Source organism: Cervus canadensis, chromosome 30 (assembly GCF_019320065.1).
Source record: "Cervus canadensis isolate Bull #8, Minnesota chromosome 30, ASM1932006v1, whole genome shotgun sequence".
In the NCBI taxonomy this organism is placed as follows: domain Eukaryota; kingdom Metazoa; phylum Chordata; class Mammalia; order Artiodactyla; family Cervidae; genus Cervus; species Cervus canadensis.
In genome coordinates, this window is record NC_057415.1 from 30,828,874 (window position 1) to 30,950,769 (window position 121,896).

Below are 121,896 nucleotides of genomic sequence, written 5' to 3' on the forward strand. Positions count from 1 at the left end.
TGTCGAAATAACCATACAGAATAGGAAGAGCATCACAGTCAGTCACACTGGCTCAGCTCATCAGTGACAGCTAACTCAGAGTTGGACTCCTTTGCAAGAAGAGCTATATTTATGAGCTTCATAACAGTCGGGGGGGAGGTGGGGGAAAGGCAATGCAAGAAATTAAGCAACTCTGACTCAATTCACCCCATATAAGTAAGGATGCCTCTGAACAGCAAGATACTACCAGTTAAAGAATGAGTGTCCCATTGATCAAAGGCAGCGGTTCCATACCTAAAGAGGAATTTCTGTTCAGTACTTAGGAAGTTAAGAAAATCCTGATCTGGGGGGACAGGTTACCCAAACCTTAAGAAAGACTGGGAATCTTCTCTTCATTTTTTACACAAGTCTTATGGTTAAATGATCATTTTCTTTAAATATGGATCTATTATAATCAATTTACCTTTTAGTATACAAAACTCGCCTCACCATAAAGACCCATTCAGCTACAAGTACTTTATCAAAGCATCAAAATAATGTGCCATTCAGACTAGCTATCAATTTTTAAATGCAGAAGTGTGGTAAGCATTTATTACATTTTACAAATCACATTATATCTACAAGTCTACTATTCTCTGACTTTTAAATAAATCAATAATTATCCTAAAAATATATGTTTAGATGTTCATATTCAGTAAAAATAAATATGTAATTTGATGTTATTTTGACTTTAAATGACATTTTAAACAAGCATGCTGACACTAACAGAAGCCATTAAAAAGGGAAAAAAAAAAAAAAGGAAAAAAAAACATAAAAACACATAAACAACTGGACACACAGTACAATGGGAAATAAAAATCCAAGTTGATATTAAAATAAAGAGTAAAAATGATGCCTCTGTACATTGTATGGTGCTATTCTACACGTTGTAGAAATACCAGTGAACTTACCCATCAAATGAAATATTCCAAGATTATGTAGTCATCAAGGAAAGAGATTCCATCCAAGTGGAAGGAAAGCAATTTGAAAATCAAATAACTACATTCATTTCATTATGAAGTTAGTAGAATTATATCAGAGAATTACTGTACTACAGAAGAGCTTTTGCACTAAAACTAAAAAACAATTTATAAGAAATATAAAAATGACTTAATATCAGTAAGAAAGCTAGAATGTTAATATTAATTCAAAAGAATCCCCTATACTGTTGTACAACAAATTTTACTGCTTTGATACTACACTGAAGGGCAAGTAATATTTTTACTATTTTTTGTGTAATACTTTATTATAAAAATAATCCAGTTGGGTTATAAAAGTTATTCTTTTGGCATCTGATGTTTTTGACATTAAAAAATTAACAGTCACATTAAAATATGAATATATTTCAATATATGGACAGTTTCTCACCTCGTCTTCCTTCAAACACATCATTGATTTCTCTCAGCAGTATTGACATATCACTAATTTGGCATTCCCAGGCTTCACAGAATACATCTAGATTTTCTTTAGCAATTTTACTAGATGGATGCAATGTCAAAGTTTCAGCAGCAGAAATTATCTGAAGAAAGAATACACAGGTTTAAACTTCAAAATCTTACCTCTCAGAATCATGCTGGAAAACAAACTTAAAATCAACTCAGTGACACAACTATTAATACAAAGCAACTTCCACATATAAGTCAATACGTTCCACACATTGGGCAATATAGACATACATAGCAGAATAAAACTGTTTCTTACAATCTTATCTACAGATAAATAGTAGGCATTATTGTATACAAGCCTTTATTCTGTGAGCAATTATCTTTATTCAAGGAAATAAATATTCCTTGAAATAAATATTCAAGGAAATAAAGTTATTTCCACAGCATAATTCAGAGTTAGACTACAAAGCATACTGTACACTGCAGAAGGGATGGTGTAGTCGAGAGATGGTAGCAGTAGCGATGATGGCAGTGATGACACCAGCAATGTTGGTGTCAGTCTGGTGCTGGTCGCAGTGAAGTAGCAGTAATGGTAACAGAACTGGTGTTAGCACTGGCAGTGATGATGATGGTAATGGTAGTAGTAGTAATATATGCATATACCTACGAGTACATGGTAGATACACCCTTAAGGTACTGTGCTTGATATACCTTAGTATTAATCCTCCAACACAGAAACAAAATATTATCCTTTTCAGGTAAGCATTATTCTGATTTTACAGCTGGAGAAAGTGAGACTCAAAGATATCAAGTAACTTATACATGGCTCTTCATGGGCACTGTACCCATGTTCCAGGTGTTGCGAAAACAGTTGTGAATGAAACAGATCAATGTTCCTCTCTCATGGGGCTCATATTATAATATGGGGAGACAGATGATTAAAAAGTTGTAAGGAAATCATGAAATACCTTCAAAGATGATAAATAAGTATAAAAACAAAGGGCAAGGAGGATGGAAGGTATTAGGTAGTACCAGTATTTTAAGCTAGGTGGTCACTGGCAAAGGTGGCATGTACATGAAGAAGTGAAAAAGGTGAGGGAATCACAAGGAAGCCTGGGCAAGGCATCTGAGGTGACACATTTCTATACATTCTAACAACAGCCAAGCAGGCCAGCGTGCCTGGACTAACATGGGGAAAAGGAAGGTTGCCAATGATTTTGTGATGCAGAAATGCACACAGTAGGATAGGCTTTACTCTGAGGGAGCCAGGGAGTCCCTGAAGAGCTTTCAGAAACTGATATATAATGGAAAAGAATAGGAAAAAGACAAAGACATAAAACTGGACCACTTTGCCGTACACTAATAACCAACACAACATAGTAAATCAACTATACTCCAGTTAAAAAAAGGAAACCGATATGGTCAGGGCTGCCTGCGAGAGAATTAGACCTAGGTGCTCCTCCTGGGTGGGCACAGTCCCACAGGCACAGGCTTGACAAGCAGGTGGCAGCTTTATGAGGAGAACAAGGTCCCCATCTTCAGGGAAGGTGGGTACATGGCCGCCAGCGGACAAGAAGCTAGACACAGCGGTGAGGGCTTCTCAACGGGACCACTGTACAGTACGCCGACTGTCCAGCTGTGCCTTGGGTGTGACGGGACACTGTAGAAGAAATATAAAACTGACACTGCCAAAGCAGAGATGGCCAGAAATTATATAAATTATCCTAGAGGTGTGCTCTATTTTCTTAAATTACCCCTTTGAGAGATAGATAAGACCAGGAATCAAAGCTGGGGCTAAGGGAATAGAAAAAGCCTTTCAAGTTGTAGAAATTGGCAACAGCCTCTATCTATCACCTTCCTGGGAAAGAAGATAAGCTTTTCCTAATATCCCTGCTGCCACGGAAACAGTAAGCAGAGAATTACAACCATGGAGCTGGTAGAGACTGAGGACTACAAGTGCTGGCTGTACATCACAGGAGATCCGAACTGCAGCTCTACTGAAATACATTTACAGCCAAAGCAAGCAGTGTGACTCCCAAATGGACAAGTAAATCTGACATCTTGGTCTCCCCCAACAAAGAGAGATTCTCTGGTTTTAACAAAATGCTCAGCAGGTGGTCACTGTGGATGGTCACTCATATCGTTTCTGCTTCCAAGCCTTTGACACTGTCCTCTACAGGGGAGCACAAACATCCATCCAGCATGGCTCTGAGAGACAGCACATACTAAGATGCTTTTTCCGTTCTCAACTATCAATCCAGGGGCTCAACATCTGTCACCCAATAATGCAAAAAAAGGAGCAAGTCCTTTTGACGGTCATGATAAATGAAATAAGAACACTTGGTAAATTGTATGTTAGAGCTTAGACCTAAAAAAGGAGGTCTGTCCCTCAGATTTTCCCTTGACAGAGACATTTTAAAATGGGATATCCATCTTTAAAATGCTTTAAAAAATTATGAAAACACAGTACCATTACAGAGAATTCAGAAAAAAATAACTCACAATTCTCCCTAACAAGTAGAATATTCATTTCTGCACAATCCTATGGTCATTTTCATATATATGTACATTTTATATGTAGCAATTATAGCATATAAACAAATTTGTATCCTGCTTTTGTCACCAAACATTTTAATAAAACACCTTTTGATGCTGCTAATTCTAGTTATAATTATTATTCTAATGTCATAATATACTATACTATTTGCCTAATTTAAGATTGTTATTTGAATCTTATTATAAGCAATGTAACAAATGTTTTTACTTTTCTTTAATCTCCTTATGTCTTTAGGAATAGTTGGGTCGAAACGTGAGTATTTTTATGGCTTGTTACATAATGATAACTTAAGTTTGCAAACATGTCATAACAACCTACACTGTAAACAGCTTTTCATTTAAATAGGTACAATCTACAGCATCAGTTAAATGAGCCAATCTCTAGTTTGGCAGATGACCAGATAATCCAGTGGAATGTTCTGACACATTATCAACACAAATTCCATTACCTTCATTTCTCTCAGTAGATTTGGCCTGTAGCTGTACAGAACTGTGTGTGTCTTCCTTGTGCACAATTTGCTATGACACTCAGATAAAACATAATATAGAAGGAACGATCTGCTGTTCATCATACCTGCTGGCCAGTCACCTGAAATGTCTCCTCTGCATGTAGACAGGTTATTTCAAGAGGTTCTGTCCCAGATACATGTCTCAACAATCGACAGGTCTACAAGAAAACATTTTTATAGTTCAGCTTTCTCCTTCTTCACAATACATAGCATCATTTTATAGTTAATAAAGAAAATTAATTTTCCCTGGTGGCTCAGTGGTAACAAATCCATCTGCCAATGCAGGAGACACGGGTTTGATCCCTGATCCGGGAAGATCCTGCATGCTGCGGAGCAACTAAGCCTGTGCACCAGAAACATTGGGCCTGTGCTCTAGAACCCGGGAGCCACAACTACTGAGCCCACGTACTGTAATTACCGAAGTCCATGCGCCCTAGAGCCTGGCTCTGCAGTAAGAGAAGCCACGGAAATGAAAAGCTTGCACACCACAACTAGAGAAAAGCTCACGTGCAGCAATGAAAACCCAGAACAGCCAAAATACATAAATACAAATAAAATTATAAGAAAATAAAACATTAAAACCTAAAAAATAAATTTGTACATTAATGAGAAGATTATTAGACTATACTGGTTCCAAACAGACTCTCTAGGAGCAAAACTGGAACAAATAAAGGTTGAACATATAAACTATTGTTTCTACTTCCCACCTGAACACTGCAAGGTGGTCACAAAATATAAGAGCCAGGAGAAATCCTGAGACTTCCCTGGTGGCCCAGTGGTTAACACTCCATGCCACCAATGCAGAGGGCACAGGTTCAATCTCTGGTGAGGACACTAACATACCACATGCCACACGGCACGGCCAAGAAAAAAAGAACCAGGAGGAACCCTGAAAGATTTTGTCGTGCCCACATACTTTATGTGTGAAGAAATGTGGTTCAGAGAAGGACTAACCCAAGATCTCTCAGCTAAACTATGTCAGTTACAAGATACACATTCTTTCTGATAACAAACAAAACTTCTGTCAATTAGCGCACCTTTTACGGGAAAGAACTCTGGATTAGGCAGACTGATATAATGAATAAAGAGTCTGTATCAGCAAAAATTATTGAAAATCTTGAGGCTTAACAGTCTGAACTGACCTGATCCAGTCTATTTCTGTCTGAACTGGTGTATTCCAGTTTAGACCAGTCTATGCTGGTCTAGACCAATCTGATCCAGTCTGAATCAGTGTATTCTGGTCTAAACCAGTCTGGACTGGTCTACCCCAGTCTTCATTTAAAATCTGCAGTATTCTGATCTGACCAAAATAAAATCTCAGAAAAGACCACTTTTAATAATTAAATTAAAATTTCAATCATCCTAAAATTAGTTCCTCATGCATTTAAAATGCCTTCACTAACAAAAAGAAGACTGAATTTGTAAATTACAAGCTTCCCTGATTTAATCTCAATTATTGTAGAAAGAAATAGCACAACCAATATGACTCATTAATATATTAAGCAATGCAAAAACTAGTTACGGTAGTTGCACAATTTTGTAATTTTTAAAAACACCCTTGGTGTTATTCAGTTTTTCTTAGTGAAATCCATTTGTATTATTTATTCTTTAATTTGCTCTTCATTGCCTGCCTTGCAATAGAACATGTGTTTGCAATTGTACTTAGCAAAATTCATGATCTTAACATTGTACACTAAAGTCAAAGTGCCTTCCTGGCACAAAATAGCCAGTATGCAGTTTTCTAATGTTTGGGGTTTCTGTCTCAATTGACAATATTGAAAAACATGTATTAGCTAAGCAAAACCACTATCTCAAAACCATGTTGAAAATTACTTCAACCTGTCAAAGCCAAATGAAATTCTCTTCCCAGTCCAATTACCAGGATCATTTTGTATGTGAAATAGGCAAAGTGGAATTTGATTACAACCATATGCAGAAGGAATCAAGAAATCATATATTTGTTGTTGTTGTTCAGTCGCTCAGTTGTATCTGACTCCTTGTGGCCCCATGGACTGCAGCATGCCAGGCTTCTCTGTCCTTCACCGTCTCCCAGAGTCCGCTCAAACTCATGTCCATTGAGTCAGTGATGCTATCCAAAACAGATCTCATCCTCTGTCGTCCCCTTCTCCTCCTGCCTTCAACCTTTCCCAGCATCAGGGTCTTTTCCAATAAGTTGGCTCTTCGCATCAGGTGGCCAAAGGATTGGAGCTTCAGCTTTAGCATCAGTCCTTCCAGTGAATATTCAAGGTTGATTTCCTTTAGGATTGACTGGTTTGAGCTCCTTGCTGTCTAAGGGACTCTCAAGAGTATAGTCAATACTATAGATGATTTTCCTTTCAAAGAATGTCTTTCTTTTTCCATCATTTATCCCACCTCACCTGTTCTGAATAAGTCACTCATTAATACATGAGCAGTTTAATTAGAGTTATACAACACATTTTAAAAATCCTTCTCATTCTCACCATATCATTCTCACCTTGGAGACAGAGCAACACTAATGGAAGAAATCTAATTCTGTCCCTCGTGCAGATCCAGCAACTTGGCATTTTGCTCAATTTCAGTCTATTTTCTATGATTTACTAAGTTTATGTGTGAACTACAGCAGTCTTCTAACTGTGGTGCCCAGTGGTTGTTAATCCAATTCTAATAAAAGGGCATGATTCCATCCTTGAAGTTCACTATAGAAGTAAATTCCCTTCTTTAAGAAAAAAGTCAATTTTATTCCACACCAGAATTCAGAAGGACTATAACAAGGTTATACACAAGATGAGAAACATGACTATACATTACCCCGACCCACTACTGATGTCAAGCACTACAAACTGCTTCAAAGTTAGAGCCATAAAATTCCTGGCAAAACTTAAGAGAACAACAAAAACAAAGGAATGGCACAGGGGGAAATAAAGGCAGGTTGTTTGGAATAAACAATATGATTTCCACCCATAAAATCACCCCAGAGTCCAGTGCATTTAACGCTTATGAGCTTTATCTAAAAGAGACAGAGAATGAGATGGCTGGATGACGTCACCAACTCAATGGACACGAGTTTGAGCAAACTCCAGGAGGTAGTGGAGGACAGGAAAGCCTGGTGTGCTGCAGTCCATGAGGTTGCAAAGAGCTGGACACAACTTGGCAAGCTTTACAGCATGTTCCAGTTCTTCCAGAAGAAAGATGGGGCTGCCCTATAAAAGCCTATTTGTGAGGTTTGAGGAGCCTCTTTGGAAAACATTCTACCTAAGTGAAAAAGCATGAAAAGTTTAACTAGTAGTAGTAACCAACATTGAGAGACTGCATCAGTGTTTCTGGCTACTATGTGAAGACCTAGGACTTTGCAATAAAGCAATTTAGAACTTTTTTCTATCTGAACCCCTTACTGATAGTAGTAGCCTGTGTTTCTAGTTCTTAGAATATTTGTGTCAGTATCCAAAAATTTTAAAATCTACTTTTTTGTGATATAATTCATAGAAAACAAAATGCATCCATTTTGAACTCTGGAAAAAAATAATCTTGAGGCTTAAAACAGAAAATTAGGAAAAAAATTTTTTTTCACGTTTTAAAAAGACTTGCTGCAGGATTCCTACAATTAGCAAATTTGCCTATGGTCATAATACTTGGTTTATAAACAAAACAGCATCAAATCTATTTTTAAAAGGAGATGTATTTACAGTGATTTTAAGAATGCTCTCTAGTAACTCAAACTGGTACTCTGTGGCAACTTAGAGGGGTAGGATGGAATGGGAGGTGGGACGGAGGTTCAGAAGGAAGGGGAATACCTATGGCTGACTCATGTTGATGTACACCAGAAACCAACACATTATAATAAAGCAATTATCCTTCAATAAAAAATAAATAAATAAAAAGAATGCTCCCTAGTTGTCTTCAGATGTTAACAAATAAAGGAGAAGAAGCTAGTTTAATTCATCTGAAAGTTCCTTTTAATCATTAGTATGTGAGATTCAGTGAGCAGGGTAATATTAACAGATAACGTGAAGACAGCTAGGTGGTTCATATCTGTGCACTAATGTACACGTTGGCTAGCACATACTTCATACATATATGTATGTGTGTGTGTGTTTGTATATGTTCTTCACATGTACATGGGCTAATATACATTTTCTTTACTAGCAGATATCTGACATTCTCAGTAGGAGAAGTCTTACAGTATCAATCAATAATTGGAATTATAACAAAAGGGGCAAGTAAAGCACCAATAACACATAACAAAGATTTGGGCAGGAGAGATTCAGAGAACAAATACTGTATCGAATGTTTTCTTTGTCCTTCCATGTCCATTCTTCTTCCTTCCTTGGAGACTGACCTGTGGGGTCCACAGCTGTGTTTGGCTGTGGAAGCTCCAGCAACAGAACAGCAGGAATGAGGAGGGTAAGGGTCTTTATTCTCACGCTCTTTCCCTGGAGGTTGCCTGGAGCTGTCTCTGTGTTTAGTCCTAAAACCACAACTTCTCCAGGTTCTTGAAGGACTCCATGTCCTTCCAATTTCCAAAACCACTCACTCCCCGTGTTAGTTTGGTCCTAAGAGCAGAATCAGCTCTGCTAGCACTAACCCCAGTTCCTGTACTCTCAGGGTTCCCCCACACCCCACCCATGCAACTGTAAACAGCTCCTTTATTAAACCCTCTTAAAATTAACCTAATTTGAATGTGTCTTTTTTCTCTTGAGACTCAAAAAGATTCAAATACAAACAAGGTCATATAATATATCTCCACTGCTCTACTCCAAGATTTAACCTCTCTGATGGAATAAGGAAGAAGATTAAGTGCATTTGTGCAATACTATAAAGCAATTATCTTCCAATAAAATTTTTTTTAAAAAAGAAGTGCCCTTGTGGGTTCTAGCACTTTTTATTGTTTTTACAGGCCAAACTTGTAAGAGCAAAACAGAAAAATACGATATTTTTAAAATTCCAAAGGCAAGAGAGAAAATGCTCTTATGTGTAAGCCAAAAACTGTGTTTGTGTTAATATTCCCTGACGACAGCACAACTTTCATTAAACTAACGTTTCTTTAACAAGCAACCTATTACTCACCTCAACAAGCCGCTCTTTCTGTTCAGAGAGTTTGCAGGCATATTCAGCCAAACCTTCTAAATTTCCTTCTACTCCAGTAAGTTTTAATGCTTTTAGAACCACATGATCAGCATGGTATTTTAACAGATCTGCTGCCAGCTGAGCTGCTGTACTATGAAGCTGCAGATGTGGGGGGTGAAACAAAGACAACAAACAACAAGGTTTTGTGATGAAAAACCTCAGGAGTACTTTAAAAACTAAAGAGCAGCAACCTCAGATCACTCCCACCTGATCTGCTGAGGGGAAAAGTATAACGTTTCCTGTGGGAACAGTAGAACTGCAAAGCCCTGGGAGCTTGCAACTTCTCCCAAGGGCAGGAAGGAGACCGACTCTTTGAGTCCCCTGGTGCTGGCAGTAATCCTGTCTGCAGAAGATGAACTGGTCCCCCCAGCAGAGTAGCCTGGACCTCTTTTCATCCTATTATCAACCAGCTCTTTCCCACATGGCTTCTCTCTTACCTCAACCATGCTTCTGCTACTTTTAAAGTTAGTGAAAACAGAATACTATGAACAGAATGGTATTCTGTACATTAAGAGGAAAATCAAATGGCAGTTCATGATCATTAATGTGTTTTTAAACAGATATTTGGGAAAGTAATATTGTGAGATACAGTCAAATATGTATTCAACCAATTTTATTAAACACCTACGTCAGGACAGGCACTAGCCTAAAGGCCGGACGTACGTGACAAGTAAGACGCAACATCTTCCCTCAGGGAGCTCACAGTTTATCTATATTGCCATCCAGAACTTTATGCTCTAACTCTTGGGTCATAGGAGAAATGAGGGATAAAATAATAATGAAAACCTCAAGGCTTTATTTAACTTTAGGTGGAATGGATTTTAAACATGGTTCACTCTCACTGAATATTTCTGTGTACAATCAACTCCAAAATCTTTTCTTCTCATTTTGTCTTAAAAAAAAAAAAGTTATGACAGGTTATTTTGGGCTCACTAGAAACAGATCATTTTTAATCTGATTTTTAATTAAGCCTATTTGTACAAAGTGATTCTTTTTTTCCTGGAAGTAATCCAATGTCAATTCAGATTACAGGGCTCTGTACAAAATTAACAATAGGGTAGTCCGCACTCATGAACTCAAGTGAGAATAATTACAGTCAGAAACAAAGACATTAAAATGCATTTTCCTTTGGAAATTAAACACACGTAAGAATTCAAAAGATTTTGTTTAACCATCAGGGCCCTAGAAAATAGCTACTGCCAACCCTTTATCTTACAGACTATGAAACACGTCCCTAAAGACTGAGTGACTTGTTCAAGGTCACGCAAACCTTATAAATGATTCTAGAGACAACTTACAAACCCCAAGGGAAGAAAGGTGAATAAACATGAAGTTCCTGCTCTGTGCAAGCTCTGTACTGAAAGCAGATATTATACACATTTATAGACATTATTTCCCTAATCCTTATACCCATTTTGGAAGTAAGGAAAATGAAGTTTATAGAACGCCACTTGGTCTATCACCAAAAAGTTTTACACTCTACTGATAGTCACAGTCTTAACAACAGTTTAGTTGAATAGGCTGGAAAAAAATGAGTAGGCTTGTTTTAAACCACAGAAGACCATATCCTTCTATGTTTAACAGGATGTTAAAATGAATGCTTCAACAGAAGTCAATGAAACATCACCATATAATTTATATATGAAACTCCGCCAAACCAACTCCCTTCTTTTGAGCCCTTGACTCTCTTAAAAACTATCAAATTAGAGGTAACTGAGAAGGAACATTTTTGCAAGGAATATCTGTTTGGAGCACTGGCTCCCTCACAGCGAGTTTCCCTCCAGGCACACACACAGCAGGGGAACAAGGGGGCAGGGGGGTTACAAAGTCAGGGGCTGGTCGGGGGAGGCAGCAGCAGGGCCTCTCAAGAGCACACTCGGGGATTCATGACAGAGAAAGTCAGCTTTAAACACCTTCTGAGCCCAGGGCAGCTCACAAGGGCACTGGTCACTGAGAACTTTCTGCCTCTCTACATCCTCCCTTCTCTCCCAGTGCCAGCGCCTGGCAAAGATCTGGAACAGAAGCTAGATAATAGGGGATGAAGGGCCTGAAAGAGACAAGAGATCACACCTCCCCCAGAAGCCCTGGGGGTGCGGGACAGAGGAGTGGGGAACAGAAGGGAAGTCATACAACTGAATGAATCAAAATACTGATGAATATATTGGAATGAAGATTCTCATTTTTAACTGAGATTGTGTCTTATGACCTAAAGCAGGGATTGGTGAACATTTTCTGTAGAGGGCCAGAGAGTAAATAATTAGACTTTAGAGGCCACCCAGTCACAACTACCCAACTCAAATGGGCAGAACTATGTCCCTCAAAACTTCATTTATAAAAACAGCCTGGCTGTAGCTCACAAATTCCTGACTTAAGGTGACTTTCAGTTACCTAAAAGTAACCATTAAACGATTAAGTTTTCATTCAGGGAACAGGGATATCTTCTTAATCAAAACAATATTTTTAAAAATCAACTTTATTAAGGTACAATTTACATATAACAAAATGTACCAAGGGTACAGTTTGATGAGTTTTGATATTTACACCCAAGTAACTACCACCATAATCAATATTTATGACATTTCCATTACCCCCAAAAATTCTCCCAAGCCCCTCTGTAGTAAATATTCCCTCTACATATGACCCCAGGCAGTCACTGATCTGGTTTCTGTCACTGTAAATGGATCTGGCCTTTTAAAAAATTTTTTTCTAAATAGAATCTCACACACACACACACACACACACACACACACACACACACACACACACACACACACACACACACACACTTTGTGTCTGACTTCTTTCACTCAGCGTTACATTTAAGCAATTCATCCATATTATTACTCATATCAATAGTGTTCCTTCACTGCTGAATAGTATTTGGCATAGCTACATAGTTACACCAAAATTCATTTATAAATTTCCTTGTTGATGGGAATTTAGATGGTTTCCAGTTTGGGGTTGTTATAAACATTTGTGTACAATTTTTGAGGATGATGGCACCAATAAAACAATCGCTTCAAAATAACTAGAGCAAAGAAAAACTTTTAAATAACATTCTCTGGGCACAGGAACATACTAATTCTAAGGCATTTTGTATATACCGTACAACATGATAACTTGCAAAGAACTAAAAGAGGCTAGAGCTCCAACTATACTCACCTCTTTCTTAAGTTCATTGAGACTGTGACTGATTTTCAATATAGTGAGTTCCAGTTCTTCAGTGATGCTTTTTGTTTTCCTGCTTTGCTAAAAAAATTTAAGAGTACATGTGAAGAGTTATCTTTTTCATCTAGCAATTCCAATTGTACTCTAACTACAAATAACAATAAAATTTTAATATCATTCTGTGAACTATATGAAAAGTATATTTTAAAAATTCACCTGTTTATGTTAAAGTGGCAAAGAGAATATTTAGTTACATTTTTCAACTCTAACTTTTAAATAGGGGAATTTTTAAAATCTATTTTTCTTTAATAAATTTATCATGAATAAAACTAATCTGTTTTATCTTCTGCATTGAATGCTCATCTCTTCATTCTTAACCTCATCAAAAATTAAAACCCTATTCAATCTTCAAATCCTTACAGAAATTTCTATTTCTCAGAAAGGCCTTTGATAACACAATCTAGAATAGACCCTCTTCTTACCCTCTCTAACCTTTTCTCAAAGTAATCATCTTAATTTGCAACTACATATATAGCTTTTATTTTATTTTTTTGTTTAAAGTTTATTTTGCTCACTAGGCTTTGATAAGCTCTGTGAAGGCTGGGATTACACATATTTTGTTCACCGATAGTGCATTATACCTGGCATAGCAAATGCAAGGTAGCAGGTATTCAATTCTTTACATGAATAAACCCCAGCTAAATGTCAATCTCTTCATGAAGCTTCTAGATTCCTCTTGCTAAATGTAAACTCACCCTTCTCCAAACACTCTCAACATATGATCTGTCCCTTCTCTTGGGACAAAGTTTTTTGGACTTGTCTCGTACCTCACATTTTCAGCATTTCCTCACATACTCACATTTTTCTACATTGCAAAATTCTTGCAGTCAAAGATTTTATTTAATTCATCTTTAGATTTCTGATGCCTGGAATATAAAAGGCACTGAGCAATAACTGCTGAAAAGGGTAAATGAATGAACAATACATCTGATATGCAGAATCAGAGATCCAAGTGCTGTGAAGCATGTGAAAGGTGATACCTGCAAATTTCAGTACTGATAGAACTGGACTCCCACTGCAAAGAGTGTTTCCTCACAGAAACTCTCTATGTTGCATGTTGGGCTTAAAATTTAACTCTGAAGCAATCTCCACTTCAGATTAGATACCACATAGATAATTCAAGTCAAGCTGAACACAAAATACTGCTTTTATCCCTGACATCATTCTACCTGAGTTAAGTTTCCTTGTTAATGTGAGCATTTGCAATGTTGTGATGCCAAGAAATCCTGAGGGAAATCACTGATTTATCCTACTCTTCATTCATAAACCCATTTCTTCACAAGGAAGCAGACTGCTGGGTCCTCAGGCACCTTCTCTCTTCATCTTTACTGCCTAAGCTTATGTCCATGATTTCCAGATTTGTATGCTGTAAATCATGTTAAATGCATTCTTGACATAGCCTAGGTTTAGGCAATAAATAAATGGTGCCAGAGACATGTGTCAGGGCGCTATCTTTCACATCTGTAACCCACCCTCTGTAAGAGGCTGGATGCATACTTCCTTGTATTACACCACTCTGTCGGCCTTTGCCACTGTTGCCCACATAACTTCCATGTTTAAAGCACATCAGCAACCTATTACAGCTTTTTAAGTGGCTGCCCACCAATCTGAGACCAGGAATCTGTGCGAGGGTGAAAAATCTTTCGCCTGCCAGCTGGATCTACCCTTGTCTTCACTGCATCTGAACCTCAATGAGTTTTCCAAATCCTTGTGTCTGTTAATCAGGTGTCCTCAGAATTAAGAACTGTGCACATCTGAAAGGATCCGGCAGTAAGACTCAGGTCCCTAGAACCTCTAGGTAGGGGCCAACTACTCTGATCTTTACTCTGAAGAAGCACTTTGGGAGGGATTTTCCAGAGGTGATTTTGGTGGACAAGAGGGGACAACAGGGTGAACTAGTGATGGTGACTCAGAATCCAGACTGGTGAGGGTGAGAAACACAGGCTGAGAGATGTCAAGGATACTCTGGTCAAGCAGGAGGCAGAAAAGGGTTGAGGTACCCTTGTCCCTTTCTGGATCACATTCACACCCCTGATGATTACGGTAACCTGCATAACTCTCAGACCTCTCGGGCAAAGCGGTCACAGAGGCTTTACTTTGATGAAACAAAGTGCTTACAGCTTGAATCCACACAGAAATTAACTGCTGCAATTCCGTCCTCGCCTGAGCTGACAGTTCCAGGATGCGTTCCCTGTGCTCGTGGCTGGTGTAGGCACAATCAGTGAAGTCCTCCGTGCGCTCCAAGAGGGCTTCCAGCATCACTGAGAGAGTCTCTTTGGACTGAAAATAAAGGTTCTCCCGAAGAGTTTCAATATTCGCCTGAGAACACAAAGGATATACACCCACAGGAGTCAACATCTCACCTAACCAGATGTGCTGCGCTCTCTCCCAGGGCCCGAGAAGCAGCTAGCAATTTCTTTCCCTGTCTGAAAGCTCCGGAGAAATACAACCTCCAAGGAGGACTTGATTCTCCACAAACCCAGGGGGCCCATGCTGCTCAAGAGCCAACAGTGGCTGTGCAGAGCTTCATTCCGACAGCTGTCAGCAAAGCATTTCTCCACGATCAGTGAAAGAGCATGATCATGTAGCAGCCGGTAGGGAAAACGAACCAACCTCCAGATAAAGGATTTTTCATCTGAGAAAATGCCAAGGCAAAGTCCTGGAGGATGTGACAGCCAAAAACGAGTATGCGTTGAGCCCAGGGGGAAGGGTGTGGAGGGTGTGGGGTACAGAAAGGGCGGGGAAAGGCATCAATTTTTCCTTCATTAATTCAGTGAAACTGGTCTCCCTACATTTTGTTTCATGTCCCCATCAGACCTGCCTGACCAAAACAGCCTCTACCAGAGGGCCTGGATAATCTTCCTAAAATGTGTACCTTCAGATATTGCCACCTCCCTCTAATTGGTTCCTCACCACCTATAAAACCAAGCCCAAACTTGTACTGCCTAGCACAAACCCTTCCAGGGTCTTATCTTTATGTCTTTCCAACAGTCGCTCTCACCTTTCTGAGTTTCTAAACCTCCTTTCACTTCAGCCATCCTGTGCTTGGAGTTCCCTGAATGTGTGATGAACACAGGCCCACAAGGGCAACCTTCTCTCTCTCAGCTGTCGGAGATGTGCTATGCCACTTCAACCTTAGCCCTTCAACCTCTAGCCCTTGAAACATCCCATAGAAACAACCTGGGCTAAGAGGCACTGAGTGGCGATGATCAGGATCATGGGCAAAATTCTTGTGCAGATAAAGATAACTTACACTTGCTTCACACTTCAAGGTCTTCTCACAACTATTATTTCAAATTGATCCTTATTATAAGGCCCATTTTAACAGGACCCATGCAAATACCAAGATTTGGGAAGGTCGAGAGGCTACAGGGAAGTAATAGCTTCCTCTTCTCTCGGCCCAAGTTATCTCCAGTAATCACTCTGTCCTATGGAGACAGGATTGGTTTTTTTAAGCCAGGAAAGAATACAGATAAAAGTGAAGTACAGAACTGACAAGGAAAGCCTGAGAATTTGAGGATTTAAAGATAATTGCAACATAAAAATCAGCCCACAAACCATTTAATTTAAGGCTTTTTATTTTCCCTTTAAAGAGAATTTATACATGGCTTTTTAAATAGCAACTTAGTAGCATTTTTATGAAAGCTATTCATTTGCAAGTTTTCATAAGATCTGTCCATATATTCAAAGTATCTACAGATGCAAAGTATCTACAGATGCAAAGAAGATCACCACCAACAGTGAGACTGAGTGTATTCAAAACAGCTCTCTGAGCAGAATGCCTGCTGGCGAAAGGTCGAGAGCAGCCACAGGGACCGCACTGGTCTAGTTAAACCCGGAACCAGAAATGCAGTGCCAGGCGGCCAGAGACCTGGCTTTACACAGACTGGTTTCCCTAATGGTCCTTTGACCTCTCTCCTTTCAGCCTGAACAAAAACAGGGGATTAGAAAAATAATCCCTAAGATTCCTTTCAGTAATAAAGACTCTGGAAGAATGGCTGGTCCCTGTAGCTTCCTTCCTCTCAGGAAGAGATATGGGGTAAGATGGACAGCATGTAAACAAAGCCTTAGGTGTAAAGCCAAAGGTCATGGACTCTGGGATCAGAGCCCTGGTTCTAAACAAGGGTTCTATCACATATTAGCTTTACTCCTCAAAAACATGGGTACGATAATATTCACCTAAAAGGGAAGTTTAGAGAACAAGTGACAAAATATTGAGAACAAGTGTTCCATTTTTCTCTTTCACCCCACATTCCTATGTAGACCGTTACACAATTAAAAGTCAAAGTGCAAGATTTCCCTGGTGGTCCAGCGGTTAAAACTCTGCTTCCAGTGGGATACAGTTTTGATCCCTGGTCAGGGAACTAGAGAAGGAAATGGCAACCCACTCCAGTACACTTGCCTGGAAAATCCCATGGACGGAGAAGCCTGGTAGGCAACAGTCCATGGGGTTGCAAAGAGTTGGACACGACTGAGCAACTTTACTTTCAGGGAACTAATATCCCACACATTGTGTGGCTCAGCCAAAAAAAAAAAAAAAGTCCAAGTGCCAGTAAGATGGAAAGAATACCATTCCTGCGTAGTGCTGGCTGCCGGAGACGCAGGTAACCCTTAGCATATTAGACAGCTTCTCAGGGTCCAAGTTTTCCCATCCATTAAATAACACGAGCCTGTTAGATGACTTCCGAGGGTTTTCCTGACTAGGCGCTGGTCCTACCAAAAAGTGCTTGTCACCAACTCTCTGACCTAAATGAGTTCTGCCCTAAAGCGGTGGGGATTCTGGGGTCAGGCTGCCGACTTTCAAATCCTAACTCTGGCACTTTCTCGTTGGCAAGTTACTTAATTTCTGTTTCTCGGTCTCCTCAACATTATAATGCCATAATAATAACATTCTTGTGTGATGTACACACACACATATTTAAGGCATTTAGGATGGGCACAGAGTAAGTGCTTGATAAATGTTAGTATGTATTATTGTTCATTTAAAATTTTTAATTATACTATTATATTTAATATACACTATTATACTATTTTATATTATGTATTATACATATTATATATACATATATATATATTATATACATATATATATATTATATTATGTATTATGTATTATATACATTATGTATTATAAATATATAAATATTATAAATAAAAATAAATATATTTATATATTGTATAATATAATTTATACTATTATAGTTAATACTACTGCTATCACTACAGTCTCAAAGTATCAATTCCGTAGCACAGGGAAGAGCAGGAATTCCAGCAGAAATGATTTCCTGTCTGTCATCAGATGTGGATGGCACGGTACTGCTATACAGTACTGCTCTACAGACTGCGAAGGGAAAGCGTTTCTGAACAGAGGACAGGAGGCCACAGCTAAACCATATAGCCAAACACGGCCAGAGTAACTACCATAACCCTACACTGGTATTCTCTGTACAAATGCACTAAGCCTTATGTTACTGAATATTAAGTTTATGTCCTGTAAGTGTGTTAGTAACTCAAGTCGTGTCTGACTCTTTGTGACCCCATGGACTGTAGCTCGCCAGGCTCCTCTATCCATGGAATTCTCCAGGCAAGAATACTGGAGTGGGTGGCCATTCCCTTCTCCAGGTAATCTTCCCAACCAAGGGATCAAACCTGGGTCTCTTGTATTGCAGGCAGATTCTTTACCATCTGAGCCAACAAGGAACTTCCTTATATACTATAGCATTGTTTTAAAGACAAATATCTGGCTTTGTGAAGCATCTATATTCTAAAATATCATACAAAACTATGAGTATTATTTACAATGATATTTCTTTGAAATGGCAAGAAAAAACCAAAATATACTCTGTATTCTTACCTTGAATTCCTTAATCCCAGTAAAAATACTGATAGATGAAATGTCATTCTCTCCATTTGGTTTGCATTCGGTCACAATTTCAATGACCTTATCCAATGCCACTTTCATCCGGTCAAATACTCCTTCTTTGTTTTTATGGGCTGACTCACAGTTGGGATGCCTGAGACAAGTCTTTGAAACAATTAAAAAATTTTATGTTAAGATTTGACCCATATCATAACACACAAAATATTACAGAGAACATGCCATGCTAATAAAAATGGTTCTTTACCAAAATCTCCTGTGTCCCTGGCTCACCCAGCACTTCTCCTCACTAAAGGCGGAAGCAGGATGAGTAAAGAGTAATAGCAAGTTTAAGTGAAAAAGGCAGGGTACAAAACCACATCTTTAGACTTTAACATACTTACTTAAAATTTTTGGGAAAAAAAAAAACACCTATATCTTCATCATGATTAAAACTTAAAATGTTGCCTAATATGTGCAAGAGCTAAAAAAAGAATGAGGAAAAATGGCCAGATGTTTTATGACTATGGAGGCATCTTTGACTTTCAAGAAACGATATAAAGGAGGAACTATTCCAGGGTCTAGCTGTGAACAGAACCTTCCAAGCAGACTCTAGGGAATCCTGTTTCTGCGCCTTCACTGATCCTAGCACGGAAGCAATGTTCTGAGCAGAAAAGACAATTCCCAACAAACTGCTAATGAGATGTTGAGCAGTTCATTCTTGAATTGTACCAATTTGCTGGCCAACTGCCATTTGGAATTATAAGCTCTTGATTGACAATTTTGTGAAAAGTAGAATAAGGACTGAGAGGTATGAAATCACAGAATAAACAAGCTAAGGGCTGACTTACTACTCCACTGTTACTTAACAGATTCCAGCTCACCTAGTTTTTCCTAGAGTGAGTGTGCAGGCTCCCCAGGGAGAGAGTGTAGGCCGTGCAGGCACTGACCCTGTGTGACCGGCCTCCATTCACAGCACCTAATAAGCCAGCTTCTGCTTAGCTGCTCAATCAAAGCTGACGCACAGATTACCCGATGTTTGGACTGGGGATGGAAATTAACTTTCTTGTTAAAGAATAACTGAAATTTGACTACTATATAGCCTATATTCCAATTGATCACTTTCATCTTTTTAAAATGTGAAATATATATAAATTATGTGCATTTAGGGTTTCTAATTAGCTTACAACATAGTAAAACAAAAATTCTCTTACCTTTGAAGCTGTGAGCAGCATCATTGTACACTTTTCAAGAACTGACCTAGCTGCTGCCATTTTTGCCTTCTTCTTTTCATCCTTCAAATCCTAAAAACGGTATAAAACCACTGAGCTGCCTAGGATCATGTAAAAAACTCAATTTCTTGAGAAGCCATTTATTCAACAAAAACAATAGTCAACAATTTATCTAACACTGCTTTTTAAAAAAGTGACAAATTGAAAAACAAGAACAGAATAAAGTTTAATAAAATATCACCACTTCAGTGTAAATACATTAACACGACGGAGTAGAAACAGCTGCCCTTAATAAGGGCGGCAGAGCCAGGAAGTGAGACGGATAGAAGCTGTCATGCGGCTCCTATTCTGGTGGCCTGCACACTTGACATTCTCGTCCCCAGGTGAATACACCTCACTCCCAACCAGAAACAGCCATCCCTGCTTTACTCAATTAAAAGTGACTTATTTATTCAGCATTTGTGGACCATTATTTCCTTCCAATTAGACACTCAGAAGTCAACTCTTTCAGGGACCATGTCTGATTAATCCCATCTAAATGCTTATTCATCTCAATGTGAATTTTTTTTTTAATCCTAAAATTAGCCTATATGCTGCTCTAAAATGTTCTTAAGATATTCCTTGGGTATATAATTTTCCCCAACTAGAATATAAACTCTGAAGTAGACACTGTATTTTGTTTTTTTCATTTGGTTTCTCTTCATAGAGCCCTCAATATGAAGGTATACTATCACAGAAGGTCCTCAAATCTTGCTGATTAAATCTACAATCAAATACTCTCATAATAGCTTGATTATAACCATCTAAATCAGAGGTCAACAAAGATTTTCAATAGAAGGCCAGATAATACATTTTTGAGACTTTCTGGTTCATTTGGTCTCTGAAATAACTACTTAATTCTGCCAGTGTAGTATGCAGAGTAGTTTAGATAATACATAAACAAATTAATATAGCTCTGTTATAATAACTTTACTTATGGACACTGAAATTTGGATTACATAAAATTTTCATAGTAGATTTTTTCTCATTTGTGAATTGGATGAAAAGTCTTTTCTTACAAATAACAAAGAGCTAAAGTTTGAAAATGATTTGCCTTTTATTTAATAAATTAGAGTGGATGTAAAGTTATCTCTACAATAATATCAGTCTCATTCATTGCATCCCAATACAGCTTTCTTTAATAGGAAACAAAGTTATATCTAGTAAATGAAAAACTGCACAAAACCCCGAAGCTAATTCAGATCACAAGGTAACATTCCAAAGGTCTGTGTCCTGCATGTGATAATCACCCATCAGGAGTAGCAATCAAAAATAAAAGTTGAGGTCACTGCTAAAATTTCCACCTATTCCTTCCTTGTCTTTAACATACTGAACAGGACTTTTGGCAAAAAAAACCCTGTGGGTCTAGATGACAAGGCATCAAATGTATATGCGTAACACTTGCAAACCATACATTACATCACATACTGTAGGTGATAGCAAGGGATCAAAAAAGATGGCATCTCAATCTGTTAGAGGGCTGGTCCAAAGGACAAAAGAGAGGTCTCATTAACCCCGGATGTCCAAGAAGCACTAAGTGAAGCATATAATCCAGTCCGCCACTTTTCACAGCAATAACCATCTTTCAATTCCAGCTACAACCAGCAAAGTTCACATCCAAAACCAATCTACGGGACTCTACCAGAGCATCTCAAGAAGAGGTCAATTATATATTTAACTTGACATGATAAAATCATGCACAAGTACCCCAACAAGAAAAGGCAATCCTGGATACGATGTGGTCTTCTATCTCCCGTAAACTTCAGAACTTACAGTCTGAATTGGGGAACTAACATCATGGTGCAGCTTGAAAACGACAGGCTTTAGAATAAGACATAACTGAGTTCAATCTGCTAGAAGAGTAACCTTAGGAAAGTTTATTATCCTCTCAAGTTCAGCCTCATGTGTGAAACAGTAACAATACCTACTTACACAGCTGTTTTGAGAATTAAACAAGATCAGCTAACGTAAAGCCAATGCAATAACCCAGTGCTTGGGTTACTATTATTAAACTAATGTAGAACAATTATAGAAAGATGTAACAATAGAATAATATATAACAAGTTACACAAAGAACAATAACAGAGATATATAATAAAATATTATCAGGATATGTCTGATGACTCATTTATTTGCCTGAGCCCTTGTAGAAGAGTCAAATGGAAAATTCTGTGAAAGAGGAAGTACTTGAATTAGGCCTTGAAGGCAAGTATGACCTTTCCCAGTGTGTGAGGTGGGAAAATATTTAACTATTATCTGTGAGCAACAAAAGACACACAGATCTATTTACTTTATCCTGGCTTCTTTAGGAAAGACTTCTAAGAGCAAGGTTATAGATTTAATAAGACAACCAATCCAAATGATCACAAAGATCACATCTCTAACAAAATTGAAAAGTATGCATGTATCTCAAGACTTTTAAATAGGGTAAATACATACATTTTGTCTATCTCCAGTTAGATGTGCAAACTCCACCATTTCATTTCCAAATTGACTGAATATTTGGACAAACTCTTGAAAGCTATTCACTTTCTCCAGTCTTTCCATAGTTGCAAGAACCTGCAAAACAGATTATTTTATTTCAGGTTTAGATGTGAAAGAGACTAAGACTTCAAGCCTGAGGCAACAGAGGAACAAAAGAGAAATTCTAAATTCTAGAGGAAAGTTGGGAAAAGAGTCCCAGGAGAAGACAGGGAAGTAGGAGGGACTCAGAGAAGTAGATTCAAAAATTAGAGTCATCTAGGGAATGGTTTCTTTTTAGGATAGGAAGACTTGGGCTTCCTTGAAAATTAAAGGAAAAAATAAATGACTAAATATGCAAGAGCTCCCATTTATGTAACAAATTCTGCAGAAGGTGGCAACTGGGCAGGGCTAAGGTAATCGAATGTTCAGAGAACGAGGATGGGGATGAGGATAAGAGATGATACAAGAAGCTTTAAGGTTCAAAGAACCAGAGCTGGGGAAACTTCATCCTTCTCAGAAAGGAGGAAGGAAGATTGAGGAGTAGGAAGGGAGATGGGGGACTTCAAGAGCAGGAAAAGTTTGAATCAGTCAGAAACTGCTTGTGGTGAATAATTGTCAAGAAGTTTTGGGCAGCCAGGGGTGGATAGATGGCATGTCTGTAACACAGCCGACAGACAGTGTTATGTATTTTCTTGATATCAGAAATAAATAGATGTGAAACATATTTTCAAATTCTTTTCTCTAAAGTAACAGTACTGGATTGGTTTTAGTCAGACCAAGATAGGTAAAGAAAACACAGATATCCTGTGTTTACTTATTTTTAATGAGGCTGTGATAGATGTTTGGCATGTTAATGTACCCTGGCAGCGCAGGAAGTCCAGGCGACTAAGGCAGATAAGGCAGATCCCACCACTGAGCAAAACCTCTGTCTTTCAGAGGAAGGTTTTTCTTCTTCCTCTAGCACTGCCCGATCCACCTCTCTAAATTCTTTTTCTCTTTAATTTTACACTTTTCCAGGTAGTCTTGTCTTCAAACCAGTGGGAGGGTCCCTTCCCTGGCTGACTGCTCTCCCTGCCTCAGGGATTATCCAGGGAAAGAAGTGATTGTTATCAATACACACCCTGATGGAGAACAGAAGGGCCATTATCTGAGAGACAAGAAGAGGTCTAGGCTGGGAGAGTTAAAATCTGTTCTTTAAATTTTGTGATGATTCAGTAAAATTCAGAAACTCTGCATACAGAAATTTTACAGATGTACAGAACAGACTTTTGGACTCTGTGGGAGAAGGCGAGGGTGGGATGTTTCAAGAGAACAGCATCAAAACATGTATATTATCTAGGGTGAAACAGATCACCAGCCCAGGTTGGATGCAAGAGACAAATGCTCGGGCCTGGTGCACTGGGAAGACCCAGAGGGATTGGGTAGAGAGGGAGGTGGGAGGGGGGATCAGGATGGGGAATACATGTAAATCTATGGCTGATTCATGTCAATGTATGGCAAAAACCACTACAGTATTGTAAAGTAATTAGCTTCCAACTAATAAAAATAAATGAAAAAAAAAAAAAGAAATTTTATAATGTGCATAACTGTGGTTTCAGGTGATTGAGCTTTTTTTTTTTCTTTTTTAATTGGAGGATAATTGCTTTACAAAGTTGTGCTAGTTTCTGCTATACAACAACATGAATCAGCTGTAAGTATATACATAACCCCTCCCTCTTAAGCCTTCCTCCCACCCAAGCATTTTCTTAAGCATAAAAATTGTTACTATTATTTCTGACGTGGTGGGAGAGGTACTGAGGAATTCAGTCTTTTCATCAGGCAGGTTTCCACTACATACATTGTCATGGTACTTGACTTTTTATCCCAAATTTGTACACATCAAAACTTTTCACCAATAAACCTCAACAAGCAGATAATGGCTTTCTGAGAAGAAATGTTATTTGTATTCAAAAGTTTAGGTCCACATGTGTTGAGCATAAAAGTTCTTTTGAAAAGAAAAAAAAAAAAAGTTTAGGTCCAGTATACACAACATTTAGGAATTATAGGTATAGATGAAACACCACTTTTAAACTATAGACAATTAGAATAATAAACAGTTAAAATAGACAAACATTGTCAAATTACTTGCAATTAACTTAAAAAAACAACTTTTTGTACAACCCTGAAAGATACAAGTAGAAACATCAGAAAGGTAAGTACCTTATTTCTCGATCTTATTATTTGCTTAATGACTACTCGATCTGCCAGTAGCAACACTCTCGTCACTGAAGAAAGAAGTAATCTTGCAGCCTTTATGACTCCTGTTTTATCTGTAAAAATTGTGATCTGGCCATCTGATTCTGGATGATTCAGGCTGCTCACATCTGTAAGTGCTGCAATTGTTTCTCCTAAGAAGAAAGGTGGTGGTGGGGTAGGGGAGGGGGGGAATTAAACTGGGAATAAGATACACAAATTAAAATCCAGACTTTAATCTTTAAGGTAATGTGCTCAGCGGGTAGAAACTCGACTTCAGGAATAAGAAATAGCTCCTTGATGAGCCCAAAGATTATCATACAAGGTTCCCTAAAGGCATAATAATGGCACATTCCTAAGAACTGTGGAAAATTGTTGTCTTCAGTGAGTTTGAAAAATATTACAACTTTTGTTTCCAGTGGTATGCAAACTGCTGCTGCTGCTAAGTCACTTAGTCGTGTCCAACTCTGTGCGACCCCATAGATGGCAGCCCACCAGGCTCCCCTGTCCCTGGGATTCTCCAGGCAAGAACACTGGAGTGGGTTGCCATTCCTTCTCCAGTGCATGAAAGTGAAAAGTGAAAGTGAAATCGCTCAGTCGTGTCCAACTGTTAGCGACCCCATGGACTGCAGCCTACCAGGCTCCTCTGTCCATGGGATTTTCCAGGCAAGAGTACTGGAGTGGGGTGCCATTGCCTTCTCTGGGTATGCAAACTACATGATCCCAAAAGCCTGTTCTATAAGACTAAGTAAGAGCGACCCCCAGAGCCAATAATCAAAGAACCTAAAAGCAGAGCTGTAAACAGCTGCCCAGGGTTTGCCCAGGGGTGAGGAGATAGAGATTGGGGGATGGGGGGGGCAGGGGGATTATTTGGTGGTTACAGGGGAGAAGGCGTCACTGCCCGTCTTCACAATCTGAAGGGGCGTGGGTTCTTCCAGAAAACCAGGGAGGGAAGACAAAGTTTTGGGCACCAACGGGAGGCATCCTCAGTGACAAGGGGAACTAGAAAAATCAGCCCTCAGTAGGCAGAGGGAAACAATAAGCAAGTTCATCTGCTGGTCAGCCTGGGCTCTGGTGGCAAAGCAAAACTGTTCCTCCTAAGAACTCAAGTCCCAGGCTTGCTGTCTGAATATACACTATTCATGATGCCCAGCATAAGCCATTCCATCAAACCAACTCCTCACCTCTAGAAAAAGTCTCTTCTTCACTGTTACTATGAAAATATTTTAATTTCTGTAGTAGCAATTATCCATCAGTAAAACAATTCAAATATTTCTTATTCCCCCAAATGAAACTGGACTGAAGTTTCTCAAACCTTACGTTTTAATTAAGTAGATTAAAAAAAAAAACTTTTCATCATCTTGTAATATTCAAGATCATTTTTCAAGTCCTAAATAAATCTGAGTCCATAATGGATTGATTTTTCTCACAAAAGCCCTCCTGTCAATACTATTACATACACCCAAGAGGTTAAGGATCTCGAGAAAAATTATCTGAATTTTAACGGACATATCACAAGGTATGATGTAATGAAGTCACGATTCACGAAGATTAGTCTGATGGAAGCATATAAAATGGACTGGAAAGGAAAGATTCAGAGCCAGGCTACTAATCACACAGCTATTTTAACTGTGGATGTGAAGTGGTAAGGATCTTACCAGGATGACAGCCATAGGAATATTAAAAAAAGATGATTTGAGAGACACTAAGGAATTGAAAATACAAAATCAGGACCTTAACACTGATAAGAAGGAAAGGAAAAGTGAAAAAAAAATGGCCTCAAGGTTGTAAACCCAAGTCACTTAAAAAAGTCAGTAGGGCATGGGAAGGGAGATGATAAATTTAGTTTCAGACAATAGGAACTTGATACGACACAGGAAAACCCAAAAGATAAGCCACTGCATATGGAATGGTTACATATCATGACCACAGCTAGAATTCCACTAACAGATGGAATCTGTGGTAGCCAGTCTCCGAGGTGGCTCCCACCCGTCCCCACTCCTGGTATTTTCATCCTTGTGTTCCCTCCTCCTACGTGGTACCAGGGTTGGCATGGCAGAAGTGATAGTTTGTTACCCCCAAAGTCATGTTGTTAAAGACGATGAGGATGATATCTTGGTTTCTCTCCCCTCTGAGGAAAGCCGTTACTGTGCTGCATGTAGCCACGACCACAGACAGGTACACTTGGGGAGAAGCTGGGCCCTCCGGTCAACAGTCGGCAAAAATGTGAAGCCTGCCAATCACCAAGAGGCGGAGCTTGAAAGCAGATCCAGGTAAATGCTCAGACAACTACAGGCCCAGCCAACACCCTGAGTGCAATCTCATGAGACACACAGACCCAGAACCAGCAGGTTAAGCTACTCCTTGATTTCTGACCCTCAGGAACTACCTGAGGGAAGAGACGTTTGTAGTTTTAAGTTGCTAAGTTTGGGTTAATATGTTACATAGCAATAGGGAACCAATACAAAGATTATACAGCAAAATATAGAGAAAAGAGAGGTTAGAATTAAACTTGAATGTACAGAGAAAGGAGTTGGAGGGGAAGTATCACTTTGCAACAGCACGTAGTATAAAAATGTTTCCTCTGCACCCCTGGAAAATGTTCCTTTCTCCAGTAGTTCTCAACCGTCAAATACAATAATATGAGCTTGCGCATGTAGCATTTTTTAACCTTTCCTTTTTCTGATTAAACCTCAGGCATTCAGCTTTAAGTTTGCAAGATGGTAACATTTGGTTCGCTGTACCAACAAAGTTAAATGCTTCCTTAGTATTAGAAAGTTGTTCCAAATATAGACTACTCCAAAATTAGTTTCCTGGAAAAGTCACAAAGTTGCCTTAGAGATTCTTGGTTGTCATTTTTTTAACTTGGTATATGTGTTAGTGTTTTGTCTTAAAGCAAAAACTCGGAAATCAGTCAAATACAAGTATTTATTGAGCACCCATAGAAAATGTAAAGCTTGATTAGAAGCCAAGCAAAAAGTAAAAACATTGGGTGTGAGGGTGGATGAAATGGGTGGAGTCAAAAGGTATAAAATTCTAGTTATAAAATAAATAAGTCACAGGGATATATATGTACAGCCTAGCACCCATAGTTAATAATACTGTATTGCATATTTGAAAGGTGCTACAAAGTAAATCTTAAGGTCTCGTTGCAAGAAGAAAAAATCATTACACTGAATACCTGACACTAGTATAATGCTGTATGTCAATTATACCTCAAATTAGAAAAAAGCAAAACTATAATGCAAAAGCTCAACACAAGAAAAGTTACAACTAATAATTATAATGACAACTAACATTTACTGAGCACTTTCTATGTGTCAAATGCACACGTGCATTATATCAAAACACTTCTATAAACACTAACCATATCCCCATTTTATAGATGAGAAAACTAAGATTATGTTTCTCAAATGACCATTCTCATCCTCTTATCTGAGTGACTTTAAGAGGCAGTTCTCAAAAAGGAAAAGGACAGTGCACATAAGAGAGAACATGTGGAGACCATGACACCAGACAGCTTCCAAAATATGCCTGCATGGAGCTCTGCGGCTTAGAGGACTTTCAGGGCTGCACAGTCTACTGGAGCTGCGGTGGGTATACACGTCCTCGTTCCTCCAATTCTTAGAGCACACTGACATGCTAGGAAGCCAATAAGGTGAGGACTCAGACTTCCCTTTCATTTAAAAGTCCTCCCTCTTGCTTTAATTAAGGGTTTGCTTAAGAAACAATAATGTGAAGAACGTCTCTACATTTTCTGTTGAATTGTCCATTGCATTATGTAATAGTGTCTGTTGTGTAAATGCCCACACAATTTAGTTCCTGGAAAAAAGCCTCTCTCCTCTTGACGAGCTGGTTTGTTTCCTTCCAACAAACAATGAGAATTAAATAACCATTTCTTTCCCACATTTTTTGTCTAGCTTTACAGGAAGTACAAAGATAAATTCCATGTTTAATTAGAGTAACAATGTTGGCCAATTCATTTCTAGTATATTTATTTTCATCACCTATTTTAGTGGGTTTGTTAATCATATATTTAATTGTAACTCTTTTATCTCTCTCTCTCTTTTTTTTTTTGGCCAAACCACACAGCTTTCAGGATCTTAGTTCCCCAATTAGGGAGTGAACCTGGGCCATGGTGGTGAAACCTTGAGTCCTACCCACTGGACCACAAGGAAATTTCCTTAAATCTCTTTTAATATGAGGCAAAACATAAATTATGAATAGACTAAAGCCATCTCATTCATATTCTATTGATATATCTATTGAGTGACTAGAAACTCAAACTCAGAATCCTCCCTTTGGTTTAATCAATAACCAAATTCTATCATTTAATCACCTAGTAAATATTTAGTACACTTTTTCTGCTTTTTATACCCCTAAGACACTGTCTTGATTTAGCCCGGTACAACAGAAAAGCATATTAACTCCATATTAATCTCTCTGCCTTTAGTCTCAACCCTCTCTCATCCATCCCTCATTTGTTCACTTCCTCCATGCAACCAGAAAGATTTCTAACATAAAACTACTGTCTTTCATCTGGCCCCAGACCCCTCAATCTATCAAGTACAGAACAGTACCTGAAGCCATTCACATACCATTAGGGCATGTATCGCCTGGCTGACCCCTTCACATTACTTGGCCCTATCTCACCCACTCCCTTCCCCCCACAATGACACTCCAAACACACCTGCTCCTGCCTCAGGGTTGCCCACCTCAATTAATAGTGCCATCATCTACCAGGCAAACATTGGAGTTGTGACCCCTCTTCTCATCACATCCCACATCCAAACTATCAGCAAAACCTACCAGCTCCACCTTTTCAATATAACCAAATGCACCTGCTTTGCACCACCTCAAAGGCTATCGCTGGGCCTAAGTCACCATCATCTATCACAGCCTCCTAACTGGTCTCTGACTTCACTCTCATAACTCCTAAAATCTATTCTCTATACAGAAGCCACCAGGAATCCTTTTAAACTATAAATGAACTTGTATCACTACCCTGCCCCAAACCTTCCACTAGCCCCAAGACACCGAGAAAGCAGTCCAAAGTGCCTATCTTTGCCCAGAAAGCCATACCTGTTCTCACTCTACTCCTGGCTAGGAAAGGCCTTCCCCCAGATACTAACACAGCTGGGGTCCTCATTTCAGCACTGTCTCTGCTCCAAAGTTACTTGCTTAGAGAGATTTCCTCTCCCCCTGTTTCAGGAGTTCTCATTTCAGAAGTTCTCAACTCAGGGCCATTTTGATCCCTCAAAGGACATTCGGGAATGTCGAGACATCTTTGGTTGTCTCAATGGTGGAAGAAGGGATTTTCTGACATCCAATAGATGGCAGTTGGGGGTTCTACAATGCACAGGGCAGCCCCCAACCCCAACAAAGAACCACCAACAAATAATTATCCAGCCTAAAACGCCAACAGCATCACAGTTGAGAAACCCTGCTGGCCTTCCTAAAAGAAACCTCCTTTGGTCTCCTAACCCTTATGCTGCCTTGTAATCTTTTCCATAACCACCTCTACCTGCCATTAGGCACTTATCTACTTGTTCATTTGTTTGTATCTCCCTCTCTAGAATACAAGTTCCACAAGGGCAGGCTTTTTATTGACTTCTACGTAGCTATATCCCTTTGGTCTAGAAGAATGCCTGGCATATGGCCAGCACTCAGTAAATATTTATTTAAAGAATAAGTGGATAAATGATACTCAACAAAATTATTTGTATCCAGCAAAACTCCCCAGTTCTCTCAGGCTTCTATGCCACCAGTTACAGAGCCTTCTGAGATATCAGGAAATCTGAAGTCAGATTTGTCTCTGGTAGACAGAGGAACGTGCTTATTTTCACTTCCATTTTCCATATGGTGGCAAACAGGTTACTATGCTCCTTGACAGCACAGTCCATGCCTCACATTCTCTACACTTCTCACGCTCAATGGCTGATGGCAAGGGTGGTAAAGAATCCACTTGCCAATGCAGGAGATGCAAGGGATGTGGGTTTGATCCCTGGATCAGGAAGATCCCCAGGAGTAGGAAATGGCAACCCGTTCCAGTATTCTTGCCTGGAAAATTCCACAGACAGAGGAACTGGTGGGCTACAGCCCATGGGTTTGCAAAGAGTCGGACATGACTGAGTGCACACATACACAAGGATGGTGGGCTTCTACCCTGCCCAGTGAAAAAATGTAACGATGCAGACTTAAGACTTGATCCAAGAGACATTCAATATTCCTGGAAGCTAATCCAGGGCTTTAATGACCTAGGCATCTGTACTAACAGGATTAAAACACAGTACACATCTTTACTCAACATAAGACAATCATTTGTCATGAGATCCAAAGCAATAAAATTGGTATAAACGCTTCAACATACCTGCTTGTTTAGCTTCAATACAGGCAATATTTATTTCTTCTTTCAAGTCCCAGTTTTCATTGGCTATAGCTTCCCCCACTTTAACAAATCTTCCAACTGCCAAGTTGACGGCTTGTCCTACACGCTGAATTGCTTGCAGAGTTTTATCAGACTTTTTGGTATTATCTTTATGATTAATAAGTGTGGTGATCTAAAAATAAAAGATAAAAAGCAAACTGCTTAAAGTTTATCCCAGTCCTTTTTTTTAAAGCGATATCACAAAGGCCAAGAAAATTAAGCCCAGCATACCACACTAGCCTGATAAACTCAATTAATTGAGAGCTTTAATGCTTCAACCCAGAGACAACCAGCAAACACCTTGCATCTCTCCTGAGGTCAATGTTTCTTTCAATAACAGTTCCAAATTTACCTGAGGGGGGTTATCAAGGGCACACATTTCTGTAAACCCTCCAGATAGATCAACACATCAGAAAGAAAGGAGAAAACCAGAAGAGGGTGGATTCTTACATTCAAAGAATCCACAGAAAACCAAGGCACTTCAGGTCTAGATGCTTCGACAGTGACTTGGGCTACGTAGAAGTCAATAAAAAGTCAATAAAAAGAGAGTAGTGACAGCATTTTGCTCACCCCGCACTTCACTCTGCTGCCTAGCACAGCGTGTCGATTGTACAAAATGCTATGTGAACCCCTGATGCTTACTGAAATAACCAGACACTTGAGAAGGACCGATGCAATCTGTGTTTTATGTTTCGCCAAGGTCTGTTGTAGACTCAAAGTAAATAAAATACCAAGAGCTTTAACACTTGACTCCAGACCTTGAAATAAAATATAAAAGGTGAAAAGTTAAGCTGTTTGAAACAAATATAAATCTTCAAAATGTCCTAGAAAATTAGTACATGAACTATACTGACACATAAAAATATTGAAAGAATGTTACATGAAAAATGTAAATCCCAAATGGTACATGTCCACTGCGTATAACTTTGAAATGATTTCTATAAGTAAATTAACAAAGACCAGAATAGAGAATTAAGAGAAGAGGAAGAGGCTTGCTCTTTGATCAACTGCGATGTGGCAAGCACTTTATGTGTTACGGTATTAACAGTTTTGAGTCAGAAAGGCCTGTGGATGCATCTTGGCTCTGCCATCACTAACTAAATGACCTAGGGAAATTTACTTAAAAATCTCTCTAAATTTCCTCATCTCTCATACTCTTTTTCAAATTTTGAAAATGTTCTAGAATCCAGGTTCTAAGGATACATCACTGAATAAGATGAACACAATCCTTCCCTCATTCTGTTTACAGTCTAACCAGGTAACAATAATTCAACTGTACAAAATACATTTGCTGAACACCTATCATATGCCAAATAAAATTCTAGGCAGTGATGAAACAGCAATGAACAAGAAAGAAAAGGCCCACAATCTAACGGAGCTTACATCCTAGTGGAGTGAGGGGAGACACAATAATCACACAAACAGGTTAAAGAAATCAACATAAATGCTATGGAAAAGGTTAAAATAAGACAATGTGACAAAAAGTATCTGTGTAGCTACCTGAGATTAGTTGACCTTCCTTCTATGAAGAAGTGATATTTAAACTGTGATCTAAATGATATCAAGTAAAGAGGCTGGTAAACATCAGGGGATAAAGTATTGCAGGGAGAAGAAATAACTGTTTAAGAAAAAGAAGGGAAGAAAAGAAAAAGGAGAGGCATCCTTCAGGATGAGACTGTTCTTTTTTTTTTTTTTTTTCAAAGAATAAAGTAAGGCCAGAAGTGGTTAAAGAATAGTGGGCAAGAGGACAGGTGTAAAACCAATATCCAACAGCTAGGCAGGGACCAACCATCTAAGGCTGTGAATTGGAATAGAGAGTTTGTATTTGACTCTGCGTGACAGAAAGTCACTGAACAATTTTTGAGGACAGTGGTATAATCTCAGTAGTGGTTTTAAAATGTGTGCTCCAGTTCTTCAATATTTCTCTCCTTTCAAGCTTCGTTTCTTTCCCCTTAAGTGAGATGAAATTAGTGACCCACTTCTAACGAACAGAATAAAGCAGAAGCAAGGATGTACCTCTGAGAGTAGGTATTAAAACACATCATGACTTCCATTTCTCTCTCTCTCTCTCTCTGGGATCAATCACTGTGGAAGAAAACCAGCTACCAAATCATGGAGGACAACCCATGCTATGGAGACACCCATGTGGTAAATAAGTGGGTAAATAAATTAGAAGAGTGTCCGGTATTTAGTAAACATGACATAATGACTGCATGCTAAGTCACTTCAGTCTGTCTGACACTTTTCGACCCCATGAACTGTAGCCCATCAAGCTCCTCTGTCCATGGGATACTCCAGGCAAGAATGCTGGAGTGGGTTGCCATGCCCTCCTCCAGGGGATCTTCCCAACTCAGGAATCCAACCCGGGTCTCCTGCATTGCAGGCAGATTCTTTACCATCTGAACCACCAGGGAACTGCCTACAATGCAGGAGACCTGGGTTGGATCCCAGGGTCAGGAAGATCTCCTGGAGAAGGAAATGGCTACCCATTCTAGTATTCTTGCCTGGTGAATTCCGTGGACAGAGGAGCCTGGTGGGCTACAGTCCATGGGGGTCACAGAGCCAGACATAACTGAGTCACTAACACTTTCACATAATGATTAGATGTTTCCCAATTTACATTTCTAGAATCTCTGTTCTTTCCTCATGTTTGTGATGCTATCTTATTTTCGAGAATAACTGGCAGTAATCTCTTGATTGAAATGGATTATCTTAGTTTATTTTGTGGGAAGATAAGAAAAGAGGTGAAGATCCAGGAAGGGGGAAAAAAAAAAACATGGCAGTAGGCCAGAAAACGGAACAAAGTCTTAATTCCCTGAGATCTGAAAAACAAGGGAGTCAGCCCAGGACAGAGAAGTTCATCTCTGGGCTTAACTCACTAGTAAACTCTCAAAATTACTACATAGAAAAATCAACTAATATGCTCTAGAAACCAATATAGAAGAAAGCATACTGAATCATGTTGAGGTCTTTAAAAGCAGGAAAAGGGGCTCTTTCACTCACTTTATACACCATTTCTGTGTTTTATCTTTGCATTAAAAACACCTATACTCACATACACAAATCAGCAGAGCGCCCCATATGGACTCAACTCATCTCCAACTTGGTGAGACCAACGATCCTGAAAGCTTCCAGGACAGTGCAGTGAGAAGCCAGGGGAGCTACCCCAGAGATTTCAAGCCTCTGTGTAGTGGTGAGTGGAGTAAATCTATCACAGACAGGAAAAGACTGGTGGGTGGTAGAATAACATTCCAGGCTGGGGTGGGGCTGTGTGGCAGATTTCCCTCTTCCCTTCCTTGGATAAAAGCATTGTAAGACCGGGAGTGGGAGTTTTGACAGGAAGAATAAAGTGATTATTAAAGAAGGTGGGTGCTGCTCTGCAGGAATTGTGCTTGGGACTTAGCCCAGGGCATGTAAAAAAAAAAAAACTGTCTGAATTACAAAACATACAACAAATGAGTGTATATAACCAATATTTGTATAATTTAAAGAAATGACAGGAAGACAAAACATACCTACCACCAACCTTCAGAAAACACTACCAGCACCTCTGAAAATCCAGGTGCCCTATGGGTCCCTCACTTTCCATATCACCCCCTCACCAGCCAAAAGAACCCACTATCCTAATTTTGTGCTCATCATTCCCTTATTATAACTATTGCACCTGTGTTATATCCTTAAATGATACTGGTTTTGTTTTGCCTGCTTTGAACCTTTTAATTTTTTTTCCTTAACATTTGAGATTCATCCACACTGATAATTATAGCCATGGTTCGTTCATTTCACTGCTGCAGCAGTATCTCATTTTATGAACTTAGCACTCTCTATTTAAACATCTTTACTGCTAAAAGACGTTTGGGTACTTTTCAGTTTGAAGCCATTAGAAGCAAACTGACTATCAACATTCCAAACTATGTCTCTAACACACGTGCAAGATTTTCTCTAGGGGTGTGGATTTAAGAGTGAAATTACTGGGCGTAGGTAATACCCACTGTCAACATTAATATATTACATCAAATTGTTTTCCAAAATGGTTGTACCACTGACGTTTCCATTAGCTCCGCATTCCAACAGTTGTGCTCACTGTGGTTTTAACTTGTACTTCACTGATTTCTAATAAAGTTGAGCATCTTTTCACATATGTGTTAGACATCTGTTTCCTCTTCTACAAGATGACTATTTTACCAATTTTTAATGGGTAATCTTAGTTTTGATTCATTGGGGTCTTTTATTTATTCTGGGTGTTACAATCATTTGTTGGTTATTTCTGTTGCAATCATACTCTCTTGCTTTATGGCTTATCCTTTCAATTCTGATGAATAAAGATTCTTCATTTTAATGGAGCAAATATATTAATCTTCACTTTCAGTCTATTAAGAATTCCTTTCCCCCCATAAGGTGGGGAAAATATGGCCCAATTTTTTTTTTTGCCTAAAAGTACTGTAAGCTTTTACTTCCATTTTGATATTTTTAATCCATTTGGAACTGTTTCTGTATATACTGTGAGATGCAATGTCATGTGTTTCTATTTAGATAACCAATTGTCCTCATTTTTTAGAAAGTTCTTCCTTTCCCTACTAACAAGTGCCCATTCTGTGAATTATCAAGTTTCCAAATATGTGTGACTGTTCCCAAGTTCTCTATTCTGTTTCTCTAGTCTCTTTGTCTATCTGTTAAACCCACATTGTCTTAATTACTCTAGCTTTATGATAAGACTTGAAATCTGGTAGGGCAACTCCACCCACCTTGTTTCTCTTCTGATATTCTTGGCTTTCTGCTCTTTCATATAAATTGTAGAATTACTTTTATCAAATTCTACTCAAAAAATCCTGTTGAAATTTTCACTGGAATCGCATTAAATTTACATATCAATACAGAAAATTGGGAGCTTCCCTAGTGGCTCAGATAGTAAAGAATCTGCCTGCAACGCGGGAGACTCAGGTTAGATCCCTAGGTCAGGAAGATCCCCTGGAGGCGGAAATGGCAACCCACTCCAATATTCTTACCTGGGAAATCCTATGGACAGAGGAGCCAGATGGGCGACAGTCCATGAGTGTGCAAAGAGTCGGACATGATTGAAGCGACTTGGCACAGGGAAAATTGATATGCCCGTGACATCAAGTCAATCTAGCCAAGAAGATGGTACTCCTTTCCCATTTATTTATCTCTACTTTGGCCTTCTCATAAAAATCCCCACAAAGCTTAGCAACTCTTTTACTAGACACATATATACACATATTTTGCTCTCATTTTTTTTCTAATTGGTATTTAAAAACTTAAACTTTTAATGGAGTATAAGTTGATTTATAACTGGTATCATTTTTTAGGACTACTTTTCTGTTATTAATGCAGAGCAAAGTGCAGCTGACTTAAGAACCTTACATTGAGTGAACTTACTAAACCTCTAAAATTTTTAAAATTTATTTGTAGACTCCATTTCTCTATGTAGATAATTATACTTTGCTTTTTCCTTTCTTATCTTTACATCTTTCACTTCGTGTCTTTTTGCATTGGTTATGATTTCGAGTACCACTGAATAGAAGCTACGCTAGCAAGTAACCCTCCTCTTGTTTCTAGTTTTAAGGAAATGTTTCTTTTAAATTTGACTTGTTGCTATGATGTTAAATAGATGGGGAAACAATGGAAATAGTGACAGACTTTATTTTCTTGGGCTCCAAAATCGCTACAGATGGTGACTGCAGCCATGAAATTAAAAGACGCCTGCTCCTTGGAAGAAAAGCTATGACAAACCTAGACAGCGTATTAAAAAGCAGAGACATTACTTTGCCAACAAAGGTTCATCTAGTCAAAGCTATGGTTTTTCCAGTAGTCATATACAGACATGAGAGCTGGACCATAAGGAAGGCTGAGTGCCGAAGAATCGATGCTTTTGAGCTGTGATGTTGGAGAAAACTCTACAGAGTCCCTTGGACTACAAGGAGATCAAACCAGTCAATCCTAAAGGAAATCAGTCCTGAATATTCATTGGAAGGACTGATGCTGAAGCTACAATACTTTGGCCAACTCATTAGAAAAGACCCTGATGCTGGGAAAGATTAAAGGCAGGAGAAGGGGACAACAGAGAATGACATGGTTGGATGGCATCACTGACTCAATGGACATGAGTTTGAGCAAGCTCCAGGAAACAGTGAAGGACAGGGAAGCCTGGCGTGCTGCAGTTCATGGGGTCACAACAAGTTGGACACGACTGAGTGACTGAACAACTTCTATTACTAGTTTGTTACGTGCTCTTTATCACGATGAGGAGTTGAATTTAACCAAATGCTTCCCTGGTGGCTCAAAAGGTAAAGAGTCTGCCTGCAATGCAGGAGACCCAGGTTCGATCCCTGGGTTGGGAAGATCCCCTGGAGAAGGAAATTGCAACCCACTCCAGTATTCTTGCCTGGAGAATTCGATGCACAGAGGAGCCTGGCAGGCTACAGTTCACAGGGTCCTGAAGAGTTGGACATGACTGAGTGACTTCATGTTCACTTTTCCTACATCCACTGAAAAGAACATGTATCTTTTCTAATATGTAAATGCAAAAAATTGTATAGGTACATTTGTCTAATATTGATGTAACTTTGTATTCCTAGAACAAGGCCAGTAGTGCAGAACTTTTTACTTAGAGTCAGAAGAGTTAAATGATCTGAGTAGAAACTGCTTAAAACTGACTAAACTGTACAAGAATAGCCCTACTTGCTCACCTCAGACCCTATCTCCTCTAGGGCATCGTTGCTGACTCATCCACAGCTGCTCTGAGCTCTTAGAACATTTACTATTGATGATGTTCATCTGACACTTGCCTCGTGTTATTCTGTACCTGTCCTATCTCCCAACTAGAATACAAGTCCCTCAAAGAGTAGTAACTACAAAGCTTACAACAAATGCTTGCCTAAAAAGCTTAAACTAGTCTAACGGATATGGTGGTAAAACATGAGTCGAATAACAATGCAGCATCCTTAGAAAGATGAGACTCCTGGACGTGAGTTTTCTAGAGAGCTTCACTCAAATCCACTTATACTCACTAAAACATAAAAATCATTCTAAATCATATTCCACACTTCTGCTTTGTGAGTGTTCTGCCCATGCTACAGATATTTCTTGATTTTAAGCATGATTTAACTTTTTTTGTTGCTGAGTACCGCCTGCAATGCAGGAGACCCCGGTTCAATTCCTGGGTCGGGAAGAAACCCTGGAGAAGGGATAGGCTACCCACTCCGGTATTCTTGGGCTTCCCTTGTGGCTCAGCTGGTAAAGAATCCACCTGCAATGCAGGAGACCTGGATTTGATCCCTGGGTTGGGAAGATCCCCTGGAGAAGGGAAAGGCTACCCACCCCAGTATTACAGCCTGGAGAATTCCATGGACTGTATAGTCCATGGGGTAGCAAAGAGTCAGACACAACTGAGTAACTTTCACTTTCATAGTTAATCATTAGGAATATCAGTTATAATAATGCTAAAGATATAGCTGTGGACACATAATGTGTGGGATGCAGAACCTCAGCTATGGCCCTGAATTAGCCTTTAACAGGGAAGGAAAAACAAAAAAAAAGCCCAGATTATCGCCCATTAGCGTCGACCTTTAGTTAACTCTCAGCAGCCAACATCTCCTCCTCCACTCTCCTACTCTCTCCACCCTCTCTTACCCCTGAATTACACAATGCAGAACTTGCAGGATTTTTTTTAGCAGTGATACTGTGAAAAGTTACCACTTCTCCAGATTACAACAACCTTGTTTTTCCATTGTGACTCTTTTCTGGACCTACTACTAGCTGACCTCATCACGTCTTCTAATCTCTAGAGACAACAAATACGGTGTAGCTAAGACTCTGGGACCAGGCTGTCAGGGTGCAAACCCCAGTTGGACATTTACAGGTGAAAGTCCCACAACAAGTCCCTTATCCTCAGTTTCCTGGTTCATACAATGAAAATAAACATATCTCCACCCCTATAAGATTTATGAGAATTAAATAGGCTAATATGTGTAAAGTGCACAGAACACGGTCTCGCCCATAGTAAGCCTTCTATCTGGATTTTTCCCTTTTTTTAATGGATAAAATACCACTCTCTTAACTCTCTCTTAAAACTACTCCAGTATTTCTCACTTTCTGTTGTGCTTGTGCTGGTGGCGGTAATGGTATTCTTCTGTGGGAGGGGGCAATGCAGACATCACTAACTGATCCTCAATCCATCCCACAGTCAGTGCTTCTTCCTGACAATGAAGGGAAGGCCCATACAGAGCATCAAGGTTATTCACTGTTCTGTTAGCCAGGTTAAAATAAGCACAGGTGAAGAAAATGGGGCTGTTTATTTAATAGGCATAACAGGAATGCAGGGACATGTGTGGCTACTGTTATCAAGTATTTGCAGGCTGGGGTGGATTAGAGATATTAAAAATATTGAAAATTCTATGGACCAGCTACAGGCCCACACCACTGAGCATGTTTAAGCAGCGCACTTGGTGACAAGATGTCAAGGTTGCTGTAAGAGAGGATTTTTTAAAATTCAGAGTCAGATAACTTTTAAGATTCCTTCTACCTTGAAAATCTTGGCAATACGAATGTGAATCATCAAGACGTTACAAAGGAGTTGTGAGTCACACATCCAAGAGCTCCTTAAGGCACAGAATTCTTCACTGCCCACAGTGCTTGGCACAGAACAGCCCTAGCTGAGGAATTCTAGCCCCGAGGGTTCGTATAAGTCGGCTCTCGGTAACAAAAACTTCTCTAAAGCTAAGCGAGTCAATTAGCTGATTTCAGACGTCTGTTGCGACCGGTACATTCAATAAACCATACATCCCAAATGGGATTTGGCAAAAAGATGTGTACCCGGATTAACTATCAGGCGGTCCTCCACTTCACCCTTCCGAGGCCGGACAAAAGCCAATTAAAGTGAGCAGGCAGGTTAAGGGGAAGGGTGGCCCGGGGTAAATGGGAGACTGGGGAGCAGACTTACACACGATCCGGGGAAGAGACAAAGGCCTAGGGGAGAGAGCACGCTGGACTCGGAGGCTCGCGCCAGCCAGACTGGCCACAGTCCGGGTTCGGACTGGAGATGCAAAGGTGTGACGGTAGCGAGAAGGGCCCCTGAGCGCCAGCGGAGCCCCCGCGGGGGTCCCCTCCGCTCCCCGGGAGCAGGGCCGGGGGCCGCCGGAGTCGCAGTCCCGAGGCGGTTCGGGTGGGTAAGCCTGGCGGCGCACCTGCGGCCGGACTCCGGTCCGCACAGGTCTGCCCGCCCCGCAGCCGGATTTCGGATGGTCCAGACTCCCTCCGCATCAACGAAGGCCAGTCCTCAAGCCCCAGAAAGGCGATCAGACGCCGACGCCGCAGTCCCGGCGCGGACTGTGGGGCAGCGGCTGCCTCCCGCCCGGCCCGGGCCCCGCCGGGAGCGACCGCCGCCATCGCGGGCCGCGGCCGGCGTGGGGGAGACCAGGGGCCGCGCGCGCCGCTTTACCTGAGAAACCAGCGGCAGCAGCGTCTGCTCCACCGAGCGAGTTTTGATCTCGAGTCCGGAGTCGAAGGCGAAGCCCGACGGGCCGGAGCCGTGCGCTGCCCCGGCGCCGCCACCGCCTGCGGGGCCCGGAGAGGCGGCCATGGCCTTTACTCAGCCCGTCGCGCAGCCGGGACGCTGCGCCGCTGCGGGGCCGCCGCCTCCCGCCAGCCAGCGAGCCAGCCAGCCAGCCTGCCCGCCCGCCGCGGCGGCAAGGCACCCGCGCCGCCCGCGACCCCGCCCCCGGAAGACCCCGCCTACCCCGCCTCCACGCGCTCCGGCCGGGGGTCCGCCTTGCAGCCCCGCCCCCCAGCCCGGGCCCCGCCCCTTCTGTCCCCGTTCCCACCCTGTTTCTCTCCTCCTTCTTCAGTGGGTTCCACACAAGTCTCGCTCCTGCTAAGAGCAGAGACACAGGATACCCGAGGGCTTCCCACGAACATGTGGTCTCTTACCAGAGCAAGGACATCCATGCTCAGCGAAGCTACCTGTCCTCCGGAGAAGTGACTCTTCCTAAATCCGAATTCCCCAGGATTCCTGGAAACTGCGCTGGGATTTAAACTATTAATAAGTGGTAGACCAGGACAGGAGTCCAGGCTGTAGGGAGGGGCTTCTACCCTAAGATGGGACTTCTACAGGTTAGAGTCTTTCTGGCGCCTTCACAAACACATCTCCCCTTATGTAAATTGTCCATGTCCCATAAAAATTCATTGTATGCACTGGTGCCAAAGGAAAGGCAAGATATAAGACATAAGAGATGGACATATGTATTCATTCAAGTTTGACTTCACTGAAGATCAAATTTCTCAACAGAGACTAAGTTTACCACTTGATTCATTCAACACTAGTAATTTTATTTCAAAATATAAATATTTTTACATTTACAAAGATGTTACATCAGTAGGTTGTCAAAGCAAGTTAAAGCTAAGAAACAGCATTTGTGAGAATAAAGACACATGGTTATATTTGAATAATCTTTTTTACTTTCAAACCATCTCTACTTTGCCTGAGAATGCAGAGATGATACATTTTCCAAAAGTTACATGAGCAATAACAACTATACATCCAATCTTGGCTTCAAAATCAAATGGTATTTGAAATACACTCCAATCACCTAGACAAGTGGCACTGCAAAGCACAAAAGAAGGGTTTCCTTTGGAATAATTACAATCGGAGTTATGTTTTCTGGGTCACTGCCATTAAAAATAGTATTTGATAATAAGCCAAAACAATGTTTTAAAATTTGCTACCACAGCTTTCAGAGTAAAATATAAAGCTAGAATAAAAAGTGAGAAACCAAGTGTGGCGTAAAGAACTCTGGACTTGGAGTCAGAATTTCTGCAACTGAATTCTGGCTCCATCATTTCGTGGTATAAACTTAAGGGGAAAATCACAAAAAAACTTTCTGAGCTTTGATCTGATAATACTTGATGCCTGCCTATCTCACAGGGTTGCTATGAAAGCAGTCTGAAACCTATAAAGTGCAATACAAAAGTATTATTAAAATGTCATATCAATATATCACCACTGCATTTGCACTCTAACTGATCTTTGAAAAACTTTCAAAAGTTAAACACAAATACTGACTTTACACACCATAGGTGGAAAAGAATCTCTATACTTGATGTATAGCTCTGAATGGCAACACGGTTTTTTTCTGGTATTTCACTAAACTTTGAGATATATTACAGTTTACATGGTAGATGTGCCTGCCATTCAGAATTCTATTATGGATGTCTTCTAAAAGAGCTGTAAACTTTTATTGAGAGCCATGTTTCCCAAAGGACCCCAAGTTCTTTGAGATGCTCTGAGAAAAAGAGGATGAAGGTGTAGTTTAAGGTCAAATAAGTCTCGTAAACAGAGTCTTTGTCCCCTCTTATAAATTCACAATATATAATAGCATGTTAAAAACTCTTCAAAGTCCTACTTCAGAAAGGAAACCAATTCAGCATTCCTCAATTTTAACTGACCATGGAGTCCCTTCCCCCAACTCCTATACTCTTTCATTCACTCAGAACATCTAACAACATTCCTTGGAACTACTGCTATAAGGAACACATTTTTTCCAAAACTGGCAAGCTGCATGGGGTCGCAAAGGGTTGGACAGGACTTAGCGACAGAACAACAACAACTCAACTAGGAGGGAAAGGAAGAGAAATAGAACAATGGACTGAGAGAAAAAAGAACTGACTCGACTCTGAGTTGTCACTGACGGGCGCCATGTTAGAAAAGACACTTCGACCTGTGGACTTGTTTCCTTCTCTGTTAAATGACAGGATCACCTAATTATATAAAGCCTATTCTAGCACAGAATTTGTATGACTCCAGGAGGCAGACAGAACATGTTGGTTTATAATTCTCTGATTTTTAAACTACCAAAAAAATTAACTGTTTAGTGGTTTCATATAGCATGAGTAGTTTTTTCGCAGATCTTAAGTTAATGTAAGCTAAATTTGTCAACAAGGAAAGTAACTTGAGTGAAGAAACTTTTTTTTGAAGAAACTTTAAAAAAGAAAACTATAAATGAGACAAGAGCTTTGGACAAACTCTATTAAGAATAATTATTAAAAAAAAAGATTAATTATACTTTAGGAAAGTCTATATAAAATAGTCTCTCCAGATTGGAGTAGCTAAACTAAGTGATGAAAGTTTATTGAATAGCTAGATCATTTCCAAATAAAATGAGATTTTGAAACATAATTACTGAACACTAACTTCCTCTTGGGGCTTCCCAGGTGGCGCTAGCGGTAAAGAATCTGCCTGACAATCCAGGAGATGCAGGATACTCAGGTTCGATCCCTGGGTCAGGAAGATCCCCTGGAAGAGGAAATGGCAACTCACTCCAGTATTCTTGCCTGGAGAATTCCATGGACAGAGGAGGTTGGCAGGCTATAGTCCATGGGGTCGCAAAGAATCAGACACAACTGAAGTGACTTAGCATGCATGTGTGCCTAAGTTAATGAAAAGAATATATTTTGATAGAAAAATGTGCAAAGACAAGAAATACATAAAAACAAAAAAATACTTGTCCTTGGCTGGAACTAACATTTGGAACTATGTTGCCAGGGGCTATTTCTACTGCAAAATGCCTACTCTAATACTTTTATAAGGGTCTTGAAGACCCTTAGTGGAGACTGCAGTCTTCCTATAAGCTTTGAGGTTGAAACCTCTGGTGAGCTCACCTGACATTACTTTGCTCTAGGCTAACCCCTCACGGCCTGAACTTCTGAGTAAATCTGGCTCGGCAGTGACACATCCCGAAACGCTGAATACAACCAAAGTGGAACCAGGGGTACTAGAAAGTCCAGGTGGGTCACAGCGGGTTCTTATTAAGACCAAGGTTAGCCAGAGGACCTCACCTAAGCCCTCCAACTGGAATAAACTGCTATTTCCAGAGCTACTCAGTTTGTTTAAATAACGCTTCTTGGGTATCAAGAGTCAATCTGCACCAGTCTCCAAAGTCAAGGGAAAACTCTGCCAGCTAACCACCTTTAATGGAAATGGGTGTTAAGAATTCCTGCAAACTTAAAAATAAATAAAACTGGTATCTAAGGCAGTCTGGCAGAGATCACTTCCAGAAACAGAGAATGTGATAGAAATTTTGCAACTGACGCTGGACTTACATGGCATGGGTTTATGCTGAAAATTCTATGCCCCATTCTCTCTCGGAAAAGAGAGGAGCATACTGTGTGGGGAGCTTTTTTCCCCTCCATTCAGCTTACAGCTGAGTAGTGAATGTGACCTTCAAACTTCTCTTTAATAAAGTGATAAAATGTGTTCTATCACAGTGATAGAACACTGTGATAGGATTTCGGTACTTAGCTTTTACTGAAGCTACTTCTACTTCATCAATTGTCTGTTTTTAGGGAAACTAAAAACTCTTTCTCTTTCTGGGTCAAATCCTGAGATCGTCTTGCTGGAGCACTGGGGCAGCTCAAGTTTCCTGATGTGACTGGGTAGTAGTCTGGGGCACCTCTGCTCTTGATATTTCAGGGTGATACTACATCAGAACCAATTTTGACAGCTCTAAACCGTTCTCTTAGGGCTCAGGGTCCCCCTCTAAAGACCTAGTATTCATACTAATAATTATGACCAGGAAGAACCATATATTACCTCAAGTTTATATGTTCACCATTTCACTTTATACAGCTAAAAACACTTTGGAGGAACATAATCTGTATATGCACACTAACTCATTATGCATAATATTTGCCTCTTATAAATATGTGCTAATCACAGCTATAAACTTATCATTTTATCATTAGCAAAAACAAACCTGACTTCTTTCTTAAAACTTTTAATGCAACATTTTTAATTTTAGCAATACACATAATCTGGCTAAGATTCAAGGCCTTCTTATGAGTTAAAGAGAAGGCCTTCTTATGAGTTAGCCCCTACAACACTCTGTACAGTGCCCAGTATGGAACCCAGAGTTTGGGAAACTCTCAACCAATGCTTTAAAGAATGAATGACTGAACAAGTGATTAAAGAAAAGAATGAGTTAATTAATGCCAAATGTAGCACTTGGTGGAATATCTGACTGTAACTGTTGAAGGATTCATAGGAAATATAAGATATCTGCATATAGTTTATTGTATAAACAAAGACCTCGCAGTAGCCTCTTTTCTAGAGCAAGTTTTTCTTAATATCAGAATAAATTTAATGTAATTATCATTAATTATGCTTCTTAATGAGAAAATAAAGTTTTAGAAAAAAGGATTTCTACTTTTAAATGTTTTTCCAAAAAGGAAATCTTTGTTACTTAAGAATCCTCTCCATACTGAATACTCCCTTGGGGACAGAGAAAGAGGCTGAAGGTTGTTTTACAAAGGAGAAAGGGCGCAAAGGGAAAGCTGGGTTCTGACGTCCTGGCCCTGCCTGTCATTAACTGTAGCCTATGCAATAGAACAGGACATGATTCTACCTCAAAGCACTGGAAAAACTGTGCTAAGATACTAAGAGAGTCACTGGAGTATAGCAAGGTTGGCAGACTGTTGAGTCAGGAAGATCTGAGGTCAAATTTTACTAAACCTCATGACTTGGAGACTTGGTCACTTTTCTGAACTTTAGCTTCCCCATCTGTGTGAAACGTAAAATAATGTGAAGCTGAATGAATGCTGATGTGAAGTGATTGTGAAATAATACGTGCGAAAAGATTTTGTAAAATGTAGAGCAGTATGCTGGTTATTGTGATATCTGAGATATTTTAAAAGTCACAATTTAATTCAACAAGCATTCATCTAGAGTCTGTGTGCAAGGCACTGTGCTAAATGATGGGAAAATACTGCACAGATACAAAATTTTACGCTAGTAAGTAACTAATTGGCCAAAATCTAAATAGTAAAACAGAGACATTTAACAAATCAGAACACTGCTGCCCCTGAGATTTTTTTTACTTAAAACATTTGGAAAGAAAAAAAAAAAATCACAACATGAATTCTATCATATTGTTACCATTAATAGCAGCTTAATACTTAATTAATGTCAGTGTGGTCAGCCAAGTTTTAGAAATTTGGCAATAGAGTGATAAGGGGTGGAGGGAGAAGGGGAGGGAGGGCTTCAGTCTTTCTTCTTCTATGGCTGCAACATACAACTAACTGAACTTCAAATAAGCTACCCACCCTTACACTGAAGACTTGATCTTTCTTATGAGAGGACCATACATTGTGGAAGAAGGGAGAAGACTCATTTTTTTCCTGCTCAAGCAACTACCTTCTCCAAAGTGAAAGCCCTCTTCATTGAAAAGTGACTGTCGTAGAAAAGTTTAAGGACAGATTTCTTAAAAGAGGAGAAAATCACACTATATACAGCAGGTAGTTTACGGCTCTTAAAAAAAAAAAAAGTTATAAATATGTATTATAATATAGATAACCAAAGTGGGAAAATTTCAAGCCACAATACCAGTGTATAAACGGAAACTTTTCAAGCCATCTTAGCAACACTTAAGTGAGTAAACCACATTTCAGAGCTCTAAAGCTGTGCTTCCAAATGCAAGGCGCCCACAGCCAGGCCTCTGCTGTCCAGGCATCCGGTACCGAAGGCCCGGAGGCTCCTGCGTCTCGTCCTGGGGTCTGTCTGCCAGGCACCGCTGAAAAGACAGGAGGCCACAGCTGAGCTGAACTCACAGTCAAGGCTGAATTTCCTTAGAGAAATCACTGGGGTTGGAAACCAAGTCAGTCTACCGAAGGTTTCAGGTCTTCAGAAATGTCACGGAAAGTCCTTTAAGAAAAAAAGACAGAATGATTAGCTTTGCTTTTAGGAAAAGTTGGGGGGCGGGGTGGGGAATAAAACCACAGAGATACTTAGAAAAGAAAAATAGCATCTAACCAGTAATTCACTGTCATATAATATTCCTCTAAGTTGAGAGCCTTGGTGCCATTATGTAGTCACTGGTTTTTTTCTTAGGATTTTCACTGATTATTGTTTCAAAGTCTGATAGTTGTTTCTCAACCTGCAGCAACAAGAACTCTAGTTTTTTTTTGGAGGGTCTATCCAAAAGACTGTTTCCCTAAACTGTCTTGAAATTAATGACCATGTAACTAACATCTGGCCAACGAGATGTAAGTAGAAGTGTTGAGTGATTTCTGGGCAATGTCCTTAAAAGAGAAAGGTGATCTTTTCTGCTGACTGGAAAGTAGACACAATGATGTTAAAGAGAAAAACAATACGAGACTAAAGATTAAATGCTAACTGGATAACTTTTATTGCAAAATAGGAAAACTGATCCAGCAAAGTGCCAGCTCTGAGTGTTGTGGTTCAGAGCAGGAGAAATGGGATAGGACTTTTCATCAAATGACTGTGTACTTACACTGCTTCTGACCTACATCAAACAAGCCAAGTGAATGTGGCTTAACTGGCAGGTAATAACTGGGTTGCATGGAGGGGGTCTGCTGTATTGGGGCCTAACTTAGGACTATAGTAGCTAGTTGGCCTTTGCTACATAATTTATCCAGCCAGGTCTGCATCTGTGTTGGCAGCCGAATGGCCAGGTCAGAGTTCATCAATGAACAAGCACTCATCTTAGATGAAAAGACCTCACAACCAAGGCTGACAGAACATCAAGGTGGGAGGTCAGGCTTGGCATGGATGTTTGTGGAACAGACACACTTAGCCCTGGTCTGCCTACCTTTGTACTTCTTACAGCCAAGAGAGAAATAAACTTCTAGCTGTTAAAGGTCTACTAATGTTTTGAGTTTGTTTTTTGTTGTTGTTGTTATTATAATACAGGCAAATCTATCTTAAATGATACAGATATGAAACACAAGTTTATTACCATCCTTTTAGAGAGGGATTGCTTTACTTCTTTACAACCATATCACCGATTAGGAGGGTTAGACAGGCAGGCAGAGGTAAAATGAAGGTTAACCCTTTAGCATCACGTAGGAAGTACTTAAAGGTCAAGTGGGGCACAGGTCAAATGATACAGAACAAAAAAGATTACTTCTGCTCAGTTATCTGAAGGCTCTTTCACTGGATGGAAACCTCATATCTCAAGCACATCTCTAACTAGCACAACTCTACATCCAAAGGAACAGCTTTGAGGAAGGGGTAAGCTTCCTGGCTATGGTTCCTGTGTCTCTGAAAGGGATTATATATGACATGACTGAACTCACCATGTTGAATATATGCCAATGGGTCAAAGAACTGGAATGAATTTATCTCCTTAAATACTTTTATACTGGGAAAAATTCCCCCAAACTAAGATTTACACACACACGTTTTATGTATCGCTGTTGTCTTTTAGTCGCTAGGTCATTTGTGACTGTTTTGCGACCCCATGAACTATAACTCGCCAGGCTCCTCTGTCCGTGGGATTTCCCAGGCAAGAACACTGGAGTGGGTTGCCATTTCCTTCTCCAGCGGATCTTCCCAACCCACGGATCGAACCTGCGTCTCCTGCATTGGCAGGCAGGTTCTTTACCCGCTGAGTCACCAGGGAAGCCCTTTTATATGTATTATTATCCATCTATCTCTGTATCTATCTAATCAAGGTTTCTCAATAGCTGCACTGCTGACCACTCTGTGCACGGTGAGAGGTTTAGCAGCATCCCCACTACAGCTGTGATGATGAACATGTCTCTATACATTGCCAAATGTCCCCTGAGAGGAGCAAAGTCTCACCCTCCTCCCCCACAACCATTGTTCTAGATAGCTACCTACCCGTTTATTTATATATCTCTTTTTCACAGCCTCACCTGCATTTGTGTACAGGTAAAGCTGGTTACAAGTTGCCCCAGAGTACATGAAATTCAGGTAGCACTCAATTCTGGGAAGCCCTGGAATATCTTTAAAACCAATATTGGTTTACCTGTACACAGTAAAGCCAGTTTTACCTGTACACAAATGCAGGTGAGGCTGTGAAAACATATACACCATGGAATATTACTCGGCCATTAAAAAGAATTCATTTGAATCAGTTCTAATGAGATGGATGAAACTGGAGCCCATTATACAGAGTGAAGTAAGCCAGAAAGATAAAGACCAATACAGTATACTAACGCATATATATGGAATTTAGAAAGATGGTAACGATAACCCTATATGCAAAACAGAAAGAGACACAGATGTACAGAACAGACTTTTGGACTCTGTGGGAGAAGGCGAGGGTGGGATGTTTAGAGAGAACAGCATCGAAACGTGTATATTATCAAGGGTGAAACAGATCACCAGCCCAGGGTGGATGCATGAGACAAGTGCTCGGGGCTGGTGCACTGGGAAGACCCAGAGGGATCGGGTGGAGAGGGAGGTGGGAGGGGGGATCAGGATGGGGAACACATGTAAATCCATGGCTGATTCATGTCAATGTATGGCAAAAACCACTACAATATTGTAAAGTAATTAGCCTCCAACTAATAAAAATAAGTGGAAAAATAAATAAATAAAACCAATAACCAAAAACTGATCAGTATTACAAAGCATTTTCCAACACCAAAAAGTCTTAAAATTCATTCTTTCATATCTTTTCAAATTTCTAAGATACCTGCAAGCTTCAATCTCTAACTCTTCAATTCCCCTAAATTATGAATGAAAACGGCTGCCTCAGGGCAAAGATGCATGAAATAAGATTAAAACTGTGGTTGGCCTGGTCACTGCTTTCTGTTGACAAGTAAGCTTAGCTGTAACCCTGAAATTCATACCTGCTGCTCAGTTCTGCCTCAAGGCCAAGAAAGCCTCCAGAAGGACTCAGAAGAAAGAAAACACAATGAAGCAAGCTAAGAAAACAGCTGCTAAGTGTTTTCCATCCCAACAGTATGTTTTCTCTAGATGTTTTGGGTGGTGATGGGGTGTGTGTGTGTGTGTGTGTGTGTGTGTGTGTGTGTGTGTGTGTGTGTGTGTGTGTGTGTGTGTGTGTGTGTGTGTGTGTGTGTGTGTGTGTGTGTGTAAAACCCTATAGAAGTAACACTGATCTGAACTGAACCTCAATTACCTCGTGGGTGGTGATGGGGTGTGTGTGTGTGTGTGTGTGTGTGTGTGTGTGTGTGTGTTGTGTGTGTGTGTGTGTTGTGTGTGTGTGTGTGTGTGTGTGTGTGTAAAACCCTATAGAAGTAACACTGATCTGAACTGAACCTCAGTTACCTCGTGTGGGGGGGGGGGGGCGGTGTAAAACCCTACACAAGTAACACTAATCTGAACTGAACCTCAATTACCTCCTGGAAAACGAACTCCATAACCCAGAGATGGAGATATTTCTTCCTGGTCTCATCAAAAAGCACAGCAGGAACTAATCCACAGGGCCCCTAAAACCGCAACCCTCTAGATCAGGAAGAAACAAAGGAATGAAAATTGCACTGACTGTTTTTCTCCAGCTGCGCTGCACGGCTTGGGGGATCTTAGTTCCCCAACTAGGGAGTGAACTTGGGCCCTCAGCAGTCAAAGCACAGAGTCCTAATGCCAGGGTATTTCTTTGACAGTATTATTTCTAAAAACAGTAAATGTCCTACCTAAACCATCCAAGTATAGTATTCTTTCCCAAACCATAAGGATTGTTACGTTCCTTTGAACCACAGTGGTAGAATTTACAGAATAAAAAAGGTAGAACGGGGCCTCATGTGACTAGGGGGAGAGAAGACTGCTGTGAACATTTTACAGTTCCTTTCATTGCAATGGGGATTGTGTGGTGTGATTTCTCACTTGCAATCTTCTTGGTTCCTTGAAAATATTTTGGGATCTGCTTCCCAGGAAGTTTTCAAGGAAATTTTTTTAAAAACCCATTTACGTGAATGCTTAAGTCTTTTCTGATTTAACAACTCTAGCTGTTAAATTGTTGACTCCCAGCTTCCCAGAGTAAATTGTGGATGTTTACACATGAAAAGCTTGCACTGACTAAGGTAACTTACTTTACTGGGCACAGGATAGCCGAGTATGTATTTCCTAAACCCCCACCAGCACACTTTGTGACAGAGACATGTCATCACTTTTGTACATTCTGCCTCTTCCAAAAATGTGGAATAGAGTTCTAAGGCTGGAGGTTACTATGGCCCATCTTCTTTTATCAGCCTTATAGTGAAAAGATCTTTTAATCTGATCTGCTCCTGGTTTCACTAATCTATTAACTCAACAAATTTTCATTGAGCATTTATCCTAAACTGGAATGATAGGGAGCATACTCCAAATGAAGTCCTCAAGGTTTAGGTAAAGGTCTGAAGGAGTCATGGTTTTTTATGAGACCATATTCACATATTATTTTACAAAGACAAAAATAACTTCTTGCTCTATTAAAAAGTAGGAGGTGTTAAACTTTAGCTTAATTGCCAAATACTGATCTTCCTTGTCTTAGGATGGCATTATACCTGGCTTCATACTTAATAATAGCCTTAAGACAGCTTCCCTTGTGGTTCAGATAGTAAAGAATCTGCCTGCAGTGCAGAAGACCTGGGTTTGATCCCTGGGTCAGGAAGATCCCCCAGAGAAAATAATGGCAACCCAATCCAGTATTCTTACCTGGAGAATTCCATGGACAGAGGAGCCTGGCAGGTTGCAGTCCATGGGGTTGCAAAGAGTCAGACATGACCGAGCAACTCATACACATACACATGTCCCAAGAAACCCACTGTACGCTGAAATATTTTAAGTCAAAAAACTATTTCATACACTTAACCTACAAAACATCACAGCTTAGCCTGCTGCTGCTGCTGCTGCTAAGTCACTTCAGTCGTGTCCGACTCTTGTGTGACCCCATAGACGGCAGCCCACCAGGCTCCCCTGTCCCTGGGATTCTCCAGGCAAGAACACTGGAGTGGGTTGCCATTTCCTTCTCCAGTGTGTGAAAGTGAAAAGTGAAAGTGAAGTCGATCAGTCATGTCCGACTCTTAGCGACCCCATGGACCGCAGCTTACCAGGCTCCTCCACTCATGGGATTTTCCAGGCAAGAGTACTGGAGTGGGGCGCCATTGCCTTCTCCGATAGCTTAGCCTAACCTTAAATATGCTTATAACATTAAATATGCTTATAACCTTAAATATGCTTATAACACTTACATTGGCCTGTTGTTGCTCAGTCACTAAGTCATGTTTGACTCTTTTGCAACTCCATGAACTGTAGCCCACCAGGCTCCTCTGTCAATGGGATTAACCAGGCAAGAATACTGGAAAGGGTTGCCATTTCCTCCTCCAGGGAATCTTCCCCACCCAGGGATCGAACCCACATCTCCTGCATTGGCAGGTGGATTCTTCACCACTGAACCACCAGGGAAACCCTACAGTTGGGCAAAATCATCTAACACAGAGCCTGTTTTATAATAAGAGTGTTGACTATCTCATGTCATTTACCGAACACTGTACTAAAAGTGAAAAACAGAACAGCTGTCTGGGTGCTGCGTGGCTGTAGGCGCATCAGTCGTATCCCCTTGTGATCATGCGGCTGATGAGAGCTGCGACCACCGCTGCCCAGCATCATGAGAGAGAGTTGTACTGCATGTCGCTAGCCCCGGAAAAGATCAGCATTAAAAATCTGAGTACAGTTTCCACTGAGTGTGTATTGCTTTCACACCACCACCAAGTTGAAAAATCATAAGTTAAACCTTCTTAATTTGGGAATCATTTGTAATTTCTTTCATAAAAAGATAATGACCTCTGATTGAATTTTTGGTATTAAATTATGGAAGATAATCACAGTCAGGTTGAGATAATGCTTCCAAAAACAGTAATGACTTGACTAATAACTCTCTCCCCAAAAAGGTAAAGCTGAGTTCCTTAAAGCACCACCTTCCAGCTGTCACCTCTGGTCACGTCGAGCTGTGGCAGAGCGTAAAGGAAAACTTAAATACAGCGAACAGCATCCCCAGAGGAGTTCCTGGGATATGCCCTGACTTCCTTCCTACAGGTTTTTCTGAGCTTTAGTGTTCAAAGATTGCTACTCAGGTTTTCGTAGGAATGAAATAAGTATATCAAATCGAGTCTGATTATTCTATCCAAAAATCAAAAAAGTATTGAGACTTGAAAAATTGTGATTGCAGGGGTACTATGTCTTTCCACACACTTCCCAGACAGTCCCAGTGTTAATAGACAACAGGGGAAGCCATAGGTTCTGATTATTGAACTGAGGCCAAAACAGCTGGGAGCCCAAAGCTGTGCTGTGTCGACAACATTTACTGCCACGAAATAGTGTATTCCCCACTGTCAACAGTGAGAAGCACTACATGGGACCTAGAAACAATATACAGAAATAGTTATGCAGATGGATCTTCTCAGCCACCAGTGCCTGCATCTACAATTAGAAGGTCTAATGGAATGAGGACATTCTCATGTTACAACATGAGCGTTCTAAGACAAGCTGAACCCTTCCAAAGCTCATGACCCCACAGACACTATTCCCTCACAGCCCAATCATTCCTTGAACTAGGAAGAGGGCACTGTCGAAGGTTGACGGGTATGGTGAATACCTCAGTAACTAAAATGGTGTAACCCCAGTAACTAAAACGGGCACGGCCTGGCAGTAGCAGCAACCACAGTAAAAAGCGAAAAGACAAATAATCAAGTGTATAAATGAAAGCTGTAAAAAAAAGGAATGGTAGGAGGTGCTATCCTTAAGAGCATTAAACGCAGGACATAACCTAATCTTGAGAGGAGGGAAAGCTCTGATGAACTGCCATTTGAGTTGCAATCTGAAGAATGATTGGGAGTTAATTAGGCAAGGAAAGCTAGGGGAGGGGGAGAGTCTGTCCAGATACAGAAAGCAGAGTGTCTGAAGGCCTACGGTTTGAATGGAGCTGCTGTATCTGAGGCCCCAGCAGAAAGCCAGCGTGGCTGCAGCGCTGACAAGGGGAAGATGTCACAGATGCATGAGGCAGGCACAGGCAGACCACGCAGGGCCTTGGAAGGATTTTGGTCTTCCTGGTAAGAACAGTGGGAGGCCAGTTCTGGTAGAAGAGCATCACGACCAGATATGCCTCCCCTTTAAAAAGCACACGTCTGCTCAGTGTCAAGAGACTGGAAGACAGCAAGAGTGGATGCTGAGGGGCTGGCCGGGAGACTGAGATGCCACGAGAGTCCAGGTGAGAAACCCTGTAGCTGGGCCCAGGGTGGGTGGCACTGGAGAAAAAGAGGAAAGGGTGGATTTGAGATGAAACAGGTAAGACTGGGTGAAGATGGTGACTTGAGAAGATAGGAGGCTGTGAGGACACCTCACACAGGCGCATGTAAGTGAGGGGTACCATCTACTGAGGAAGGAAACAGAGGAGAATGTCTTTTCCTGAGCAGGGGTCGGGGGATGGTTAAGGAAAAGAAAGATCTCTAGTTGAAAACACACTACCTCACCTGCTTATTTCTATGTGACTACAGGCAGGATAACCTCTCTACGCCTTGACTTCATCTATAAGACATGGAAAACAACTGTTCCTAACCTCACATGGAAACACTGGACAGATTAAGTAAAGTAAGATGATGCAGGTAAAGTTTTATCACAGAACTTGGCACACCGAGTCCCAATAAACGTCAGTGGCGGCTGGTTGTTACTATTCAAGAGGTCATTTAGACTTTCCACCAGGAAGTGCTATGTTGGACACACGATTCCTTCAGGCCTTTTCAAAATCCCGTTAGAGGGAGTTCCCTGGTGGTCCTGTGGTCAAGAATCCATCATCCACCCTGCAATACAGAGGGACAGGGGTTTGATCCCTGGTCGGGAACTAAGACCCCACATGCTTTGGGGCAACTTAGCCCGTGTGTCTAAGTCCCCCTGCCACAACTAGAGAGCTCCTATGCCACAACTAAGACCTGATGCAAGCCAAATAAATAAATCAATATATATATACATATTAAAAAAAAAAAAAACATTAGAAGGCATAAACCTACCTTAAAAAAGAGAACATAAGAGGTTAAAAGAAACAAACTTTCAGAAAGTGGAAAGCAAATGAAGAACTGCTATGACCAGCATGACCTAAAAACTGAATCCTAAGCCAGGAGTTATTCAATAAGGCTCAGGAATTGGTGATATCAAGTAATTTTGGAAATGGGGTCGAAGGTGGGATAAACACAGAAGGGCTGCTCTAAAGTGTGCCTAAAACGCAGAAAAACCTCATGGGTCCAACACTGTCACCCACGCCTCCACCCAGCCAGGCAAATGCTCCCTGTTACTGGCAGAAACTCGTCCTTTCCTCCCTTAGAGAAGGTAAAACAAAAAGTTCTGGACTGGGGGACAACAGGCAGGGATAAGGGTAGGGGACATACTGACAGTGGGAGACTGAGTGAGGATCTACATCTCAAATGCTGTCCGCTCCCTTTCCCTGTCCTGGCGCCCAGAATGCTGGCAGCCAAGCCATCAACCTCTGAGCAGGAGATTAAAAGAACTTTCACTGAGGAATTTAGCAGCCCCACAGGGAAACCAAAAAGCACTGACATCAACGGCTGCACAAGACCAATGGTCCTGGCAGATTATATTATGGTGATACACATAATAACCAACCTGCAAATCCTGAGTGGCTCACTCTTCACATAAGCCAATAGTCAGAAGAATAGGATGCCTGACATGTGAAGATTGTTGCTGCTGTTTAAGTCGCTAGGTCACGTCCACCTCTTCTGTGGCCCCATGAACTGCAGCCTGCCAGGCTCCTTCTGTCCATGCGATTTCCCAGGGGAAGAATATTGGAGTGGGTTGTCATTTCCTTCTCCAGGGGATCTTCCTGACCCAGGGATGAAAACTGTGTACCCTGCATTGGTGGGCAGGTTCTTTTTCACTGAACCACCAGGGAAGCCCCTAATATTATGATTATATTGTGTTAATATGGTGAAGGTTAGGGGATATTACAGATGTAATTAAGGTCCCTAAGCAACTGACTTTAATCAAAATGACAATATGTTCTGTGGGCCAGGTCTAATCAGGTGAGCCCTTTGCAAAGGAGTCTTAGCCATCAGTGACAGAAGTCAGAAAAACACTCCTGAAGGCCTGGAGAAAGCAAGCACTGTGTTATAAAAATGCCTATGGAAAGAGGCAGCCTCTAGGAGCCTCAACTTGTGGCTACAACTGCAAACAAAGGAATTTTGTCAACAACAGGCAAGCCTGGAAGAGGATCCCAGTCTGCAGATGAAACCCCTGCCTGAGCTCAGGCCCTGACTGTAGCCTTGGAAGATCCTAAGCAGAAGACCTAGCTGAATTGTACCTGTACTCTGACTCATGACTTTCATATAAATGTGTTGCTTTATGCCACTAAGTTAGTGAAAATTTGCCATATATGATAGAAAACTAACACAGACCTATATGCTAAAAAAGGCAACTTTTATTTACACACATAATATCTCAATAAACCAGACTGCCCAAAAATGATAGCTCAAATGGAAACCTATAAAGATGACAGAAGATAAAATTGGAGAAATCATCCAGAAAACAGAAGCCAAAAAGACAGAACCAAAAGAATATCAGAGAAAAGATTTAAAAATGACAAGACCAGTGTAGGAGGGTCAACATCAAAATAAAAATAAGTTTCTGAAAGGGAGAGAAGGAAATCATTAATAAAATAATTGAAGAAAAATTTCAGAATGGCAGAACATAAATTTCCAGTTTTAAAGGTCACAGAGGCACTTGATAAAAGTGCCAATTCAAACACAACAACAAAAATAGATTAAAAAATAAATAAAAGAAAGAAGACCCTATAGGTTTTCAAACATTTGAATTACAAAGAATCAGGAATCAGAGTGGCCTCAGAATTTCAACAACCATGAAAGTTAGAAAACAATGAAGAAATAAAGTTACACAGGGAAAAATTCTCTACGCAGACAAGCTACTGAGTAAGAATGACTTTAGAAGAAGCCTTTAAAGACATGTATTATCCCCTAAATTTACTTCCCATGCATTCCTTCCCAAAAATCTACAGGAGGATGTGCTCCAACAAAAAGCAAGAAGAATCAAGACAGAAAACAATACTGGGAAATACGATTCCAACACAGGGGAGAGCTAAGGGAATCCGCAGGTGACAGCTCTATAGCAGGCAAAAGGATATTCTGTATCTTAACAGACCACACGCAGGTGAAAACAAGAGACTGGTGAGCTCAATTTCATACACAGTTTATGATCACTGAGCTGGAACTCACCGCTGAGTCTGAGCAGGCCACGGGGCCTGGTTGGGTGTGGGCACAGAGTTCGTGGGACTCACTAGCATGGCACTGTAGATATTGGAAGCAACCACGAGTATGCAGAGAAGTATGGGCCCAATGATCGCTCCTTCCAGGCCCAGGTAGTACGCTCCACCAGCCACTGCCAGGCCCGTCAAGTAAGGATGGCCACCTCTGGAATGAAGGGCACACAGATTATACACAACTTTTAACAAAACGTAAACCCTGGAGTAAGTTGGAAATACATTCTCTGACACACTGTTCATTCCCTAATACTCCTGACTTCTGAATTGCTGATCAGCTTTCTTTAGATCACTTCCATGTGGATATCTGAATATTAATTGTAAAAGTATCAAGATGCAAAACTTTTCCTGCCTACATGTGTGACATTTGCCTTTTCGTAGGTCCAGCGACTTAGGAATAAAGTCAGCAGTGTTAACAGGTACCACTGCGTGGCTGTCTGAAGTGGGTTAATGTTAGCTTAGGACTGGCTTATACAAGCTACCTATTAGGTTTACCTTTGTCTAGAGTAATTAAGTGGGCAAAATTAAGCATGTAATTCAACTAATTATGCTTTTTTTTTAAAGATGGTAACAATACAATGGCATTCCTATTTTTCCTAAGTTAGGCTTCTAGCAACCTCCTAAAATACAGATTTTAACACAGGGAGTGATAAAAGGCCTCATGAGAAAAACATCTGTTAGAAAGCCCAAGATTTTTATTTCATAGGAGCGTCATAACTGTCCTCCAGCTTATCACAGGTATCATTTACATAACTGGAATGAAATAACACACAGGCAGACCTCAGAGATATTGCAGGTTTGGCTTCCAGACCACCACAATAAAAACAAATATGGCAATAAAGTGAGTCACAAGAAATTTCTACTTCCCCAGGGTATATAAAAATTATGTTGACACTGAACTGTAGTCTTTTTAAGTGTGCAATAGCACTATGTCTAAAAAAAATGCAAGGCAGCTTAATTTAAAAATATTTGATTGGTAAAAATGCTAAATATCATGTGAGCCTTCAGCAAACTGTAATCTTTCTGCTAGTGGAGCATCTTGTCTCGATGGTGATGGCTGCTGACTGATCAGCGTGACTGGCCGCTGGAAGACTGTAGAGAGTCTTTGACAATTTTTCTTAAAACAAGACAAAAAGTTTTGCTGCACTGACTGACTCTTCTTTTCACTGGTGATTTCTCTGTTGAATGCAATGTTGTCTGAGAGCACTTTAGTCATCACAGAACTTTTTTCAACACAGGAGTTAATCCTCTCAAACCCTGCCTCTGCTTTATCAACCAAGTTGATGTACTATTCTAAATCTTTTGTTGTCATTTCAACAATCTTCACAGCATCTTTACCAGAAGTAGGTTCCAAGTGGCAAGAAACCACCTTCTCTGCTTATCCATAAGCAACTCCTCATTCATTAAAGTCTTATCATGAGATTGCAGTAAATCAGTTACATCTTCAGACTCCACTTCTAGTTCTTGTGCTATGTGCACCACATCTGCAGTTACTTTTCCCACTGAAGTCTTGACCCTCTTAAAGTTATCTATGAGGGTTGGAATCAACTTTTTCCAAACTTCTGTTAATGTTGATATTTTGATCTCTTCCCAACACAATATAAGCGTTCTTAATGGCATCTGGAATGGTGAATCCTTTCTAGGTTTTCAACTGACTTTACCCAGATCCATCATAGGATCAGTATCTACATTAGGTATAGCCTTATGAAATGCATTTCTTACATAATAAGGCTTGAAAGTTGAAATTACTCCTTGAACCACAGGTTGCAAGAATACATGTTGTGTTACAGGCATGAAAACAACATTAATCTCATTGAATGTCTCCATCAGAGCTTGCGGGTGACTGGGTCAGATGACCCATAGTACTTATTCCTTTGGCTGTGCTGGACCTTAGTTGCAGCAGGCAGGAGCTTCAGTTGGTGCATGCAAACTCTTAGTTGTGGCATGTGGGATCTAGTTCCCTGATCAGGGATTGAACCTGGGCCCCCTGCGCTGGGAGCACAAAGTTTTAGCAACTGGACCACCAGGGAAGTCCCAAAGTATTTTAAAAGGAACTCATTTTTTCTGAACAGTAGGTCTCAAGAGCGGGCTTAAAATATTCAGTAAACTATGTTGTAAATGGATGTGCTGCCATCATCCAGGCTTTGTTGTTTCATTTCTAGAACACATGCAGAGTAGATTTAGCACAATTCTTAAGGGCCCTAGGATTTCTGGAACAGTAAATGGACAGGGAAGCCTGGTGTACTGCAGTCCATGGGGTCGCAAAGAGCCGGACATGACTGAGCGACTGAACTGAACTGAAGTGAGCACTGGCTTCAATTTCAAGTTATCAGCTACATTAGCTCCTAGCCATAGAATTAGCCTGTCCTTCTAAGCTTTGAAGCCAAGCACTGAAAATCCTAAATGGCATCTTTTCCCAACAGAAAGCTGTTTCGTCTGCACTGAAAATCTGTTTAATGTAGTGGTCACCTTATTTTTCTTTGCTGGATCTTCTGCATAACTTGCTGCAGCTTCTACATCAACACTTGCTACTTCACCTGCACTTCTATGTTCCAGGGACGGCTTCTTTCCTTAAAGCATACAAACCAACCTCTGCTAGCTTTAAACTTTTCTTCTGCAGCTTCCTCACCTCTCACAGCCTTCACACGATTAAAAAGAGTTAGAGCCTTGCTCCAGATTAGGCTCTGGTTTAAGGGAATGTTGTGGCTGGTTTGATCTTCCACCTAGAACATCACAACTTTCTCCATAGGCTGTTTTGTTTTCTTATCATCTGTGTGTTCACTGGAAGAGTACTTTTCACTTCCTTCAAGAACTTTTCCTTTGCATTCACAACTTGGCTAACTGTTTGGCTCAAGAGGCCTAGCTTTCGGCCTACCTCAGCTCTCAATATGTCTTGTTCACGAAATTTAATCATTTCTAGCTTTTGATTTAAGGTGAGCAATATCTGACTCTTCCTTTCACTTGAACACTTCGAGGCCACTGTAGGGTTAGTAACCAGTCTTCTTTCAATATTGTTGTGTCTCAGTGACTAGGGAGACCCGAGGAAAGAATGAAGATAGGGGAACAGCTGGTCTATGGGCAGTCAAAACACATGCAAAATCTATAATTGAGTTTGCCATCTTATATGGGTGTAGTTCATAGCACCCGAATACAATTACAATAGTAACATCAATTCTAGCTAAAACCTTAATATAAAATTTACAACAAAATTTAAAGAAATGAAAATACTTAACTATAAATCATGGTAACTAGTTATTATTCAAATTTCAACTATTAAATGTTAGGCACAAAAGTCCCCCTAAAGTTCACTTATGGATGTGCTTGTTTCTTTTTGCTCTGAAACTTTGGGGCTTCTTAGCAGTTTTATATATTTATTTTATACTTTAACTAGAAAGAAAACAAGGCAGCATATAACTTGTCTCTTCATAATTTCAAATTAACTGAAGAGTCCTCTTCCTATAAACTTTGATCTTGTCTGCCCTTATTGAAATGAGTTTTATTTAAAGAAAATTTAATATATTAACTACGACAATAGTTTAAGTAGGTCATATTCTATATCTGAGTAGCTGAATAAAATTCAATTATTTGGTCATATTCTAGATTCTAATAAGCAATGTTTATCTTGATATGTGGCTAAATGAAAATCAGCTTGATTTAGTAAATGCAAATTGCTAAAAGAGACACCAAAATCTACAAAAATGACATATTTATTATATTGCTAGTTTGGCTTCTGTCCTAAATTTAACCTGTATTCATCATAGAACCATACTATAGTACCTTAAGTAAGAAAGAAAGCACTGTTTCTCAGATACAAACTTATGAGATTTCATCTTACATGGAAATCATCATACAATCTAAAAATGTATTTATCCAAAAGCAAAGAAGTTCTGAAAATAACTACTAACTTCTTGCTGTACTTAAAATATTCTTATTTTGAAGTATGTACAGGAGTACTTTTTTCCTACATTAAATGTCACTAAACCAGGGATTATTCACAATTTTACTTTAGTCCACAGTCTCATATATTGTAAATACTACTTACTAAGAACAAAATAGCATACCCTGCAAATGATATTAATCATATAAATTAAACTTTGATTACATCAGTGGGATCACAAAAGATTACTTCACTGAAGTGATTATCATCACCTGTCCTTTCACCCATGCCCAAAAGCAAAAGGAAAAAAATAAACCTTCATAAGAAAAGGCCAGAGAAATTCCTGGATATGATTCATCACCAACTGCAGAAGTCCAATACTTACCCTGATATATCAGAGTAGATGGCAGTATCTACAAAGTAGGTTGGCAAGAGATGAAAAACCAACAGTAAGATGGCTTTGCATCCTAAGCCTTGGGTGAGCCACAGATCAAGAACTGCAGGTACTGCTGCCCAGTATGTGCCCAGAAATGGCACTGCTCCAAGGATTGCTGCTAAGGCTAATACAAGATTAAAAAGAAGAAGAAATAACTTTAACGTCATCATCAAAGCAATACCAATAGCAGAATCTAAACACTAGCTCCCGCTGTTTAAAAATTTCCACCAGAACAAGTTAAACAAACACATGCTCAAATTTTAGGGCAACGATATGCCCTGTTTAACTGAATCTGCTGTTAAATGAAATCCAAGATCTTAACACTGGATCATGAAAATACTTCTGAAGTGTGTGGTTACTTCTCCTCTTAAGTCACACACGTTAGTGTCCCACAGCTGTTATTCTCAGTTGATGGCTAGTTAATACGTATGTAGTTGGCCTCAGAATCCTCAGATGTGGAACCTGCAGGTTCAGAGAGCCAAGGTACCTGAGCACCCACAGATTCTGGCATCCTCAGGGGGTCTCAGAACCACTCCCTCAGGGACACCAAAGGACGACTGCTCAGTCCTATAACAAAAGTGGAGAGCACTGGCCAAATATCTGCACTGAGACCAAAGCCAAACCAGAGATTAGTTTCTAAATCTCAGATGAGAACATACATTCCTTACCTTGCTTCTTTCTAATAAAGTGTATCTAAAACAAAAAAACGAAAAAAAACCACCACAAATAACCTTGCTAGTTGAAGGACCTTACTTCACAATCAACCCTTTTCAGAATAGTATGTTCATTTGACAAAATAAATATTTGTTGCTCATACAGTGTACTATGTACCGGGTATTATTCTAGCTACTGGGGACTCAGCAATAAACAAACATTACAAATCACATTTCTGCTGCTAATCTAGACTAGATATCAAAATTTAGCATTTCAAGTTTGACAAAGATGACAATACATGTAAAATGGTTTAATGTTCCTTAAATAGAGCACAGCAGAAGTTATGACACAATTGTTACCTGATGGTATGAAGACAATATTGATGCCAAATATAGTATGAGTCAGCCAGGTATATAATCCATAGAAGCCAGCCATTTTGAGGGAAGCATCAAACACCCCTCTAGAATGTCCAAAGATTAAAGTGGAAACAAAATAAACACAGGATCATACTGGGATTCAGAAAAATCAATTATTTCTAGGCTTCTGGCTAATTTATTCCAAATCTGATAATAGCTTTGATTTTTCCAGTGGCCTGAGAATGCTGTTTTCATTTTATTTCAATAAAACATACAAATCTTCTATTTAAGCCTTGAAATAGATTTACTAAACTGTTCTTTAAATTTCTCTAATGAAAAGATAACAGAAAAACCTTAAGATATCCTATTCACTGAAATAACTCATCAACTTTTCACTTCTGAGGCAGATTACTCACCACCAAAATAAAGAGAAAGAAAAATAAGTGTGATTATCTTATTTCTGAGGAGGTAATTAAATTCTGAGACATCCAGGCTGTGACCAGCCCTCCCCCTGGGAAGAACAAGTGAAGGATAATATAACTGGTACTTTATCAGTCTTTCTTCTTTTGTTAACAAACTGTTTCCACATTTCTTAAACCACACAACCCAACTTATAAAGTAACGTCTAAAAATGATATCAAACAACGCAGGTCACTTGGAAAGAATTTATGGAAAATAAATCTTATGAATTCCAAAGTAAAATCAGAGATTAAAATACAAGAGGTACAAAAACAGGCACACATATTCAATGATTAATAGGAATGAAAATATGCAATCTCGGGTACTTCATTTTTGTGTTTCAGTTGGAAGACTTAAGGTAGCAATGTGTTAAGGAGGAGAAATAAGGAACTGCTCAGAGAGAGCACAAAGGCAACAAACCTAAAATCATCCCAAGGTATCACAAAATCACAAAAACAAGGAATCTGTGGGGTTCACGGGAGGCACGCTCATACGCTCAGGAGAGAAGGAAAAGCTGTCTGTAACTGAAAAAAGCAGAGACAGTGGCAGCAAAGGGGACGCTGCCTACACAGAAGGACACATCAAATTTTTCTAAAGCATCCCAAGAGGTGTACTGTGAGAGTGAAGTCAAACTCTGGAACCTAGTGATTCAGTCATTTCATACAGGTCTGAGACACGGACTTGGTGACACAGTGGCTCCCCAAATTGTAAAATCTTGTCATACTGACCAGCGGCTTTCACACAAAAATATCTTAAAGGTGCTGTATGACCTCTGACAATAAAGACACAGATGGAAGAGGTATCAAAAAGACTGAAAGAAAGGGACATAGCCTACAGGAAATATAAATGATCTGAAGAGCAACTGAATAGAAAACACGAAAGAAAAAAGGAACATGAGAGATTTGGGTTTTATTTTATTTTATTTTATTTTTTTTTTTGAGATTTGGGTTTTAAACCTGAGGGAGAAAGAATGGCAGTGTATCAAAGTCATGGAGAACCCCAGAATAGGAGAGTACATGGAAGAAAAGGGAATATGTTTAGTTGGGCCATGTTTAGCCAAAAAAAGGATGATGGAAATACCCTGGAGGTAGTTGGAAATAAGAGACAAGACTTAACAGCAAACTTGGGACAAGAAATTTGAGATATGACAGAAAAATCCTAATCATAGGAAAGGGTAAGATATCCCAGGAGTAAGCCTAGAAAAAATGGGGCAATGAGCTGTAATTCTCATAAGGGACCTAAGGAGAAAGATATACTAGTCAAAGAGATAATGAAACCATTTTTCTAGTAGGAAGAAAATCACTATAGTATGCGATTCCCAGAGGGCTTCCCTGGTGGCTCAGACGGTAAAGAATCCACCTGCAACGTAAAGAATCTGCCTGCAATGCAGGAGACCTGCATTCAAACCCAGCGTCAGGAAGATCCCCTTGAGAAGGGAATTGCTACCCACTCCAGTATTCTTGCCTAGGAAATTCCACGGGGCCCCAAAAGAGTCAGACACAACTTAGGGACTAAACAACAACAAACCCAATTGGGAAAAGGATCTGCCAGCTCCCTTCATTACAGCCCGCTCCCTTTCCTGACTTACCAGCCACCCCAGAGACCCAGTTTCACAGTAAATCGGACAGAAACTTGGTTGACACTGCATTTCCAGAAGGGGGAAAGCAGGTTGTGCACACGGATGTAGCGTGCTGCTAAGTGGCTCAGGATGGGCTGCTCCCGTGGACACCTTCCGTCCCCACTGGGAATAACCGTGAGTCACATACACAAGCCTGTGACAGAGCCATCACATGAAGCCATGTGGAGTCCTTGGTAGTGGTAAATATTAATTAAATATTTTTATATAGTTAATACACGGTTTTGTGTCTTTGACAATGCCTACCAATCATGTGCTACTTACTCCTCTAGCACTAACTAAAAAAATCAACAAGAGGTTGTTTCAATTACATGCACAAATAGCAAACATTTGTATCTCAACACTAGTTCTATTATAAGACTCATAAAATGAATTTAGCAACTTTTAAAGCACCACAAAGAGAAACTATGAAGTTTTTAAAAGACATTTATTTCCCTTAGAAACCTGAAGCAAAGTTTAGGCTTATTAGGTTGATCTTTAATCAAGTAAGTGAAAAAGGCATTATATTTACTGACTTGGTTATTATTTAAGAACTCTAGCTTAAATTATTAATAAATTACTTTAAACAAATTAATTTAATTTCCCCAAATATGTGTGAAATTCTGCCTATTACAGCATTAGGAAATCTCTTCAAATAAGTGAAAATATATTTTCTTACAGCTTTAAACTCTTCCTTATACATTTCAATTTAAACAATATTTATAATCTTAAATCTACAACAATTTCCAATGAATATTTAAAATTTAATATTTCCAGTGAAAACTGGAAATACTGATTTACTAAATGATTGACATCGATTTCTATTAACCCTGGTATTTTCAATTCTGCAAAACTAGAGGCGGGAAGCATGTTTACTTTCCAAATGAAAATCTCACAGTACACGCATTCTCCCATCAAATTGATCACTAGGGCCCCCCCACCCACCGGCCCTGAAAAGCTGTAATCCCACAAGCAAGAGCCATACCCGTGTGCATGCACTCATGTGAAAATATCACACACACTAAATTGCACTGAGGCCGTGACAACATGCAACTTAGTAATGTGCAATATCTCCACCAGAGCAAGCAGAATGGAGCATCGGGGAAGAAGGGTGTGATGCAAACATTCAGGACACGACATGCTCTGAGGGGAGGGACGGAACGTGGCTTGAGGGTAAAGGATGCATGCCACTAACTCAAAAATCCATGAAATGTAAACCGACCACAGATGTAGTCAGCATAGAGGAACACTTATCCAGGAAGTATGGAGAAAAATAACAAAGGTTCAGAAATTCAATGGGACGGTGTTTATATCAAATAGCCACATAATTCAGAAGGCAAAGCTTAAAGAACAAAGACACTTTCACTGTCTGGACAGACATGCAGTTCACTCCCAATTTCAACTCCGCTTTTTAACTTCTTAATGAATAACGTGAAATGAGTCTAATAATTCACTTAACTGCAACAATGATGATGACTGATGATCAGTGCTTATAAAATCTGATATAACCGATAATTTACAGACTAAACTACAGCCTCAGGACATTGTGATAATATTTTCACGATCATGTATGGAATATTTTTCCCTCTTAAAATCTTTCCCTATGAGGAAACATATTCCATTTTGAATATAATCCCTAAGAATGAAAAAACTGACAGGAGTTTGTGGAACTAGAGCTCGTTGTTATCTTACATACATGAGAAATTTCTTCAGAGGCATCTATGCAAAACTGCATATTTTAAGTCTTAAATTTGACCCAGTAAAGAAGTAAAAAGCACGCAGACTGCTAAAAATCATCCTGAATTATAATCTGTAATTTATATAACTTTATAGCTGTGCTTAGAAAAATGGCCCAGCCTGTAACAAGTTATCTTGTCTGCACCATATTTTTCAGACTCACAGAAATCTATCAATTTTGAGAACAATTAGGATTATTGTACCGCTCCTGAGGGTTGTTAAATTTTTTTTCCATATTAAAAATAAAAGTTAAATGAAAGGTTTTTGTATGAGTACACATTAGAATCAAGACATGGGCTCCTGTTACAGCATGTAATTAATGTGTACGATCCCAAGAAGATAAAGCAAATCTAACCTGTAAAGAGACATATATTTCCTCATATTGCTGTAGATGACTATACTCTCTCTAACCTCAAATTCCTTCCTGAACCAAAGACCTCAATTTTTAAAAAATTTTCACTGAAATACAGTCAATTTACAATGTTGTGTTTGCTTCAGGTGTACGGTAAAGTGATTCACTTATACATACACACATATATATATTTCTACTCTCTTCCATTATAGTTATGACAAGATATTGATTATCCTGTGCTATATTGAGTGTCCTGTGCTATACAGTAGGTCCTGGTTATTTTTTATATATGGTAGTGTGTATAGTTTAATCCCAAACTCCTAATTTGACCCTCTCCATATCCCCTTTGGTAATCACAAGTTTGTTTTCTCTGTCTGTGAGTTTATTTGCTTTGTAAATAAGTTCACTCACACCCTTTTTTTTAAGATGCCATATATAAGTGATATCACACGGTATTTGTCTTTCTCTGCAAAGAACTGAATTTTTCACTGCTGGCTTCCTGTGTCCGGCTGAATAATGTTAACAGGACCACAAATTTAATTCTTCACTTTTGACACAACAGTTCCCTGCTGGAAGAAAGCATCATGGTATACCAGAAGAATGTGTGATCTCCATCCGCTGGATGTGGGTGCAAATCACAGCTCTACTTACCAATTCCAAGAAACCATGACATGAAAGAATAATGTTTAAAACAAAGGAGATGGCATTATGTGGTGTGGAAAAAAATGACTCAATGATAGATATTCAGAGGACGGTCAGCTATGCTAATAAAGGTTATATCAGGAAACTGTAGTATCTTTCTTTAAGTCCTTTATAGACAAGCTAGATAATTTTCTGTAAGACTTGGCTTAAGTCACATCACTTAGAAGATTCTGACAGCCTTGATACGGTTGACTCATAACTTTACCCTACTGGGAAGACAGAAAGTTATTTTTCCTTTTTGGTAAGAATATTGGCATAAACTTATCTGAGTCAGACAGATATCACTTAGACAAACTAAAGTTAATCTGTTGCTAGATTAATAAAGATGATAATTGAAGGTCAAATAGGCTTAGAAGGGTTGCTGAAACCAAAAAGGATCTTTTCTGAAGACAACTTCACCCTGAAAGGCGTTACAGTAGACAATATAGTCCCAAACTTGGAATCATTACATGGAAGGCTCCAGGTGGATACCTGGGAGCACCAAAGGGGATAAGAGTTTTTTTGTTTTTAATCCCACTTACTGTCCAATAACGGCTTCCCAGGTGGCTCAATGGTCAAGAATCCGCCTGCCAGTGCAGGAGACAAAGGTTTGATCCCTGGGTCAGGAAGATCCCCTAGAGGAGGAAATGGCAACCCATTCCACTATTCTTCCTGGGAAATCCCATGGACATTGGAGCCTGGTGGGCTACAGATCATAGGGTCGCAAAAGAGTCAGACACAACTTAGTGACTAAAACAACAACTGTCCAATAAAGTCTAGGAGGGAAAAGGGGAAAAAAACCTAGCAAAGTTTCCAGAGAAAAACACAGTTTAGGTTCATGCATGCTATTTGAATGTAACCAAGGAGTTTCCAAAGATTAAAGTGGTATCCTCATCCACGGTTATATGAACACAGTGAAAAAAAAAAAAAAAGGCAAAATCAGTCAGACAAAATTATCAGGTAAAATCAAGATTTCTGTGGAAGACTAGTTTTGAGCAATTACCATTTTCTTAAAAGTATGTGGAAATAGAAATGCCAGCCAAAGGTTCACTATTCAGAGAAGCTTTAGACTCCTAACAACTTATTAAAAAAAGAAGCTCTTATGGATAACATGAGCACTTAATTTGAGTAGCTATTCAACAGAAGTCCAAATGATGTAGAGGCTTCTTAATGAGTTAAGAACAATGAGGGACAAAGGTTGGCGAAGGAGCTCAAACAAGGCTGCAAGAGGCCTCTGCCTACCTGACATGATGAAAAGGAAAAGGGAGTCAGTGACTTGGAAAGAGGATACGAAGAACAAAAGTTGAAGCATCAGCTCATTCAGAAGTGAAGCCTGTGATACATTTTTATCAGATGACATGATGGAAGTTTCTGGCCAGAACCTATGATACACACAGAGCCTATGACTTGGAGCTAACTCCAAATGTCTCATTTCTAGGACCCAAAGGACCCTCTGCAGAGGGCACAGCCTGGCTGCAGAGGGAAACAGGAAGAAACAGGAAGGCCATCTACTGTCCCCCATGAGCAAAGCCAGAATTCCTGAGAGTACGAGGAGGCTTCTGAGAGAAGGTGAGGTGTACGTGTGGAGCAGGAGAGGCTTCGCCTGAATAAACCCCGTGATGATTAGGAGCTGGAGTAAGAGCCTGCGGGTGGAAAGCTGATGGGGACAGGCCGCTAGATCTTTGCACATCACAGACTTGACAGCAGGACACTGAAAATGTTTTACGTGATCGTCACGAAGGAGATTTTAAAAATTTGAAAACACCAGTGTCCCTCAATCGTTTAGCACTACGAAGGCTCAAGGCAGAAAAACAGGCCTCTCGTGGAGAGCAGTTTCTGAAGGAAGTAAGAACAGCATAAATCTTATCCCTACCTGATAGCTTCTTCCACAGACTGGCCAATAATATTAGAAGAAGGGCCTGGCTGAGATAGTGGTGTCAGGCTTATCACCCACTTCACGGGCTTGTAGTACTCATCACTGGAACTTAACAGATAAAATAGTGTGGTCAGGAAAATTATCTGCAAAACAAAGGACAGTATCTCCTAAAATATCACATTTGGAAACTACAGGAAGGAAACACAAGTGGAACCAAGAATATGCTTTGCTGTGGAAGGCGTGTGACACGCACTCGTCTGTGTGGACATACCAGCGACAGGACAAAGTTGAGGAGGGCAGTCCCGCTGTAGAAGAGGATGGTCAGGAGCGTGGTGACGGTGGTGAAGAGCAGGCTCACGTTCCGGCTCATGACGATCCACAGAGACTCTAAGATCTGCAAACATGTGAATGATGCTTAGTAAGGACAATGGTTAAGGAAATTATGGTGAACCTACTACAAACGTTAGGCAGCCATTAAAACAGACCTGCTATAACACAGAAATATACTTTATGATAGAATGCTCTGTTTAAAAAACCAGACACAAAAAGTTTACACACGGCATGATTACAACTATGTGAAAATGGCACACAGAGAGAAAAAAATACCTACAGGAGAATATGCCAGGATGTAACCTGTGACTGAACATAGCTTGGAGGACCACAAGTGCAGGCCATGAAATTCTAATATTTGTCTTATTAGTTACCTCCCCTACCAGCTTGCCATCTCCAACTTAGAACAATCGAAAAATATAAAAAGATCACTTCAATGACTTCAGTAAAGTCACAATAACAGAAACGAACTGAAGTCACAAAATCAAAATGAACAGACGGGGTCCGAGCTCTGCAACTGAAAATCTTTCCTCAGATAGATAGGACCCTATATTAAGACCTACTGAGTGCATTTGATCCACCAGCAAATTCACCAGAACCAGATATTAATACATGTTAAATATTACTGAAAGAAGATGTATAATATTTATAGCATGCCTACATGTTTCCATTTCCTATCTCTTCATGAACTTAAAGTCCGACTTGATAATATCCGTTCTATTACTATCCCCAAGAGGACTATTATATCTACTACTGTGGGCAAGAATCCCTTAGAGGAAATGCAGTAGCCCTCACAAGTCAACAAAAGAGTCCAAAATGCAGCGCTTGAGTGCAGTCGCAAAAATGACAGAATGATCTCTGTTCATTTCCAAGGCAAACCATTCAATATCACAGTAATCCAAGTCTATGCCCCAACCACTAATGCTGAAGAAGCTGAAGTTGAACGGTTCGATGAAGACCTGTAAGACCTCCTAGAGCTAACGTGGAAAAAAAAAATGTCCTTTTCATCACAGAGGACTGGAATGCAAAAGTAGGAAGTCAAGAGATACCTGGAGTAACAGGCAAGTTTGGCCTTGGAATACAGAATGAAGCAGGACAAAGGCTAACAGAGTACTGCCAAGGGAACAGACTGGTCACAGCAAACACCTTTCCAACAACACAAGAGACAACTGAACACATGGACATCTCTGGAAGGTCAATACCTAAATCAGATTGAAGAGGACTATCCTCCCTCTTAGTGAAAAACATAGAAGCAAGATGGTCAGAAAAACACCTTCCATTGTAGCTTTCAAAACGCTCCCCTAAACCTCACAGCAAGGTAGCGAGGGAAGCAGTAGAGATGATATCATCTTTGTTTTACAGATACACAAACTGAAGCTCAGGGATTTTAAAAAACTTGCCCAAGGGCCTGAAGCTAATTAGTGGAACCAGAGCTGAACACCAGAACTCCTAATATCTGGTTTTATTTTGGTGCCCTTTCCAAAAGAGAAATTCTGTTTTCTGTCATATGTCCAAGTTATACCATCTGTTCTATGAAAGGCCTATCCATTCCTTTCCTGCCTCAAATGTACAACTTATAAAAGGCATATTTTATTGTCCTCAGTGTTTCTTGCAAACCTCAGCTCAGCCTTCATGAGAGGAGTTTGGAAGGCTAGTTTCATTTACAATAACTCCTTACATAAAATCTTGCAAATACTTCACGATGCCTACAAAAATATGCATGACTGACTGTTTGACCTTGTGGGATAAAGAATGAATGAATAATGCCACTGATTCTAAGAAACAAACCAACAATGCCCTTACTTGTGATTTTGACAAGCACTCTTTTGGAGAATTCAGTCTTTTGGAATTTTTATTAAAAATTAAAAAAAAAAAAAAGTTTCTGGGTCATACTGATAGGAAACACTCTGTGGTAATTCTTAAGAAATTAACGGAATACATTAACTGTAGACTGGTAGTTGCCAGCCACAATCCAGTAACTTTTCTATGTACTCAAAGGGATTAAGAAGAAAGGTTCAGAAAATAAGAAATAGATGTTGGGTATTATAAAACTAAAAAACTGAATCAAGGGCTGACCTTGACAGTTTCTTAAAATTTTTTCTGATGAGATAGGTGGTGATGTTAAAGAATGTGATTTTTTTAATACTGCATAATAAAATATGTTAATATTTAGAATATATATGTCAATATTTAGAAATTAGTGAACATTGATTCCAAATGACCAGTGCACATTACAAAATCATGTAAGGGTGAAAGATCCATTCCGAGCCAAGACAGATTCATGGACCCTAATATAAGAGAGTAGAAAAAGTTCACTGATAGGGTTTCAAATTCCACACTGCAACTAACCTTAAAGAAATACCATCTGCTGAGTGATAGAGTAGTATCAAAGAATTGCCACAATGATCTGAAAAGGTTATTAAAAGACTTCCCTCTCTTTTCCAACTACTTATCTGTGTGAGGCTGGATTTTCCTCACATACTTCAACCAAAACAACATATTCCAACAGACTTGAGTAAAGGAACAAGTATGAGAATCCAGACATTAAATAGGTTTGCAAAAATGTAACAAAAGCCACACTTATCACTAAATCATTATTTTGTTTTGGAACATGGCTATTTTTCAAACACAAAAAGCATGTTCTTTATGTCAACAAGTAACATTATATTTTAGTGAGCTGTTAAATATTTTTAAAGTTCTCGGTTTTAACTGCTAATACCATAAATACCAATAGAATGTACATCAGCAAAAGCTCTTTGGAGCTCTCAGACCAAAAAGTCTGAGAGCCACTGGACTAGAGAAAACAGAGGGAAGGGATTATCAAAAGCAACATTCTTAGAATGGAAGGACATGAATTTCTAGATTTAACTTCAAATCATCACAGCTATATTAGGCGACTGGGAGGACGGGAAAATGTGAGTGCAGGAATGGGCGAAGGGCCCAACAGAGTCGTAAGAAAACCCCAGGGGAGCAGTAAGGAGGCACTGAGACACTCCTATCTTCATCTTCCAGGTCAGAAGCCGAAGATAACACTGTGACACCAAGAAAGAGCAGCATAAACATTGTTTTAGAAATTTAGAGGTAAATACACAGAGAAAGTTAAAAGAATGGAGCGCTCTGGAGAATGAGACTGAAGGGAGGAAGCTCAGAGCAGGGACAACGCTATCCATTATTTAACACCTTAAAGTATCTTCGACTTTTCAGCTATGGTCATCTCTTGTTCTGATGAAAACCAAAATTTAAAAACATCTAGCACAGCAAACCTCCACTTTTTAAAAAATTTTATTTTTTTAAAGATTTTTTTTTGATGTGGACCGTTTTTTTTTTGGTTTTTGTTTTTAAACTCTTTATTGAATTTGCCACAACTCTGCTTCCATTTTGTTTTTTTTGGCACCGAGGCATGTGGGGTCCTAGCTCCTGAACTAGGAATTGAAGCTGCACCCTCAGCAATGGAAGGACTTTTCCCAACCACTGGACCACCAGGGAAGTCCCAAACCTCCATTTTTATTAACATGATAAGAGTTACACGTTTATTCACAAGAGAGGATTTCTCATCTCTGTGAAAAGCCATAGGCCGAGAGACCTCACAAAGTACGCTATGGAGTGAAACTCACCAATTCTGCAAACTGTTCCTCGCTGCTTCCAATCTTGGAAAACAAGGCAGCGGTGGATAGCGCATGAGGGAAGGACAGGAGGGATGACGGAAATCTAAGCCTTTAAACATCCAGTCTCTCTATTGCAACTGGAACCATATCTCTATCTGCCAAAGGACTTCGCCAACCAAAGGCGGCTCCCTTGCTGGTGGTTCAACGAGGGGCATTCTGATCAGTCTAGGCGGTGAGGACCCCATTCTCAGAACCCAGGAGCCGCAGCATCGTGCAAGCTTCCTGAGTCAGCATCTCTTGGTTACTCTTCAACCACAGAGGAGGTACCAGGGGAGCTGCACTTGAGGCCTACGGCTTTTGGACATCTTTCTGGTGCATTTAGAGTTCTCAAAACTGCAAAACCTCATGGCATTAAAAACAGGGTAATGAAAGACATTTACGTGTGTGAAAAAAACCTGTGAATTACAGTTTGTTTTTTCCTAAGTTCAATTTAACTAAAAAATACTATTTCTTACCGAAAGAAAGGTCTCAATGTTCTCATGGACAAAGGAAGCGATATCCTGCCAGTCGAGAATGTCCCCCAGCCAGCTATTCTGACGACTTATGTGCAGCTTGTGTCCTCTGTGCCTTCCAGAGTGTGATACGTTCTATGGAATAAAACAGTTCAGACATGAAATCCCCATTTTAACCTAAAGACAAGAAGATATATAAATAGCCTACTTTGTTTCGGGTCCACTGGAGCAGTTTAGTAAATACACAGAGGTGAAAAACTTTGTATTATATCCGAAAGTAACAAAGAACTCCATCAAAAAGACCCGAAATATATTTTTCTGTTTATATTCTAGCTACTGTGTCTCAGCCTAGCTTAAATGCATCCCTCCTAAGCATGTTTATGAACACACTTTACTTGTCAGTATATTCAACTGAACATGAACACAGCATATGCTTTCATCCTATTTTCCCCCCTCTTTCTCCCCTCTAACCTTTCTTTTAGTCTCCCATTTTTGCTTTTCCCCTCCTTTCCTCATCTACCTTGTTACTCTTCCAAACAAGCTAAAGAGAGCAGAAAGAAATAAAATATGAAAAAGTATAGCTAAAAGCAATATTAACTATAATGGTATGTATTAATCACATCTCAATAAAAGAGGGAAAAACAGAAAATGAAAGAGAAAGAAGGGTGCAGAGGAGAAATCTAACTTGCCTATCTGGAAAAGAATTACATTGGCAGATATGCAGGAATAACAGATGTGAAAGGGTGATGAATAAACAAAGTGACTGGTAAGGTTAACATTTAGAAATAGAAGTAGATTCTTAACATTTTGCATGTGTTTCCATTTTTGCACTTTTCCAAAAAGCCCAGGGATGCCAGTCTTCATTAGCAATGAAAACGTTAGGTCCTAGCAAAAGAGGTAAAGAAAGCAATGCACTTATCCACTTACAAACCTATGCTTTTAAAACACTGACCTGACCTCCCTGGACCATTCAGGAAACTCAAAGTGGGTGAGGGATAGTAAAAACCGTTTGTGTGTAAGCAGAAGCCCCAAATATTAGCAGAAGAAACAGATACAACCTTTGTAATTAGCTCTTCAGCAGGTCTATCTACCCAGAGATTTCCCAGTTAGGTTTTGTTTGGTTTCAGTATTTATTTATTTATTTGGCTCCACTGGATCTTAGTTGTAGCTTGTGGGGTCTTTAGTTGCGCGAGGCAAACTCTTAGTTGTGGCATGTGGGATCTAGCTCTCTACCAAGGGATTAAACCTGGGCCCCCTGCACTGGGAGCTCAGAGTCTTAACCACTGGACCACCAGGAGGTGCTCCCGGTTGGTTTTAACTCCCAATTTTTATAAACCCACAAAACCCATCACCATCCCTTCAACTTCTCCTAGGCGGGGGCCAACAAAAGTCCATCTAGTCAAGACTATGCTTTCTCCAGCAGTCATGTATGGATGTGAGAGTTGGACTATAAAGAAAGCTGAGCACCGAAGAATTGATGCTTTTGAACTGTGGTGTTGGAGAAGATTCTTGAGAGTCCCTTGGACTGCAAGGAGATTCAACTAGTCCATCCTAAAGGAAATCAGTCCTGAATATTCAATGGAAGGACTGATGCTGAAGCTGAAACTTCAATACTTTGGCCACCTGATGTGAAGAACTGACTCACTGAAAAAGACCCTGATGCTGGGAAAGATTGAAGGTGGGAGGAGAAGGGGACAACAGAGGATGAGATGGTTGGATGGTATCACCGACTAGACAGACATGAGTTTGAGCAAGCTCCAGGAGTTGGTGATGGACAGGGAGCCTGGCGTGCTGCAGCCCACAGGGTCGCAAATATTCGGACATGACTGAGCAACTGAACTGAATTGGCAAGAACACACAGTGCCAAACAGGTCACTAGGGAACATATGCAAATTTTCAATTGCACCCTCCTCCCCGCTCCCCAAGTTAACTCTGCCCCACTCGATCTCTCTCCCCCTCATGGGCATCTTCCACAGCACAGTCCCTGATGGCCCACGGGCCCTGCCAGCCCAGTGTACAGAATGGCCTGACTGTCATTTTTATATTTAGTAAAAAATGATACACATCAGTACAAGTAGCACAAAAGTTTATTTAAAATAATTATCTCTAAACTTTCAGATCTATTTTCACTTCCTCAAAGAAAAAGTTCTTAATGTCCAGAGGTGTACTGTCCCAAATAGTAGCCACTACCCACTTGTGGCTACTGAGTACCTAAATATGCTCCTGGTAAAAGATAAACCAGACCTTTAACACTTAGAATGGAAAAGATTTTATATGTATATGTTATATATAAAATATAAAATCTCATTACTTTTTCATTCATCCCATATGGAAATGACATATATTGGGTATACTGTGTTAAGTAAAATACATTATTAAAATGAATCTCATCCATCCTAGTTTTTTTTCTTTTTTTGTTTTAATGCAGCCACTAGAAAGTTAACATTACATATACGGCTTGCATCACACTTCTACTGCACAGATGTGGTTAAGAGGATGAGACACTGTTGAGGATAATGAAAAGCGGATAGAACACCAATAACAGAGAAACTGGTGTGTTCTGCCACGGAGGTTAATCATCAATTCAAGCTGACCTTTAATCACCTGAGGTTTAAGACCTTGCAGCTTAAAAATGTCAATAAATGAAATCCCAGGGTTAACACAATCCAACCTAGTCAATGAGCCCATAAAAGGGCACTATTAGTTTACAACTGAAATCCTTAGTTAAAATAACTTACCTTTACAAACCAAGAATGATACAGCCTATCCCAAAGTTCTAGTACTTGTTTTTCAATTACGGCCGTATTATTCACCTTATCTCCCAGAATTTTATGAAGCTGGAAGGAATACAGATATAATCTGAGTTAGTGTTTCAGGCAACAATCCAGTAAAATTAATACATGCTGGTCTTTACATTTGTTCCAAATCAAACTAAAATGTCCCAGACTATTTAATTGCCTCCAACCACATTGTTCTTTCCTTAAACTTTACTCAGTATTTCCAGTAAATACTCTCTCTCTGTCTTTTTGCTTCTTTATTCTTTCCTTTATTCTTAGGTGTCTAAGAAAACTTTTTTAGGTCTTAAGAGAAATAAGCCATGCTTACTGACTTTTCTGATCTCATCTGCCCAGAAAAAAATCTTTTCCAAGTGACCCCGGTGCTCATCCATTATATGGAAGTGTCATGTTACATTTACCACTAGCGTTAGAATTACCACACAACTTTCAAGTAAAATTTTAGAACCTCAGCTATAAACACAAATCTTCCTTTGAATATGCTGAGAGATGTGAGGTCTCAGTGTGTGTTATTTGCTTAGCCATGTCCAACTCTGCAACCCCATGGACTATAGTCCGCCAGGCTCCTCTGTCCATGGGATTCTCCAGGCAAGAATTCGGGAGTGGGTAGCCATTCCCTTCTCTAGGGATCTTCCCCACCCAGGGATCGAGCTCGGGTCTCCTGCACTGCAGGCAGATTCCTTACTGTCTAAGCCAGAGATGTCAGATCTCAGAGTTATGACCAATTAAACTGGCCTCAGGGTTTGGGAAATCAAAAACACTAAGACAAGATAACTTGGAGAAAGCTATTCATTACAGTATCTCATCCTACATTTACGTATTACTAAAACCATATGGTACTCTTAAAGACGCTTTTAAAAAGACAATGATTTGTTGCCCCACTTAATATAACTGCTGCTGTTTTTTCCTTCGCAACTTTCTGCATGCTTATACAGATACAGTTTAGAATTCTATATTTTCTTTTGCATCATAAGTATTTCATTTTTGCTCTTCAACACTAACCTTTATTTTTAATGGTTTCATATTAGCTAAGTTTTTCTATTATTATTTAATAATTAATCAATCATACAACATAGAGATGGTTCCCAATTTATAATGTCACAAGTAACAATGCAATATTCTATACAACTTTATTACTAACATTAAGATAAACATACAGGAATCAAAGGAAATGAGCATTTTAATGACTGCTGTGAAACACTGCTAAACTGTCTTCTATAAGGACTGTACCAATTAATACTTTCCAATATTGTATGAAAGAACCAATTTTTCCCAAACCTTATGAACTGATAAATTATTAAATTATTAGATAATTTAATAGGCATGAAAAGGTAATAATTATTTATATTTTTCTTTAGTGATGAGAGTGACCATTTTCCATGTTGGTTTTCAATGTATATTTCCTTTTGTGTGACCTAACCATACCTTTTGACCATTTAATGCTGATCTTATAGATACCTGAACCAGTTTTTTGACATATTTGATACAAATATATCTCCTCAGTGTTTTCTCTTACATTTGATTTATTAATAAACCAAAGACAAATTAGTGAATATAAAAGCCATTTGTCTTTGCATAGTATTTTACAGTTTACAAATGGCTCTCACCTACGTTCTGTGACCTTTGCGACAATCTCTTAACAAAGTTAGACAGAAAAAGGTTTTGTTAACCCTTTATTCTTTTAAAATGAGAAAACAGAAAGAATCTATGATAGGCCCAAGGTCATGCAGCTAGAGTTGGGATTAAAAGTAGCATAGTTAGGATCAAAAGTTGTCTAATATTCTTTCATCTATAGCTTATATAACCTATGAATAAAGAATACCTAACAGAGCAAACTATCCACAATAATTAAAAACCGCCATTACCCCTATTCTAATTCTCCCTACTTATTTTTTAACAATCATGGGGATCTAGTCTTTTTAAAAGTTTTATTTATTTATTCACCCATAGTGTTTTTGGCTGTGCTGGGTCTTCACTGTTGCGGAGAACAAGGGCTTTCTCAAGCTGTGGCGAGCAGGGGTTACTCTCTAGTTGTGGTGTGCGGGCTTCTCAATGCGCTGGCCTCTCTTGTTGCAGAGCCCTGGCGCTAGGCACACAGGCTTAGCTGCCCACAGCAGGTGGGATCTTCCCTGGTCAGGGATGGAACCCGTGTCCCCTTCCCTGGCAGGCGGATTTTTAAACTGGACTACTAAGGAAGTCCTCTACTGACTTTAACTGTGTCTTTTATATACCACGATTGTCAGATTCTCACAGTCCTATGACCCATTCTGTCAGCCTCTGGGATCTCCTTTTACCAGATGAGACCTAAAATGGTCACAGACAGCCTCCAGTTTTGGCTGCTCGCACAGTGGCCTTTACTGCAAAAAAGCACTATTTCAAACTGACATCTCCTTTAGCTGTCTCACTCCCAGCACAACGGTGAATAACTAAAATACCACAACTATTAACTAAAAGGAGTTGTCGCTGTTTAACCGATAAGTCATGTCTGACTCTTTCGCGACCCCACGGATGGTAACCCACAAGGCTCCTCTGTCCATAGGATTTCCCTGGCAAGAATACTGGAATGGGGAGCCACTTCCTTCTCCAGGGGATCTTCTTGACCCAGGGATCGAACGCACATCTCCTGCACTGGCAAGCAGATTCTTTACCACTGAGCCACCTGGGAAGCCTAACTCAAAAGAGAGTTCAGCAAAATTCTGCAGCATGTTATAAAACCCTCTTTTCAAATTTGTGGTGCTATCAATCCTAGCAGAATACCACAGACCCCAATTACCAGCCTGCAACATTATACTGTCACAAGTCACAAGGAAGACTGGGCCAGAGAACTGAGTTTAACAGGCACATCACTGCGGTTACAAAAATCACTGAAACACACGTACCGTTGGTGGGATGAGATGCTCTTTGCATATGAGACACAATTACACACTAAGAGCAGTCAGAATGCCATCTGAGGACTGTGTGACTTAAGGCAAACAGCCCAATCTACAAAAATAGGAGTAAGTCAGAAGGCAAATGTCTGTTCCAGCCTTGCTTGAAATCTTGGCAGCATCTGATATAACCAACCAAGTCTTGAAACATTGTCTTCTGCAGGCCTGCTGATACACAGGGTACAACACAGGGCTCCTCCTCCTCCATCTCCCCTGCTGGCTCACTTCTCTGACCTTCAAAAGCCCAAGTGCTCAGGAAACTATGTCTGGTCCTCCTCAAGCTACACTCTCTCCTTAGGTCACAACACAGGCTTAATGGTGTCCTCCACCTCTCAATTCTTATGTAAAGTCCTAACCCCCATGTGACTGTATTTGGAGACAGGGTATTAAAGGAGGTAATCAAGTTAAAATGAGATCACTGAACGCTGAGCAGAGAGCAAACTCGGGGATCTGAGTAGAACCATAACAGTGAACAGAGGACATAGGAGATACAAAGGACATAGGCTGACAAAGTAGGCTGGGAGCAGATAGAAAGTGACCTTCTCTGTTCACACCTAAACATAGGCTATAAAGACTTTTTTTCTTTCCTGAGTGTGGCATTCTGCTCTCACTTAGTTTTGGCCCTTTCTACACTGTAGATCTTGGGATTCAATTATTATATGACCCTTAGATGGATAAGATCTGAGCTACCCCTGCAATTTCAATGACTCTTTTAAAAAAAAAAAATTTTATTGAGATATAACTGACACACAATTCACCCATTTAGGTGTATAACTCAATAGTTTTTTTGCATTCACAGTTATGCAACCATGACCACAATCAATTTTTGAACATTCTCAAGCCCCCAGAAGTTGACTCCATACTCATTAGTAATCACTATTCCATTTCTTTCCAATCCCCCTACCCTTGAAAACCACTATTCTACTCTGTTTCTATAGGTAAGCCTCTTTCACACATTTTATATAAATGGAATCATATTTATGTGGTCTTTTATGACAGCTTCTTTGACTTAGTCTAATGTTGTCAAGGTTCATCCATGTTGTAAAATGTGTCGGTGCTTCCTTTTTATGGTCAAATGATATTCCATTATACAGATAAACCACATTTCATTTATCTGCTCAGTTCAGTGGCTTTTCTTAGATATTATGCTTTTGCCTCCTAAATCAGGATCACAAATAGTTTACAACTTTTCATAGAAAATCATGTCTCTTCTGCTGTCTTCCATTTTAGACTCTTAAATATAAGGTTTCAAACCTATTTTTTTCTTCTAAGTAATTAAAAATTTACTTTAAAATCTAAGGCACATTCTTCTAGTTATCCAAATTCCCTTTCTTATTTTCCCAAATAGGTAAGAATTCCAGAATAAAAGTTTCTCCTGAACAGATAATTCAAGAATTAAACGCTACGTTATCCACAGAATAAGTCAGGCAAACATATATCTAAATGTCTAAAAGTCCTCTGCAATATTCGGTCTTCCTTCCATGATAGTTCTGAGATGTACATCCACATACAGTGGACCCCTGACCAACACTGGTTTGAACACTGCGGGTCCACTTACACATGAATTTTTCTCACTAAATATGTACTACAGTGGTGCAAGATCTGCGGTTGGTTGAATCTGAGAATGTAGAACCAGGTAAATGAGCGCCAAATGTAAAGTTATTCAGGGACTTTTCAACTACAGGGAAGGTCAGCACCTCTAACCACCACATTGTTCAAGGTCACCTGTACTTATCTTTTGTTTATTCAATAAATATTTTCTTTAAAACTTCCACGTGACAGTGGATTTGGTTATCTGGTATGGACCCAGGAAAATCAGTAACACATCTTTCTCCTAACTTTTAACTTGACCACGATTCTATCCTTAGGTTAGCAGATTATTGTAAGTATAGTGTAATTTCCAAGAGGTGGCGCAGTGGTAAAGAATACATCTGCCAGTGCAGGAGATGCAAAGAGATGCGGGCTTGATCCCTGGGTCGGGAAGATCCTCTGGAGGAAGAAATGGTAACCCACTCCAGTATTCTTGCCTGGAAAATTCCATGGACAGAGAAGCCTGGAGGGCCACAGTCCATGGGGTCACAAAGAGTCAGACACAACTGAGTAGGCACATATACACAGTGCAATTTCCAAAATACCTTTTGTTTTTTAGATTCTGAATTTAAATTTCTAACAGGGAATTTTTTGGCACACATCTCAGTGCAACAAGTTTTGGCAATCCCTAGATAATCCTAATTACCTCATATATTAAAACTGCAAATTACCTTCATTTCCACAGGAAAAACTAGGGGGAAAAAAGCAATGTCCCAAATCTGTATCATGGAGTCTGATCCCTTAGCTACAAGAGCTGTGTCTTTTCCTCTGCCTTTCATTTCCCCTTCACAAAACTTCAATCAAACTCACCTCCTCAAGTACATTCCTATTTCTGTATCTTGGATCACACAAATACCCCTTCTTAAAATACACTCTTCCTGCTCTCTATGCATCCAGGATCTATCATTCCATTCCTTCACAGTTTATCTCAAGTGCCACATTAAAGCACTTAAATCAGTTCCGGGCACACACTTCTAGCATATCATAGTAGAAAGAGCAAAGGATTTAGAATTAGTCTTCAGTCTGAAAGCAAGCTCTGCAATTTATTACATGACCATTGGGAATTTACTTAAGTAAATTTACTTAAGTCTGTTTCCATGTCTATAATGGGGGTAAAATAATTCAGACTACTATAGGTTTCTTGGAAAGATTAAATGAAACAAATTGGAAACTGTCAAGTACAGTTATTAGCAGATAATAATAAAATTTAAAAATTTACTATTTTTTCCACAAAGCCATATTTGATCAGCCAAGCTTATTGATCATTCTGTCCTAATGTACAAACAATGAATCAGATCTATTTTTAACATGAAGCAAATGCCCAGCCTCTTGGATTGTTCGGGCTACCAGCAATTATCAATAAGATCATCCAGATGGTTTTATTTCATCCTATGTTGCCTGTTGATTTATAGATTTAAGCCTATTTCAAAAGCAGAAATTATAAACAGAATCTCCATTTTTGCTTTATCTAAGCAAGAAGTCACTACCCATGAAGGCCCTGCAAAGAAAAAGCTGTGAAAATAGGCTCTTCCCTTACCTTGTGGGTTATCCATTCTCGTCCATACTGATACACGTTGTTGGCTGCAGAATTAAGGGCTCTTTGGACAACCTGAGCCTCAGGAAGCCAACTAATTCAAAATAAAGGGAGGAAAAATGAAAAACTGGTATAGTGTACTGCACCAGCAATCCCTGGAACTTAATTTTTAAAACAATCATTTACAATTTATGATTCTAAAACTTGCAGAGTATTTCCTAACTTAAATTACCAACTACCTTGGGGGTAGTTAAAAAAAATAAATAAAAGAGGAGGCCATACAATTTATCATCAAGTTCAATTAGGTGAACAGCATAATCCCAGGAACACTCTCCACGAAGACATAAAAACCCTCTCACAGAAGCCAAATTAAACAAGTCGGCAAAGAGATCCTACAGGCGTCGGCAGACTTTTTTTTTCTGTAAAGGGCCAAGGCATAAATATTTCAGGCTTTTCGGGACATATGATCTGTATCACAACTACTCAATTCTGTCTGCTTTTTTCTGCAGCCTCCAAATAGCCACAGACAAGATGACATGAACAGGTGTAGGCTGTTCCAATAAATCTTCATAGGAACAGGTGGCTGGATTTGGTTCTGAGCCGTAGTCTGCCAACTCTGCCACAAAAAATGATACAGTATGGGAACGCTGCTGACTCTGCCATGGGGGGGATTTTCTCCAATCCCTTAACCTCTGATCCTGCTTCCTCATCTGTAAAATGGGGATAATCCCTTCAGCGCACAACATAACGTGTGGGGAAATCTTAGTAAATCAAAGACATGTCGTAAACTGTGAGTCTCAATTCAATATTCGGACTTTCCCCTCTGCTCCCCTCTATCCCACTACATGTCATTCTTATGCAAAATTCAACAAAGTTTTGCAAACTCTTCTCTCTTCCAAAGTAACCGTACCAATGAAGATCATTTCATGACAACAGACATAGAACCTAGGCCATCCATCTCTATGTTTGTCAAAATTACATTCTTACTTTGCCCACTCAGGATGATTTGCTAGAGTTTCATTAATCAAATTGCTTGTGACTTCAATCATGTGTACACTCTCTTGATGTACCTGTATTATGGACAAGAAATGAGTATCAATAAAAATTAAACTCAATTTAACATTTATCTTTTATACTATTCTAGGAACAATGCTTTAAGAGTCAAGTAATTAGATATCTTAATTTCAGTTAACTTAACAGACCTGCACTGAACAGCCAATATCCATAACAAAGCAACTCTAGATTGTTTTGGAACTCTGAAAGCCGTCATTTTGTTTCAGTAAGCAAACAACTTACCTGTAATCAAACGGCAAAGTTTGTCTTCCCTGTCATTAATGTCTCTGCTCAGTGTTTTTTATTTTTTGAAAAGCCTAAGGGTTCCCCCTGAACCTGAATAGCAAAACAGTCAGCTGATAATTTTGGCCTAAGTTATGCTCAGGCACTTCACAACAGGAAGCTTCATCCTTTCTAGCCTAAGATGTGTGAAACTTGAGAAATGCAATCAAAGGTACAACAAATGTGGAAATCTCTGTAGGCTTTCAATACTCACAGGATACCTTAGGGTCTCCCATATAACCATTCTAAAATGTGATTTATTAATCTCAGCCCTTCTATGTCTCTCTTGCTTCCAGAACCTCTCCCTTTAATTCACAGCTTCTCTGTTGCCAGTCCCAAACCAAATCCACCACAACCCATAAGAAAATCTGTAGGTTTTTTCTGACCACACAATGCAGGTGAGGATAAGTAATTCCAAGTAAAAAAGCCACAAACTACATGTTTTTACCAGATGTAGTAGCAGTTTTTCACAAGCGAACACTCTGCAAATTATTGCCTAACTGATCATTTTTCAATGTCCTGATATGGTGTTTATAATAATTTTTATACCATTTTATTCTTTGGCTACCTGATGCAAAGAGCTGACTCACTGGAAAAGACCCTGATGCTGGGAAAGATTGAGGGCAGGAGGAGAAGGGGACGACAGAGGATGAGATGGTTGGATGGCATCATCGACTTGATGGACATGGGTTTGGGTGGACTCCAGGGGTTGGTGATGGACAGGGAGGCCTGGTGTACTACGGTTCATGGGGTCGCAAAGAGTTGGACACGACTGAGCAACTGAACTGACTGATTCTTGCTTTAGGTAGAAAGGAATTACCTAACATCCTCACCCTGCTATTATCCCAAAATATACTAGGAACATGGAGGCAAAAAGGATTTTCTGACAAACTGGATATGCATCTATTAATAAAAGAAAAAAAGCAGTAAAGAATGACCCTGAGGCTTTTCACCTGAGCAAGCAGAATGAAGCTGTCACTTACTTGAAATGAGAACAGACAAGCAAGGGAGGGTCTGGAATTCGGTTCTGACATGTTTGAGATGTCTACTAAGACATTCAAATGGATACTGTCATGGTGTTTTAGAGGATGATCCGTTTATTGGCTGGGAGAATGAACTAGATAACCAGTAAGTTTCCTTCAAAAGCTCAGTTTGCATGAGTCCTAAACCACAAGGAAATGGTTCAGTAATAATTGTTATCAAAGTTCAGAGAAGCAAAGCTCACTGAAGCATGCAACGAACAAAGAAAAAGAAAGATGAAATGGTTGAGATGAGCAGGCAAGAAGACCCTACACAAAGGGACAAAGAAGGGAAGGTAGAATAGAAGAGAGAGGAAAAAGAGGAAAAAAAAGGAAAACAGAATTACATACTGGTGAAAGGTTTCTCTAAGAACTAGAAAAACACACAAAGGAAGGTTTAGGTGAAATATAACAAAAACAAAGACAGACCTCTCAAGTCTATAGAGTCTAAATAAGTGACTGTACATGATTAAAATCCAAAGAACAGGTAAAAACTGCATTTTAACTGAAACAGGTACAGAGAGAGCAGGTTGTTAGAAGCAAATGATAAGATCAGGGCATACTGAGGCTAAGAGTGACTGAGAACAGGACTTCCAAGTGGAAAGTCAAGTAGTAGGAAACAGTGTAATCCCTTAGTAAATTGCTGCATATTAGATTATCTATTGATAATAGGTACTACCATATCTCTACAGCACTATATGAAAATGGTTCACATCCAGGATATCAGGTAAGCTTCACAATTTCTGGAAAACAGCATATAAAAACTTGGGGTGCAGAGTTCAGTAGGGTCCAAATAAAATAAAGACTGTGATAGATTACAGAAGTTTCTTGAAAAGCCAGTAAGAGACAAAAAATTTAGCTGAACTTTGGAGAATGATTTTCTTTGATAAAAGAGGGGTGAAAAACTGCAAAAGCTGGTAACATGACTCCATACAAATATGCAATGAAAAAAAAAAGGAGTGAAGTGAAGTGAAGTCACTCAGTCATGTCCCACTCTTTGCGACCCCGTGGACTGTAGCCTGCCAGGCTCCTCTGTCCATGGGATTCTCCAGGCAAGAATACTGGAGTGGGTTGCCCTTTCCTTCTCCAAGGGATCTTCCCAACCCAAGGATCGAACCTGGGTCTCCCACACGGCAGGCAGACGCTTTATCCTCTGAGCCACCAGGAAAGCCCCAAAAGAGGGGTAATGGGACTAAATTTTTTTTATATCCTCTCAAAATTCGTCTGTTGAAAGTCTAACATTCAATGTGATAGTTATAAGAGGTAGGGCCTTTGGGAAGTAATTAGGTCATGAGGGTGGAGCTCTCATGATGGGATTGGTGCAGAGGTTTAGTTGCTGTGATGGTTTAGTTGCTAAGTCATGTCCGACTCTTGTGACCCCATGGGCTGCAGCCCACCAGGCTCCTCCGTCCATAGTATTTTCCAGGCAAGAATACTGGAGTGGGTTGCCATTTCCTTCTCCAGGGGGGTCTTCCTAACCCAGGGATCGAACCCAGGTCTCCTGCACAGCAGGCAGATTCTTTACCGACTGAGCTACCACGGAAAACCTGATGGAAGACATGATGGGATTAGCGTCCTTAAAAGAAGAAATACAGAAGTGTTCTTTCTCCCTATGATGTGAGAATACAAGGAGAAAACAGCCACCTATAAACCAGGAACAGAGCCTTTACTAACAAGCTGACCATGCTCGCACTTTCATCTGGGGCTCTCAGCCTCCAGAACTATGAGAAATAAATGTTTGCTGTTGAAGGCACTTGGTGTGTGGTATTCTGTTACAGCAGTCCAAACTAAGAAGGCAGAAGGGAAATGCAAGCTGGAAGGATCTGGAAAGTGAGAAATACCTTAATGGTAAATCAGCAGAAAGAACAATGAGACGTGAAGGAAGGAATCAAATTCTGATCAAGTGAACAGGATCTACGCTAGGAGTCATGGACCAGATCACAGTTCTTCTTTTGAGAGAAGAACCCACTTTTCCCTCAGTATCTCCATTTTTCATCTGCATTTATCTCGGAGGATTTTTATGATAATAAAATTTAAATGATAAAAATATATTAGGCAAATTCATGGCAAAACCAGCAATACAAAAATCATAAATACTTTAAATGCTATAATTATTTATAAGCAAAGTAACATTTCCCATGCATGCAACTGCTGGCTTCTTATCCATACAACAAATTCTAACAGTTAAAGAGTTTATTAATGGTGATAGTAATTGTTGTACTGTACCTTTGCAGTCAGGAGTAGGGCTAAAAGAAGTGTTCCTATCACTAACAAAAATATGATGAAAATGCTAATTATTTTGTCTAACATCTTCTCCAACCAGATGATCATCTGCACAGAAATGAGAAAGAGAATTAGTCATCTTTCAAGTACAACTTAATAAAAACATATGTGCATTCAAACATCATGAAGACAAAACAGGCTATACAGCATTGCAGAAACTATGGCATAATGATTAAAGCAGTGAAAGCTATAAGCCACTTTAGAAAATTAACTAACAGTGTTAATTGTTGTTACAGAAAGAGCTTATTATTGTCACATCTAAGAAAAGGCAATCAATTTGAATATAACCGAAATTTATGCTTGGATTCTCATAGTGTGGTATGTTTACATTTCAAATTAGAATATACGATCTAATAAACATTCTAAACTAAATAATGACAATCCCTTAGTGACCTCAAATCTCTACTGTCAATTAGCAAATATATATGACTTTAGTAAAAGGATGACTCTTACAATACAGATATGTCCTAAACTAGACAGATAAAATAGGAGCAAATTAAAATGGGAATTACATTCAAAATATTTTTTTCCTTTAATGTCATCAGGGTTACAAATAAAATCTATTGTTAAGGTACTGATAAATACCAATTTCAGAATAACAGCTACCCTGGAAGCAAAAGGGTTGGGACATGGATGCACAATCAGGGAGGGGTACACAGGAGACTTCAGTTGGTACAGGTAATATTTTGTCACACTGGAAGACAGGCATGTGGGTGCTCTTCTATCCTTTTATACTTGAAATATTTCATAATAAAATAAGAAATCCACTTGAAATTTCTATTTTTTTTAAACCATAAGCTTTATGACAAATTATAATTGACTATAAATAAAGAATAATCGTTAATGCAGTAGTTATCTCATAATCAATAAAATTATGCTTTTCTAAAATGCCACTAGGCATTCTATTTTGAGTATAACTTCTCTCATCTTTCACAATGACAAATAATCCTACATTTTCTAAAACTTTTGTTTTCAGAATATCTAATCCTGACAGATCTCTAGAATTCCTGCCATGCAATGCTACCAATTAACATTTCAAAAATACAGTCAGACTGATGACTGAAATACCACAATGCACCCCTCAATCCCAACATGAGCACTGCTGAGTAAGTTACTCTTCTCTTAAATATGAATTATGCTCGCCAAACAGTTAAACATTCAAGAGCAAAGAAGGATGGTTAAAGCAGCATGTCTTCTAAAACATTTGCTTTCTATTCGAAGATTATAAGCTTGCACCTCCTTATCTTTCAGGAAGGACACTATCACCAAGAAATCGATGCTATAGTGAACTCAAAGTTAAACAGTGCATCTTTTATCTTGACAATTACAGCTTTCAAACAGAAGAGTTAATTTTCAGTGCATGCTACCAAAGCATCAAAGACAATGCAGAGATTAAAAAAAGTAATAATAGGTTTCTAAGATATGGAAGGTCAGAGGTCATATTTTGAATGTAAGTTCTAAAATCAGTGAAAGTGAAGAGTATCACAATCAGAAACTAACTCAACATCTAGTTTTTGAGAGTTTCCTGAGCAAAGAGATAGTATTGCATGATTCCTCTTTGTATCTCCAAAACCTAACAGTGCACAGCATGTGGTAAAAGCTCAGTTAATACATATTTGAATAGGAAAAATAAAGAAAATATCAGAATTAAGACTGGATTGGTATTCACAAATTACAATTTCTGAAAATAACTTAGGAGCCTCAATTTTTTTTTTAGAAAATCCACATCCTGAAATACATCAACATAAAAGATGTTTTATTTGGAAAGTATCTAAAGTTATGTCTGAATATTTTTAACATATAAAACATGGAATATTCACAAACACATTATGTACAACAACATTACAAAAGTCAAACTTTGTTTTCAAGCCAGGGTAGAATTTTCCTATCACAAGCTCTATATACCTAAGGGCTGGAATAAGAGACACCTAAAGAAAAATTTATTTTCAAGAGATAATACTGAGGGTTAGATGTTTTATTGAAAATTTAAAACACAGGCAGACACCGTTTTATTGTGCTTCAATTTATTGTGCTTTGTAAATAACGTGTTTTTACACATTGAAGGTTTGTGGCAACCCTGCATTGAGCAAGTATATTGGCGCCATTTATTCCAACAGCATTTGCTTATTTTGTATCTCTATCACATTTTGGTAATTCTCCCAATATTTCAAACTTTTTGTTATGATATTTACTACGGTGATTTGTAATCAGTGACTTTTGATGTTACTACCACAACTCACTGAAAGCTGAGATGATGTTTAGTCTTTTTTTTCCTAGCAATAAAGTATTTTTAATTACGATTTATAATATTTTTTGGACATAATGCTATTGCACACTTAATAGACTACATGTGTCCAACTCAGTCGCCAACTTTTTACCACTGCGCCACCTATTAAGCCCAATAGACTATAGTATGTGAAAGTGCGACCCCATGGACTTGCATAATACAGTCCATGGAATTCTCCAGGCCAGAATACTGGAGTGGGTAGCCCTTCCCTTCTCCAGGGGATCTTCCTAATCCAGGGATCAAACCCAGGTCTCCCACATTGCAGACGGACTCTTTACCCGCTGAGTCACAAGGGCCGCCCAAGAATGCTGAATTGGGCAGCCTTTCCCTTCTCCAGCAGATCTTCCTGCATTACAGGTGGATTTTTTACCAGCTCAGCTTATCAGGGAAGTCCAGACTACAGTACAGTACAAACAAATTTTATATGTCCTGGGAACCCAAAGAAAACCATGTGACTTGCCTTATTGCAATATTCACTTTACTGTTGTGGTCTGGAACTCAACCGACAGTATTTCCAAGGCATGCCTATAAATAAAATCACTTAAGATGTTCCATACACAAGCAAAAGGTATGTGTGTGGTGGGGGTGGGGGGGGGAGGTTTCTATTTACCTATGGCCAGCAAAGATAAGCTGAGAAAACAGGCAAAAAGGAAGATAGCAAAAGTGAAAGAGAGGAAAAAAAGTGGAAAAGAGAGACAGGAAAGACTTAAAAATGTGGAGAACTAAGGACCAATCGAGAGGAAACGATCAAAGAGGATAGAAAACTTACAGAGGAAACGAACACCCTAAAAGAGTGAATGGAACAAGACTCATAAGGAAACTGCAACTCATAGACACAGAAAAAGAAACGTGGTTGGAGGAAGCAAAGGAGAAGGGGAAGGGGATCGAGGAGAGAATTCGTAAAGAACTGCAAGAGGCGCTGTCCCATGAGGCCGTGCTCTGCTTTAAGCAAGGGGAACCACACTGCCTGTCAATCCCTACCCCGCTCCATTTATTTCCCAGTTTATTTTAGGTTTGAGATTTTATTTTCTAAAAGTAGGAGGGAAGTACTTTTAAAATGACATTCTGAATGTTTTAAGTATAAATAACAGGCATGCATTTTTTTCTAAATGTAGAAATGTCAGTAAATACATAGTTATATCAAAAGATACTCTGAGGCTTCTATACTGACTCGCCTTCTTTACCAAGTTATGAAGAAACTGTCATTCCACTACTGAGTTTTCTATTCATTATTCTGGACGTGTAGGTTTTTATTTTGCTTTGTTTTTCTTAGCCTAATTCTAGCAGTGCAAATAATAAATACTGAGAAAACAAGTAAGTCTTAAGAAACAGTTACATTTCAATTAATCATAGCCATGTTTCTCGCCCTCACTTCTCTTGAAATAGTTTCTAATTCACTCCACTTGAACTTGGAATACCAATACCCAATGCTGCAAATTTTCTGCCCTTGGATGAAATATGTAACAAAACAGACTTCAATTTATTTATGTGCTTTTCCAGGCACAGACTCTCAGAAGTTAAAGCAGTTACTCCAACTCTACACCAATACTTTACCTATGCTACACAGAATCATCAAAGAAAAGGAAAAGGTTATCTGACCCCTTGAGAATCTTTTAAAACTAATTCACAATTAATCAGCTATGAATTAGGTAACCTAACTCAAGTCACCAAAGGTTAAATCAGATTGAACTTAGTGACTTTAGCTCTCCTTTCTCTCATCTCTTGAGAACAATTTCATTTCAATAAAAACAAAGTTGGGAAATACATAAGACCACCTACTTTAATCAAAGTAAGAAAATATAACTTATTTTTGTAACACTATCATTTGCCAAGGATTGAATTCATTTACTCATATTGTTTTGTAGATTGGAGGTACACATAACCATTTGTGTATGTGTGTTTGTATGCGTGTGTGTGATCATGGTGCTATGTGTGTATGTTGATTTTACACACAGTTTATTTTCAATCCAAAGTTTAAAAGTGTAATAAGCACTGTCAATAAGTCTCCCCTCTATTCTCTTTCAACAGAAAGAATGAAACTCTAATCTTTACACCCAAGAGCCTCATTTTGAACTATTTCTAAGAGGTAACACATTTTTCTTAAGGCCTGCTGTAATATTTTCACTGAAGATTTTTAAGGTCTTATTGTGTTTAATGACAACACACATGAATGATACCATCTTTTGCTATCTGCCCTAGGGATCCGATAACACTGTCAGATCTACTGTATGTGTACTATGGTACTCCTGACCTATCTGGATTAGACTTCATTTAAGTTACTGAAAATTCCATGCCAATCATGTGAGGCATTTACCATAGACACAACCTTACGTTTTGGGAAGTACATAAAACTAGATGTCATGGGCCATGACTACACCATTTTTTGAGATAAAAAATAAAATTTTGAAACACTAGCTATAAAAAAAAAGACAACATATAACACTATTGGCGAAGAGAATCATACAAATATTTCATAAGTCTTTTTAAAAAAACTACGGTGTTATTTATAGAAAAAGTAGCCGTAAAGAGCTCTCTTTCCTTTTCAGTAACTTTTGCCTAAAATGCTTTCACACATTAAAGGAGACGAGAGTATCAGGCTGGGCCACATGATAGAGCTGAAAAGGTCTGGAGGTCACAGTGGACAACAGGACCACGAGACAGAACGTCAACACACTCGGGCAAGGAGATACCATCCACATCTTAAATGAATAGCTTTAAGTTTTTAGCAAATTGCACTGTGGCAATATTAATGCTTCACGACCTTCCATAGCTTATAATTAGAACTTTAAAAAACAAAAACTTAGTCTGACATATGAACAGAAACAGGGTGAGAACGGAGATACCGGGGGGAAGTTCAATAGCAAAAATCAACATCCGGGTGTTCATTTACCTTCTTATTTAGCCAGTGCCAGAGCTTGAGGATAGGGGTAAGGTGAGAGAGAAGATAAGAACAGTGGCATATCATTAGAGAATGCAGTAACAGTATGAAAAGAAAAGAGAGTCACTGAGAGCATGAGGAGGAAATCATCTCGGACAAAGGGAAAACTGGAAAAAAACTGAAATGCATTAACAAAGTTTCAAAATCAAGCGAAGGTAGTATTCCTTTAAGACACACGATTGAAATGATGATAACCACAAACTTTGTTCGAAATTCAACGATTAAAAGTACATAAAGATAACCTGAATGCTTACAGGCTTAAACTTTCACACCAAATTCCAAAGATCAAAGCTATAATTAAGATTTTTCACATACCATGCATTAAAAGGATTTTCAGTCCCTATATAAACTAATTCCTGTTCACACACTACATTTTCATTGAACTTTGTAGTTGCAGCTTTATAACAGTACTTATTTTACATTCCTAGAGTAAAACATTTCAGTGCTCATTTGGAACAGTGAACAGCTGGTCAAAAAGCAGACATATTTAAGATTCTGATCGTATTGGGCGCATTTTCTTCCATTTCCAATTTTTCAGGCATGCATTTTTCTACTGTATGTAATATCCTGCTGTTTTTTCACATAGACATTACCTCATCTACACCTCACAATATTTAGCACTATAATAACTAATGCTAGTTAATGGTCACATAAAATAAAAATCAGCAAACATAGGATTTAAAGCATTATTAGTGTATAAAAAGCATAAAGACTAAAAAGCTTAATTTCATCTGAATGACTAAATGCTCTTTGCAGAGTTATTCCTAAAGCACACCTAGTACATGTTTACACACATACTTCAAACAATCTTCTCTAGATGGATCATTTCAACACTGGTCCAATCAATTGAAATTAAACAGAAACACGGAAAATAGATTTATTCTCCAAAGCAGGACCCCAGATATATTATTATACTGCATAAAACATAATTTTGACATCAATTATAATTGAACAAATATTCAATTTGTGATAGCCATTTATTCTGATATATATCATATATAACAGAAAATGCTAGTTTTATTAATTTTACTGTCTCTCTTCCTGAAGAACAAGACTGACATATAGATTAGAATAAAAATGACAAATTTTTACAAGACTACCCCATAACAAATACTTCTGATGCCCCTGGAATTTCAACCAACACAACTGTACAGTTTTCCTAAATGAAGTGTTCCCAATACAAGTACATGGGAACACTGAAAATAGATTTAGTTTTTATGCCATCTGATAGTGGTAAGACAAAAAAATTAACTGGTGTAAGAGTCACCCTCTTTACAGCTTGAAGTGATAAATCTGCTCTAGTAAGATAAAACTTCACCTTAGTCTGGGAGATGTGATCAACATGTTGAAATCTGTGATAAGTCCTAGATTCTTATTTTTAAAAATTGAAAAAAATTAATAAGAACACAATAGGCAGGGAATTCCCTGGTGGTCCAGTGGTGAGAACTCTGTCCTTTCACCACCAAGGGCCCAGGTTCAATCCCTGGTCAGGGAACTAAGATTCCCAGAAGCCACACATCAGGGGAACTAAGATTCCCAGAAGCCACACATCAGGGTCACAAAAGATACACACACACACACACACACACACATGGCAAGTTAAAAAAGAAAAATATAAACAGCCAAGGGTCACAAAAGACACACACACACACACACACACACACACACACACACGGCAAGTTAAAAAAGAAAAATATAAACAGCCAAGAAGCAAATAAAAGAATGGTCAACTCAACTGTTATTTTTTAAAACTTCAAATTAAAACAACACCGAGATGCTTCTTTTTACAAAACTAAAATGGACTTTCAGTTATACCATAATATCCAGTACTGGCAAGAGCTCAAAGAAATGGGCATTCTCATATGCTGCTGAGGTGGGAACTAAAACTGACAAACTTTCTGGAAGACAACCAGGCAACATATTAAAAATATGTATCCCCTGCACCTCCTTTGACTTCCGCCCCCTCACATGAACTCCAGATACTGTTCTTGTCTCTGTCTACATTTGCTTCATCCAACCGTGTTTTTCAACCTTAAGCCCTGGATGGACCTGTTAAAAGTAGTCACTAGCAAGCCCAGCTTGCACAGCACAGCATACAAAAAGGCGTTCTCGATCCAGTCTTGCCTGACTCTCCAGCTCTGCCTCCCACTAATCACCGTTTCACATATCCCGCTTTCTTAGGGTTCCCTAAGAACTCACTCTGTGGGGGTCTCTGTGCCCCTACACCGCTCCATTTACCCGCTCTTCTTCCAGGCCTCACTAATAAACTCTTAGCAGTGCTTCAAACTGTGCTCTGGTATCACCTTCCCCACTGCTCACCAACAGTGAGTCATTTCTTGCTCAGTTACCACCACTGTATCCTGGACACACCTCTCCCCTCAAACTGACAACGGCTCAACACTTATACAGAGCTTACAGTGTACCGGATCCCAGTCTAGGAACTGCACATGTATGAACTCACTGAACCCTCACTACGATTCTCTGAGACATACTTGCTATTATACTTTATATTCACTGGCACAGAAAGGTTACAAAACTCATCCAAGGTCACAGAGCTAACAAGCAGCAGAACTGGGATCTGAATCCAAAGTTTGAATTCAGAGACGATGCTCCAAACCATCTCTTCTGAATCTAGCACAGCCTCTAAATTCTAACGGATTGCTGTCTCCCCACTAAAACAGAGTTTCTGTACCTAGTTTTCCAGGATTCATCTGGTTTTCCCTAAAACTTATGCTATCTGATGCATGAGAATTATCCAAAATTATTCACTGCACTGAGCTACACCTGGCTATATAATTTTAGGCAAGTCACTTAACCCCTCTAGATTTCAATTTGGTCCTTATAAAATAAGAGTTGAACTAGGTGCTCCTTTTCCCTCATTTTTAAGATGTAAAAATACTTACACAACACTTATTCAAACTACATTTATCCCATCCATCACTCTAAATTTCATCAGTTAGACATTAAATGTGTTATCAGCAAGTACAACGTAAATACTAATATACCATAAAATGGAATCTTTTAGACAACGAAATACATAATAAACTCCACTTGAAAGCAGCTCAAGTTATGAAAATACAATACCTTGCTATCAACTTTTAACAAGAATTTTCCGAGCCCGATAATTGGCCACGGGGCCAGGGCTTCCTGCCGCTCCTTCAGGAAGTGCTCTATCACCTGCCACCACACAGCGCCGCGCTTCTCCAGGAAGTTCACAACGCCAAAGTGAATAACAAGCTTTTTGAGGACCCAGACTATGAGGAAGATGAGAAATACACACACGAGAGACAAAGATTACAAACAGGTTCAGTTCCACATAACCTTCCTAAAACAGTAAAGCCAGTGCTAAAATAGATAGTTTTTTGTTTTTTTTTTTTTGCTTTTGTTTTTGTTTAATGGAGGAGGGAAGGAACAAAGTTCAAAATATTCCAGCTTGATGGAACTGGGACAGTTTCCACACAATCCCCACCTACCTATCTCCCACCCTCTCTGTGAAGTCTGAATCCTTGAAGGGGTCAGGGATTCAAAGCCCACATAAACGTTAGACACCTTGATCATGAGGATTTCATTGACTACAACCTTGGCCCCTCACACTATACCGTTCCAGGATAAAGCATACTAACCTCTGACTTGTCCTTGTCTCTTTGGCTATTATAGCTGCTCTTGCCAAATTTTGTTCTTTTCCTTAGATGTTTGATGTGTAGTGACCAGATAAGCAGAAGGTATTCCATACACATCATAATCTTATACCCCCACAGGGTAACATTCTCATTTGTATTTCTATGTCTCTTCTTGATGCTGTGTACATCTGAATTTTTCACCATGGTTCCGTAAAGACCAGGGCTGTTACAAACAGCTGTACACTACGTGATTTCAGCCAGAACTACTCAAACTGCAATATGAAGGGAACCCTCTGCGGTGGGATACTGTGGTTTCCCTTTAAACGGGGGTTAAACCTTCTGTTAAAAGCTAACTAAGGAGGAGGGACTAGAAGGAAGTGCTACTCATCTGTGAGGGTTGTCTTGACATCTGGACCCTAGATAATTGGTCCCAGCCACTATGATTTCCCTACTCCAGGGAGCTCTGTGTCCTTAGCCCTGGCCTTTAATCTAACAGTTCACTGTTTACTATTTTGAACCATGAGCTCAGTGTTACATGCCCGGTCAACAATTCCTTCATCAGCATTTTTAAACCTCTGGAGACGTCCTATGGTCTCGAGAATAAGTCCAGGGTAATTATAGTTGTAAAAACTTTGTGGGGGCTACTATATTCACAGCCTACTCCCCTTTTTTATTTAAAAAGATAGTAAAATTATCTCAAACATTAAAAAAAAAAATCCACAAATTAAAAAAAACTCTTCAAAGGCAAGACAAGATCATCACTAACCAATTACCTGCAATAGGCACGGGCAGCAACTGTACAATCCACAGGTTGGACCAGATCTGGACTCCGACGATGGCCCAAAGGAGAGACACGAAGTAGATGTCACTAGTTTTCTTCTTCCTAAGAAACGTGCCAACTTCAGGTCTCTGTCTGCCCAGGGTGGGTGAAGGGGAGGCGGGTGAAGAAGCTGAGGCCAGTGTTGGAGGCGGTTCTCCTCTGTCCATGGTTTCTGTCCCTGAGGAGGGAAAGCAAAAAAAAAAAATCACCCACATATTGGTCCACATTAATAAATAGTAATACAGAGCAATTAACTAGGCTAGCCTGGTTTAAGCCTTCAAGATGTACTAAGATAGCATGATTACACTGGGTTAAAAAAGAAAATAAGACCTGGATGGATGCTTGCAAATGTAATAAAAAAAAGGTGTGGAGAATGATGTATGCTTGCAAATGTAATGAAAAAGGTGAGGAGAATTAACACTGACAGCGTTTACACCTACGGAAATTAAGTTCGTCGAGAGGGTTGAGTATGAGAAATGGTTTATTTTTACTTTATACATTTTACACTGTTCAAGTTTTTTATGACATATTTATCATTTCTATTTATATGTGTATATATATATATATATATAGCATTTAGATAAAAAAAAAACTAAAGAAAAACACATGACAAAGTAACAGAATTATAATTAGCCCATGAAAATTACTCAAACCATATAAAGCAATAAATATTAACATACAGAATTCTTTATTTAAAAACTCCTTCTCTTTTAACTTTATTGTAGATGTATTTATATGTGTCTCTGAAACAATATGGCTTTTCAGCGTCATTTTATCTAAATGGGACCAGCTGCTCTTACAAGAACCCAGGGTTTTGAAGCATATCTTTCTCTTAGAATGAGATACTAAAAAATGACAGGTTGCTGTGGATGAGGAATCTTCAAATATAGGATATCACACTGAATTATTTCATAAGGCACTGCTTTCTAACAATGCAACTACTGCCATATTTCACTATTACTCAGAATATATCACAATGATGGAAATGAGTAAGATCCTAACACCTATATTTTGCCTTCTATAAAAAAAAGTTAAGTGCTTGCTTCGGCAGCACATATACTAAAATTGGAACGATACAGAGAAGATTAGCATGGCCCCTGCGCAAGGATGACATGCAAATTCGTGAAGCGTTCCATATTTTTACATATATATGGAATTTAGAAAGGTGATAACGATAACCCTATATGCAAAACAGAAAAAGAGACACAGAAATACAGAACAGACTTTTGAACTTTGTGGGGGAATGTGAGGGTGGGATATTTCAAAAGAACAGCATGTATACTATCTATGGTGAAACAGATCACCAGCCCAGGTGGGATGCATGAGACAAGTGCTCCGGCCTGGTGCACTGGGAAGACCCAGAGGAATCGGGTGGAGAGGGAGGTGGGAGGGGGGATCGGGATTGGGAATACATGTAAATCCATGGCTGATTCATATCAATGTATGACAAAACCCACTGGAAAAAAAAAAAAAAGTTAAAAGTATACCTTATTTCTTAAAGTCTAGGTAAAAAAAAAAAAAATGAACACCCCTAATTTCAACGCCCTTTTTGCCCCATTTTCTTTATACAATTTTACACAGTTGTATCATTTTCCACTCAGAACCTTTCCCACTTTCTCCCTTCAGTTGAATGCCAACTCCAGAAGAAATAAGACCTAGTCTGTCTTGCTTGCCCCTCCACTGAATTCCTAGTGCAAAAAAATATTACCTGACATGTAGAAGGTACTCATTAAATCTTTACTCTAAGAATGCCTTCCCTGTTATTTCATAACTTTCATAAGTAACCCCATAATAGCCCTGTGAGTGCTTTATTATAATTTCCTTAGTGGTTTTTTTTTTAAATGATGCTTAGCTATGAGTATATTTTTACTACTGATGTAACTGGGACCATGTTTAAGTCAGCCCATCTCATGAAAACTAACATTCTACCCAGAGGTTTGGGGCTAAACACCAAGCTAATTATAATACGCTTCTGTTTGCTCTCTGAATGAATGTCTTCCTAATTTGGAAACTTCATGTTGCTGGATGTGGCAGATATTCATAAGAATAATAAGTCCATAACCAAAACATCATCCCCTCTCTACTCTGAAAACATAATTTAATGCGTAAGAAAAATAAGTTTTACTACTACCCCAAATGCCTTCTTCTTAGCTGATCCCCTCTTTCAAGACTTCTCTAACGTGAGTTCTTCCAGGAGAGCTCATGAAAACAGCTCCTTAACTCTCAAACCTCTGGCAGTAATGGGCCTCTTGGCACAGACAGACAAGGCCTTTACAATCCTGAATTCTGTGAGTCTGGTATGACTTTAAAGCTGGTATAAAACTACTAGCTGGATCTCACAGGAGCTCTGTGTCCAACATAATTAGAGGATTCTGTGTTAAGGGAAACAGTCAATATACTAACAGCAAGAGGCATGCAAAGCAAACTTTGAGAAGAAAAGCAAAAAATGCCAGAGAAATGAATGATTGGAAGATGGAAAACAAAAATCAAAAGAAAGATGGAGAAAAGGAACAATGACCAAAAACTGCAACATAAACAGAGCAAAAGAGAACAATGGAGGAGAACTGACAAGTTATAGAAATGGCAAATAAAAGGACTAAGTAGGAGAAAATACAGACAAAGGTAAATGGGTCTTTAAGAAAAGGAAAACAAAATGAAAGGATAGTGAAAAAGAATAACAAAAGAAAAATAAGAAAAGCCCTTTAAAAAAAAAAAAAGGAAAGAATGAAGAGTCAAGGTAAGAAACCTAAGAAGATAAATAATTAAATGAATGAAAAAAGTGATACATGAGAACAAAGATAGAAGGAAAAAAGTGTAAAAATAGGAACCAGAGAGAAAAATGAAGGACCAGTAAGTAGCATCTTGTGATGCTAGTGTCTTTCCTAATTTTATATTCTATGAATATTCCATTTTCCAGAAGGATTCTGAAGGCATTCTCACAACGCCAGTCACCTGCAGGCTGGGTGGAGGTGTGGTCCTCAGAGCTCGATTCATAGCCCGTGATGGAGATGGCCAAGGTTGCCAGAGTAGAAGCTGCCATAGAGATGACTTGTCCCGGCAGCTCTGCTCCTGCAAAACAAGCATGCAGTTATAACACTTCTTAAAGGCAAAAAAAAAAAAAAAAAGGAAAATAACTTGCAAACTGGAACACAGTCCTTGGTTCTTCAACAGCAATAAAACAAAATGGTTATTACTGATCCACTAGACCAGTGGTTCTTCATCAAGAGACAGTGCTTAAAAATCAACAGTCAAGTCTGCTAAAAATGCAAGTTTCTGGACTCTCTCTCTCTCATTTGGGAACTTGACACTGGTGCATGTGGAAGATAGTAGATATAAACACGGAATGCCACACTTGTATTTTAACTTCACAGGTTTATTTTACTGCACATCTCTGTTGAAAAACACTGTTACACCAAGTCTATGAGCTTCTTGAATGCAGGCTTACTTTCCTTTGTATTACTAGCTCCTAGTACAGTATGGAATAGCCCATGTGCATACTAAGTCACTTCAGTCGTGTCCAACTCTCTGCGACCCTGTGGACTGTAGCCCACTAGGCTACTGTATCCATGGGTTCTCCAGGCAAGAATACTGGAGTGGGTTGCCATGCCCTCCTCCAAGGGATCTTCCCAACCCAGGGATCAAACCTACATCTCTTATGTCTTCTGCACTGGCAGGCAGTTCTTTACCACTAGCACCAATGGGAAGCCCAAAATAGCCCATACTTGTTTTCAATAACAACATTTCATGACTGACTATGCAAATGTATGGGTATTGCACAAAATCATATACAGTCAATCCTCGACCTACATGGGTTTGAACTGTGCAGGTCCACATATATGTGGATTTTTTTCTAGTAACTATAATATCTGTATTTTCATTTTACAGATCTTTAACTAAGTATGGGGAAAAGCTTTTGTTCAATGAGAGATCACAGGTGGAACTAGGATTTGAATTCCGATTCTACCCAAACTGTTTCAGCTTCCTGCCTTTGGGTGAGTCATTTATCAATTCCTTTGTTTTTGAAACAGAGATAGGAGTTCACAGGTATTTGACTGCATGGGGGAGTCACTGCCCCTAACCCTGACATGGTTTGAGGGTCAACTGAATATCTATGAAGTTCATAATTCAACACAGGCAAAATCTACCACCTGAGAATCTAAAAGATCATCACTACCCCGTTTCACAATCTAGGTTCTCATGTTAAGTACCTAACAGGTAGTAAACTAAGTTTAGCCTAGATCCAAAAAACACATTCACTGGTCAATGAGGTCTGTCTGGAACGGTCAGCCTTTAATTTGCTATGGCAGACAACACAGAGCAGCTCGCCCAACACCTGTTTCCAGTGTGCTTTCCCGTACCCTGGAGACTGGAAAGCTAAAGACTGGGCTTCCTGGACTCCTTTGCAGCTACTGTTTCACCTGTGACGTAGTGGAATACCAGTGCAGGCACACTTGTGCAGACTTGGAAGCCCTAAGCGACTCACTGTAATTTGGAAGCTCTCATGTCAGACACAGTCATGGAGACACATGGTTTTCCCGCAGGAACTTAGCAGAAGTTCCAGAGGTTCTGCCGTCTGATTTCCAACTCTGTGTCAAAGAGCAGCAGCAATACTATGTAGCACTTCTGCTCAAACGGTCCTCAGGTGTTGTTGAGCATTTCTCCTGGTTGCATTGCTTCTGCATGTCAGGTCCAAGCTTAACTGTCTGATCTGTCCAAAAATTCTGTGTGTACAAATCCTTTATGCTAACCAATACCTCTTTCTATTTAGACTAGCTGGCATGAATTCCACTGTCCGACTAACAATAGTCACCAAATCATACATATGCCCACATTCATAGAGCTGGAACCTCTCAGTAGGCTGATATTCAATGTGACAACATAAAGTTCTGCCAGGCCGATGAAAAGAGCCACGACTTTCAGAAGGTCAGTGAATCTCAGCTCCAGATAAACTTCACATACCCAACAAATCCAAGGCTGGCCACCTCCCAGAGGTAAGCAGGCCACGCCTGAGACAGCTCTTTGGTAGATTCAGCCCTCAGGAGCAAGAGCACTCATCTTGCTCAATCACATCCTTTCTCTCCTCTAATAAATGTCTTCGTCTGAAGGAGGCTTATTTTTAGGCAAGCCAAGAGAAATCCAAAGTTATGACCTGGGAAGAGAGCATAAATTAGATATCTGGATTGGGACCTATTCTCCTGGCATAGGTGTCTAAAGTGCTGATTTGATGCCAATAAGAGAACAAGCGCTGAGAGAGAAAGACAGTGTCTTTTATGTCTTACATGTTTCCATTACTCACTGTATTGAATGCTGAGAATAAAAATACAGACCCCGCCCCAGTGGAGTCTAGTGAAATAGACAGATAAGAATCAAAGGACCACACAAATAAACAAATGTATACAAATTATGATGACTGCCATAAAGGAAAAATACTGGGTATTTTATGAGTTCCTAACTGAAGAAATCTGATTTAGTCTGGGAAATCAGGAAAAGCCTTTCTTTAAGAAATAAAAATGAAGCTGATATACAAAAGATGAGGAGGAATTAACCAAAGGAAAGTATAATCTTTTAAATAGAAGGAAGAGAATAAGAAGGCTGTAAGTGAAGAAGCTGGCATGTTAAAGACAGTGAAAGGTCAGTGTGTCTGGAACACAAAGATGGCAAGCCAGATGATGAAAGTCACAGATGACCAAACTAAATGACTTTAGTCTTTATCCCAAAGGAGGAGTAGGAAAGCACTGAAGAGTTTTTTTTTAATTGAAATACTATTGAGATAATTGTAACATCACATGAAGTTTTACGAAATAATACAGAGCGATCCTGTGTACCTTTTATCCAGTGTCCCCTTCCCCACCATGGCAGTATTTTTTAAAACTGAAGCACATTACTACAGAGTGTCAGCATGGATACAAGACACAGAAGTCTCATCGCTGCAAAGATCTCTTATGTTGCCCTTTTATGACCACATCTCCCGACTCTGTAAATAAATCAGTTTTAGGGATACAAAAAGACTGTTCTTACTGTTTGATCAAGAACAGATTAGAAAAGACCAGGAAGAGGGACAGGAGGGTGCGTTACTGCAACACTGCAGGCAAGACTTGAGGACAGCGTGGTCTGTGGCGGTTACAGGGAAGAAGCTGGGAAAGTGGCCACACTGAGGAGACAAGGGACAGTCAGCGATGACCAGATTTGGTGATGAAATAATAAAGGAGGGGATAGTCAACAATGACCAGATTTGGTGATGAAATAATTCAGGATTCAACCATGATCCCCCAAGTTTCCAAATTATGATCAGACAGACCACATGTGGGGGAAATGGATGGAGATTTTAGATATACCAAAGTGCTTTTCAGACTGTCAAACAGAAATTTTTTAACACAAACTGATTGCACCAGAGACCAGAGAGGTATTAGATTCTTGGGTGCCCACAAGAGATTTCTTGGGCTCCACTTAAGAGCAAAGGTTAGGAACACCTAATGACTAATGGCCTGGGACAGCACAATAAAGGGAGAAATGCTTCCAGTCAAAACTCGAAGAATTCTCTCAGAAGACTAAAGACTAATCCTGGGTCCTCAATTACTACACCTTCCTTTTCACAAGCGAAAAAGATGAAGTGTTGACTCATCTTTGACAGACTGAGAAGTCCCTTGATGGTTAGGTAGCTCCAAAATGACAAGATCATTTTACAGTTCCTCAAATACTGGCTTTTAGTTAAGCTGAAAGATCCCACCCCATTTTGGCATTTGTACATTGGTATATACCTCTCGACTCCCACTAAGCATTCAGCCGCCTTCCCAAGTGGGTCAGTGGTAAAGAATCTGTCTGCCAATGCAGGAGATGCAGGTTTGAGCCCTGGGTAGGGAAGATTCCCCTGGAGAAGGAAATGGCAACCCACTCCAGTATTCTTGCCTGGGAAATCCCATGGACAGAGGAGCCTGGCAGGCCACAGTCCACGGGGTCACAAAGAGTTGTACCTGACTCAGCACCTAAACAACCACAACAAGCATTCATTCACCAAACAGGTGACTGGGCTACGTGCTGGGATGAGAGACTAAGACTGCAGTCTCAAGCTCAGCCCCATACTAAACTATCAGTTATGATTCAGCATGTTAAGAGCTAAGGTAGATGGAAATGTAGAATATTTGGGGGAGCATCACGGAGAGAAAGCTAACCCCCGCTTGGGAGGTCAGGGAAGAGTTTCCAAAGGGACTATCTGACAAGAATGGTAAAAGATGCCACCCTTGAAATCCAGCTACATAAGTTAGCCAGACAAAGATGACAGAACAAGTTTATCTTGTGGAGAAATGAAGAAGCTGGTCTCTTAGAGGACAGAGGTAGAAAAGTTTTTCTGGAAGACAAAAAAAAAAAAAAAAAGTGTAAAGACACAAAGGCAAGAACAAGCAGATTGTATTGTTCAGAGAACTCTAAGAAGTCTAATGAGGACGAAACACAGGGTCCAATGATAAGAGCGGAGAGACAGGAGGAGGCAGGAGGAAAATGGGAGCAGAGGACGGAAGGGCTCATACTGACTATGCACAGAGGCAGGACAGCTCAGGGACTGGGGTCGCAGACGGGGAAACAAGACTGTCCAGGTTCAAATCCCAGGTCTACTCCTTACTTGTCAGACGACAACAGGCAGGTTACTTAAGATCTCGGTGTCTGAGTCTCTTCAAGTGTCAAATGCAGCCTATGTAAATTCCTAGCTCATGTGAGAATTAACTGAAACAATTCATGCTTAGAACAAAAATGCTTAGAGCAATGCCTGGTAGGCAGGACTTAACAGAAACTGGCTCAATAAATGATACTATCGTCACCACCATCCATATCAAAACTGTTGGCTTTGACAGGATAAACTACAAGCAAAGCCACCAGCACGCCTATAGTATTTGCCTGTACCTCTCATCCCCTTTCTGCTTTATATTACAGCCATTTCCCTAAGTCTTATCCTTACATTTTTAGATCTCCACACTGAGTTGTACAAAACATCTTACATACAATCGTCACTAAAAAGCTTGAGGAAAAGTTAAGACCAACAGATTAAATCCTCACAACTATGGCTTAAAAACTCTTTCTTCAACTCGCTGATGTCACTAAAATATACAATAAATATTTAATAAATCTTAGCTAAGTTAATGAAAACAATGCAGTATCATTTTAGGTTAATACACATATGACTCTGCAAAGTTTCAGAATGCCTAAAACTTCACAAAGGAACAAAAAGAATAGCAGACAGAGAAAATCAACAGATTTGAAAGTTATGGATGTAAGATTTGGCAACTGCTCTTACTCATCAAATAGATATGTACTTTAATGACTTTTGTCTAGTAATATCCTTCTGCACTTCAAAACCCCCAAGGGTTTGGGCACAGAATTGATAAACTAGACAGAAGAATGCCAGGACTGAGAATCTAGGCAGTCATGATACTGGGAAAAAACGCCCCAGCTAAAAATAGGCACACAGACGGAGGGAACATAATCTTGAGACCCAAGGACTATAAACAAAGAAAGGAAACAGCATCCAAGGTTTCAAGTGTCAGTCCACCCAGGGGCTGGGTCAGTATTAACTGGAGGCCCAAAGGGCAGGAACCCACACAGATCTAAATAAGCAGGCCACCCACATTGACAGCCTAGCATCAGGGGACAGAAACTCATAGTTTGGTATATAAGAAAAACATCACATGTTCAGATATCTGTAGATATGGCTAAATCAACAATGGGCAGAATAACTGCTTTTTTTAATAATAGAGGGAAATATATTTGGAAGCCGGTCTAAATAAGGAGAAACTTGATCTAATTTGTTCTCTTTCACAGGGCTAGCTGAAGTTTCTGGGAATACCTCCAAAGATGCTTACTGGAAGGAGGCCCTTTATATCAAGTAAACTCTTCCCAGCATGTAAACAAAGTTCCCCTTGAAGACGGCTTCTGTTTCCATCACAAGTGTGGAAAATACATCTCCTCCTCAATGGCTTCTAGTACCACTTCACTGTAATAAGGGCTTGGATATGGACCACTAGGAGTATCTCAAGGTCTATGTAACTGAATTGAGGAAGGACAAATAAGCAGTAAGAAAACTTAGTTTGCTCTTTTCCTTTGGCCAATTTGGGCTTAACTGGACAAAACTTGTTTCTTCATATCACATGCTATACCAAACAAGGCGACAAGGAAGGCTTCCTTATCAAGATTATTTCTGGTCACTCATAAACAATGAGCAATTCCAGAAGGAGCAGGCCCAGGTGTAACTGCCTGTATGTCTCATCCTGGGCGTCCAAGTATTAAAGATACATTTTATGCTTGTCTGCCTAGCTGCTGAAAAAGCACTTCTCATATTCATAGTAAATGGCCAACTTTCTTCATCTGTAAAACAAGTATGGTGGTGTTGGTTTAATCACTAAGTCATGTCCGACTCCTGCGACCCTATGAACTGTAGCCTGCCAGGCTCCTCTGTCCATGGGATTCTCCAGGCAAGAATACTGGAGTGGGTTGCCATTTCCTTCTCCAGTAAAACAAGCATACTTTTTAAAAAATGTATTTATTTACTTATTTGGCCGTATCAGGTCTTAGTTGCAGCCCGCAGGATCTTTGTTGGATCATGAGGGATCTTTTCTTTGGGCTCACAGGCTCTACTTGCAGAGCATGGGCTTAGGTACCCCACAGGATGTAGAATCTTAGTTCCGTGACCAGTGATTGAACTGGCATCCCCTGCATTACAAGGCAGATTCTTAACCACTGGACCACCAAGGGAAGTCCCACAAATATAATACTAATCACACTGGAGTACTAAGAAAATTAAAAGAGATGGCAAGTTTTAAGAGCCTAACAGGGCCTCATCCACGGGAAGCAATACTGCTCATGCTCCTCTTTTCTCCCAGGCCCAGGGAATACACCAAAGCTGGATTCCAGGCTTCTGCCAAGTAAGACTTCAGAGACCCCAGAAGCAGAGAAGCTAGGTGCTATACTTGTGGTGAGCCACCGGGGCCAACATGAAGACTAAAGGAACGGACAACTACAGCTGAGGGAGAGAGAGGTAAGCACTCAGTTATCAGCCGATACTTTTTCAGGTTGGCTGATGACTGTCAAAGGTGAAAGGAAAGAACACTGGGATTGGTGAGAGCCAAGGAACTGGGTTCAAATTTTAGCTCCAGGGGTCACCTGTCGGACTATGGGCAAGTCAGTTAACCTATTTTTAAATGTCTTCACCCGAAAAAATGTAGATACTTCTTTTGTAAGGTTGGGGAGGGGGGTTGTTTTGTTTGTGGATTTAAAAAGATAGTACACTGGAAAGTACGATAGACACTTAACAGTTTTTCCCTACGCTATCCTGGGGCTCCAAGAAATATCAAGTAAGCGCCCCCAAGGTCTAAGAAAAAAAGCACTGAGTAGGGCCCCTGGGTTCAGAAAGAACCACTGAAACTAACCCAGAAATGATCCATAAGAAGAGTTTTCTGGATCTGTTCAGTTCAGTTCAGTCGCTCAGTCATGTCCGAATCTTTGCAACCCCATGAACCGCAGCACACCAGGCCTCCCTGTCCATCGCCAACTCCCGGAGTCTACCCAAACCCATGTCCATTGAGTCAGTGATGCCATCCAGCCATCTCATCCTCTGTCATCCCCTTCTCCTCCTGCCCCCAATCCCTCCCAGCATCAGGGTCTTTTCCAATGAGTCAACTCTTCTCATGAGGTGGCCAAAGTATTGGAGTTTCCAACATCAGTCCTTCCAATGAACACCCAGGACTGATCTCCTTTAGGATGGACTCATTGGATCTCCTTGCAGTCCAAGGGACTCTCAAGAGTCTTCTCCAACACCACAGTTCAAAAGCATCAATTCTTCGGCGCTCAGCTTTCTTCACCATCCAACTGTCACATCCATACATGACTACTGGAAAATTCATAGCCTTGACTAGACAGACCTCTGTTGGCAAAGTAATGTCTCTGCTTTTAAATATGCTATCTAGGTTGGTCATAACTTTCCTTCCAAGGAGTAAGCGTCTTTTAATTTCATGGCTGCAGTCACCATCTGCTGTGATTTTGGAGCCCCCAAAAATAAAGTCTGACACTGTTTCCACTGGGCCCTAAACAAATTCATGCTTTGAAGTCTGGTGACATCTAAAGGATTAATTCTGTGAATCCAGCGAACCACAGGTTGTAAAGCAGCACAAGATTCAGAGCTCAGAAGACACAGAGAAAAACGCTTACACAGGGGACGAGGATACAAGAGCAAGCCCTACAGCGGGACAGGAGGAGGAACAGACGCACATGCAGGCAGGACGCTGAGGCACCCCGCGCCTCACTACATTACAGTGACACCTACAGGAGGGACGGGGCTATGAAACAGGGGAAGGTTGGCCCAACATGGCCTGAGCTCTGATGCCTAAAAATACACGGTTCCAGGGGCAAGAGGGAAAAAATATACAGAAATTTTTTAAAAAGTTAGGCAAATTGTATTTTATGATGAGGATTATCTACACTAGAAGTCCATAAAAGGATTCTAAATCAAGAATAACCTATTCTTGATTAGGCTGGAATGAGTGAACAAAACAAGGAAAACCGACGTTTCCAAATCTGCTCTCAACATTTTTCTGCGTCTGTGACGTCCTTTCTTGTAACAGGCTAGGATACGAATCCCAGAAATCTGGTTTGTGTACTGGCACACAACTGCCTAGGTTTATGGGGAAGAATAATAATCACACAAATAGTCTATTTTTCCAAGCTCAAAACTTGGGTCTTAGAAACCCTGTGCTCACAGCTCCCGAGGCTGCCATCACCAGCTGACTAGAATTTACACCCAAGAGAAAAACCTATCTGAAACCCTTGGTTAGACCTACCTTATTCATATAATTGCAGTGAAATACTTACTTAGCCCTGGAGAAAAGCAGTCAAAGGGACAAAACTGTACTCAAAATAGTAAAAACAGAACTATCATATGATCCAGCAATTTCACTTTAGGTTATATATCTAAAGAAAATAAGAATGCTAACTCGAAAAGACATGCACCCCCATGTTCACTGTGGCATTATTTAGAAGAGCCATGATACAGAAACAACTTGAGGGTCCACTAATGAAAAGAAAGACAGAAAATGTGATACACACACACACAGAGGAATATTATTCAGCTATAAAAAAGAATGAAATCTTGTTATTTGCAACAACATGGATGAACCTTGAGGGCACTATACTAAGTGAAATGAGTTAGAGAAAAACAAACACTGTGTGACCTCACTTATATGTGGAATCTAAAAACAGCAAGCTCATAGATACAGAGAACAGACTGGGGGCTGCCAGAACTGGAGGTAGGGGGTGGGAAAAATGAGTGACGGGAGTCAAAAGGTACCAACTTCCACTTATGAAATTAATAAGTCACGGAGATATAATGTGCAGCACAGTGACTATTGCTAATCTTAACTAACTAAAGTTAATCTGCCTTACTGTAGATTTGAAAGTTGCTACGAGAGTAGGTCTTAGAAGCCCTCATCACAAAAAAAATTTTGGTTAACTATGTAAGGTGACAGATGTTAACTAGATTCAGTGTGGTGATATACACAAACATGGAACCATTGTTGTACACCTAAGACTAATATAATGATATATGTCAAATATACCTCAACTGGAAAAAAAAAAAAAAACAAAGGCAGAAGGAAAAAAAAAAGAAGGAAATAACTGTCATTGGGTTAAGCAAAGCTGTCTGAATCACTACTAGGGGAAAGGAGAAAAAAGGAGACTAAGCTGACCAGAGGAACAAGTGGAAACCACCAAACTTTCTATAGTAGTTGCCAAAACAGGAAGTTTACTTCAACAAATAATCACAGGAAGACAGGTTGAAAAAAGAAAACTTAGACAGCAAGATATAAAATAAAATAGAATCTTTCCTATTTCCCACTGTCACAGAGGTAAGTAAAATTTCTTTGTTTCAGGTAGTTATTATAAAATTCTAAACAAATATTTATGAACAAAAGATGTTCTACAATTGTCAGACATTATTCAACTATCAAATAAAATAATAAAGGGTGATTTAATTTTAAAAACTTCTATAAAGTAACTGCACAAATACACCAAAGTGCCACAAATAGCCCTGTGATTAGTATCTTTAACAAACTAGTCTAGATAAAGGTCACTTGCAACCAATATCTCAAAAATAATCTTTAAAACAAGATGGTATATTCGACATTGCAGTGGGAGTTGTAGCCAGAGCAATGAGGCCAAGATAAGAATAAAAGGCATCCAAATTAGAAAAGAAGTAAAACTATGCAGAGAAACGACCCTACATGTGCAAAATCCTAAAGAAGTCACAAAAACTATTCAAGCTAATAAACAGATTCAGCGAAGTTGCAGGATACAAGATCTACAGGGACTGTAAATATTCATAACCTTGGATCTGGCATTGGTTTGTTAGATAGAACACAACATGTGGAAATTAAATGACATATTTCTGGTTAACCAATGTATCAAAGAATAAATCAGACAGTATCTTGAGCCAAAGAAAATGGAAATACAACACATCAAAACTTACGGGATACAAAAGCACTTCTAAGACGGCAATTTACAGCAAAAAAAAAAAAAAATCTCAAATAAATAGCCCAACTTTATGGCTAGCTGCTTAATGGCACAGGGCTTCCCTGTGGGGTGACGAAAACGAACGAGAAGGAAGCAACGACTGCACGGCACTGTGATTTTACTAAACGCCACTTTAAAATGGTTAACTTTTATGTTGCATGAATTAAACCTCAATTAAAAATGCAAAAAGGGGGGTTGGGACATGGTTTAACTACCTAAAATATTTTAAACAAATTTATTTTCTGTTCAGAAAACACCACCGAAATAAAGCAGTTCATCACAGCATGTTTTAAAACAAAGTTACTCTCCCAAATACTTCTTAAGAATAATATTAACAGTATGCCCTATTTCTTACCAGAAGACTCTTTTCCATTCTGTTTTTCATAGAGGGTGCCCACAGACATCAGGAAAACAATAACCAGGAATACTGGAATTCTCCATGAGCCAGCCAAGGATGCTGCAAATCATTAAGAATCAACATGTTTAGTGAAATAAAAACCTAGCACTTGCCTTTAAAGACTCAGTTTAGTAGACTGACAGAACAATTTGGCAAAATATGTGAATAAGAAAATAGTTTCACAGGGAAAAAAAATTTTTTTAAAGGCCACCAGACAGCTGAAACCTCAATTCAGGGCTCCTCTCAGGAAATCCAGCCCCGCTCTAAAGAATGAGGGTGTGCCAGTCTACCTCTAAGGGGCATGTTTCCTGAGGAATCAAGTCCATTCTAAAGCACATTCAGGGTTTAGGACCATCAAGCCCCACATCTAACCCCAGAAGGACCTGCATCAGGCACAGAACCTTAAGTCACGGTGTCTGACTTGCCCTCCTGAAAATAGCTGGGTGTGAATTCTACCTCTCAAGAAAGAGTGGAACGGCCCACAGGAGCATGGCAAAAAGCTTTAATGTAACAGGTGGCCAAGGATCAAAAGCCATTTGTATTTCCCTGAGCTGGTCTAGAGGCTTAGGAACATACCTGCCAATCTCCCTCCTCTACCTTCCCCAAACTCAAAATGAATCCCAACAGATATAAGGGGATCTTGTTGAGAAATTCCTTTAACATTCCAAGTCAGCAAGCTAGAAAGTTATGCTTTGTTCCTTATCAGATTCTGAGCAAAGACATACTTCCAATCAACTCTAGTTTTTTTTCTAACAATAAGCAGCTCTAAAAACTACTTCTAATAGGCTATCTACTACTCTAGGTTACTGAATTTTGTTTTTAAATTAGAACTTGATGTTTCCATCAAGTTTTAAAGATAAATTTAAAGACTGATTTAAAGATAAATCAGTCCCTGAAAAATCACTCTACAACATCCTAGCAGCCTCTCAGCTAACAGTGAAGAGTCTCAAATAACAGGGAACTCATTACTTTGAACAGCTCTGACACTGATCATCCTTTATGTTAAACAGAGTCGTGTCTCTCTGAAGCTACTCCTTGCTCTGACACTTGCCCCAAATGGTTAGAGAGATCTGTTTAAACCACTCTTTCACAGAATCCTTCAAATATGTGAAACAGGTTTCCATATTTGATATCGTTCCATCTCCACCTCTCCCCTCCCCTGTAGCCCCGGTGCTCTGCTCTTATGGAGAGTAAACATCTTTGGTTCCCTTAATAGTTCCTCTCACATGATTTTGAGCACCTCTTATCATTTTTACTGCTTATCTATATCTTTCTTAAGTAAGACACTCAGAAACAGCCAGGATAGTCCAAGTGTGTTCTACTTTTTAAGATATATCAATATTTATTCTTAAAAGAACTTTTTGAAAATGGACATTCCATATAATTAAAAGTAGATATCTTAAAGTATAACATTTTCATTCAAGATTAATGACTGTTTAAGCCAGAACATTTTCAAATGACTAAAGAATTTTAAATGCAACACGTAAAACTTCAAAAAATTCGCTTTGATTCACATGGTCAGCCGCCGCTGACCTTAAGCTAGACTTTCTTAGGGAAAAAAAACAGACCCACCTAAATGAAAAAGCAATATAATCCAGACAGGAATTGACATTGCTCTCAAGTAGCGTTCAGTGCTTGCATTCCACTTGAATGAAACAGCCAACACATAGCCAACTACCAAGGTCCAGATCTTAAATAAATGAAATACAGACACAGCTGTAAAATATATACATGTGAAATAAACATACAATTATATAAAACTTGCAAGCCTCTACATAGCATGAGACCTGTGGGAACAACGTGGATGACCGCTGGTGGTGCTAACAGAAGAGGGCATAGGTTCTCTTCCTCTTCCTTGATAAATCAAGTTTTGAAATAAACAGGTTTGTTTAATGTTATTATTAAAACCCCATGCAGTGATAATATCTTTAACAAAAAATACATAAATATAGTTTCATTTAAGTTCAAAAGCTACAGCATGCATAAAGATACTTAAGATACTCAATTTTTAAGCCATGGATTTCAATTAAGAGCTTCACTTTGTGGAATTCTTAAAAGTTTTCTCTATAGATTAATGTTTACAAAAGAAAAGAAGAAACAAGTGGGAATTCCCTTGAGAGTCCAGTGGTTAGACCTCCACACTTCCACCCCTGGAAGGGAACGGCAGTAGGAGAGCTGGGTTCGATCCCTGGTTGGGGAACAAAGGTCCTGAAAGCCTCACACAATGGCCAAAAAAGAGAGAAAGAAAGGAAGCTTTCGAAAAAGAAGCAGGCTAAAAGATTCAATTACAACCTATGAAAATATGCTTGTTACCACTAAAAGAACTTTTTGAAAGCTAAAAAGAAGGCAGGCAGCTGAAGTGTGACCCTGCTGAAATAACCTAGGTAACAGATGGTTAAAACCTAGTCCAGAGTTACACACAGTTGAGGAAGTATAGCTGAAAAAAATATTACCAGAGGAAAAAACAGGAAGACAGAACAGGTGAACCAGAGCCCCCTCCTCAGTTTTTGCCTACACTAAAACCAAATGACTCTAAGTACTCACAAACCATCAATGCAGCTGACACAGAAACTCTCAAATAACCTCATATTTTAATAGAACACACACAAAAGATGGAAAGAATAGAACAAAAGCAAGCATCAACATTTTATTAAAATAACCTGAACCTTGAAAAAAATATAGACAAATTAAAACAAAACAAAAAGGACTTTAAGCTGTAACCCAGAGAATGAAGAAAACTGATATGGTTACTACAAAAGACAGAAAAAAACTACCTACTTTATTTTGATCATCTCTGTCAAAATACTCTTCAGGTCTAAAATATGTTTATAGCTTCAGACATGAGAATTCAGTTTTGGGACCTTATTAAATAATGATAAGCTCTGAAAAAGGGTAAAATGTAAAGAACCTCGTCATAGTCTAATTTAGGACCTTGAAAAATTAATAACCTAAAGTTTCAATAACTGGGACATGGTTAACTCTGAATGATTCACTCAATACAATGTTATGCAATCATTAAAGCAGGCTTTATTAAATAAAGACTACATAACTTAGAATATTCCTAAGATATTATTAAGGAAAAAGCAAAATACAATAAACATATAAGACAGGATTATATCTATTTCATGGTGGGGGGAAGGAAATGTACTAATAAGTTGTATTTAGGTGATAAGATTTTGTTTTTCCTTTTTTGGTAATTTCCCAGTTGTCTTTAATAAGCACTAATTCTTTTATAACGAAAAGGACATTAAAATATTCTTCTTCAAGCAACAAGTAAGATGAAATATTAGAGATCTAAAATTCCAGATGTATGAGCACATGGGAAGTGAGCCTACAGCTGCCTCAAAAAAGTTCAAGCTCGTAGGACCACACAGATTTAACCCTGGGAATTTAGAGAATTTTGAGATAGGCTGGTAGAGCTCAGAACAAAATCTGTGTGTAACAACAATACACTTATATAGCACTTACCATGGGCTAGGCCTTGCTCTATATTAGCACATTATATACATGAACTCACTTAACCCATATAACCCCAGGAAATAAGTACTGTTATCATTCTCATTTTAGAGATGAAAGAAATTGAGACTTCAAAGAACACTTGCCCAAGGTAATACACCTAAAAAGTGAGTCAAGATTAGAACCTGGGGATCTGGGTCCAGAATCTACTTTCTTAACAATAAGGAGAAAAAAGGGTAGTGCCAGAAAAATAAAGAGGAAAAGCTGCTCCAGTATTCACAAGGGAAAATAAAAACAGTTGATTTTGATGACTACAAATTCCTGAAATTTTCTTTAAAAATGATCCTCAGAAAAAATAAAAAATAAATTTAAAAAAATAAATAAATAAAAATTATCCTCGGCAAATGGTTAGTCTTCAGAGGTATGTGACACAAGCATAATCAGCCCTGTTTTTTAAACATGCACTCAGCAATTTAGATGAAAGACTAGAAGGTGTATTAGTTGAATTTGCGGATTACACAAAGTTGGGAATAGTGAATATAAATGACTCAAAAAGATATTCTGAAACTAGAACAATGGGCTAACCAAGTAAGATTAAATTTAATAGAGAAGAATGCAGAGTTTTGCTTTTAGGTTCAAAACTCAGCTATATAAATACAGAATGGGAAGAGAATAGCTCGTCAGAAGTATAACTGGTGTGAATGCCTATTAATAAAAGTACATTAGGGAAAGTGTTTCAGTGACTTGCACTATCAAACCACCTGGGCAATAAAATTCAGAGTGCAAAAAGAAATGGAAATTACAATATAGGAGATACAGGTGCAGGGTGGGGGGGAATTGTTCAGCTTAGGAAAGAGAAGGAAATAACAAGATTCAACAGCTATCTTCAAATAGCTGGGGAAATGTCATCTGAGAGAGGCAACAGACAATTTTCTATAGTTCTGAGAGCAGAAATCACAGGTGGAAATTAGAAAGCAACATATTTCAGCTTAATATGATGAATTCTTCTAATAAACTGATTTGAGAGCAGGAGGAGAAGGGGGCAACAGAGATTGAGATGGTCAGATGGCATCATCGACTCCATGGACATGAGTTTGAGCAAGCTCCGGGAGATAGTGAAGGACAGGGAAGCCTGGCGCTGCAGTCCATGGGGCTGCAAAGAGTTGGACACAACTGAGCGACAGAACAACAACAAATCTAAAAAGGAAATAAGATACTATCACTAAAAGTTTGAGCAAAAGCTGATGCAGAAGACCAAGTAGGAGAATGTGCCCTCAGTGAGAAGCTGAACCAGAGGATCACAGAGGACGTGCTTTCAGATTTGAAGCCTACGATACTTTTCAACCAGTCTCTAACAAGTTTTTGTTTCTTAGCTGTATTCCTAAGGAATTAGTATCACTTGCACAGCAAGGAAAAAAATGAGAGATCGCATACTTCAAATTTTTTAAAGCAAACTCAAGAGTCGGACACAACTGAAGCGACTTAACACGCATGCATGCATGCATGATCAAATCATAGCCCTAATCAGATCATTGTTTCAGATATTTCAATCTCCTTTAAAACCATTTTATTATAATTTGCAAACTCTATTCTCCTCACGATGTGGCAACTTAGAGTCAAGAATATTTTATAATCAAAGTCTTTACGTGAGAAAGAACCTAAGCACTGGAAAACTTTCCTCCTTACTGTTGCCAGGCAAGTAAAACACACCTAGAAGTGGAATGGAGTAGGCCTGGCCAGCTGGCTAATCTACAATCCCAAAGAGCCTTGGTGGCAGTACTACCAAACTCTTAGGATCTGTAAAACCAAATATCCAGGAACCCTGCATGCGTGCTAAGCCACTTCAATCATGTTCAATTCTGTGCGACCCCACGGACTGTAGCCCACCAGGCTGCTCTGTCCATTCCAGTATTCTCCATGCAAGAATACTGGAATGGGTTGCCACGTCCTCCTCCAGGGGATCTTCCCAACCCAGGGATCGAACCCAGGTCTCCTGCATTGCAGGCGGATTCTTTACCAGTTGAGGCACAAGGGAAGCCCTAAGCCACTTCAATCGTGTTCAATTCTGTGCGACCCCACGGACTGTAGCCCACTAGGCTGCTCTGTCCATTCCCGTATTCTCCATGCAAGAATACTGGAATGGGTTGCCATGTCCTCCTCCAGGGGATCTTCCCAACCTGTGGATCAAACCCATGTCTCTTGTGTCTCCTGCATTGGCAGGCGGGTTCTTTACTACTAACACCACCTAGGAATTCCCTCAGCAGGTTCTTCAAGCTCTCTAAAATTAGGATGATAATTAGACATCATTCAAGATAAGCCAACACTTCACACAACTAGGGTCGAGTAGCCCAGAGATGGGTCCTGGTTTGTTCAAAGTCACAAGGCAAGCTACTGACAGAGTCCAGTTTAGAATTTACACTCCTATCTTTCAGCCACTGTTCTTTCCACTTTATGTTTCTTTATGAAGTAAAATGGAAACAATGCAATCAGAGGCCATGGAGAAAACAAATCCATTACTACCACAAAAACTGTAAATGTCTTCAAATGTTCTAACAATTCTGAACTAAAGGAGAGAGGAACACCTAAAACACTCCCAGCAAAGAAAAATGGTGGAGCAGGAAGGCGAGCTTTTTAGATTTATCTTGATAGCCCTACACCAAGCAAAGATGACCAGGACCCTAAGGACTGAGATATATCTGAGTCTGGTGCAATAGATGATTTTTTTTCCCCTGGTGTTTAGAAAATCACTAAGTCAATACAATATCTGAAACTGTTTTTTTACAATTGCCCATATTATAAATGCTTAGTATTTCACTGGCAGGTAGGATGGAGTACTAGGAGAAGAGAAGAGCTAGGAGACTGAAGGAACCCCAAAGAAAGGGGAATAGAAACTGAATGGGAAGGATAATGTGGTAACAAAGGAAAACACAGGTGCTGAAGACCCTACAAAGGAAAACGGGATAGGACTTGGAAATAAATGAACAGGTATAAGGATAAAAGAGAGGTGACTAAGATTTCTAGATGACAGGAATTCAGGGGTGTCTGGGGGAACCATGTGTGGGTAGTCCAACCCTGATATTCTTCTATTTTTTCTCCCTAATAATTAAAATCAATTTGTACTTAAAAAAATAATTAAACTAAAAAATGTTCCTCCACAACATACTGGAGGAAAACATTTTAAAATCTTTAGTGAAGGTCTTGATGACAAAGGGCCGTCAACTGCTGATAGGTCTATTGAGAAAGTACCATTTACTGAATGAACAGATCAATCTCGAAATCTTCCCACCTATGAAATCCATCCCTCTGACTTCACATGACTATCGTGAGAATGAAATAACATACATCAAAGTGCCTACCACTACGTGGCAGATGCTCAAAAACTGGATCTTAAATGCATGAACTGTCGGCTCTCCAAAATGTAGATTTGCTTAAACTCACTTTTCTCTCTACCTCGCCCATCCGTATCTCTCCCATCCATATTTCTCAGCAGCAGCAGCTCAAATTTTCAAGCTGTCTAGAAAGCATCAAGACTCCTTTTTTTTTTTTTTAAATGACATGCAGCCCTGGTTGGGCTCACAAAACCAAACCATTGTGAACTATGAGATAGAAAAGTCAGAGAGAGGGCAAGCTGCCCGGTCACATGACCGACTTGCACTTCACTTCAGGCCTTACTCAGCACTTGGAACAGAGAGCTGAGGACTCCCTGTCTCTGCTTCCCAGGTACACTTTTAACTTTTAGCTCACCCCCATCCAACCACCTGCTCCTAAGGACTGCTTCAAGAAGCACAACCGCAAGTTTCTCTCCAACTCAGATCAACCTCCAGGCTCTACTCCCTCAATTTAGGCCCCCCACCACGTCCTACCCTCTTTTAACTAACTCATTCTGTGCCTTTTATAATGGGATTTTTATCCCTTCCTCCCATCACTTTAGCTAATCAGCTAAAATAATTAATTGCCTTTACCTTCCTTCCCCTCTTCTAATCTAGCTAACCTTGGTCATTGCTTCTCTTCTGCTAATCCACAACCCATACAAAAATTATGTAAATAAAATATAAGGAAGGCATTTATCTTCAGTAAAAAGATATTCATAGCTATATACACTAAGCTGCGGGCACTTTTTCACAACTATTCAATTCCTCATCTCTTTCCACTATCTGTGAGTGACTAGCTCAAATGCCCCTGTTTCCATTAGTCATGCCAAATGTACCCATGTATTCAATTCTAACTTCACTATGAAAATACAGTGTTCATATATGTTAGGCCTTTCTTTCCTAATTTCTTACAGTTTGGTGGATACACTACTTGATCTTGCCTATAGTAATTTACAATAAACTGCAGTACCAATAGTCAAAAATGTTAGCAGGATCTATAAGTATGTCTGAATTTGACAAGACTGACTTTCTTGAGGATAGGAATCAAGGTATAATCATCTTTATATTTCCTAACAGCATAGAGTATTCTGCCTTTTATGCAAGGGGCATTCAATCAACTTAATTGAACTTAAAACAACAAGGTAAAGGAGAAGTAACGTCTAACTGCTGCTCCATGAATGTGAACCTTGGATTTGTTCAAAGTCTGAGTGCCTCTGGGACGATCACAGCCTCAAGGACCTCAGAAACCTCTCCTGGAGAGTGGCAGGCAAGAAGACAATAAAGAGCAAAGTAACACTAGGATCACTCTCACCTGACAGGAAGTGCAAGAGGGTGCTTCCACACCTCTCCTACCTATCACAATTGAATACAAGTTTCTTGGAGGCCAAGGATTTTGTCTGATCACGAAGCAGTTGCACACACAGGCAGTGTCCCAAAATGATGGATGAGGTGCTCCTCAATACCGTGCTGGCCCATAACTGGTGGGAAATAAACATTTAGATAGATGTGTGTCTGTCATCTCCACGAGAATACACTCACCTATGACACATTCCTTGAACACAGAGCCTGTACCTTAATCCTTTTCAATCCCTAACAAAGTCCAGTACCTAATAACATAATCAATGAAAAATGAACCTTTAATTGAGAGGTTGCATTGATAGAGCTAGAGAAGACAGGAGTTCTGGTATCAATCACCAACTCTACCAGTAACTTCAGGCAAGCTATAACCTTGCTTGACAGATAAAGGGAATTATTTTGCAACTTGAAATCAAGGTGCACTTAACAGGGACAAAAGTGAATAAATTTATTTCTAGATGGTAGTGCTTATTAATGAAATAGCAGTCTTATGCATTAAATATCCACTTATTTTTTGTCATCCCCAGTGAAATATCCTAAAGGAAATCAACCCTGAATATTCACTGGAAGGACTGATGCTGAAGTTGAAGCTCCAATACTTTGGCCACCTGATGTGAAGAACTGACTCAATGGAAAAGATCCTGATGCTGGGAAGACTGAAGGCAGGAGAAGGGTCAACAGAGGATGAGATGGTTTGGCAGCATCACCGACTCAATGGACACGAGTTTGAGCAAACTCAAGGAGACAGTGAAGGACAGGGAAGCCTGGCATCCTTCAGTCCATGGCGTCACAGAGTCTGACACAACTTAGCAACTGAACAACAAAGTGAAATGTTTGGATCATTAACTGATCTACAATCTGGCCTGATTTAGGAAACGTGTCACCAGATTATCCTTGCAATCCCTTCCAACTCTAAAGCTCCCTGATTATCTAAGAATAAACTCAGGACGATCCAGGAATCGCAAATATGCCTTTCCTTCACCCAGTCTGCTTAAGAAATCCAGGTGGGAGGAGATGTAATGTCGCAGAGCAATCCCTGCACAGAGTTCCCAAGAAGAGAATGCGGCAAGAAACAGCCCCTGGGGGCTCAGCACCAAGGTGCCTGCCACAAAGGATTTGGAAATCGCCTGAACGGAGAGGCAGCTCTGAACTATTAAGAAAGATTTGTTCCAGGACTTGAGAAACTTGCCTCAACCAGTCCCGTCTTTGTCCCTAACAAGCCTGGTAAGAAGTCACCTCTCCTGTCTGTAGGATGGCAGACTGGACTAGGATCTCTAAGGCCTCTTCCAGGATAGTCCCATGTGAGCAGAACTGAAGCTGTTGAGCATTCCCTCTCCAAGACCAGGAATAAATTCCTGTCCACTTGCCGATGCGCTGAAAGCCCTCCCTGCAAAACGGAAGAGCGCTTCCCTACAGGGCACACGTGCCGAACCGGGAGACTGTTTGGAACCACACCCGTTCTCTCTTCAGAAGGAAGGGCGCCAAGTTCCTCGGGTGCACGGGAAGGAAGGCGGAGACGGACACTGCCTGCGCGCTCAGGTCTGGACCTTTGGCCGCCCTCGCACCGTGCCTAGGGGCAGCAGGATTGCACCCCAGCGAGCTGGGGGTGTGGTGAAGGTCACTGCGTGCCCGGCGGGACGGCCGAGGGCCCGGGCCGGGGCTCACTCACCCACAGGCTGTTGAAGTAGTCCAGCCCGCGGCAGATGAGCGCGCCCGCGTGCGCCAGCAGCACCTGCACGCCCAGGTAGCTGCCCAGGCTGTAGAGGCCGTAAAGGAGCGGGCCGCCGGCGCCCAGCAGCAGCAGCAGGCGGCGGCGGCGCAGCGCCTGCTCGCCCAGGGCCTCCACGCCGTAGTCCGCGAAGCAGATGGGCAGCAGCAGCGCGGCCAGCACGATGGGCGTGTGCGCGCGGTGCAGGCGCTGCAGCCAGTGGCGCCCCAGGCGCGTCAGCGAGCTCTTGAAGGGGTGCAGGAAGGTGCCGCACAGCACCGCCCAGAGCAGCGGGCGCAGGAAGGCCTCCAGGATGAAGTAGACCAGCACGGCGGCGCCGCAGCACAGACACACGAACAGCACGGCCCCGGTGTTGTAGAAGGCCTGCTTGATGGGCTTGTCGAAGCGCAGCGCCAGCGCCGCTGTCCGCGGGGTCTCCCCGCCGCCGCCGCCGCCGCCGCCGCCCGCCCCGACCGCACGCTGAGCCCGCGGCGCCCGGCTCGGGGAGCCCCGCGGACTGAGTGCCTCCTCAGGGCCTCCATCGTCGGCCATGGTGCCTTGGCCGCTGCCGCCGCCGCCGCCGAGAGACGGTACTGGGAGGCCTGGAGAGAGGCAGGGCGGGCGACACGCGGCATTGTGGGAGTTGTAGTTCCTAACTGACCACGGAAAGCTTACACAACCTTTGAGGAACTCCAACTCCCAGAGAGTATAGCGAGCGCTCCTTCGCCCTCGGGTTCCCTGTGGTTCATTGGTCCCTGCAGAATTCAGGTAACAGGTTTCGGGGGTCTAAGTGTTAGAAGAGGCAAAAAACAAACTTTCCTCTCCCCGCCAACATACAGTATAAAAGTAGTGTATGCTAGCTCAATTCAAGTGTTCTATTAGTCACAAACTGGGGGGAGGGGAGGGATGTCAGATAACAGCCTTTACACAAAACACCCTGAATCATAAAACAAAACAAAACCCTCCGTTCACTCGCTGGTTATTGTCAACTTTTAGGGAGGCAGAATCCCCAGAGTCACTATCTTCACAGATTGAAAACCCAAGCTGCACGTTACAATCCGTGGGGGAATACTTTAAAAAGACCAATTACCATATTCAGTTTTATTGATTTATTTAATAAAGTGTTGGCTCTGGTGTGTTTGGCAGGATTTTAAATAGCGATTACCATATGACAGACCCTGTTATAAATGTCTCATTCCTATTAACTCATCTGACCCTTAGAACAGCCCTACAAAGAAGATGGTGTTATTATCCCCACTTCTCAATGAGGAAAACTGAGGCTCAGAGAAGTTAAGTACCTTGCCAAGGCACACAGCTAG

At 39.9% G+C, this 121,896-nt stretch overlaps 2 protein-coding genes and 1 non-coding gene across 4 annotated transcripts in view; 1 reads left to right on the top strand and 2 right to left on the bottom strand.

Annotated features, from left to right (window-relative positions):
* The window catches only part of CTNNAL1 (catenin alpha like 1), a 53,816-nt gene extending 13,031 nt beyond the window's left edge, over positions 1-40,785 (bottom strand). Inside the window, exons 1-11 of the mRNA XM_043453461.1 lie at positions 40,510-40,785; positions 30,996-31,185; positions 24,593-24,780; positions 22,370-22,489; positions 19,874-19,963; positions 18,657-18,827; positions 14,921-15,121; positions 12,737-12,823; positions 9,515-9,673; positions 4,534-4,626; positions 1,387-1,537 (exon numbers count right to left, since the gene is read on the bottom strand). Of these exons, the coding sequence (XP_043309396.1) occupies positions 1,387-1,537; positions 4,534-4,626; positions 9,515-9,673; positions 12,737-12,823; positions 14,921-15,121; positions 18,657-18,827; positions 19,874-19,963; positions 22,370-22,489; positions 24,593-24,780; positions 30,996-31,185; positions 40,510-40,650 (1,591 nt within the window). The 5' untranslated portion in view covers positions 40,651-40,785. The remainder of the gene's footprint in view (positions 1-1,386; positions 1,538-4,533; positions 4,627-9,514; positions 9,674-12,736; positions 12,824-14,920; positions 15,122-18,656; positions 18,828-19,873; positions 19,964-22,369; positions 22,490-24,592; positions 24,781-30,995; positions 31,186-40,509) is intronic.
* Positions 40,786-44,138: 3,353 nt separating this feature from the next.
* On the bottom strand, positions 44,139-121,183 carry TMEM245 (transmembrane protein 245). Of its 2 annotated transcripts, XM_043453099.1 has the most exons (18): positions 120,539-121,183; positions 112,259-112,376; positions 110,645-110,746; positions 99,697-99,813; positions 96,698-96,922; positions 95,389-95,558; positions 92,257-92,280; positions 87,023-87,127; positions 83,430-83,512; positions 82,446-82,536; positions 76,335-76,433; positions 73,600-73,731; positions 69,421-69,543; positions 69,147-69,292; positions 62,433-62,533; positions 61,369-61,543; positions 57,063-57,257; positions 44,139-46,761 (listed from the first exon to the last, which is right to left on the bottom strand). In XM_043453099.1, exons 1-18 carry the CDS (start codon positions 121,127-121,129, stop codon positions 46,716-46,718), a joined length of 2,643 nt encoding a protein of 880 aa, XP_043309034.1. In that variant the 5' UTR covers positions 121,130-121,183; the 3' UTR covers positions 44,139-46,715. The 2 variants fall into 2 exon arrangements, with proteins under 2 accessions (XP_043309034.1, XP_043309035.1); XM_043453100.1 differs by lacking the exon at positions 92,257-92,280.
* Positions 97,780-97,886, top strand: LOC122432169. Its single transcript, XR_006266774.1, has one exon. It is a non-coding gene; the product is annotated as a U6 spliceosomal RNA (small nuclear RNA).
* Positions 121,184-121,896: the final 713 nt, after the last annotated feature.

Excerpts from the sequence above, each read along its gene's own strand:
- TMEM245 (XM_043453099.1), bottom strand. The coding sequence starts at position 121,129 with ATGGCCGACGATGGAGGCCCTGAGGAGGCACTCAGTCCGCGGGGCTCC. Across the intron at positions 82,537-83,429 it reads AATCATCCTGAGTGGGCAAA|TTGGCTTCCTGAGGCTCAGG; the intron begins GTAAGAATGTAA and ends ATTTTGAATTAG. Across the intron at positions 76,434-82,445 it reads GAGAATGGATAACCCACAAG|CTTCATAAAATTCTGGGAGA; the intron begins GTAAGGGAAGAG and ends TATTCCTTCCAG.